General features: G+C 33.6%; 10 protein-coding genes across 18 annotated transcripts; 5 read left to right on the forward strand and 5 right to left on the reverse strand.

The window, feature by feature from the left end:
- The first annotated feature begins 3,476 nt into the window (after positions 1-3,476).
- On the forward strand, positions 3,477-31,344 carry LOC143912109 (arylalkylamine N-acetyltransferase 1-like). Of its 2 annotated transcripts, none has more exons than XM_077431297.1 (4): positions 3,477-3,704; positions 26,665-27,045; positions 29,561-29,760; positions 29,843-31,344. In XM_077431297.1, exons 2-4 carry the CDS (start codon positions 26,725-26,727, stop codon positions 30,036-30,038), a joined length of 717 nt encoding a protein of 238 aa, XP_077287423.1. In that variant the 5' UTR covers positions 3,477-3,704; positions 26,665-26,724; the 3' UTR covers positions 30,039-31,344. The 2 variants fall into 2 exon arrangements, with proteins under 2 accessions (XP_077287423.1, XP_077287422.1); XM_077431296.1 differs by lacking the exon at positions 3,477-3,704 and adding an exon at positions 21,529-21,776.
- Nup153 (nucleoporin 153) lies at positions 30,673-36,964 on the reverse strand. The gene has a single exon (XM_077431276.1). The coding sequence runs from the start codon at positions 36,772-36,774 to the stop codon at positions 33,223-33,225; it is 3,552 nt and encodes a 1,183-aa protein (XP_077287402.1). The 5' UTR covers positions 36,775-36,964; the 3' UTR covers positions 30,673-33,222.
- A 1,376-nt stretch (positions 36,965-38,340) lies between these two features.
- Positions 38,341-41,707, forward strand: Dbp80 (putative ATP-dependent RNA helicase Dbp80). 2 transcript variants are annotated; one of them, XM_077430399.1, is made up of 3 exons: positions 38,370-38,492; positions 39,329-39,414; positions 39,523-41,051. In XM_077430399.1, the coding sequence occupies exon 3, from the start codon at positions 39,526-39,528 to the stop codon at positions 40,918-40,920; it is 1,395 nt and encodes a 464-aa protein (XP_077286525.1). In that variant the 5' UTR covers positions 38,370-38,492; positions 39,329-39,414; positions 39,523-39,525; the 3' UTR covers positions 40,921-41,051. The 2 variants fall into 2 exon arrangements, with proteins under 2 accessions (XP_077286524.1, XP_077286525.1); XM_077430398.1 differs by lacking the exon at positions 39,329-39,414 and having other exon boundaries at positions 38,341-38,492; positions 39,523-41,707.
- On the reverse strand, positions 41,533-43,021 carry EMC10 (ER membrane protein complex subunit 10). 2 transcript variants are annotated; one of them, XM_077430400.1, is made up of 6 exons: positions 42,849-43,021; positions 42,687-42,762; positions 42,375-42,539; positions 42,050-42,315; positions 41,883-41,979; positions 41,533-41,804 (listed from the first exon to the last, which is right to left on the reverse strand). In XM_077430400.1, the coding sequence occupies exons 2-6, from the start codon at positions 42,738-42,740 to the stop codon at positions 41,727-41,729; spliced, it is 660 nt and encodes a 219-aa protein (XP_077286526.1). In that variant the 5' UTR covers positions 42,741-42,762; positions 42,849-43,021; the 3' UTR covers positions 41,533-41,726. The 2 variants fall into 2 exon arrangements, with proteins under 2 accessions (XP_077286526.1, XP_077286527.1); XM_077430401.1 differs by lacking the exon at positions 42,849-43,021 and having other exon boundaries at positions 42,687-42,777.
- A 1,574-nt stretch (positions 43,022-44,595) lies between these two features.
- LOC143912111 (vacuolar ATPase assembly integral membrane protein VMA21 homolog) lies at positions 44,596-46,490 on the forward strand. Its single transcript, XM_077431299.1, has 2 exons — positions 44,596-44,730; positions 46,245-46,490. Exons 1-2 carry the CDS (start codon positions 44,710-44,712, stop codon positions 46,488-46,490), a joined length of 267 nt encoding a protein of 88 aa, XP_077287425.1. The 5' UTR covers positions 44,596-44,709.
- Positions 46,343-49,474, forward strand: LOC143912107 (piRNA biogenesis protein EXD1). The gene is made up of 3 exons (XM_077431292.1): positions 46,343-47,168; positions 47,429-47,542; positions 47,625-49,474. Exons 1-3 carry the CDS (start codon positions 46,557-46,559, stop codon positions 47,877-47,879), a joined length of 981 nt encoding a protein of 326 aa, XP_077287418.1. The 5' UTR covers positions 46,343-46,556; the 3' UTR covers positions 47,880-49,474.
- An 88-nt stretch (positions 49,475-49,562) lies between these two features.
- Positions 49,563-59,943, reverse strand: Vps36 (vacuolar protein sorting 36). 3 transcript variants are annotated; one of them, XM_077431286.1, is made up of 8 exons: positions 59,712-59,943; positions 52,657-52,821; positions 52,389-52,584; positions 51,977-52,311; positions 51,700-51,864; positions 51,526-51,626; positions 51,339-51,453; positions 49,563-51,269 (listed from the first exon to the last, which is right to left on the reverse strand). In XM_077431286.1, exons 2-8 carry the CDS (start codon positions 52,750-52,752, stop codon positions 51,102-51,104), a joined length of 1,176 nt encoding a protein of 391 aa, XP_077287412.1. In that variant the 5' UTR covers positions 52,753-52,821; positions 59,712-59,943; the 3' UTR covers positions 49,563-51,101. The 3 variants fall into 3 exon arrangements, with proteins under 3 accessions (XP_077287412.1, XP_077287413.1, XP_077287414.1); XM_077431287.1 differs by lacking the exon at positions 59,712-59,943 and adding an exon at positions 53,952-54,012; XM_077431288.1 differs by lacking the exon at positions 59,712-59,943 and adding an exon at positions 53,064-53,176 and having other exon boundaries at positions 52,657-52,817.
- On the reverse strand, positions 55,112-57,653 carry LOC143912106 (uncharacterized). 2 transcript variants are annotated; one of them, XM_077431291.1, is made up of 4 exons: positions 57,409-57,592; positions 57,147-57,318; positions 56,899-57,065; positions 55,170-55,616 (listed from the first exon to the last, which is right to left on the reverse strand). In XM_077431291.1, the coding sequence occupies exons 1-4, from the start codon at positions 57,586-57,588 to the stop codon at positions 55,194-55,196; spliced, it is 942 nt and encodes a 313-aa protein (XP_077287417.1). In that variant the 5' UTR covers positions 57,589-57,592; the 3' UTR covers positions 55,170-55,193. The 2 variants fall into 2 exon arrangements, with proteins under 2 accessions (XP_077287415.1, XP_077287417.1); XM_077431289.1 differs by having other exon boundaries at positions 55,112-55,616; positions 56,899-57,318; positions 57,409-57,653.
- LOC143912110 (uncharacterized) lies at positions 57,488-58,851 on the reverse strand. The gene is made up of 2 exons (XM_077431298.1): positions 57,961-58,851; positions 57,488-57,653 (listed from the first exon to the last, which is right to left on the reverse strand). The coding sequence occupies exons 1-2, from the start codon at positions 58,306-58,308 to the stop codon at positions 57,651-57,653; spliced, it is 351 nt and encodes a 116-aa protein (XP_077287424.1). The 5' UTR covers positions 58,309-58,851; the 3' UTR covers positions 57,488-57,650.
- On the forward strand, positions 59,353-68,579 carry HisRS (histidine--tRNA ligase). 3 transcript variants are annotated; one of them, XM_077431279.1, is made up of 10 exons: positions 59,982-60,199; positions 61,722-62,012; positions 62,091-62,272; positions 63,510-63,722; positions 65,828-66,049; positions 66,183-66,389; positions 66,473-66,767; positions 66,842-66,942; positions 67,027-67,209; positions 67,302-68,474. In XM_077431279.1, exons 2-10 carry the CDS (start codon positions 61,985-61,987, stop codon positions 67,539-67,541), a joined length of 1,671 nt encoding a protein of 556 aa, XP_077287405.1. In that variant the 5' UTR covers positions 59,982-60,199; positions 61,722-61,984; the 3' UTR covers positions 67,542-68,474. The 3 variants fall into 3 exon arrangements, with proteins under 3 accessions (XP_077287406.1, XP_077287403.1, XP_077287405.1); XM_077431280.1 differs by lacking the exons at positions 61,722-62,012; positions 62,091-62,272 and adding an exon at positions 59,353-59,430 and having other exon boundaries at positions 59,679-60,199; positions 67,302-68,579; XM_077431277.1 differs by lacking the exon at positions 62,091-62,272 and having other exon boundaries at positions 59,759-60,199.
- The last annotated feature ends 75,600 nt before the right edge of the window (positions 68,580-144,179 follow it).

Raw genomic sequence — 144,179 nt, forward strand, 5'->3', positions numbered from 1 at the left:
CTTTATTTATTCCTGATATTCCTTTATTGATATGTAAATATATTTTAAATTAATACGAGCATTCGTATATTTATGTATGATTATACAAATACATACGTACAATTTATAGGCATGATGAACAGTCCCATATGTAGATTAATATATGTATGTACCATATAATATAAAATAAAATCGCATTTTCAGCAATGGAAATCCTCTTGTCTCTCCTTTTTTCTCCTCATCTGAAAAATGTTTTCAGTAATGACAGGCAGCCATTTCACTCACAAATGTAATCTGCGGGAGGGCCGCGACCTTGAACCCGGAGCCGCGTATTTTTCTTTAGCATTTTCAGCGTATTTTTTTTTTCGTCTGGAGATTTATACCGTGTTTCAATTTCCACGGTCGTGGAAGTGGGTGGGAATGAGAGAAGGAAAAGGAGGAGATAAGGGGTGGTACGTGGGGGACGAGGAATCGGGAGAAGGGAATGAAAACCCCACGAACTGGAGGTAGTACCCTTAAATATACCGACTGTTACAGACGCATCTTACAGACCCCGGAAAAATTCCAGGAGGAAAAATATTTGGACGTCGTAAATTTTGGTCATTTATAATATCGAATGTGATGTACATACTGTGTTAATTAATCATCTCAACACATATTCTAAATTTTACCAAATTTATTTTAACTGTCTGTGCTTCAAACATGAACTTTTATGAAGAAATTAGTTAACAAGTAAGTAAATCAAACGTTTTCAATGATAAACACAAACACACACACATTACACTAAGTATAAAAGTATCCCATTTATGTACAAATACCTCATTAATTAATTTTAACACAAACAAAATATTTGTAGAATGTAAATGCAAAATATTTAAAGAATTTGAACACATAATGTACGTAAAGTTACCAAATTACAATACATACAAAAATATGCGTATACTTATTTTGAATGAAATATTTAATTATTTGGGTGAATATTACTAGTAAATTCATATGTACATATGTATACAGTTACAGACTATTATAAATGAGAATCAATTTATCTCTGGCGCTTTCAATAAGTCTATTTCGTTTTTGCTGAAAGATATTGATAACCGGCTGATTAAATTTGAAAAATGTCTTTCAAAGGCTGGAAACGAATCTTTTATTATAAGATGTGGAATAGAAAATTGATGAAACTTAATAATATTCATTCCAATCGAATACACGCCGAGTCGAATATATTTATTACCCAAATAAATGTCAAATTTAATTAAATTTACGTACACTACTGTACAGATACTGAAAATCGAAATATTATTAGTTGTGGTTTTAAAATGATTTTTTTGTTTTTAATTACATAAAATATATGTATGTACGTATATATGTATATAGTTGACACAATTTTAATAAATTGCTTTGAGGCCTTGAATCCCTTATCAGTTGTCAAACCCAAATACATACAAAATATGAACCTCTATAAGCGGATCCAAAATTTTATTTATAATTGTCTCTTAATATTTGTATTATAAATATGTATTATATAAAATTTATATACATTTGTATATTCTCTTTCTTTTATTATTATTATATTTCTTATTAATTATTAATAATACATTGAAATACTTAATACAAAATCTTATTAAATTTCCCATAATTAATAATAATAATAATTTTAACGATACAATTTAATACAAATATAATTGCACGGCATTGTAATACATTATCAATGGAATACGAAGCAGTTACGCAAATTGGCATATGGTTCATATCCCACAGGATGTAATCATTAAAAGCAACCGAAGGGACTACGTTATGGTACATGTATGCTGCACACAATAATAAAATATTCGCAATTTTTTTTCTAATGGATGAATTTGAGCAATTTTAAAAATTAATTGTCTTATCTTAAACGCCTACATTAAAATAAAGGTTATCTATTGCATAGCTGGTGGCCCAAGGAAACTGAGATAATAATTTGGTGTCTAAAAAGTGGGTCTACCTCACGAGCCGGAATGTGAAATTACCGAAAACGCAAATATCGGAAGGCAAAGATCGAAAATCGAAAGATCTTAAGTCGAAAGATCAAAAATATTCTGTACGCGTATTCTGCGCGCGCACATTAATACGGGAGGAAAAGCCTGTTCCTCTTGTTCCTGTTGTATCCTGCTCGCGCAAATTAAGTGAGTATGTACCGTTTACCATGCACCCTTTTTTTTGATCTTTCGACTTAAGATCTTTCGATTTTCGATATTTACCTTCCGATATTTGCGTTTTCGGTAATTTCACATTCCGGCTCGTCACGGAGACCGCTAAAAAGTACATACACACACAAAAGCAAGACAACAAGAGCATTTTATATCTTGTAAACTTGGAATGCTGCAATTGTAAACACATTGGATTTTTCTCAATATCATTTAATGAATCAATGTTAATAATCGATTTTATAGAACGAGCATTTAATGCAAAACTAATATAATTTTACATATTATATGCACATGAAATCATTTCCACAATTATATAATAACTTGAGCTATTGAGTTAAATCAAATCTATCCAAAATCAAAATCTTTTCTTTATTCAGGTGTTCCATTATCAATTAATATGTTTATATGTGTAGATGTTATATATGTATAAGAAGAATTATATACATCATCATCATCATCCACTGCTGGATGACTGCCGCTCCAACAATCACACGACATCTCGTTCACGGATATTTCGTTCACCGACAGCTCGCTCATAGCCGTTCTTTCACTGACATTTCGTTCATCGACAATTCGCTCAAGACTATTTATTCACAACTGTTGGTTCACAGACATATCGTTCACAAATATTTTGTTAACAGATATTTCCTTCATGATATATATTTCACGCTTCCATTCGTCTCTGTTTTGTGCAACTCTCACCCACTTCACCCCACACATTTTTCTAATTTCGTTTGAACATCATCTTTGCGGCCTTCCTTTCACCCTTTTACATTCTCTCTGGTAGCATTCCAGCACTTCTTTTGTCCACCCTTCATCCATTATTCCAGCTACGTGACCCACCCATAGCTATTTCAATATCTTCACTCTCTTCACTATATCCACTACTCTTCTCATCCTTCTCACCAACGTATTCCATTTCCTACCTCTCCACGTTATGCCGATCATACATATGTAATACGTTCCATACTTCTTTGAGTGCATTTTTGACTTATGTATGTAACATCTTGGCGTTAAATTTCCAAGTTCCATATCCATTCTATATACATATACGATTTATATACATGTGTACATATATAAATCGAAGAATTACTAAACAAATGTCGTCTAAGAAAAGTCAGCTGTTCACCTTATGTATTTTTGTGGGAATTTTCGGTATTAAGAACAGTGTTTATGAACTTGATTTTATCATTTCATAAACAAATAATGAATATTTACATAGATGAACTTATCTCTTCATTGAATCACTGCAAAATGAGACGCAATTTTTACTTGCCCACTGCGTCTACGTAGAATGTAAAATTTGATATTGCGTATTCGCGTGATTTTTCAGCTGTCGCTGTGTAATACAAATATGTAGAACAAACATGGCACATTTGGGACGATGATGTCGGCCACAATCATCACAAAAACATAGTCCCGAGTTGAGCAGGCCTCTGGACGAATAGACTAAATATAAGTTCAGTCGTTATCGTCGCGTTTCGCAGACGCCACATATATCACATCAGCTGAAATACCACTTTAGAAACTGAAAAGGTATTTATGTGCTGATATTGAATGAATTTTTGTGAAAATCCAATTTTCCTTAGTTCGTAGTTTTCGTCGTGTACATATTATGTACATATGTATGTTAAAGCTACTACATAACGACTCAAAATTGAATCTAAAATATCAATCGTTGGAAAGATACATATAAAGAGACTTATTTTAGTGACATGTGTCTATCACGTGTACAAATTTTAATGCTAAATCATCTGCAATGTGTTTGGTAGTATATAAATAAATTTTGTTTCATTGTGAAATACAATATGATAAATTTTGTGTGTAAGTTTTTATATTTCACACCATATCGTGTTTTAAAAAACATTGAATTGTATGTACGTATGTAGATATATGGTTGATAGAACCTCGAGTCATGATTCCATTATCTAGTTAGACAGTTATAAAATAGATAAACTTTTATGCCTCATAATATTATTAAATCAAAATCAATTGATCCTCAGAAGCTAACTTTTTATAAGGGAACTAATTATTTTGTGGGTTAAAAATAACTAAAATGATCGGTTAAAAATTAAGATTAATGATCAGTAATTTAATAAATAAGTGATCAGTCAAATAATATAAATGATCGGTAAATATTCATTTTTCGATCAGTAAATAAGAATTTGTCGATCAGTAATTAATTAAATAAGTTATCAGATAAATAATATAAATGATAAGTAAAACCGAATAAATTATAATTTTTGACATCGCGTCGCCCTGGTACTGTCCATTCCACTCTCCTCATGGTCCACACACCGTAACATCGTAATAACTTTTTTTTCAAGTTTTATTTCATCAGTATTTTCACAAAAAAAAAAACATATCTTAGCAGCCAACACTTATTTATTTAAGGGTCAGGTTAGGTTAGGTTAAGTTAGGGTTGGCCCCATTCATTTAAGATAAGGTTAGGAGAGGGATCAATATTTTTTTATGAACGATGTTCAAGTTGCTAAAGCCGGATCAAACACATATCCGGGAAAAAGTCAGTCTAAGGGAAAAAACAAAAACCAGGAAGCCAGTAGCAAGTGAAAGAAAGCCAGTTGAAAAACGAATTCGAAATCCAGGAGAAAAGTGAGAAATCAAAAAAACCAGTGAATGTCAGATTTTATCAACGCGTGGTCCGGCGTAAACAAAGAAACGCCCGCGGGTGGAGAGTACACTACCGAAAACGATCCGATATGGCAACATTGGCTCTACTTTATTTGTCAGGATGCGTAAAACTGATCGTTTCATTTAATAATTGATCATTTATTTTAAAATCTTATCATTTCGTTTTATATACTGATCATTTTGGTTTAATTACTGCTCATATTATATAAATACTTTTCGTTCTATTTAATAACTGATCGCATAGCAACTGATCAATGCAAACTGATAATTTATTATATTCACTGATCAATCCATTATTTTTACCTACCAAATGTTTTTTTACTGATCAAAATGTGAATTTTGTACTGATCGGTTAAATAGAGGCCTTTTTATAAATGTATTCGAAAGTGTGTACATATGTATGTATATACATATAATATGTACTTGCAAAGCAATAAAAGATGGTTTCTAAAAAAAATTTAAAACGCACTTTCACAATTCTAATAGGTCAACGGGCTTAGCCATAATTTTTTAAAATTATTATCGATACTATTTACGTATTGAAAAAATTACGACAGTACAACATTCACCACACGGTTTCCTGGTCTCATGGACCGACTGACATGCAACAAGTTTGCATTGTTGTATGTATGTAACTGTTTATGTCTAATTATTATCACGTTTTTTTATTCACAAGCATAAATAAGAGTTGCTGTAATTATCGATTTGACTCCTGTTACATTTTATTATCATTTGAATGAAATCTAGTATGAGCTGTTTCGGTAAAAAAAATACGCTAATATGAAAAGTACATACTGACATTGAACCATTTATTGTAGTATGATAATCTTGCTTACAATATTCACTGATTGTCTTGTTTCAACCGTGACCATAAACATCTAGATACTATTGTTGAGCCCGTTGAATTTTCAACGGGTGGTTTCGGAAACTAATTGATACATGACTAAACTTGAACTTATCCAAATACGGCTTCTCCGGCTTCATTATAAGGAGCAATATGGGATTTACCCATATTTATTTTCTTCAAGATTTGTCATGAGTATGGCAGGCTACACTTCTCTTGAACACAGCAGGAATTTTGTCTTCATCAAGTTCTTGTTTTCTATATTTAGAAGTTTTATCTCATGCCAGTGTATTCATGCTTTCATGCTCCGGAGAGTTTGATCTAGACCCGCCATCGTCCCCTATTTTATATTCTTGTGGCAAGAACTGTGTCATATTTGAATTCTCCCATTCCTCGAAGCCTATGTTTCTTAAATTCACTGGATGGTGCCATTAACATTTGTCATATCTCTTTTCATTCACTGCACTGCTTCCTCTGTTACGGGGGTCGCGGCCAACTGGAGCAGCTAATAGTTGAAAATTTTAATTGTTAACTGTTGACTTGGCTGTTTTTTTTTATTGTAAGAATTTTTAATGTCACGGTTTTTTTTTCTTGTGTAATTCATGTAATTTTTCTTCTGTTCTTAATCTGTTTAGCACACTCGTTGATTTGGAACAATATTTTAGGCGAGTGTACGTGATTAATTGATATAAAATAAAATTTAAAATAAAGTTAAAATCTACATATATCAGAAACACTATATCGGATGTTTATAGTCATTAATTCAAAATAAAGACGACGAAGTTTTTTTTTGGTAAGTTGAATAAGCTTTTTTATTGTGCATGTCGCATTGAACTCAAACGAAATGAAGCATTAAAAAAATAATGCATAAATGCATACATATGTATGAACGTTATATTTTCTATTTTTGATATTATCAAATATTTTTAAATCTGGAGCCGGGATCGTTAAGCCGGGACTGCACTGCGAGTGTAGCTAGAAATGTCATAAATTAGGTGAAGTTCGACCTAAAAATAGTTTGGTAAAGAGGTAATAAAGGTTAAAAGGTCGTGCGGTGAAATATCCTCACGGTGAAAAGGGCGTACGGTAAAATATCCTCTTAGTAAAAAGGGGCGTAAATGTCCACGGTAAGGCGGATACGGTAAAATGTCCGGATATGTGATATGTGAATATGGTGTCCTTATAAGGAGGATTAAATTTGGATTCGAAATTGGCGCATAAAAATATATAACAAATTTTTATAAACTAGGTGGCATAAAAAATCTGCATTATATAATATTTCATTTAAATGATATTTAATGCCGCTTAGTTTTCTTTGGGAAAACAAGAAGTGCGTTATGGTACCTTTTTTCAAAAAAAAACCTCTGCGATATATGTATGTATGTATGTATGTACAGTATTTTTCAAACTTTAATGCTTAGTTTGTTAGTATAATCCATCCTCTGTAGGAAGAGACTTGAGTAAAACGCATACATATACTGTCCTATAATATAAGCGGTTTTCAAAAATACACAGACACACATGATTTTTCTAGACCATAAAAACGTGATCAGTGATCGATTCTGAGTTCGAATCAGTCAAAATCCCAAGTTCGAATTTTTTCATGATAATAAATCTTCATCCGTACATAGATAAAGTAATAAATATTTATATAAACATTTTGAGAGCCGTATAGAAAGTATCCTTTTAGATAATTTCTTAATATACAAAATAACTCTCTGAAAAACTCTTTTGAAAAATTATAAAAACGATCCTGAATTCTGTCATGACGAGATTGTTTAGCTTACTTTAGCAAATTGAGTTTGGACTTAAATTGAATTTAAAATAGACTCTCTCGAGTCGATAATGCATTTACTGTCATAGACTGAGGGCGTAAGTTGCGCCTTCGTAAAACAAAAACTATATATAATATGTATCTACTTCATAGAAATCACACAGATATAATATAATAAATATACATATGTATATATTTGGCAAACTAGTTCAAAATTCTATTATTTATGGGCTGAATATTAGTACTGTTGTCTGTTTTTATGTCAATAAATAAAACGTCAAAGTAAAGAAACGTTAATTTTATCGGATTGAATTTCCCGAGCTAGTTCCGGTTGTTACAAAGTCACGAACTGGACTCGGATGCTGAAATAGAACACCAGTGTTGGTTTTAATTGAACGCAAAGCACTTGTCAGCGATAGGCAAAAGTCATTGCAAACCATTGTCCTTTATCCATTGTTGAGATCGTTTACGCTATGGGATATTCATTAATATGCAACTCGTTCAATAAAATCATAGATCAGGCAACAGCCTTGTGTTGCCTTTTCCCCAGGCGAAAGAAACTGTGTTTCTAGCACGTCTTTATTATTTTAAACCCTATGGGACTTCATGGCGTGTTCAATACTGATGGTACTTCAAGGCTCATATAAATGGAATCTTTGCATGTTGCTTTGAAAAATCAACAAAAACAGAAAGTGTTCTATTCCGTAATACTTAAAATACTTTCTTGTAATTAGTTGACCTTTTATTTAAGCACTTCGTTTACTAACAATACAATATGTGTTGTAAATAAAGATTTATATTATACATATGTGTATAATATAAATCGCATCTTGAAAGTATGAACTTGAGTAAAGCAATTCATTATGTGGATACTTATTGCATGCAATTGCGTTATATGTACATGTTTGATGGACGCTAAAAAATACTAATCGAATAAACGTAAGCCATTTAATTCCATTAAAAATCGACACGATATGCATTAATAAAAATATTCACTATCACTCCAATGCAAAATCAATTAATATCCGTACGATATTGTTTCGATTTAGTATGCATTTCAGTTGTTGTTTCGAAACTAAATTCATAAATCGACATTGTATCGAGCTTGTACATTATACGGAAAGTTTTAAGATCAAAGTTTACGACAGGTCGTATATCCTTTCGTTTTAATAGTGATTGTTGTATAGAGATAAGATCTGTATGAATGTCCTTGCAAAAGGACGGTCATGCACGTACAAAATTTGTAATATTAAAAAATTTAAAAGTATATGCAAGTGTTCTATTGTATTCATTTTCAGTAACAAGGTTTAAAAATCTTATCATAGTTAACAATATTTTGCCAGATCCGTTTGTGACGGATGCATTAATGCAGGTGTTTCAGAATGCTTTACATAAATCCAATTAACATTTATTACATATCCAGTTGAAGATTGTCCATTTTTATACGTTCGATATAATTGAAACATGACTATTATACTAAGTTGTACATAGTAACCGAGTATTTATCGAGAACTATTCAATTTATTGCATTGCTTGTAACTATGACAATACAATACATTGCTACATCAACTCGTCAAGTTATTAAAATAAATCAAATTGGACATTAAATAAGTTAACTTTGTATCGACAAGTATTAAAATTTATGCAGTGTTTCATTAAAATATTGGTTTTTCTATACAAGTTTGTTCTATCAATATGATTTGAGATAAACTGATTAGCGTTTTCATGTGGTATATTACCTACATATGTATATAAGTTTTACACAGATATACTACGTGTACATATATTTCATATAATTGCATGTACTTAAAACGTACGTAGTGATTTTAAGCCAATTCTATCATTGTTATTTTTTAGTCATTGCTTAGAGGGAATATGGTATAACTGATCACTGATATATAGGTATATGCCATATACCTGACATAAATAATGTAACATATCTTGAAGGGAAATAAATAAATTTGATTGATAGCAGTACCAACTCACATATATGTATATGTATAATAATATAATCCAATGATCACATTTCTAATCGTAAAGTATATATCCTTTCTCGTCATTTAACTGCCGGAGATAACGCGTTATATTAAATAGGTCAACATTTGTGTCGAAAGCAATAATAATTCTTGACATCTCCCTGGTCATTATCCACAATGGAATTTTCCGTAGGTACTTTCGGAGGGTCACATTTCATCGCTTTCGTGATATTTCCATGGAAACCGAATTGAACTGTTGCTTCTTCGCTGAAAACGTGGTAGTGATTTGCAACCTTTCGCAAACGAAAATCAATACTTATAATGGCACATTGGCAAAGAAATTTCTGGCGACGAGACACGATTTGACTTTCCTTTTGCATAATTACTAGTAGGTGTAAAAAATATGTAATTGTTCGCTTGTGATCAACTCTTACAAGTCAACTAAAATCATTCATAAAACTTAACAATCTTACAGAAATTCCAATTATGTAATTAATATCGTCTATCGCATTTAATCTTATCGGGCAATTTTGTATAATTTGTATTTAAATATGTAGTCGTCTAGCTTTTAAGTCTATGCTGGTTATTTGCATAATTATTGTAATTCAATTTCAATTTTCAAGTTGAACAACGATATAAAACAGTTTTATTTTATTTTTATTGTGGGCGATTTCACACATTTGTTCTATTTATTAAATATTAACCTTTAGGACTGAACAATTATCTCAAATACGTATAAAAGTTCGTTTATACCAACACAGCTCAAGCTGACAGCTGCACGTAAACGGCAGTATGAAAAAATATTATTTAGTAAATTATATAGCGTGGACTAGTGGTTAACATATATGATTTCGAACATAGTGGTCACGGGTTCAAGTACCACTGGTGGCTACTGGTCAGACCTTGGTTTTTGACTCCAGGTCGATTGTTTCCTATCATAAGAGATCGGCGGTCGAGTTGCCACCATAAAATAGCAATAGACCTCTCCATTGTCCGGGAAAGCAGGAGAGCAAAGAAAATGGTTGACAATTGAAATTGACAATAGTGAACTATTTTTTTTTAGCCGTTGAGAGCATCCTTTCTGCAGTCCTTTCCTATCAGGGTTAGCCAATTTATCTGATTTTCATTTAAACGGTTCCAACAAATTGGCAACCTTTACCCATTTATCAATTTTCGAGTTAATACTATTTCGAATTTCGCTGATTCGTATAAAAATGCTGCAATTTTTTCCACAAATATCTAGCAAGTTACGAGGTTTTCAGCACCTTGAAATTTGACAATTTATATAAAAAAAAATGAAAATTCGAAATTTTAAATTCCGAAATATAAAAAATAGAAGAATGAGTTTCAAATAATTCTGATAAATCATTCAACAAAATATTACAGATATAAAATTCAGATATTTATTACTTCTTTTCAAAATACATATTATTTCTAATTCTAAGAAATCTAGATTTATTTCAGAAAATCCTAATACTGGAGAATAAGGCTTCCAATCCCGGGATCCCGGGATTGTGAACGTGTATGTACATATGTTTGATTATCGAATTTTGTTTTTTATCCTTCTTATATTCCTCAAATACATAGATAAAGTCATGGATTGGTCACATCTGACTTTTTTAATAAAGTCAATGTATTTAATTGCAATTTTTATTTTAGGTGGATTGTTTCGATGAATAATTACTAGACGGTACAATCTATCACTACGGAATCAAAGTGATTTTTTAAAATTTATTTATTGTGTATTTCATCTTAGAAATCTATGGATTCGAACCGAAAATTTAAAGAATGTATCCAAACTCTCAAAATAAGAACGCCAATATGGGAGTATTTTTTGCGTGAAACATCGGGAGAGTTTGCAAAATGCAATTGAACGTTTTTGAAATATGAAAACATACAATTGAACTTTCTTTTCTTATACATTTAATCCCGGTGCTAGCACCGGGATCCCGGGATCGGAAATTCCCAGCACCGTAATCCCGGTGCTGAAGTAACCTTCCGGGATTGGAAGCACTACTGGAGAAGTTGTATTTCTTATTTTTTAAATAATCAAAGGGAACCCTACACTATAAACAGCTAAAGTCAAAGCTCGATATAAAATCATAGAATTTCTCAATGCATAAAAAATAACTTCAAATAGTACGAATATTTATTTAAAATACACGACAATAGACCCACGGGGCTTGACTTATATAGATAATAAAATAAAAAAATATTCATAACAATAATAAGAAGAAAAAGTAAATATGAAAAAAATACAAAATTAAAGAAAATACCAAAAAAATAAAAATAAAAATAAAACATCCGGAATGGTAACAAAATAACTAAAAGAAAACGAAAATAAAGAAAAGATATTGTAAATTTTGTAAATAAATAATTTTACACAATTTTTCTCCTAATTAAATCTAACATAAAAACACATACTTATATACAAAGATAGAACCAAAATCAATGCTAGGAATAATAAAGAAATTGTATAAGTGGTATATTATACATGTGTGTGTACGTACATATGTACATACATAAATCGACATCAATTTAACCTTCACCATGCTAAAAACCAGTAAACTTGTCGAACAATCTGATTGTCTCTATAAACTATCCAGGTTACGTATGTTGCAGGTGCACAAGGCCAAGGGCACCTGCATCAAAGGAAAATGAAAAATGTGTATTCATAATTTTCTTTGTAGCGTGAAAACTAACGGCACATTCATAAGGAACATTCACATAACGGAACATGTAAGATAAATATAGGTTTAATAAATTTAAAATTATATTAGTCGTTCACGAAACAATTTTAATGTTGGCAGTAAATTAAACCGGCGATTGATTGAATCGTTTAAATTCAATTTAAAATTTTAGCGCCTTTAGTGTTTATATAAAAAAAACCAATAGACAATGCGTATAACATATGTATTTGCTTAACCGGTATAAAAAACAGTAGCGTTGTAAATAATTTAGTTACTGTTCAAAATTATTATATTATACAATATAATCCATTGCTGTTTCATTTTTTTTTATATTACAACATGAATTCAAAGAAACGTCATTTTTTTCTATATGTATGTATGTATATGTACACGAGTATAATGTGCTAATAATAATATTATTAACTAATATAACTATTGGATTGCTATTATATATAAATGTCAACATTGGGCATGTATTTAAATATATACATAAACCATCCAAGTTCATCTAGATTTAATAATTAATTAAAGGTATGTGTTAAATTGTCGACATGGATTTTGCATTGTGAACAAATGCAATTATGAACAAATTGTATTTACAATGTACATATTGTGGTTATATACATAATGGTGAATGGCGTGATATTGACCGTTCTTGACTAGTATTTATTTTTATTCATAGGATAAAAACTGACAACACTTACGTTCATTTACTCCAGAATTTTTTTCAGGTCAAATTTGACTCAATAAATACCATATAATTATAAAAAAACATAAAGGTATCTGCATAAATTCATGTATATACATACATATAAGGATTGCAATACCGAAAATACCGATACCGGTAGTATCGGTATTTGACAAAAATCAGCCTTTGGTAATACCGGTATTAAAAAATGAAATACCGAATTTTTTCAAATTCGTACGTACATTTTATTTTTCTAAAACGGTATCTCCATGGCTAAAAACTACAAAAACGATCGATGCATATATATTTTGCATAAATCTTTGTCTGTAAAATTATTTTGATTTTTACTGTTTTCCGATACATTTTGCTAAATACAATGTTCGGCAACATTTTCGGTTCCTTACAATGTGTCTCAAGTTCGCAAACCTTTTCTATTTTAATTTAAATAAGAAAATGCTTACTATAAAGTGCCGATTTTTTTAAATTACGTACATATGTACATGCATACATTAAAAATGTGATAAAATATATTATTTGGTACATTTTTATACATATACGATGATATACATATACACGACAGGGGCTATTTTTCTAATTTGTGTCTGGACAAAAAATTGTTTTTCAACAGCAACTAATTCTCCAGTCGACCCTTCGTTTGCATGGCCATTGAGCGATGATTGGGTGTCTGATAAGTAGAGGTAGGATAGTCACAGTGCTATCCATTGTTCGGCAAACCTTTAACAATGCATTTACAACCTTTGAACAATACTCGGCCCCCTCAGGCTCCGGTGACTACTGATAAGCCTAAATCGGAATTGCAAAAAAAAAAACTAAAAATCACACAAAAAAAAAAAACACTAATTTCTACGAAACGTTATAATCTTTTATACTTGGGACGTACCTACTTAACAATTTTGAACCCGAATATCCTGTATTTGAATGTTTGAGCTAGGAGTAAAAAAATATTGACATACAAGACCAAGCCTTATAAACTTGGTAAAGTAAGAAATTAGCGTAATAAACTCATTACATCGCGAAAAAAAATGTGTAAAAAAAAGTATATTTTTGACTTAAAATTCGCTAAATACTCATTCATAATTATTGAAAAATCACAAACAGGAAAAACATTCGAGTACTAATTATAATACTCACAATGTCATAGCAATGCTAGATTTTGAGACTGAAACATCCAAAATAACTGTAAAAATTGTGTATTTTTTAAAAAGTTTATATCTCATAACCAAAAGGAAACCTATAAAAATCATTGTCATATTCGAATTACGGTGGAAACTTACTAAAGATTGATGCATCCGTTTCTGGAATATTTTTTTTTGTTGCTCATTGTTTTCAATGCTCAATGCTCAATCAATAGATTTGGTAAAATTTATAAATTGCATCTTTAAATATTTCGGCGTTATTATTTTTATATATAGCCTATATTACAAAATAAAGGACAAAAGGGAAAATTTTGAAAATAAAGGACAGTGCAGTGAATTAAAGGACTGTCCTCTTAAATAAAGGAAGTATGGTCACCGTAATCATAGTATACAATTGAAATTGAAACAACTTTCCTAAAATTATTCATAAAATCTTTTAAATATTATTTGATGCTGTAATTATCTTGTTTGTAAGCAATTCACTGAAAATATCCAAAAAACCACAAAATAGGTAATGCCATTATTTCTATGTTTGATATTATTTATTTTTATCGATTTTCCATAAAACCAGTTTACGTTTTTCGTTCGATATTTTATCCTTGTTTGTAAATCATAATTAAAAAGTGAAAAATTTTACAACACTGCGACATCAATTGATAAGAGATTTGTGGAGGTGAATGTATTATCAATGATACTTTAATACAATTGAAAACTGAATATCCTTGATAGATCCTGATCAAATTAAACAGGTTTTTGAAACAACATATCAAAATTCGCACAACCAACAATTACATATTTATGAGGAACAAAAAATTTCCCGATTTGCTAAAGGCTAGGCTAAAAAGCGGTTATTGGAAAAAATGCCTTATCCGCCTACTTACTGTTTGGTTACTAACCCCTAAAATCGTGATTTATTGAAATTAATTTATTAATATTAAAAACTTAATCTATTGGCTATTTTCGCTTTGGATCAAAATTATGCACTTGAATGTCTCACACCGTTCAAGTACAATAACTTGTCATTTGAGAACATTGAAGAAGTTAACCTTATACTAAAAGTTTAGTTGGGCTAGGTCAAAGCGATAGAACAAAACTTGTTTATACGTTGTAATAAATAAAAACAAACTAATACACGGCATTTTTTTTCAGCTCAAAATCCTCAAAACATACACAAATAAGAATTTTTCGTAATATACATACGAGTATGTATATATGTGCATACATTTGTGAATTTATTGGTGTCAACGTGAAAGACAAGCTGAATATAAAGTGAGCTATTTGTAAGCTAGTTGCTGATGATTTGACCTTCGTATATTCAATTGCAAATTTTCAGCGTAAACAATATGAAGAAGACAGTGGTGTTTCTAGAAATTTTGGGCCTTCATGCGAAACTCATGCAAGCCCTCCCTCCTTTCCCTTTACGTGATTTTTAATATGAGATTAAATAATTCTTATTATTTGTTGATACATATTTACATGATTTTTGATTTTTAATTAAAAAAAAAACCATTCTTAAATTATACTATATATAGTATATTGACAATCTGCGATCGGCTTTTTTAAAAAATAGATCGGGATAATTTTTCCTCTCTTCGCCTTTTGTCAATCCTGGTGTCAAATAAAAAAAAAAATATATATATATATATATTTTTATCTGTTATCAGTGAACAGACGGTCTATGAAAGAGATGGCTGCATACGTAATGACAGAGTAAACAAGATCATGGTGAACAGACGGGGTGAGAAAGAGATGGCCGTATACGAAATGCCTGGAGCGCATCATCGGTTTACGGAAAATCTGTGAACGAGTTGCCGTGTCACCGTACTGACCGGTATTGAAGAAAAACCATATTTTGTACAAGTGTACGACTCATTTTTATTACTTTCGATATTTTTAAGTTGGTCAATGGGAAATTATATTTATTATTCAGTGTATTGAAATTTGGACCCCCTATCAAGCTGGGCCCTCATGCTTTGTATGACTTTGCTATGAAGTAGCTACGCCACTGACAAGAAGATCACCGTGAAAAATTGGTCACTTGGTTTACATTATACATTTCATAGACAGTTTTCAGTATTAGTAGCGTCTTAAACGAACAGGGAACTTCCTAAAGAGTGTAAGCATATTAAATTATATTCATCCCAGCAATTTTAATAGGATTTAATTTAGTAAAATAATTTTCTTTAAAATAATTAATGATCCCCACATCAAGTCAGAGCGAAAATTAAACATTTTACTTTTGCACCACGGATTTAATATAAAAGTAGCGTCTCGTATAGTAAAATCCCCTTATACAGCAATTTTAGTTGGTGCTTCAAAATGAATACCGGTTTCTAGTTCAGCGAGCTCACTCGCTGTCTCATATTGAAATTTTATATCTATAGGTTTCAGTCTAAAGTATACGTCTATATGTACATATATACGTATTACAATAAATTTGGTGAAGATAATAAGAGTAAATTGTTAACCGGAAGTGAAGTTTCTTTTTCTTCTACTTTTTTCAACCATTTAAATGTTTCAGATCTTCACAATAAAATCAAATAATAATTTTATATCCAAATCATGCAAAAAATTACTAATTTAGTTAACTGTAAGTAGAACCATTGAAAAGGCTTTCATTGACCAATTGCGTGTAAGAATTGTGAATAAGTTTTTGGGCTCTTTCATCTGTTATGCTATACACTAATTATAATTACTAAAATATTATTATTATTATTTTAGTATTTATAGCAAATGCAAAATGATCACTAGATCAGTAAAAATTACGTTTAATAGTCCTAAAATGTATTTTAATTTATTAACAACGAAAAGCATTTCAAAATTAATTTTTTAATTATTTTGGCTTTCATAACTGTAAATTTATAAAAAATGTTAAATATTTAGATATAATACGCTTAAAATCTAATATTTTTTATTCCAAAATCAACATCAACTTTATAAATAAAATGATTAGAGATTTATTAAATTGAAATCAAAATAGCATGCATATACATACATATGTACATATGTATGTATGAATTTTAAAAGAATAAAAAACGACTAGTTAATATAAAAAAGTTTACTACAAATGTCGTACACTTTTGTGATGATTTGCATTTTTATAATTAACTAGATTACTTTTTATGTAGTTTTTTTTCCAAGATACAAACGTTAATACTTATATGTATATTTTTTGAAAAAAAAACATCTTTTTAAATGTGGAAGGATAAATAAACAATTAAATCCGAGTTAATAAGATATGTAGCTGCCGTTAAATATGTATGTATGTAGATGGCTTTGATATGACTAATATTTATAAAAACAATGATTAACCTGTTTTTGAAGCTGAACCTGAATCTATGTAAGCATTGCAGGAAAGACCCAAAATATCGAAGGACATCAATTGATCACAAAAGTACAATCGATTTTAGTTGTATGTACATACATATGTACTTTCCCTTTTGACCGGTTTTGCAACAAACTCGCAAAAGAATGAGGAAGAATGTTTTACAAATTATTTTTATCTTCATATGTAGGTTTGAGCATTAATTTTAACCTTACCGTGTGTAGTAGAAACGTCAAATTCAAATATTTTTAAAAAAGAAAATTATTTTACGACAAATTTTAAGCTTTCGTCATAAACAATAATTTAATTGCATCGTGCATTACGTCAATAAATAAAATCAGGAAGTTAACCCGTTGTCTAATTGCCCAAAATGTGACCGTGAAAACAAATGTAGTGCAAATCACTCATTGCAAAAATGTGTCATAGACATCGTCTTAAACTGATGTGGGTAGAAATAACTGCTTTCGAATAAATAAAACAAAAAATTTCTACGTACATACTTACCTTCGATTTCAGGGAACCTGTTTTGTAATAGTTGCGATTCTCAGTTCAACGGAGCGGAAAATAAAATTGGTCCGATATTCGATTTCATCTAGAATCTTATCGATCATTGGGTTTTCCGACTTATTCAAGATCAACAGGTTCAGGGATAGAACGGAGAATAAAACAACTACATATTCATATATGTACATACATACAAATATGCTATGGCAAACGAGACAGTCTACGTACTACTATTTTCATAAGAATTTCTACAGGATTTCTCCTAAGTATACGATAATTGCTTTAGCAAATTGCCTAGTCGTATGTATGTAAAAAGAAGACATGGAAGTCGACCTTCATAAGTCAAGGAACGTTCCACGTCATGTGTATTACACACATACAATCCGAATCATATTTATTGAACTAAAACGTTTTATTGCTTCACATTCAATCCGCACATTTTCAATTTCCTACCAGTTCAGTTTTTATATGTAGATATTACTACCCACCAAAAAAATATGGTGAAAATAATTGTTCATTAAAACTTCATACGTATAAAATCAACCATAACATCTGTAACAAATACTCGATTCAATATGACATGCCCACACGTTTATCGGTATTTATAAATGGATATTTGTTATGAGAACTAAAAATATATATGTATGCATTTTGCACTGCATTTCTTCAAGTCTTCGTCGAGTTTAATTATTCTTATGATGCCACCAAGGTACATACATATATGTACATATGTTTGTGCACGTGTTGCAAGCATAATGTAATATACATATGTATGTAGGTAAAATAGTATAGCACGATAGGCTAAGATTTCAATTGATTGTTAAATGCCCTCAGTATAAATTTGCATTAAAATGTATGACAAATACAAGGTCGAAAGCAAAATAAATGTTATTTATAAATAAAATTACATAACAATGATCATTTAAGAGAATTGTTTGAGTGCTTCTAATTACACTGAGCAACAAAAAATCCCGTTTTTGAGTTACCAGAGCGGAGACTAACCAATCTTTACTAAGTTTGACCCACTGAATTCGAATATGATAATGATTTTTGTTAGGTCGTGATCGTTTATAAGATATGAGCGTTTAAAAAAATGCGCGATTTTTTTGGCTTTTGCGGTGCATACTCAAAATCTAGTATGCTGTGCTCAAAGTGAGTATTGGAATCAATAGTCGGATGTTTTTTCTATTGATTGTGATTTTTTATTGTTTTATTAAAGATTGGTTAGTCTCCGCTCTGGTATTTTTTTGTGTTGCTCAGTGTTATTATTGATAATTTTCCTGTGATGTTTTTAAATACCAAATATTATGTTAAATACATATTTTATATGGTCCCACTCTTATATGTACATATGTCTAATATATAATTTCGAAAGAGACTTTGTATGTAAGGTTTAAAGGTTTGGGTGGGAGCATCGAAAGCAAATCCCTCCCTTGAGTATTAAATGTGTAATATCTTATTTTTGCTTAAGAAATACTAATTGAAAATAAAAAATAAAAATACATAGGGGCGCAATTTTTCCTTTCGCCCCGGGTAAAAAAATGTTTAGTCCCCACTTTGATATGTATATAATATAATAATTGTCTAGTGCGTGCGTACTCGCTGTTAACACCATGCTCCATCTCTCTTTCTCCCCTTGAAATCGTATATCGTGGAAAGAGACGCGGCATATCACTTCCTTCACATGAGTTTATTAATTCCGTTGATCCGAATTGCAATATTTTAGCGAGTGAACAATTAATTGCACACAGGCCACTAGTGTATTATAATACAATAAAAAAATCAAAATCATGTTTTGAAAATTATGGAGCGCACCATTCGTGAAAATTTTCATATTGAGCCCTGATATGTACGACTATAAGACTATTGATATAGCCAAAGTTAACTACTAACTAAGCTTTTCTTTGTTTTGCATATGTATGTACTTATGTAAATACATATAATATAATAAAGAGACGTATAAAATTGGGAGGGAGTACATCAGGACGAATCAACGCCGTTTTCAAATCTAAAATGCCACTGTATCAAAAGAAAAAGATCTTCGAACAGTAATGACGTATATAATGCTACATAAGGTCCAGTGCACTCAAAAAAGTATGGAACACTGTATGCTTAACATAACGAGGAGAAATAAAAAACGGAATAAGACAAAGGTGGTAGATGTAATGGTGAGAGTAAAGGGATTGAAATGGCAATGGGTGGCTCACGTAGTTAGAAGAACGGCCGATAGATAGACGATGAAAAAGTGCTCAAATGGTAATCTAAATTGGTGCATCGAAGATTACAGGGAAGATGGTTGGATGATATCAGAAAATGTGTTGGATGAGATGGATGAGAGTTGCCCAAAACAGAGACGAGTGGACGCGTATTGGAGAGGCCATCATCCAGCAGTGGATGGCGAATGGCTGTAAATAATGTGGATGTCATAGTAAATTATATGTACCACATACATATGTAAGGCAAACTCTTTAATCATGAATTAATATTTTTTTCATAATATATACTTTTCATTCCCTGATATTTCAAATCTGCATTAGTATGGGTCGATTTAAGACTATTAAATTTACTCGCGAACTTGTGAACCCTGGAGAGGTTGTTTGCATTGTCGCCTAGCAACCTACTTCCGGTTTAATTGAGTTTTGGTCCTTGAAACTCGACAATCCTTTCTTCATAACGAAACTTACGGGAAAATTCGATAAAGGAAAATTAGGAGAAAACTCAAATTTCACAGATGGTCCCTTAAACTTTTGACCGTGAAATTTATTATGTATAGCTTCATTATAATAACTTTAATATAATACTATATAAACCCTCATCATTTAGTTCTAAATTTTAAATGGGAAATTTAATTTAATTATATGTACATATCGATGGCTTGGTGCACAGATATTATTTGTTCATTTTTGAATTTGTATCGAATTTAAAGTTTGTAGTTGCTGGAAAAACCTGCATTTTCCAGCATCTACATACTTAAACTTCGATACAAACTTTCAATTCGATAATAGTTCAAAAATGGACATACAATATCTGTGCACCAAGCCATCGATATATACGAAGTTATTTTTTAGTAAGTAAATTAATCAAAATAAATTAAATTCACAAAGATTGCTATTAATATTTATCACCTATGTACATATATAATATTGTCTAGGTGCTAATCGTAGAAAGATATTAATATACAATAGATAAAGTAAAAATCTTATCACAAAGAAATATTAACAAAAGATACTTTCATTATAGTGAAGGCCACCTATTATCACATTTTTCATAATCTAACATTTATTGTAATCAAACATGTGAATGAGTAGTGATAATGTGTAAGAAAAATATTATCACAATATCGTACATAGTATTAAGAAAGCCAACACTAGAAAATACATAAACAGAGCACTAGAAAGCCATTGACTATCATCATTTATACGTTATTTGATCCATTTTCCTAATGCAACGTTGATTGCAATAGTATCACATACAATAATAAATCACACTGATATTTCATTAAAAAAATTTTCATCCTCAATAAAATAAATCATATGGTCATGAAATAAGTTTGATATTTAAAATTTAAGGATCGCGTACTTCCTTGCGTAATATGATAATTAGGTATCAGCTTGTTTTTCAGCTATTTTTTATTTCTACCACAAGTGCATTCATTACATATTCATTTGTTGTAATCTTGTGCATGATAAAAAAAGTTGATGAAAGTTAGACTAGTTCGTATAAATTGAAACGTAAATAGAACTAAGGGTTCATTCGAGTAACGCGAGTCGTGCTAAGAGGTTCCCTCGACTTATACCGTTTGAATACTGGTCGTTCAGTTGGTCTATATTTGTCGGATTCAGTTTCCTTATTTCATATTCAGATTCAGGATTAGATTGTCGGTGGTCAAATTAACCAGTGGAAATTATATCATTATTATTAAAATGGCAGTTCATCAAGTTTGCCCAGCTATCAACCTGAAGACGCACGAAGATGGAAATTCTTTCCTCAGCTACACGGTAATTATCAACTATGTATATACCTATCATTTGTATATTTAAAGTGAAAAGTATAGAAAATTTTTCATATTGTTTGCTAATTTTGTTTCATTTTCATGTGAAAAATAATTAATAATGGAAATTCAATATGTGTGTACGTTGTGGGTTAATTCGATATCCTTAGAACAAGTTATTGATTAAATGTAATATCATATATGTATAGATATGACATGATTTTATATGATATTTATTATATAAAAAAAGAAAAACGACAATATAAAGTTGCACAACAACTTTATTCATAATCACAAAAAAAATACTGGAACAAGTTTTTCAAGTTCAAGAATGTGCAATTAAAACAACCCATGCATCTCTCGTATATTGATATTCATTCTATTGTAATTATGAAATATACAATACTTTAAGTAATACTACAGCAACCGCATTGTTATAAGATGGATCACTTATTATACAATTTCATGTCAAAATTTTAAAAGATATAATTTTTTTCATCTTATAATAGAATCAATCTACATTTTCATATTTTGGATGTGCGAAATGACCATTATTATTTTTACATATTGTAAATATATGAAACTAATAGAAAATAGAAAACACCATGTTTTTAGTAGCATTGAAAAGTTCGACGAACTTTAGTTGGACCTCCATAAAAAGCTCCTCCTTACAATTCATGTAGCTTAAACTCATCCTCCACCTTAAAATACGTAGTTCTAAAAAATATTCCTTATACGTTTTACACTCAAATATTAAATTTAAAATACGATGAAAGATTCACTTATGCCAGCACAGCTCAAGCATGTAAACAGCAGTACGAAAAATATTCTTTAGTACATTCTACATTCTACATATGTATATGGATACATATGTACATATATTCTGCAATGTGACCGTGGCGTATCAGAAACAGCAGTGACCGACACAATATATACATATAATATAGCAGTACATGTCACCGAAACGTATCAAGCAGAACTAGTTTTCTTTGGCCACTGTGGAATTATCCACGCATGACGTGACGTCATAGTGGCGAGTGCACTCGCACTGACGAAAAAATTTCCATGTGCATATGAATCATTCATATTGTGATAATATTGATAAGACGCAAGAAATATTGCGCCGTATTGTCGCCATATACCTATACATACATACAATGCATATTTAAGCTGATTTTGCATTGTTCTCGTCCAAACCCAGCATGAACATGCTGGAAAAGATAGGTGCTCTATGGTATGAAAAAAAGTATTTTCTGAAAAATCGTCTAGATAAAATATGTACATAAACGAAGCAAAAATACAAAATTTCTCTTGTATGCATCATCTATATAATATCGCTATTCTGTCTGTGTGTCTGTGCGTTTTTCTGTCTGTCTGAGATAACGCTCGCCGTACGTCGTTTTGATTCGACATTCATACATACATATGTACGTAACAGCTAAAACACTGCCAAAATGTATATATTATAGGAATCCAATAACAAAAGAAAAAAACTTCTATATATACTGTCTGCTACCAATATTTCCTCTTGGCAGAGAATTTATCGCCATCTATTGAAAATGTATTTAATTAATTAAATATAAGTATTAAATTAAATGTATTTGAAAAGAATTCGACCGCGTGAGGATCGAAAACATGACAACACATTTGTTTTTATTTAATAACTTAATATGCCAACACCCATGCGATCATATGTCATCGGGTACAACACTAGTAGACAATAAAGATAATTATTTTAATAATATCACATACAAGCAAATCAAGTAATATCATTATTATAAAGATTTTACATATATATATATATATATATATATATATATATATATATATATATATATATATATATATATATATATATATATATATATATATACATATATATAGAATGCGAACCATACGTAATATTCAATCAAGTTTCCGTCCAAGTTAAAATAAAAACCATTAAAATAATTTTCCCAGAAATTAGATCCCGATATAAACATATAATTCGAAACGGACGAGTCAAATTATAACGTTATGTCCTCAGATATACGTGCATATAAATCTTGACATTGAAAAATAAATTCGAACAAAAAATATGATATAATAGAGCGGGGCAGCAAAAACTATGACACATTCTAATCACTGCAAACGAACACGTTTCCTTTTGATAGTCGATTGGAATGGTATGGTAGTAAACCGCAAGTACCTACGATGCTTTTTATATTGAAAGAATAAAAAACTAATCGGCAGGTTCACAAGAAGGGTTTTTTCAACCCAGCAATTTAACCTTGCTTTTATGCCTTTGTTTGACTTTGAACTTGTGTATCACGTCACTATGGATCACGTCCTGGTTAAAGAGAAAGAAATGAAAAAAAAGTAATGGAAATAGTCTCAGTACGTACAATAAAAGTGATTCAGTTGCAAATTACGGCGTATCCTGATTGAAACAGGATTCAGTATTGCATTCCATATCGGCCTAATTAGCATTACTATGCTTCCACAATTGAATGGCGGATCTCTTATTTTGCAATGAAAGTCAAAGTATCATATTAAGAATTATGTTATAATTTATTACAACGAATATGATCATTGTAATGTTCATGATTCTGAAGATATGCAGCTTTAAAGAAAATCGTTAGGATCTGCTTTATTGTGACAAGGGTGTCTCACATTTTTTCACGCGAAAAAATGCGTGTAGACTTCTATCATTTTGAATCAAGGACGATGAGTTTTTATTGATAAACTGGTCAAGATTTTTATCGTGAAGTCGATAAAAAAAACTAGTCGACTATGTATGTATAGTAATAGAATAATGTATTATTCGGTAGCTGAATATTCCTTACAGCTTAAAATTTATTAAGTTGAATTTTTATAGAATCATTAAAACGCTATAAATATTAATAATAGCACCGAACGTGTGTAATGATGCCAACTAAGATTTTTATCAAATCTGAAATAATCGTTAGTTTTTTAACATAAAATAAATTATAGTTCCATTGAGACGAAGTAAACAAGGTGTTTTTTTGGTTGCCTTTGTAAAATAATCAATGCAAAAAAAATAAATTGAACATATGACTTGACGGAATATTAGGTACTAATAGGAAATGTTTACATATATCGGCTAAAAACAGTGTTAATCAATTTCCGTTACAACAGGTTTACAAAAAAAATCTTCTACATACTTTAAGTACACGAATTACTTCTCAACCATGCAACTAGTGTTATAAATTATAACTTATAATGCAATAAAACACCATTATAAATATTTAAACTATTAATAAAATAGGTATATTCATCATTATAAATAAAATATATTAAATATTTAAACTATTAGTTAAAAAAAATTCGAATGTGACCAACCCACGACTTTATCTATGTATGCATTTGAGGAATACAAGAAGTATAAAAAACAAAATTCGATAATGAAACATAAATACACATTCACACATACCGGCAATGAGAGAAATCGATACAAGTTTTAACGCTAATGTAGGGAAACTTACAAAAAACAAAAGTTCTACTTCCGGTAGTCGGATTTTGTTCAAATTTTTTTTTTTTAGATTTTGTTCAGATTTTGTTCAAATAGATATTATAAATAAAAAACATCACGAATATCGAAATAATTTAAAAAGCTCAAAATAAAATAATGAAATATTGTTTTAAAAAAATTACTATGTACTTCCGATTACAAAATTCCAACCAAAACCGAATCAACTCTAAGTTCACACATATATTTTCAGATTGATACGTTCAGTGGTGTGGAAAATATAGTGTAGTCACAATTTTTTCTAAGAGGAAAAATTCCGCTTCCGGTTTATTAAATTTAATGATTTTTTATTTTTATCACCAGTCTTCGGCGGACGAATGCGCCGAAACGGGATCCTTTTGTCAATTCAAAAAAAAGGTTAACAATAGAAATTAACAAAATGATCCCATTTTTTTCGGTGCTGGCGCATTTCCGCCATCTTTCCGCCGCTCTCTATTCATCACATTGATACAAGGATTATACTTGAATTTTCTCGTGAAGAGCACACATATTAAGGGTCGAAAAAATAGTGGAAGAAAAATCGAACAAGAGTAAATTGGCATTTCCGTTTGACGGCTATTCACCAATGTTTATATATGTATAAATTGGTATTAAACTTTAACTTCTGGATATGAAATTTCAGTTCAATAAACCAAAAGGTTTGTGAAAAATACATAAAAACCTCGATTTTCTATAGTAAAAGTACTATATTTGTATATATGTAATTCCGGTTGAGCGGTTTGGGAAATAATTAAAACTAAAAACTTAAAAAAAGAGGACACCTTTAAAGGAAGGTACCATTTCCGGTCAACTTAAGACTTTAAAAAAAATTACGTCGTAGCGATAAGCATGTCAGTAACCGATACTAAGTTTCAGTTCGATAAGACTAGCGGTGTTCAAAAATACACAGACACACGTGATTTTTCTAGATCATAAAAACGTGATCAGTGATCGATTCTGAAGTTCGAATCAGTCAAAATCTTGAGTTTATCATTATCACAAAACCGCATTATCACAAAACTTCATCTATTGTTAATACGTACATACATATGTAGATAAAGTAAAAAGAAATGTATACATTGAATATTTTCATTTTGTCTTCCTCCTTAAAAGCCTTGTAAATATATGAAATCACAAATAAATTTAATTTCCTCGAAAGTAGTACAAATTGTCAACCTACTATGGATGCGTGGATTAACCCAATTTATTTCATGGGCTTGTTTGTCTCATCGGATTTCAGTTGCCCTCGCATAAATATAGAAACGATGAGCAAGTGAAGTTCGAAGCCCTATATATATATTATTACAACATTGAGCCAATTACACAATAACATCACACGTCCAAAGCACACTATGACACTAGATGAAAAAATGTGTTGTTCTTGCAGATCGGCGATTCCATCGGAGCCAAGTTCTCGAACCTGTCGCTCCACCCTTCGTCAAAGGTCATGTCGACCCCACCAGCCGTTTCGACCCCAGCCTCCCCGACCCAACGATCTGTGATTACACCTTGCACCTTGCCCGAGGGATTGACGTCGAGAATGATCCTGCCCTCAGATGCTGAAAAGGTTCTGGTCTTTTTGCGCAAGCGATTTTTCAGAGACGAACCCCTCAACATGGCGATCCAACTCCTCGAAGACGAAAACGATACGTGCAAGGAGCTCGAGGAATACTGCATGAAATCTATCGACGAGGGTGTGTCGACAATGATTGTCGATCAAGATGACAATCTAGTCGCCGTTGGGCTGAATGGGCTGAACCGGAAAGAAGTAAGTTTACAGTAGAAGTATATAGACCGATAAATCATAAATATGATGACTGTTTTTAAGGCTGTTGTGATTAAAGAATTGATCGCCTTGGATGAATCAAAAACTACATTATAGCATAGAAGTTTTTTTTATATAAAGAAGGCTGTGGAGTCAGTTTAAATTTTACCGACTCCAACTTGAACGATTTTAATAAGATCGACTTTTCCTGCCAACGCATAAAACTATCTACTATATAAAACACTAAAGTTTGTTCATATATGTATGTATTTATGTATCATGTACCATCGTACTACGCATTTGTCATCAACTAAAACACTAAAGTTTGTTCGTATATGTATGTATTTATGTATTTATGTACCTACGTATTTTTCGTCAACAGTCTATTGTTCTGACGTCATCGAACAAATAATTCACTTTTTCCGATTCAAAGGATTCGAAGTTCCCGGGGGCGTAGGCGCCGAGGGAGAAGGCCTAGGGGGTGCAGACCCCGGGGGTGTAAATATAATTTTTTATAAGAGACTTACTATATACATATGTTTGTTTGTTCGTGACAGTCAATTTAATAACAAAAACAAAAGATTATTGAAATAAATTTATATAAAATAAAACTATTCAAATAAATTTATATAAAATAAAACTATTCAAATAAATTTAATAAAATGTTGACTATTAGATTAGTCATGTTTAAGCGGTTTACATTACAAATACCGAGTGAAGCCGGGCAATAAAGCTATTAGTAAAGAAAATAATAGCGATTATCAAAATGTAAAAAATTCAAGGAATTAAAAAAAATCGCCAAAAATGTACATGTAACCCAATTTATTGAATTATTGGTAATTAAATAGCAATAAATAAAAATTAAGTACATTAATAGTATATGTATGTACATATGTATATGAACGTCATAATCAAATGAATCAATGTTAAAAATGTAAATAAAAAAAAATATAAGACTAAAGATACAATCGGTTTTGGTCACAACACATCAAAATACGTGCAGTTCAACGATTTTATTTATAATGTTATTTAAATTCATGACTTTTATAAAAGAATGATTACATTTAGATTTATTTTTGGATTTACTTCAATAAAATTGGAGACTAGTAACTACTTGACACACATCGTAATATGTTATCATTATTAACGTATGTATGTCGATGTGTGTCAACTAGTTAGATAGAATTATATTAGTCAAAATAATAAAATGAAAAGAGTCCGAGTCGGTTGATTTTTAAAAACCTCCTTTACGTTTCACATTAAGACGTATTTTTATATCTCTTATTTATTACTAGCCTCTTCTATAATTCACTTCGCAATCGATTCAGTATATTTTCCTAGTCTTCCGATCGTTTTGATACATTGCCATTTTTTACGACTCCACTTGAAATGCTCCGATTCCGACTCCACAGACCTTAAAGAAACTTACATTTGATCAATGGGCTGCGGTTATCTGAAGCTTAAGAATAAGGTGACCATTTTTTTTCTAAATACTTCCATTATTAAAAACTAACATAAATAATTAATTTTCTTTAATGTTCTCATAAAATTCTTCACAGAACTGGTTAAAATTATTCTTATCGATTAGCAAACATTTTAAAGTTTTTACATTCAATATTGCGTTTTAACACTGGACCACATATTGTTCATCGAAGAAAAAAGTCCTTTGGCAGATGCATATATTCCTGGTAAACAAAGACAACATTTGACTAATTTGCCAATATTTTTATAGGAGACATTATTTTCGCTGAAGGCTTTGCGTAAAAAAGCGTACTGGTTTTGTCTCAAGACTTACCAGGACAGATATTCAAAAAACTGTACTGTACTGGTAAAAACAGTGCGAATGGTCACCTTACTTAAGAAGCACAGGAAAACCTTGAAAATAATTTTAATACATGTATATATTGAGGAAAAATATAAGAGTTGTTTGAAAGTTTGTAGGTAAAGTTACTAACTGTTAATGATTTTTTATATTATACTAGTGGTTCTACGGGGCTTCGCCCGATATTTATAATATAAACCGCGTAAACATGGCTAATGTAATAGTAAAAATTAATTTGTTTTCCTATTAAATATATTTGAATAAAAAAAAAATATTCAACGATATCGATACCGTCGTCATAGAAACTTTGATTTATTTTCGATGCTCCCACCCAAACCTTACATATGTAGTTACAAAGTGTCTTTCGAAATTATATATTAGATACGTGTAGTATAAGAGTTGTAAAATGAATTCCAATGGTCTTAAGCCTCTCGATCAATACTGTACTGAATGTACGTACTGATTGAGCTATGTATGTACTATGTAAGTATTGAAAATTGATTATATGTATGTATAATGAAAACTCTTCCATCCTCCATTTTTGGAAGGATGAAAAACTTTATCGAATCGAATCGCGTAAGATGTATGTAGTTGCTATGGAAACGCGAGTCAAGGTTAATCAACCCAGAGTCCTAAGAGGTTGCACGTCTATAGAATGCGAATTCCGATGTTAAACATTTATATTTCTCGTTTCAGGATCAGGTAGAAGATTGCAGTGAATCATGCGAAAATCCTAAATTTAAAAAGATTCTAAAACTTCTATACAAAGTCAATAACGAGTCTGATATCTTTGGATACTGCCCCGACATTGATGTGGTAATGGACATGAAAATAATATCTGTAGACGAAGCCTATAGGGGGAAAGGCCTAGCACACTATTTACTCTACAAAACAAAGTAAGTTTATTATACTATCTGTGAATATATAACGAAGTAGTTGTAGTCAATAAAATATATAAATAAATTTTAATATTTCCAGTGAAATTGCAAGGGCGGCCAATATAAGAGTAATAAGATGCGAATGCAGCAGTGCATTCTCGGCGAAAGTGATGCAAAAGTTGGATTCGACAAAAATTTACACATTAAAATATGAAGACTACAAAGTAGATGGTGAAAAGGTGTTCACAGTAGATCCACCCCACACAGAAGTGGGAATTTATTATTATAGATATTGAGGAGATTAATACATAACACTTTAGTCTTTAAAAGGATATGTTTACGATTTTTGAATAGTTATATATATATATATATATATATATATATATATATATATATATATATATATATATATATATATATATATATATGTATATACATATATTGTTTGAGTGGTTCTGTAATTGACAGATAAAATTTCATATTTTGAATTAAAATCTAATTGATTTCATTATGCTATGTATCATTTAATTCCTGGCATAAATGTATGTATGTAATAAAAGCTGCTTTGAAAATCTCTCACCGAGTCTTCCGGGTGTTCTAAAATTATTGTACTTTTAAAGGAATATATCATATCTAACTATGCTATGCTAATTGATTTTCTCAAAAATTTTCCTTAAAAAAAACCTGTTGTATAGCTTTAAGTATTCAAATGTGTTCTTCCTAGAAATGCCAAAAAAAGAGAGTTGCCGTTTCTGAAAAAGGGTTATCTTGGCAACAAAACTGTTGAATAAATTAAAGAGTCGATTTTGTTACATCTCTTTCATACATGTATTAAAATTTAAAAACCTATAATATATAAATATCTACATTAGTATAATAGATACTCATATAATATATGTAACTGTTCTTTTCTTCTCATTTTTTGTATATATAATTATAAGATGTTATATTTAAGTGACAAGCACAATTTTCCTAGAATTATTTTTTTAAGTATCTATAACTAACTTCTTACTGTTCAATAATTCAAATTTAACATGTAGCAGACCAATTGTTCACCGACAAATCGGTAATATATAATTAATGACCAAAAAATCCACTACTTTTAAGCTCATGTTAAGTTAAATTCTTACTTTAATTTTTATTAAGCATCCACTGCAGCCGAAGTCAACTAATACTCGGATGAACTTAATCTTATTCATTCTAGTAGAAGCCAATTATTCAAAATGTTATTCTTTTAAATTGAATCTCCAGGTTTTCTATTAATGTATTATTTTCGTTTGACTACGAGCTAATATACATATGCATACTTACATATATGTAATATTCAATAGACTTTCCATCTAAAATGTATACAAAAGCAAACCATTCTTAAAAACTCATTTCAACTGTCTTTTTCAATTTGTATTATTAATATAATGTAATATAATACAGGAAGCCATTGAAATTATAAAAGTTGTATGAACACCAATCAATAAATTTGAATATTTTCTTTTGTTTTATTATACATATCTATAATGAAACAAAAGAATGATGATAAGAGGATTTTGGATGTACATATGTCAGAAAAATAAAGAAGTTTTCCATGTTTGGAAACGTTTATTGAAAACAAAAATGCGTTTTGTCATTTCCCCAAATATAAATTTAAGTCGTTATAAATGATAAATGGCAAAACAAAAAAAAAATACAATAAATCCAATAATTTTTAGACATAATAAAACAATCATATCAAACAGTAACATTTTCAAGAATTCTAATTAACATGTTTATTAAAACAAAAATTACTCAAAAAGAATATAATACTAGCATCAATAAGTTTCATTTTTTTTTTGATGTAACTTTGTTATATAATTATCATATTTATAATTTACAATAAGTATCCAAAGCTATTATGTTAATATCGAAAAACAATTATGTATTTATTTTCAGTAGAAGCGATGAATTATGATTTAAGCATATAATAAAATGGTAATTAAAAACTAGAGCCAATGAAAACTAGGACCAACCAGTGTACTAAACGGAATGTAAGGGGGGAAACCAGCTATATCAGAATATCGGAACAGAATATTCGGTGCAGTTACAGCACCAATGTTCTAATTGATTTCATTTAAAAAACGAGTTTAAATCTGTAAAAGGCCACAGCGATTGGAGTATTGGATTTAATGTAAATTTCGGAATTCAAATATACAAATTAAATCAGAGTTTCATCTATAAACAAATCTAGTTGTAATTTATTTAAAAAAATATATTTGTCACTGATATCACAATAAATAGAAATACACTGAAGGATTATAAATATTAAACCATGTCAAGAATAATTAACGGTTACGCGTCGTGATCTTACTGAACGAGACTAGAAATATTGAAAATTCCTATTTTGCAGAAGGGGGTGACCGTCAACGATCTCCAAACATAACATACAAATTTATAATCAATATGAATAAAAAGGAGTATATACATACATTTGACCGAAGTGCATAAAAACATTTCATATTCACAATTAATTTAAACAACTCGAAGCATGGCTTCTATAATCTTAGAAAAAGAAAACAAACAGATATTCTCATTTTTATTCATATTTTCGCATGCATGCTCAAGCATGATACCTTCAAGAAATTGGTCAATTAATATTACCAAATTTACTTTTAAATACTAATAACTGTACATACAATGAAAAATTTGTCATTTAATGATAAATAAACAATTCAGATGATATTAATCAGTTGTAATTCATTAAAGCGGCATGTTACTTATCAAGTTATATATGAACGCTGCACTTTCTAAAACACCCGTAAAATATCTTTTTGATTTTAAACATTTTGCAAGTATATCAAAAGTTTTAATTGGATTGTTTTTGAGAGCGCACATTTCTAATAGAAAATTAAAATATATCACACCACTTTCAAAATCAATGACTCAAATAAAAATCTAATTTTCAAATGAGTAGTCGTTGGCGATAAATCCTAAGCAAATCTTTTAGTCTGGGCTCCACTCTTAGAATAAGCAATTCTGGATACTTATTTTTCATCGCATCGTCGGTTCGTATAGTTTAGTCTTTTAGCTAAATTCATAGTAGAAGTGCACAAAAACAGTTTGCATATAAAATCTGAATGATATAAACTAAAGGAAAATACTACAATATAAATATTACAAATGTTGATATTGTTTATGATACATTTTCCCGAAGAAATGAAATATAAAGATACAAGGCCCAGCTTTGCTTATTCTATACAATTTTATACAATTAGTTATTTTTCGTTCACTGCAGTGCATATTTTTTTTATCACAAATTCCCTTTTACTTTACACTAACAAGAATTTAAGCCTAGAATGACCCCCCACACGTACAGTATTTCGTCAAAGATTAGTACCCAACTCACAGTCAGCATCATCGTCAGTATACTAATACTAGCCGTGTGAGGGTTAAGCATGGTACATGTCAACCGATACAATTATAGTAACAAAATTATGTAATATGTTGATTTCATCGTGGCACATTCCGTCGTACTGCTATCTTATACCGCCGCGCACCCATGGTCGGGTTCGCTCCGGGCGCGGGGGGGAACTGGGGCGTAGGAGCACCCATGCTGAAATTGAATTGTGAATTTACGGGGGCTTGAGGGGAAGGCGAACCGAAAGAGAACAAAGGCGCTGAGCCGACGGCAGGTTGTACTTGACCGAACCCACCGATCGGGGGTTGGTTTGGATTACTCTCTCCAAACTTGAACGGTACGTTTTGCGCCGGTTGAGATACTTGTGCAGCTTCCCCGAACGGGATAGACGCGCCGAGAGCGGGCGTCGGAACTGCAGGATGGGAGCCGAATATTCCACCGGTAGATATAGACGGTGCACCGGTGGGCAACGACGAACCGAATATGTTCGTCGCCGGAGATTGAGGTTTACTCATGAACGCGTTGACGGGAGGCTCGGAGGCCGTCGCCGGTTTGTTGATCGGCTGTTGATTCCCGAACACGCTAGACGCTTGTTGAGAATTTCCATTGTTTGTCGGAGGGTTTCCGAAGATACTGCCCGCGTTAAATGTCGAATTGAAAGTGCTCGGTTGATTAAATATCGAACCGGTCGGTAGCGGTTGAGGCAAATTTGTAGAATTCAACTGCGAGCCGAATATAGGTGGAGGTTTGCTCTCCGCCGACTGCGTGTTGGCGAATAAATTTGTGGAAGGAATTTGAGGTCCGGTATTCGACACCGAAGAACCGAATATATTTCCCGTGATGGGTGCGAATGTAGATATAGGAGTGGTGGTCGCCTTAAATGAAGGGTTACTCGTAGTTTTGTTAACGTCCCCGGTGCCTATTTGGCTTCCGAAGATGTTACTACTCGAGTTGGTCTGCGGTGATCCAAATAAAGCGGGAGCGGGTTGATCTGATTTTGCGACGGAAGCGCCGAACGAGAAGACGGGTGGAGCCGGTGAAGCGGTAGTTTTGAATAAATTGGGTACCGCATTCGGTGTCGAAGGCGCTCCAGTGAAGTTAAAAACTGGGGCAGCTCCGGGTTGATCTTTCGGTTTATCGCCGAGGGACGAAATCGGATTAGAGAATGGAGAATTAATAATTTTCTTCGTGTCTTTCACTGGCGTCACTTCCGAGGGTGTGATTTTCGGCGACGGTTGTTGTATCGACGTGGTAGTATTTGAAAACAAAGTCGCCGGACTGTTAGTGGGCATGGAAAACAAAGATTTTGGAATAGTAGACGGTGTAGATTTCAACGGATCCGTCGTCGGAATACTAGGCGTAGTCGTTTTACTTCCGAATGAAAATATTCCCGTAGGTTTGAAAGGTGAATCGGTTTCCAATTTTGGCAGCGCAGACGAGGCTGGAGATCCAAAGTTGAATTTGGGTGAAGTTCCGAATACCGACGGAGGTTTCGCCGGATTTCCACCGAACGAGAAGAGCGATTGTGGATCTTTACCGACGGAAGAGCCGACCGCTACCGGCGATCGTACGTTTTTAGGTTCATCCGGTAGGACTTTCTCGACGTCGACGATAGGTACGACGGAATCGGTCTTTTCTTTAGGGGTGGCACTTTGAACTTCTAAAGCGGGCTTCGACTCGGGTGAGCTGAAACCGAACGTGGGCGTGATTGACGCGTCGGCGACCTTCGGAGACTCTTTTTCTGTGGGTTTGAATCCAAACGAAAATACAGGAGGCGTCGATCCGGAAGACTCGTTCTTTTTAACACCGAATGCAATATTCGAAACGATCGACGGTTCCGACTTCTTTTTGTCGGAATCCGACGGAACGTTACCGTTGGGTAATCCGAACTTGATTTCGGTAGTTTTTGTAGTTTCCGCATTAGCCGTCGTCGCGGCGGGTGTAGGTATTCCGAAGACAAAACCGGTGCTCGGAATGGACGACGTTTTACTCTCGTTGAGATTTTTAGCAGACGAGGGAGTAGTCGTAGAGCTCGCGGGAATATCCGCTTTGTCGATTCCAAATTTAAACGTAGAAGCCTGAGGGGAACCGAAATTGAACGTGGTCGATTTTGCGGCCTCGTTTTCGCTTCCCGGTTTTGCCGCTTCACAGCAAACACATTTCATCTTACTGGGATCGTTTCTCGTCAAGCAGCAAGAGCATTCCCATTGACTTTGTTGCTTTTGTAGGAAATTAGAAAATCCAGACGGTGCCGTCGTCTTCGACTCCAATTTTGCAGGCGGCGGAGGGACGACTGCGGCCGGGGTCTTCTTAGCGGCGCCCGGTTTGGCGGCTTCGCAACAAACACATTTATCCTTATCGTTGTCGTTGCGTGCCAAACAAGAGTCGCACTCCCATTGACTCTGTTGCTTTTTGACGAAACTGGCCAAACTCGGCAAGGCGGTGGTCGAAGTCGACACAGTGTTGGCGACGCTCTTATCGGGAAGATCGGTCTCTTCCGATTTTTTAGATTTGTTTTCGGCGACGCCGTTCCACGAGAACGTCGGGATCTTGTACTCGTTCTTACCGCCGTTGACTTTTTTGGCCGGCACGACGTCGACGCTGTCGGAAATTTTTCTTTTAGCGTTGTCGGCGGCCTCGGTGACCTCGTTCTCGTGCAGAGAGTATTTGCTCAATTTGTAAGCGTTCACTTTGGGGTCGGTGCCGTCGAGTGGGTCGCTGAAGTGGAACCGTTTGGTGGGCACCTCGTCGACGTCGGCAGCGATCGGTGTGGCGAACTTGAACGGGGCGACGGGGCCGTTGGCGTGCGGAGCTCGAGCTCGCTTCAGGCTGGGCTGCGGCTGCGAGGTGAAGTTGGGCAGACCGGCGCTGCTCATGTCCAGCGTGATGTCGGGCAGGTGGACGGGGCTCGGCATGTCCCACTCGCGCTGCAGCTCGCGGTCCCGGTTGCGGCCCGTCAGCCGGTGGCGGATCTTGTTGGAGTGTGGCGTCGGTGTCTGCGTCTGCGGGCTGACGGGATTAGTGGGGTTAGAGTTGGTGTTGGAGTGGTTGGAGTGGTTGGAGTGGTTGGAGTGGTAGGGCGCCGAGCTGCTGAGAGAGGCTGCGATGGCGGCCTGCGCACTCTCTACGCGACGATTGTTGCGCTTCAGAGAGACGAGCGCGGCCATGGCGGGCGCGCGCAACGGCTGCAGCTTGGAGCGGGGCGCGGGGGAGAGGGAGAGGGAGAGGGCATGGGAGCGGGAGGGGGCGGGGGTGGGGGGATGGTGAGACGAGGCTCCGGCCCTCCTGGCGTCGGAGATGGGCGACGAGTAGTTGGCGAGCAGCTCCCAGATGCGTCTGGCGGTGCGGCTGGAGGGGGCGGAGGCGTCGCTGCCGCTGGGCGGAGGCAGGACGCGCGAACGTCTCTGCTCGTAGAAGTGCGACGAGCCGGAGCCGGAGCCGGAGGGGGAGGGGGAGGGGGAGTGCGAGGGGGGATGCGAGGTGGAGGGCGAGGGCACGCCGCTGGCGCTAGAACTGGCGCTGGCGCTGGCGCTGGCGCCGGCGCCCCCGTAAGCCGTGGCGCCGCCGTAGAAGGGCGAGGCGAGGAGGCCCGGGTTGAAGGCGGGTCGCTTGGTGGGCGCGCGGCCTCGGCCCGGATCCGCCATCTCCGCGGCGCGAACTGCGGCCGCCGAGTGGGGGGGCGAGCGGGCGGGCGGGCGGGCGTGCGGGCGGGGCGGTGGCGCGCGCGAGACTCCGAGCGAGAGCCGCGGAGGCCGACGAGATCGACGAGACGGAGACGAAGCGTGGAAACGGCGGCTGGCGGCGCCTCCCGCCGCGAGGCACGTCAGGCCGCCGTGGCCTAAGCGACAGAGTTCGCGGCCAGAAACGCGCACACGCGACGCGCACGTTTTCTCCGATCTTCGTTGGAAGTATTCCAAATTCGAACTTGTGCGTTTCTATCTATAAGCGTTGCGTCAATTTTGACATTTTTCCTATTTCTTCGTTATGTCCGCGCTTCGTCGACTATATGGGATTTGAAACGATCGAAAACATAATATCATGTCGGGTTTACGTACCAATCGACGGGAGGGCTACCAACTCCTAAAATTTCTCGAATTCAAGATTTAATTCCACCGAGACGTAAAAATGTATTTGATATTTTTTTCATAGCAGAGAATGCGACGCCCGTAGGCCGTTATAAGTTTCTAAATTTTTATAAAAATCAGCATTTTATGAAGTCAATGTTTTTGAAATTTGAAGACATTGAAAGGGTCGATGGCTGTAATATAAGACTATGAATAACGACAATCAAATATAATCGGTATTTTTTTATTTAAAGTTGCCGGAACATTCATATTGTTGAGCTTTTTATTTAAAAAAAATTATATCCAAATATCATTTCATTTAAATGAAATTTGAAACACTTTTTCCGATGCAACACAGTGCATAAATAATCAAACAAAATATTTATCTTCATTTAAAAAAGGTACTAGGATGGCGTTTTACTTCGTTACGCCACAAAAAAGCGCGACCAAATAATCAGAATAAAATATATTAAGCGTAAAACATGTAAATTTAAAAAAAAATATTACAATCAAATTTTTATAAAAATCATATTATTTGTTAGATTAATTTCTGAATTTTTTAACTTTCACTATATCGAAATCCGTAGCTTGAATTTGCGAGAGAATGAGGGTTGTCGATTAATAAAAACGATCTCTCTACCGTCGCTAACGCCGATGGATCGACATAGACTTAAAACAGTGGCGTAACTATTATGTCGCGGGGGCATGCAGTACATGCGAGCCCGTAGAATCGGGAGGATCTTCAAATATTAATATAGATTAGAAATAAATAAAAAAATATAGGAAAATTAATTCCTAATTGAAAACAGATAAAAACACATTTGTATGTATAAAAAAAATTCCACTTGCTCTACGAACTTGCAATATTAGCCGGAAGAAGTTCATAAAATGTCTTTAAAAGGTGTGATTGCAGAATTTTCAAATTTATATATAAGCTAAGAAGGACATTTGAAATTTGTAAGTTAATTTATTTCATTAAAAAAAATGGGGGGGGGGGCTTTTTGGTAAAATTTGCATGCGGCTCAAATATTTCTAAAACCGTATATATACATATTCGTATATAGACATTCACTATTCATTTATAGTCCTGGATCTTAATGTCTCACGATAGCGAGAAAAAACAACCTTTTAATCCGAGTGACAACTAGTCTACAGTTTTTGAATATTGCTTTGGCAGCAGTGGTACGGCGAACGGACGCAGACGCAGTCGCAATCCGTAATCCGCATGTCGCTTCTCGTTCGCCGAGAAGTCTATTCAACTGTCAATCTAACTCGAGTGACGTCAACTGTGCTTTGAGGTTTCGCTTTCATTGTTCATCGTTTTGTTTATTTTTTCTTTCGACGGTTAATCTTATCATCGTAAAATAGACATGTATAACTTCGAGTACTGTCATACTAATACACCCGGCTTCTGGCGACTCCTTACGAAAATTATTATTAAAGCTATCTAGAATCAACTCAAAACCCAGATACAAAATAATACCCGAAATAGTACTTTATATATAATCTTTTTAAAAAGTAAGAAGAGGTTAGTAAAAATGGAATGCATCAGATACGCGCTTATCCTTTAGATGCTGGATTTCAAATTTACCATTGAAGGCTACGGTGACCGGAAAAATGCACTCGAGGTAGTTGCACTCTTGAGACATCCGAACTTTCAAAGATACTCACAGAGAACTAACGCAATATAATTCCACAAAAAAGCGTCAAGGGGTATTTGTATGTTATCCAAGGGTGCTAACCTTTTTTTGTGGAATTATATGGCGTAAGTTCTTTTCGAGCGCCCTTGAAAATTATGACTTCGAAACTACGCTACTATTCAGTGCAATTTAGTGCATCTTTCCGGGAACCGAAGGCTACTGTGTAAATCGTCAGCATTGCAATTATTTATTTGCTGTTTATTCTTTTAATAAATCCCTATTGTGCATTTTCAAATTACCATTTTCCACAACCAAGGCTGCCGAGAAGAATCCCAGGACCTGGAAAAATAGTTCCAGGCCCTATGACAAACTATAAAAATAATCTTCTAGATATATTTTTAATATGTGAAAAATCTATTGGGACTATTAGAAAAATACTTACATATTGGTTGTTATTTTTTAAAATAATTGAATAAGAAAGTATGATATAACAGGTACGATTTTGCTCCTTGGAACAGTTCGTGCCCTGGCACTTTACCCCAGCTTCCCCCCCCTACTCGTAGGCCCTGAGCACAACTAAGTAAATATACCTTTAATAGTAATAGATCTCGACGAGTCTTCCCTTGGCTCTGACAAAGTTTTTAATAATCTCGGCTATTTTTCAATTTCATGTATTTTTCCTTTTCAGATAATGGAAAGCACAAAATTAAAATGGGAAAAACCTTCTGATGAGCAGGTGATTGCTAAAAAAGTAATCGGTCTGAATATTAAGTCAGAACCCGCAGAGGAAGACACGGAAGATGTGCCTAATTTAGCTGATACTTCACTTTTACAAAAAATAATTCGCAATGGCTTAGTAGACTCAAAACGAGACATAGAAGTGCAACGTAGAGATCCTAATTCACCGTTGTATTCGGTCAAAACCTTTGAAGCGTTGCATTTAAAACCTAATTTACTCAAAGGCGTTTACGCTATGGGTTTCAATGCACCTTCTAAAATTCAAGAAACGGCACTTCCCACATTACTGGCCGATCCACCGCAAAATATGATCGCTCAGTCTCAATCCGGGACTGGAAAAACTGCCGCTTTCGTCTTGGCGATGCTCAGCCGAATCGACACGGCCAAACCGTATCCACAAGTGCTATGTATGAGTCCAACTTATGAACTAGCAATCCAGACTGGAGAAGTAGCGGCAAAGATGGCCAAATTTTGTCCTGAAATTAAGATGAAATTTGCCGTTCGAGGGGAAGATTTACCTAAAAATACAAAAATTACTGACCATATTATAATTGGTACACCTGGGAAAATGTTAGACTGGGGTATGAAATACCGCATGTTCGATATGACTAAAATATGTGTATTCGTTTTGGATGAAGCCGATGTCATGATTGCTCGACAAGGTCATCAAGATCAATGCATTCGTATACATAAAACACTACCTAAAACTTGTCAAATGATGTTTTTCTCTGCCACTTACGATGCTAAAGTCATGGAGTTTGCAGAAATCATCGTTCCCAATCCAATAATCATTCGATTGCTCAGAGAAGAAGAATCTTTAGACAATATAAAACAATTCTATGTGAAATGCAGGGGACAAGAAGAAAAGTATCACGCTATTTGTAACATCTACGGTGTCATTACCATAGGTCAAGCAATAATATTTTGCCACACTAGAAAAACAGCTAGTTGGTTGTCAGAAAAAATGTCAAAAGATGGCCATTCGGTAGCCGTTTTGTCAGGAGATTTGGATGTTGAACAAAGAATAGCGGTTTTAGACAGGTTTAGAGCTGGACAAGAAAAGGTGCTCATCACCACAAACGTACTTGCAAGAGGAATTGACGTTGAGCAAGTTACATTAGTAGTCAACTTTGACATGCCTATGGACACAGAAAAACAGGCAGACTGTGAAACGTATCTACATAGAATTGGAAGAACTGGAAGATTCGGTAAATCTGGAATTGCTATCAATCTTGTGGATTCACCTCAAGCCATGAATATATGTCAAGCAATTGAACAACATTTTGGTAAAAAAATAGTCATCTTGGATACAGAAGATGCTGAAGAGATTGAAAAAATCGGAGCTTAACTCTGGCGATTGCTTTTCTATCGTTGTTGTTTTTCAAATTTGTAATTCAATGAAAATATATTTTATAAATTTTAAAACTTAAGCATAATTTACGTGTCTTATTCGAAATTTTATTTTATACCAATATTCAATACACCATCTTATCAGTGGCGTAGCTAGGAATTTTGGGCCATCATGCAAAATTTATCCAAAGCCTCCCTTACCCCCTTCCTCCTCGATTCAAAGTTTTGTAATAAGTTATGAATATACATATTTCCACTAAATTATTTTTTAATAATGGCGTCAAGTGATAAATTATCCCACTTTAACCCAGATGGCTTTTTATGGTTTGCAATGATATAAGCCCAAATATGTAGCTAGTTTCTTGTGACCTATTCACATTTATGCTTCGAAAAATAATATTTTATATGTACAAGTGTATAACTCGAATCGTTTTTACTACTTTCGATATTTTTAAGTTGGACAATGTCAATTATATTGAATTTATCTATATAACTTTTGATCTTCTATCAAGCTGGGCCCTCAGTCTTTGCATGACTGCTATGAGGTAGCTACACCACTGTTTTATACATACATATGTATAATATATATATATATATTTTTTTTTTTTTTGTACGACATGTATGTATTATATAAATATGACATTTGCTACACACCAATTGTATTTAGACTTGAATCTAAGATTCATAAAAACACATTAATTATATAGTTAAGTTTAATATTTCTAGACAAACTTTTCTATTGTATAATGTACAAAAAATTTAAATAAATTAGAATTTAATAAGGTAACTATTTTTTGTAAAGCTCTAACGAGCAGATGCTTGTTCGGGATTGGCCGCGCCAGATAATAAAACAAATATCACAACAGGCACAATGTACATCCACTGAAAAAAAATTGATATACAAGATTATTTTTCTTATCGAAGAGTATACATTATTTATTTTAACGGAAATATTCTTACGTATTTTGCCAAAAATGAACGGTTATCTTTAAATTCTCCCTTTTCTCTGGCTTCTCGCTCTTTTTCCACCTTTTGAATGTAGCTCGCTGTATCAGGTCTACAAATGAAGTATCATTTTTTAGTAAAATAACTCAAACTCGCATACAAATTATTTTAATTAAACTCACACTGGTGCTTGTTCGATGTGGCGTACATACACTTCTGATGAAAATTCTATAGGTAACTTTTGTTGAGCTGAAGGCTCAAAAATAGATGGTGAAATGCCGACAGCAGAAACTGCACCGCTGTGAAGAATCCAAACAACGATGACATCGTGGAAGTTCATCGAGAGCAATGTTTCAGCTTTCATGGAGGATAAAAACGTGCTTATAGATCCATCCGAAGTTTGAACTATAGATTTTAACTTGTAAAAACCATCCACCTTTGCCGTTTCCTAAAAAAAGAAATAGCTATATGATCTGGCATATGGTAAGAAAAACATCTATTTCGTACCTTGAGGGCATTGAGTTCGCTCGGAGTTACAGCATTCTGTTCTAGGACGAATCCTCCAGATCGAACGCTTTGAATAGTAATATTTCCCCTATCGCTAAATTGATTATTCAATCCACACGAGTGCTGTAACTTAATGTTCAACCAACCATCATATTCGACATTGTTCTGAAAAGATTTACCATTATAATTAAAATAATTTATGTATATATACTCGGATAATCTCGATAAAATAGACCGATAGAATAAGAGCGGTAAAATAGACCACTTTTGGTACCTGAATTATATTACATAGATTATATGGTATGTACTTACAGCCGTTGAAAAGCTCACGAGGGTAAGGCATAGAATTACCACACCACTGACCATTGTACTTATGTTATTGGATTACCTGAAAATATTATTTATTATTATTATTTGTTAAAGATAGTCCGAGAAATAAACCAAGAATCAAAGTAAAGAAAATTGATTGCATACGGTTAGTGAATATTTGAAGATGGCCACAGTATCGTCGACTGATAATTTGACAGTAGGTGGTTAAGTTTTTGGCCCTAGTACGATGAATAACCGACACTGTAATTTCTGCGGTAATTGATGACCATGCACAACGTATAGATAAGTTTCCTAAAAATCTACAACAAGTTTTATGCGTTGTCTGAGAAAACATTGGCCATGCCATACTTCAACGCCAATCAAATATATCGTGAGCAAAGCATTATCAAGACATAAAAAACTCCCAGTAATATCATAAAGCTTTTTGAATCATTGTAGTATTTCTGAAAAGTTATAGGCTAACTAAGATAGTGAAATAATTGTTAACCTATTAACTACCAGAGGCGCAGCTAAGATATTTGCGTCCAGGAATGAACTATTCAACTGGCGCCTCTCCCCTCCATATTCTACATATATATTTCACAATTTTCAAATACATATATCAAATGATACTATAAATTTTAATGCGAATTTTTCCATAACCAGTTCCTAAATAGCAACCACAGATTGCAATATGGGAACTGGATATGGAAAATATCGGGTGTAGATATCGGTAGTGTGGACGTAGCCAATGATATTAAGTTGTTAAAAAACAGAAGCTCTGTAACTTTCTTGGATTTCTAGCAAAAAATATTTGAACGGCCTGTTTGTCTGAAAAATCCCCCCCTCTTTGCTAAACTTCTGTTAACGTACTGATTTTATTTTACTAATATAAAATTTTTTGTTAGACATTGGTTAGTTTAGACAAAAATTATTAATTTATCAAAATATAAAGTATATAAATTCTCGATAAACCAGCCTTAAATCAATTTGATATATCCAAGTTTTAGTTTTATTTATAATACAAATAAAATAATATAATACATTTAATTCTGTGTAAAGAAAAAAAAAAGATAAGCATCTTTTGCAATATTTTTTCTAATTATATTTTACAACTAGTACTTAGTGAGCTATTTGAAATGTCTTGGTTTTTTAATTTGAAAAAATACTCATTTTAATAAACAATGTTGTTTCTTAAAATAATGATAAAAAAGCAACTATTGTACATAGTGTCCTTTTCTTTATTATTTGTAGTAATTTAACGATAACTCAAGTGCCAAATATTCCGTATTCGCGATTTTCATGGCAAAAATTGTTTTTTGGGCGATCGCAATTTGCGTAATAATCCAATTACCGTAATTTACATACTTCTAAATTCTTATTTATCTACGTTTCATTTAAAGGCTATGCCACACTACCGATATCTACACTCGATATTTACGAATTTTTCCATAACCAGTTCCTAAATAGCAACCACAGGTTGCAATATGGGAACTGGATACGGAAAATTCGAAAATATCGGGTGTAGATATCGGTAGTGTAGACGTAGCCAAAGGGTTCGATGATTATTCCGCAAAAAGCGATTTAGCACACGTCACTAAAATCTCAATAACGGACCATCTGGCCCCCAAAAGCTCCATCAATCGAAAGGTAACCACGCGAAATATGTACTAACGAGAACTTGAGTGCCAGATATTCCGTATTCGCTATTTTTGTGGCAACGATTTTACGTGCGCACGATCGTAATTTGCGCAATAATCCGTTTACCCATTTAATGATATTTTAGCGTTTATTTTAAGCGACGGAACGGAAGTATATGATCGAGGTTAAATTGTACAAAAAGCATCGATAGGATCGTATAATAATTGAAGAGGGAGATAAGATAGAGGGAGTAGCCAAGTCGACAAGGCGTGAGCGGCAGTTGGCCGAGTGTTCTATCGTCACGTGCAGTTCCGGCTGTCAAGTGTTAAGTCTATCCGACTGTCGTTGTGTACTCGTTTTGTATTGATCGACCATCCGCCACAATATGCTGCAAGGGCGAGCCAACGTAATAACCAAACACATTCATTCATTCTCCACCCCCGCTTAGTTATATTCTGCCGATGATTCATTGTACTTTTCGTTACTTCTGTCGGCAATCACAAAAGTAAGCCAATGCATTGCTGTTCTACACACCGTCTTAACACTGTCGCTTTCACCAAACCTTGTGTCACTTAGTATTCAGCACATGAATAGTGTTAATTACATTTAAACCTGAGTTGACTTTCGAACACCGGAAGCTGAATTTAATTTCAATTCATTCTCCATCATGAAATCTTGATCCGTTCATATGTATAAGTAATCGTGGCTAAACTTTAGAATCACCCTGCACTAAAGCATCTATAGAAAATTCATCTTGGCGTTGTGGAATCACGAATTTTTTAAAGTACCTTTTTCATTTGTTTATATTATATTCTATTTTATAACCTTTTTCCAATATTTTAATACTATAGCTTAATTATGCAATGTGCTATTTTGTCATGTTATAGCTTTTATTCTTTTGTTTTTCATTTGTTTATCTTTGTAAAAATCTTTAATTGGACTCGGATGTTATATATATTATATATTTACTCTTTGTTTTTATGCACGTCTACATCTTGTCTGTTGATTTTTCAATAAATAAAATAAAATAAAAAAGTCGGTTTCGTTCTGTCATGTGGATTTGATCCTCTTTTTACACACTGATACTCCAAATATTGCCGATCGCTTCGGAATTCGTATGCGAAGTCGCATTTCTTCGTTGCATGCTGGACAAGTTGGAATATCATCGACTAATCCGTTTTGACTAATCAGCCACGGTATCATTTCTTCGCGATTATCTAACATTCTTAAAGTTGAGAACGTAATGAACATCAGATGTATTCAGCCGGTGCAGGGTGTATCTAAAGTGGGCCCGTAATCTTGTATATATCGTACATGTATACCAAAAAATCATGCTGTAGATTCTTGCATCTTTACAAATTGCGATCAGTTGATTAGTACACTTTTGTATACCTTTTTAAACTTATTAAAACAGGTCTAAAATTTTGCCTTGTAATGTATCATATTTCAAATATCTAATTCTAATCTTGAAAAACGCAATATCAATGCTGTAATTTTAATCTTTTTTTAATTATTTTATACCCTAATATCATATTATCTTTGGAGTTGTTAGTATTATATAATATATTCACTTTTTTCTTTGAGTATTGAACTTTGATACGAGTGAGACATCTAGATTTAAAAAAAATTTTTTTATCAAATTTATATGAAATACTAGCTTTTAAAAAATTATCATATTAAAGTGCAACCATGGTGTCAATATAATATTATATAAGTATATGCATGTGTATTCGAAGAAATTGTATTGTGCCAATTCTAGAACGAATAGAACAAACGAAATCGATATCATGAATTGGCAAAATCTTTAACATTGTCGCTAACATATTGATGCACTGTTGTAGTTGTGCACAAGAAGACTTGAAAAAATTGTATTTTATTTGAATTAAAAAAGGTTATCAATATATTTGTTTTTTTTTTTAGGAACTTCCTGATTTCAAAGTATTCAGCACAGTATTTTTCTACTGTGTAACGATCATCGCACTTCCAGTTTTAACATTCTTTGGAAGTAAAGCAATATTATTCGATGGCATTCTTAAGTTGGATATGATATCAAGCAATGTGTACTCTGCAATTTCAGCCATTGTAGCGCTTCACATAGCTCTTGCGATGTTCATTATAAGGGCATATTCCGAAACTGACAAAGAAAAACCAAGCAAACGAGATTAAAATAATAATTTCTTTTGTTATATAATATTTATAAGTAGATCTAAATACACATAAAGTTAAATAAAAATGGAGAATACCTTTCTCAATGGTGATTTTCTTGAAATCGAAATCGTCGATGGAGCAATATTCACTGGTTGGCTAGATAGTCAAAAGAAAGATAAGAGTTCAATCTGCCTTCTGAACGTCAAGGAAATGCCCAAAGGTATAGATGTTGAAGGTCGTGTGACTTTCTACTCATCCGAAGTGAAGAGTGTTCAAAGAATAAAAGAACCCGAAGAAAATAATGCAGCAGCCAAAATTCAGTCACACGTTTCTATACTCACCAATGTTGATATTGAAAATCTTGAATTGATATCTAAAAAGTTCATTTTTATAAACAAAATTGACGAAATTTATCACAGAGCAATAGATGATCTCAATCATTGTGCCTATGTGGCAGTGGGAACTGAGGGTTCTGAAATGGGCAGGAAATGTACGTTGCCTCTTTTGACTCTATCTACCCCTACCCAGATATACATATTCGACGTTAAAGTTTTACACCGCAGCTGTTTCGATGCTGGTCTTGAGAAAATATTGGAAAGCAATGAAATTAAGAAGATTATTCACAACTCTAGGAAATTGTCAGATTGCTTGTATCATAAACATCAAGTTAAATTGACAAATGTCTTTGACACTCAAGTAAGTTTTGAATTATCTTATCTCATTTTGTTCTGTATCTCGTTGTTGAATCTATGAAAAATTGATTTTTACCTCAATTTTATTTCAAAATTAATGTAACTTAATCAAAACTGACATGTTTGATTCTTTCTAGGTATATATAATTTATAATTTTTCTGTAAAAATAATTATATATAAATTTCTTAGACTGAATTTTAATTTAAGGGATGGCCAATCGAATTATATATATTAAATAATTTTTTTTTTTTTTATATTTTCAGGTTGCTGACGTTATTGTGCATAAAAACAAATTTGATTGTTTACCTGAAAAATTAAGAACATTGCAAGAATGTATGACCTTTTATCTGGGCCTCAAGGAAAATATTACTGAAAAGGTATTGATTTAATTGATTTTTGTGTATGTACATAAGTATATTTTTTTGATATTTTACATATTTTTTGTGAATATTTTTTCAGGTCCATATTACAGAATGGTCTCAGCGCCCGTTAAAAATTGAAATCAAGGAAACAGCCTCCACAAACATTGTATATCTACACCGACTTTCAGAAGTGCTCCAAGAGGAAATGTTGTCTCCTTTTAAAAGAGGTGTTGCGTACTTTGTCGATCGTCTTCGTCAAAGCAGCGACTATGAAGCTTGGACATTAAGCAGTCAAGAGAAACATTTAACCGAAGAGTTTCAAGAAGCCATCAGCTGCAAAATTAAAAAATGAGCATTTTGATTAATTTTTAACACATCACCAATTAATTTGATTTATATCAGTCAATATACATACATATGCATGTATATTTTTCTCAATCCACCCAATTGCACAATATGTACTTTGCTTCATTATATCATAGATACATTAAACTGTGCATTGTTATATGAAATAACTAGTGACAAAAGCTCCAATATTTGATCGATGTCTTTTCTTTGAAGGATAATTGGAACTGTCACGTCTTGTAGTGATCGTCAGATATCCGACACTGCATATTTTTTATCTTCACATGAGAAATCTTGTTGCCTCGTTGTTGTATTTTTTTAATCAAGCCGAAATTAAAAATTGATATATTTTCACATAGGAAAATAAAACTAGTTTTATATGTGTAAATTTCTTTAATTTTTGAACAAACTTTGCATATCAGCGTTGCTGCTTATCTTTGTGTAAGAAATGTGATTTATTTTTTTAATAATAGAATTTTATACGAATAATTAATTTAATCTTTGATTAAAGTAATTGAATAAAACTGCACACGTATTTCATTGATCATTTATGAATATATGAGAGTTAATCATTATCCACAATGAATAGAGCTATAAACTTAATTTAAATTTGTGATATCATTTTTCGATACAACATCCTTGCATTTTAATATACAAACATATGTACTTATTTTAGTGTTGCCCAATAAAAAGGAACATTTTCAGTTATTTTAAATGTGAGATCAAGAGTATGCTGAAAATCTTCGATAAATTTCAGCACTTTTAGTTTACAAAAGTGCATTGTTCAATAATCCACTGATCACTGCTCTACTTTATGGATAATGACAATAGAACTGATCATGGCAGCGAGAATAGAGCTGAACTCGAAACTTCAAACCTGAACAGCAGTGTTGATATCTCGCCTACCGAAATGCAAATATAATTCCATTGAGGTTAATTAACTCACTTTTTTAAAGATTAATATACTTGACTATGTTCATGAAATTCTAAATTATGTATGTATTTATTTTGTTGATATTTAATGTAATGTTAAGTTGATACTTCTGATCAAACTATACGTATTTTATTATATTTTCTGGACGAAATATTTTAAATCTCTAATTATTATAAATTTGCTGTACAAGGCCTATATACGTTTTTCTGAAATTAAGCCTGTTATCATTTTATTTATATATTCATAATAAATATTTAAAATATGCCACTAGTCATTGATTTTTTGTGTGATGTATGAAAATTATGCTGTAACATAGCAGTAAAAAATAACATCAGCTTTTTTTATTAGGGTTTTGTAAATTTCTTATACTACACTCTTAAGTGACAAAGTTTAACTTAATTATTATTATAATAATATATGTATGTATGTCATAAGAATTGATCAGTATTGCTCTGTGCTTATCTTACAAGATTTCTGAGTTGTTTGTAAATGCTTGAAATGTAATGCAGAATGTATTGAGGTTTATTCATATATCCACTGGAACGTGTATTTTTATGGGAGTTTGTGGTTTTTTGTTATAGGTGACAGCACAGACACGTTTTGCTCAATGTATAAATAGACCTTCATTGTATGAGTTTAATAAAGTGCATTTGAAATATGCTTGAATTAAATTATTATGTTTTGAATTTTCTTACAACGTCAATTCTGAAAATTTATCTGACATTGTGGATGAATAGTAAATGAGAATACATATTTCGATTTTACTTTTGTATTATACATTTTTATATATTTGCCATAGTAACATTACAGAATAGCTCCAAGTCGTCGCTAAAGGATAAACATAATAAATAAAAACTTAAAAAACAAATACGATTTAAGAACACATTTACGATCTGAAATTAAACATGCAAATTTAAGTATATGTTATAGTTCAAGTGTACATTTCGTTCGTTCATGAACATACTAGTTTATCATACACAAACCAATCTGGCCAGTTTCAGGATTCTAGGATATTTTATCGCAGGGACAACTCGCCAACAGATTTCATGCAACTTTTTTTTAATTATACATACGGCTTTAAAATATATATAATTTATTGTTTTGTTGATAGCAGAAAATTAAAAAGTTTACAACTCATCTTATTAAAAAAGACTAACTACATACATATGTATGATTCAAAAAATCATTACATAAAATATTTGAATAGCGGATTCAATATACATAAATATGTACATACATTTCAAAAAGTACAGTAAACATAAGGATTAATATTGTGTCAGCGAGTTGTCCTGAGAAATCTGTCAGCGAGTTGTACCTGCGATAGAAAGCCACTGCGATGAAATGTCTGCACATGCAGTTTTAGTGTACACAAAATATCAAATTAACGACGTTTGTTCATGCACAAACTATTAGGCATTAGTTTAAATATTCTCAATCGTTTTTCCCATCCTCTATATATGTACATATGTTTACTCTGGGTTGCAATATTTTTAATATTAGTGAAAAAAATTATAGCAACGTGGTAATATGGTTTCCATAGGATTTCCCATTTCAAATACTTGGTGTTTTAACATCTCAAAAGTTTTGACATTTTAAATTTTCATGCAATGCCTGGTGAGTCTATTTGAAGATAATTTTTGACTGTTAGTACTAAAATCAAAATCAATAATTCGTTGTATGAACAAACTATTATGTTCATGAACGAACCGGAGTGAACATTTGAATTTTTACATATATGTACGTATACATATGTATGGTGTATACACTTACTATTTGTGTAATGTAAATTTGCAGATGTCCTTCGTACGTTTTATTCAAATTGAATTTCTTGATATGTTTGTTTTTGGTTCAACGAATAAATATGTACATTTGTGAAATATTTATCTTATAAACAATCGTCACAAAATGTTTTATTGCCCGACAGTGAAAGTTTGTATATTGAAATTCATCAGGTGTTTCCATGATGGCGCAAATGGTTGGGGGTGTAACACAGAAATAATTAGCAAACATTGCTTCAGATTCGAAATGTAAATAAAATTTTAATAATTAATAAATGCTTTAATGGTGAAAAATTAGGCGTATCACAGAAAAACTTTATTCTACATATTATGTATTTACATTCTCAAGCAAAATATATAATTGCATTTGAAAAGCGATCATGTCAACCGATGTTGAATACAAAACTATGATTGGTATTTAGAAGTTGAATTCACACGGTTTTCAACTGTATCTCATATTTCACATTATTGTATACAATATTTAAAATAGGCACTTTAAAGAATGCGACAACAAGCATTATTCATTATCTATAAATAAATTTTTATAAAATTTTAGTCCTTCATCTGAATCATCACGGCAAGCCAAACCAGCCGTTTCTGTTGTTAAAAGTCTTTCTTTTGCTAGAAGTACAGATACGCCAATTTTTTGTGAAAGTTCTTCTGCCGATAAGGGACCTTCTTTGAGCTGCAATTAATATTTAATTAAAATTTACTGAAAATTGCGTATTTAAAATTTTAGTCATTTGGTGTTCACCATCTCTGACGTATCTTTAATGATGACATTGTCGTCATGTGTATTTAGCTGTATAACACAAGCACCACTCGGGAATTTTCTTAAAGACATTGGTGCACCTATAGTTTCAAGAAGTCTGAAAAAAATATATATAATTAAATAATTAATATAATCAAAATGTAATTTCAGCAAGTAAATGAAACACAACCTGCAAGCATTTAATAAATCTTCAGGGGAGATGAGTTCTAAGCCTCTGGCACGATTTATCCGACACCATACATCGGCCAAGGCCATCATGCCGCCACTACTCTAAAATTTCAAAAAAGAAAACCGATAAAAACATTCAACAGTAAATTCGAAACATTAGTTGGTAAATAAATACCACTAGTGATTCAACCAGCATATCAGATATCTGTTGAGATAAATTTTTATAATAATCCGAATCTGTTCTGAAGGTATCTCTAGTTACAGGATCATCAATTCCAAGGCTCATTAAATATGATTTAAATCTAATTGTGTCATCTTCTGTTATATCACCTTGTTTTTCCTGGAAAACAATACATTGATTCTTTATAATTGAGTATATGTATGTACATAAAAAATGAATGATCAGTGTTTATGATTTTATAGGTGATGTAAAATGTTGGCTATATATTTACCCTAATTTTGGTAGATATTGTTTTCGATATAGAGACCATATCTTTCGCCATAGTCATCAGTTTGCTTAAATCTTGAAATGCTATAGAGATACTTTCATCGGTTGCTTTTTGTTTTTCTTGTAGACTACGTTCAATACCGACTATACCAAAACGCGTTTTGATATTAAGTTGCTTTGCCACATCATCATCAATTGGTTGTTCAACCATTTCAACTTCCCAAGATTTTTGTTGAATAGCTTCATTCAATGCGCGAATAAACGAGGCATCTAATCCTTCCTTGAACGAAAGTTTAATATAATGAAATGCACTGTGCATGACCGGACCAGGATTTTTATCTGAAAATGTGATAATTAGTAATTGAAAGCAAAACATCTCATACGTCATATTGCAATGATATCGAGGGATAACTGACTGGGTGACGGTGCATTTAAATGAAGTAAAACTTTTTTGCTTTTCCCTAAGCCGAAAGGGCCACTGCTTTCTTCTTCGATGCAAAACACGTAATGTAGATTCAAAGAGAGACATGTTTGACCGCGGGGTATGTCACCGGGATGCCCCCATAAAATTCTATGAGATGTCAAAACCAACTCGCCATTGGCGAATTGAGTCTACAATGGAGAATATAATATTACAAACACGTTAGATAAGTTTTATTTTCATATTACAGATGAATAACGTACTTTGTCATCTCCATCATAAAGCGTGACTCTGTTTTCACGTTTCACGTAATTTTCGTCAGCGACCAAACGGGCTTGCACATACTCGAATCGATTCATTGCGTTCGAGCTCGAATCGCAACTGACAGCTGACAATCATACATTTATTTGGCCACAAACGCACACTTGCTTCATTAATTTGAGAATATTAAAAATAATACATTTGATTTTACACTCTAATTTGTGAATATGTTAGATAAATATGGTATTAATATTCTTAAGAATATTTTGGATGCCTATTAAATTAATTATTCTTTTTGTTTGTTTTTATAAAAAAAACAACTATTCGTTAATTTTATTAACAATTGCACAATCTAGTACATTTTTATATTCTTATTTTCTTTAGTAATTTTCAAACTTGACATTTGTACCTACTTTCACAGTGGGAGTGTGTGCAAGCAGAATGTCAATCAAGTAGATTAATTGCGTATGTGCGAGCAGGATGCAGATTGTACGCCACTCCACGTTAGCACAAAAAGACACTATTTTTATTAAGGCAACGAAATGTGATCATAGGACTTAAGTCTATGGTTGCCGAAATGTGATCATAGGACTTAAGGCAGGTATTTTTTAAGAGGAAATGTTCTCTTTATTTAGCACAATTCTTTTGTTCTCTATCTTTTTTATATTATACCCATAATGTCCTCTTTTTCAATGTTGACAATAATTTCACGCAGTCCGTATTATATTTTCTCTCGCAAGATATAATGTGAGTGGAAAGGCGAGGCAACCTGACAATACTGAGTATATACTCGTACATATTTACTTTTATTAGAATGTTTTCCATGATCAGCGGACAGTGGACTAAAGAAAGAAATAAATTGAAAATTTCCACTGATCGAGGTATTTTAAGCGTAGTATATAATTACAAAAATATTTCATGTTTAGAATTTTATAAAGAAAGTAAGAAACTTTTGCACCAAATTAGCAGTGTAGTTGTGCAGATAAATATAGCAACTGAGATGATGAAATTGAGAGTGAGAATGAAGATGATTAAATTTAACAATTTTAAGCCCACTTTTCATGTTCCTAACTATATACATATTTATGTTCCGGTTATTATGAAAGTGGAATAAGGCATCTAATATTGGCCCTTGGGCCTATCGGCTTTGCCGCCTCCCCCAAGTATATTAAATAAATAAATAAAATAAATAATATTTCATTTGAGATAATTGGAAATTTACGTCAATTTGTTTTAAAAAGTATTTTGATACTACATAAAAATATATTTATACATTAGCCTTAAGGTCTGTTCATACCTATTCAGCACGACCCGTATCCTGCAGGCGTCCTGCAAGTGCGGATAGTATTCTTTGGTACATTATATGGACGTATTCATACTCCATTCGCACATGCGCATTTACGCATTCATGCGCGTCCATATAGAATGTACTAAAGAATACTGTCCGTACTTGCAGGATTCGGGTCGTGCTGGATAGGTATGAACAGACCTTTATAAATATAATCTTTCCTGTACTAGTGGAATTTTACGATTACCTTGTAAAATAATGGTATTTTTCGTACCTTAAATGACTTATTTCACTTTAATAATAACCGGCACAATTATAAAAAAAAATTAAATTAAATGTTCTCTTTATTTGTTTATGACACTTGGCAACCCTACTTAAGTCCCAACATTGCATATGTAGCAAATAAATCATCTTCCTTACAGAGCAAAGCTCGGTCTTCCCGTTATTAGTGCTATGGGAAGCGACGGAGTGAAACGACCAGGTGTTTTGATGCACGATTAATTTATTTGAAAGGTGGAGAGGAAGCGACATGGGACCACCAATATGCTAGAGCCTGTACCAACACGTAGGATGGAAACCAAAGTCCTAACGTGTCGCAGTGTTCCCAGAGTACTCAATTTCAATAATAGAACCAAAATCCAAAATCGAATTTTAAGTTTTCGTCTTGAATTTCAACTTTCAATATGCGCATGCCTTACGGCATTTGCGTGACGCATCCAATCAACTGTCCACATTTGTGCGATACCCTCGAGTGACATGGATCTGTCAGACTGTGCTTTGATTGTGGGTATTTCGGCAGCTTATATTGTTATTGTGAATTCAAAAAAGAGAAAACAGCGATCGATTGAGATGAATGAATATTTTAAAAATCGTAATTCGCATATTATAAGAGACTTAAAAGACAATATATTGTTTAAAAGCTTTACAAGGATGTCAAAAACTAATTTTTATTTACTATTAAAAATTACGGAGCCAGAAATTGTTAAAAAAGATACCAGGTTCAGAAAAGCGATACCTGCGAAAATTCGACTAGCTATCACTCTGAGATACTTGTTTTCGGGGGATTCATTTTCATCTCTGGCATTCTTATTCAAAGTATCAAAACAAAGTATTTCAAAAATAGTACCAGAGGTATTGAAGGTTGTGATAAAAAGACTAAAACAATACATCAAGGTAAGAGATTTATTTATTTAATTATATTTTAGCTTGCAATTTAATTTCGTGTGCATGAAATTGTAGGAATTCACTTAGTTAGGTGTCGGTGTTCTTTGAATCTTCCAGAATTAGTGAAATTTCATGTTCTGAAGTATTTGATGTTGAGACGCTAGCAGGGGATACATACGTATTGTCTAGTTCTTTTAATTCCATTTGAAAAATATAATTATTAATGTAGTTTTGAATGATAATGCGGTTTCTATGACTGAATTTTTTCAATTTGGTGGCAACCATCGATCCAAAAATATCGCTTTCATCTCTGTTGACAAGCATTTCACTTGCAATTCTCATAAAATTGTATGCGTCCTCTTCTCTGCTATTTTCATTTGAAGACGGTTTGATGTTCCTTTTGGTAAAAAATGGTTGAATAAATTTTGGTGAATTTGTGGTAGGAGGACTTGTGCATTTTTCATACTGTGCTGACAAGTTATCTGAAATACCTGGATCATTTTGGTTATTCTGAAAAAAAAAAAAACGTGAATAGATCGACATTCAAGTATTGTTTTTCTTATATGTACTATATTTCTTATATCTTTGCTTAGCATTTCTAAAAAATAATTATTTTTAATTAATATTTATCTTTTTGCAGCTACCGAGATCCACACAGCAATGGAAAGCAATCGCGAATGATTTCAACAAACGCTGGAATTTTCCTCATTGCATCGGTGCAATAGATGGTAAACACGTGAAGATCCAGCGTTCAGAAAGCGCTGTAGGAGAATTTAATAATTTTAAAGGAGCCGAAAGCATCATGTTATTTGCAATAGTGGATGCAAATTACTGTTTCACATATGTAAATGTTGGTTGTCAAGATCGGATTTCAGACGGTGGTGTATTCAAAAATACAAATTTCTACAAATTACTTAACGAAAATAAGTTAGAATTACCAAATGACGAACCATTGGAAGGGCGACATATGCCCCTGCCTTATATGTTGGTTGCCGATAACGCCTTTCCTTTATCAACTTATATTATGAAACCATATGCAACAGATTTAAATAAAGGATCCACAAAGAGAGTTTTTAATTATAGACTCTCAAGAGCAAGACGCATAGTGGAAAATGTTTTCGGCTTGATGGCATCAGTTTTCAGAGTTTTTCGGAAACCAATAGAAGTTAAAATTGAGAATACAGTGATCGATATAGTACTATGTTGTGTTTCACTTCACAACTTTCTTTGCTTGCAACCAGATTCTGCTAGGTTTTATAGCTCAACAGGATGTTTCGACAGTGAAGATGTAAGTACCGGAGAAATGATTCCCGGAACTTGGAGGGAGATAACTTCTAGTGATACTGGCTTAGCACCACTGCAAAAAATTCCACACAGAGATTCTAGTAGTAGTAGTGTTACTCAAATACGGAATGAGTTTGTGGATTACTTTATGACAGACGTAGGTTCCTTACCTCATCAACACATGTATTTGTAAAGAACAGTATTAAAAATAAATATTACTGTGTTTCAAATCCCGGCTATTTTTTTTACATTACATACATCCAAAAACACTTACTTGTAAAGGTATATTTAATTTTTCATATAATAAATCATTTGAGATTCAACTTTTGACTATTAATATGTACATATAAATCATTTGTGCAATTACTAATTTTTATTGGGGAATATATAATTGAACTTTAGTAACATAATTGAACTTTAAATATAAATTCGATTAGCAGGTGATTAATAAATAAAGTAGGTTTAAAAATACACAAAGTAAAAAAGGTGGTTATGGACACAAACATACTTTTACAACATTGTCGATGGCAAAAATTCTGTCAGATTTAACATTAAATGTTGAATCTTCATCACTGATCTTGTGTGGTCGATTCAAGTGTTTGCCTCGTTGATCGCGAATGTTGTCTCCATCTTTGATTTTTTGTAATAATATTTCCAAACGACGTTTTGTTATATCTAGCATGTTGCAAAGTGATTTTTGACACACTTGAACTCGTTCATTTAATTGAACTGTGTACTTCACAGAGCAATGTCTACGAGAAGTTTCCTCTGGTACAGTTCTTCTTCTTGGTTTCTTAATCTCTATGCAGCCTTTCAAAAATTGCGACTGTTCGTCGTAATTCAGTTTATAAAAGTTTTCAAAAAATGTTTTCTTTTCTTCAATAGAAATTTTTCTGCATTCTGGGTAGCGACAGTTACATGAAAGCTCCTAAAGATACAATTAATTTTACTAAAGTAAAATATATATTCAACATAATCACATATGTATGTACGCTAGTTGCCACGTTATTCGACTAACCTCTTCTGGTCTTCTTTTACTCATTACTTCTTTGCCTTTTCTGCTTATATAGGATTGTCCGCTATTTCTCAATTTTTTTCGTTTATTATCTGACCATTCTGCAACCCTTGCTTGTCGCTTTTTACCGAAATTAAGTTTATTTTTTATACTAGCAGAAAGAACGATGGGCGCCTTTGACATGTCGACACTTGAAACCACGTTATTCTACTGAGCACGCGCAAAAATCCAACGGCAACGTTCGCTTACTAGTAGAAACGAAAAAGATACAGAATGTTTTTATAGAAGGGACGAATGACGTAACTACATAGCACTTCATTCCACAAAAAACTAAATTTTGAAAAATAAAATGCTAGTTACCACTTTATTCGCGGCAGTATTAATTAAAAATAAGTTTAATAACATATTTGTTGAGTGTACATTATTTTTATGAAAAGTAATATGATCTAAACTAAAGCTCCATTAATTATTACCCATAATTTTAAAATTCTTTAATACTACATAAGTTGTGAGTTAAAAATATGTTATTAAAATAATTACAATTTAAATACTTACTTCATTTTCTATGTTATACTTCGCATCACGTGTTGTAGTTATATCGGAAAGGAATGACATATTGTTGTAAGCAAACCATGTTGATTGAAATGTTTCGTCGGTGCCAGCACCACTTCTCTTGTTCATTGTCTTTGTTCTCTCTTTACAATAATATGACCGGAGACACTTAATTTTTTTCTTCACATCTTCAGTGGTCATATTATATTTTGTTCCCAAAACTTTTAAAGCGTCATTTCTTCTTTTTTTATTTACGTAATTTTTATGCTTGTAGTCCCACAGCAGCGGCAATTTTCTATAATCTTCAATGAAATTTATTATTTCCTCCGATTTGAGTGTGTGATGTGACATGACGCACGTAAAGTTGCAAGGGCGGCACGGGAGTGCGTGCGCGTCCGTGCAATCTGTCAAAACGCGTCCGTTCAACTCTAACGTCGGGTTGATACGATGCGAGTAGCTTGACTAGTAACTAGACGTTACTCGCAGCGTGGCAACAGGTAATCCAAACGTTTTTGACCGATTTGGACGTACAAGTTACTCGAATCGTGTTAACTCGGTATAAACATAATGTGCGACAAGCGCATGCGCCTCAAGACGCATGAAAAGTGAACAAGTAGAGACATAGCTAGGGCTGCCAAATTTATTGATATCCAAACCGGGGCATTTTAATTGTACCCCCCCCCCCCCTTAACTTGTGCCATCCGAAATCGTATTTAATCATTAGCTTGTATGAATCTTTTTTACATTTTACAAAAGATTTTTATTTTTATATTTTACATTTTACAAAAAACATACATATAAAATAAAACAAGAATTAAAGAAAGTACATGGGCACAGATATTACAAGAATGATAAAAAAGCCTTGTAAAAAGCGTAAACTTAATAAAATATTGCCAAAGAAGATTGAGAAAAACCTTGATTTTTTTAATCTCGCTATTTTAAACATGGTTCGGTGATTACTAGTCAAATGTGAACCGGTCACAGGACAAACGGTCGCTCTAGATCGGTCACACGTGATCACCCGTCACACTAAAACTGGTCAGGAGAAAACTGGTCACGAGAAAACTGGTCACACCCAAAAATTAAAAATTGGTCGAATTTTTAGGTGTGACCAGTTTTTCGGGTGTGACCAGTTTTCTAGTGACCAGTTTTCTCGTGACCAGTTTTAGTGTGACGGGTGATCACGTGTGACCGATCTAGAGCGACCGGTTGTCCTGTGACTGGTTCACATATGACTAATAGTCCGTTTACCTTTAAACATAGATGTGGATCCACGAGAGATTGAGATTCATCTATTTTTTCGTAGTTTCGTAACTGCGGGAGGATCGGTATTTTTGAACAATGAGAGGTCAATAAGCAGTTATCTAAAACCGGGACATTTAGCTGTCCCGAAAGGCTTTTTCGAGACGACGGGATCAGAGGCGTGAAACCGGAACAATCGCGGAAAACCGAGACGTCTGGCAGCCCTAGACGGTAATTGGATTATTACGCACATTGCGATCGCCCAGAAGACAATTTTTGCCATGAAAATCGCGAATACGGAATATTTGGCACTCGAGTTCTCATTAGTATGATGGACTTTTCGTTCCGTTATAGAGATTTTAGTGACTTTTGGGCGAGTGCTTTGTGGGAAATAATCACCGAACCGCCCTAGACATAGCTAATAGCGATTTCTCGGACGATGAGTTTGAGAATTTATAGCCATTACGTATTTTTCCTAGCATAGAGCGGCAGGAGAAAATTGATATGTTTACATTACGCGGCGTTGAAAGGCCAGGTGATTTGAAAGCAGGCGCGCCCCCAGTCTGGTGAGAGTATACCGGTTCCGGTGCATGTCCGCATTCGTGAAATAGTGAGCGTGACCTTCGTATCGGCAGCCACAGCGAGCTGTAGCCGAACTCGAACTCGTACTTTGTAGATCGAGATCCGAAAGAGTGACGTAGAGCGTGGGGGTGTGCCACCGCCACTGCCACTGCCACTGCCACTGCCTAGTGACCAGTCGCGATTTACTAGCTCACTTGTGCCTGGCGAAAGAGTAGGAGAGAGCTTGCATCAGCCGTCAGCCTTCGGCCGTCAGTTGAATACACAGCAGTTGTATTCGTGTCGTCGGAGAGGGTGTGTCTCTGATCATATACAGTTGAAATTCGAAGAGTAGACGATGTCTGACGCGCTGTTGCAGCAGCTGCAGCAGCAGGCCGATCGCGTCCGCAAGTTGAAGAGCATCCACGCGGACGCTGCTCAGGTGAGATGCATACTTTTCTACGTGCACTTTTCTACAACTATGCATCTGACGTTTGTTGCCGTCTCTCTCTTTTGCGTCGCGTCGCGTATACTCCCTCTCTTTCTCTCTCGTTCGTCCACGCTGTCACCGTGACACGTGCGCGCGCACGACGCTCGCCGCTCGCCGCTTTCCTCTCTCTTTTTTTTACTTATTACTCTGCAGATCGGAAATTGCACAATATCGTGTAGAAAGTCGATTCTGTGCCTCTCGAAAGTCGATTCTTTCAATTTCGCAATGCTTGCGTGCTCGTCTCGCAGATGATGCAATTCGACGCCCCTGTGTAGTGGGATATGACCTAACCTCAAAACCCGTGACTCACTCGTTAGGTGTGTGGGAATGTTCGCGACGAAAGTTTTAGTTTTGTTGCCCTTCGTATGATATTCGAATTTTGTATGACGTAGCTGGTTTCTACGTCTAGTTTTAGCAACTGGGACAAGGTCAAAAGAAAGGAGTCAAAAAAAAAGTCGTCGTTGAAGTTCAATATCACGCGATCGATTTAATTGTCGTCTGATCTGGTTACGCCTCTCTTATTTGACGTTTATTTTGTAATAGTTGTACTGTTTTATTTTTTTATGTTTGAATAGTATATATTTTATTTAGGTATTAGGTAATTTATCATGTAACTGGTAATATGCATTATATACTTATTTCAAATCTTAAATGTCTACTACGGGTTTCTCATAGGCTAATTAATTACTGAACTTTTAAACAATTATGTTCTTGCATCTGACATTTGTACGGTATATATAAACTACATATAGTCCACATACTAAATGATTAAAGGCCAACTTCTATGATCCTATCTAATAATAAAAAAAATAATAAACTTCCAATTATAATTACGTACTGAATCAGTGATTTATTGGCAACCTTCACAGAAACAAAGTGTTTAACTATTTTAAAAATAAATTTTTTTTCATTGTCTATTTGATACATTTAACATGAATGAATAATTAAAAATAAATGTAGTATACATTCTTTAATATTAAATAAATAAAATATTAGCCGTTAAAGGATTAGCATTGAAATTCATGGAAATCAAGCAAAAAGTAGAATAAACTGGTTTGCTCGAGATAGAGAAATGAACTATGCATAAATAATGCAAATACATCTAATACTTTAAGAAGCATATGTACGTACATCAAATGCCTTGTAATGTATTTTTAAATGTTACATTATATTATGCCTTGCATTGTTAAAATCAAATTAATTTTTTATTAAAAAATGTATCAAATATTAAGAATACATTTCACTGCAGTGTATATTGACTAATGGTGTACGTACCAAAATAGATGAAGGCCAATTGGTTCAGTTAAACTTTCTAATAATCATTCATTGCAAAAACTAATGACTACCTTTCGCAAATACTTTTTTGCACGTTTACATCACCTATAATCGGTGAATAAAGACAAAAGTGTATTACAATTACATTTTTTACTGAATTGAATTGTACAAAATGACCAAACTTTTAAATTATTTATAGGGGAATTTTTCTAGTATCGTGACCGAAATCACCACACAAGAATACGAAAAGCTGAATGAATATCTTACGAACGAAAGTTATTTATTTGGTTTTGCTCCGTCAAAGCTCGACGCCGACGCTTATCATGTATTGAAGAAGTTCGAAAGCGATTTTGCGAATAAGTACGAACACGTTTTTAGGTGGTATTGTCATATCGACAGTTTCACATGTACCGATAGATGCAAATTCGTGAAAATGCATGATAAGCTACCGAGCGCCGTCGAATGCCTCTTTCCATCGTTAGATGGACAGGTGAGACGTTTTAAGATAGCGCATGCAGTCTTTGCTTGGTTCTAATTGTGTAAATTTTTTCATCTTTTTCGGTTCAAGTAATCAGTCGGAAAGCACACACTTGGCGATTGGAATTCTTTGCGCTTTTGTTGTATAATCGGCGTATCACTATGTTTTCTGTAATGCATCGTATTTTGACTCGTACACGGTTGCTGAATAGGGGAAGTAGTGTTCCCGGTTTGTGTAAATGTAAATTAACATCTTCTGCTGAACACACGCAGGTTATTTACCGATTTGACTATTTATATTTATTAGATATTAGTTGTTAGAATTAGTTGTTAGCATGCAAATTTTCCCTGTCTCTGTTCCTCGCTTTGCCTCCGTAATAGCACTTTTGGTTTTTGGTTTTGTATTTTGTAATCGTGACAGCAATAAAATCTCAGCACTGTTTTATACTATTCAGACAAGAAAAAAATGCAGTTTTATTGGCCTGTTCATTTGTAAATAAATTGCACATTTTTTATCACTACTTTTTTCTTGTCTTATACTTGTGGTGAGACCGGGGGAAATAATTTGCAATACTAGAAAGGCAGTTTTTTTTATTGATCTTAAAATTTCTTCTATTCGTATTTTAAAATATATAATTAATAATTATAGAAAGATTTGTACGTTTTTTCAGCTTTTAGTTAACGTTGTAAATATTGAAGTGTCTGTTATATGCCTATATATATATATGTTACAGTCTAAGTGCACATCTCGTTTGTTCATGAACCAATAGCTTTTTTCATACAAGAACCAGTCTGGTCATTTATAGTGTACACAAAAGAATAAATTGACAAACGAACTATGTACATAGTTAGTTCATGCACAAAGTATTAAGCACAAGTCTAAGTATTCTCAATCGTTTGTCTCATTCTCTATGTAAATATGGATACATATATGCTTACCCAGGCTTGCAATATTTTTAATATTAGCGGAAACAGGAATTATAGCAACGTTGTAATATGGCTTCCATATGATTTCCCTTTTAAAAACTTGGCGTTTTGACATCTTAAAGGTTTCGACAACTAAAAGTTTCATGCGACACTTGATGAGTCTATTTTAAGATAGCTTTTGACTGTAGCACTTAAACTAGAACCAATAGTTCGTATATGAACAAACTAGTATGTTCATGAACGAACCAGAGTGAACACTTGGACTGTAACAGACGTACAATGTAATTGTTATTTCATTGTGTATGTAAATTCACATTTGCACCGCTTTTTATTCTAATTTTTCTATTGTTTTGTCATTAATGATTGTACCTTGTGATGTAAATATATGTTTGTTGGCTATAAGAGCAAAATATACATAGATAAGTGTTTTATTTTTATAAAACAATTTGTGATATGTTCTCATTATTTTTATGTTCAAAATAAATTGTATAGTTTGTTTTCATGGTCAGCATGTAGTGAATACAATAACTTATATCTTATTTATTGTTATATGTTTATTGAACTTATTTATATTGTGTTTTAGATTTCTCGTGAAGTTGCGAAATTATTGGAAATCAAGGCATCGATCGGAAGCGATGATTTGGGGCACCAGAAATACACTCTCAAAACTCCGAAAGGCACGAGGGACTATTCCCCCGAACAGATGGCCTTGCGAATGGGTGCTTTGGATAAAATAATTGCAGTGTTCAAAAAGCACGGCGCCGAAACCATCGACACACCCGTGTTCGAATTAAAGGTACTTATTACGATTTTTTACTGCGTGTATTGCGTTAACATATGGTGGTTTGCTGACACACATTTTCAGTGTGTTTTTATTTTGCACAAACAAATTCATTGACAATATTTAAGTTCTCTGGCTCTCCAAGGCTTTATCAGCAACTGTGCAAATACATTGTGGTCTTCAAACACACCGGGAATCGATTTTGACTTACATTATTTCCTTTGTTGACCTATCATTGATGTTTGCGTATGGCACAGTAATACAATTTTGTTCATTATCGGCAACTATCTGACCTCAAACACCCCACTCGTTTTGTTAACCTTCACAATTTTGCGATAATTTTATTATTACGCTGATTTATCACTCTCTGTCATTTTGCAGTTACTTTGTTTGTTTCGGTTTATCTCAAATAATAACGTATTATAATCGTGCAGTTTACTATCTAATTTAAGTGTACTTACCGAGTGAATGGCAATTAAACTTTTATTATACACATACTTCCTACATCAGTCGTGATTTTTCATACCACTTATGTATATTTGTAAAAGTATCTACATACGTAATATATATGGACTAGCACTAGTCCAATCAGCAGCATGGACTAGTGGTTAGCATATCTTGCTATGGTCAGCGTGGTTTCGAGTTCGAATCACACTGGTTGCTGCTAGCCAGACCTTGGTTTATGATCAGGATGGTCATTTCTTATCAGGGTTTGCCAATTTTTCTGATTTTTATTGAAACGATTCCTGCAAAATTGGCTTTCCTTCCCCATTTCTCTCGAGAAATCTTGAGTTATTATGTTATATTTCAAGGTTCGCTGGGTTTCTCTCCATAGATGTCTCTATGGATGATTATTGTATGAAAAATTCGTATTGTTGATCGTATTGTATACGATGGTTGCAATGCACTTTGTTATGTTTGACCATAGGTGTCATGTATAATATAATTTGGTGAATTTCTTGATCTGTACATACATATAGTACACTCGTCGCATTGGAGCGATCTATAATGATGAGTGTACATAGATTGATTGATCGAATAATATAAAAATAAATAAAAAATATGAATCGAAAGTATGTTTACTAGTTCTGATTCGATTACGATTTATATCGGATACTATACGTTATAAGGTTTATCCAGCAGTGTATGTTCCGTGATGTAGACATAACAGTAGTAGCTGACAAAATTCATTTTTACAACAGTATATAACGTATCAAGCAAAACAGATTTTCTTTGGCCACTGTGGAAATATTCACGCACGATGTGACGTCAGAGTAGCGATTGCACGCGTACTAACGATTGTGTGCATGCGCATATGTTTATTTTTGGATATGATACGATGCAAGCAATATTGCGCTGTATATGTTAGCTGATTTTGCCTTGCACTTGGCTAAAACTTGTTTGGACGTGCGCTGCTGTATAGTATGAATAGAAGTAGACTTTTCCGTGCACTTTTGTGCCGGGCTATTGCCTTAAAGTGCTGGATAGTATAAATATATCTTCATAGTAATAAATTGAAATGTAATTTGTATATTATATGACTTAAATGTGTAGAAAGTTTGTATTTATTATAGTTAAGGAATCATTTTTTTTTTTGTAAAGCATATTTAAAAATCATTGAATATTTCTATCACGATTTTCAGGATGACTTTAATTCAATGCTGAACTGAATTCCTTTATCCACCTGTTACTTATCCTGAATCATAGTTATGTGTATCATAATGATCCCGTTCACATACCGTTTTTTAACCTTGGTCCTTGGGTATGAAATAATTGCCTATTAAATTTATTTAGGATATCGAATAAGTATTAATGTACGAAAATTGAAGAATGAATTGATTATTTACTTACCTTTTTACTTGTGATAAATAGACTTCGGCTACTCGTCAGGGCAATTGTAAATTAACATAGACCGTTCCATCAGTGTTCAAAACAAGACGGCAAAAAAGCTTGTAAAAACATGTTTTTTCTAAGAAATGAACAATAATGCCCCGATACCTAGCCTAAGCCTAGTGATAAAGATGTATGCCGAGCTCCTTTCAGTTGTTATAATTTTTTAAATTGTGTGCTGTTCACTTTCGTTCTTTGTTAATTGATTTTGTGTTTTATTTATTTTTCAGGAAGTATTAACAGGAAAATATGGGGAGGATTCAAAATTAATTTATGATCTTAAAGATCAAGGTGGCGAAATATTATCATTACGCTATGATTTGACTGTCCCATTAGCAAGATATTTGGCAATGAATAAAGTAAGCTCAATCAAAAGGTACCACATAGCGAAAGTATACAGACGTGACAATCCTTCAATAACCAGAGGACGTTATCGAGAATTTTATCAATGTGTTAGTATCAAATAATTTAAAAATAAGTGCAAGTCTATTGCACTTATTTTTAAAAATAAGTGCAAGTCTATTGCACATTATGTGTTTGTTCAATTGTATTATTGTGGTGATCAATTTAATATGCACTTTTTAGGACTTTGATATTGCTGGAACGTTTGATCCTATGATACCAGATGCAGAATGCGTTCGTGTTGTTGTAGAAATATTAGAATCTTTGGATATCGGACAGTTTGTAGTCAAATTAAATCATAGGAGACTGCTGGATGGTATTTTTGAAGCTTGTGGAGTGTCTTCGGGATGTTTTAGGACAGCGTGTTCATCAATCGATAAATTAGACAAGGTATTTTACATTTACATACACATATACTATGTATGTATAGTAAGCAATATTTTGTATATTAATAGATTTTTTTTTGTCGTTAGTCACCGTGGGAGGAAGTACGCAAAGAAATGATAGAAGAAAAAGGCCTTTCAGTGGAAGCAACTGATCATATCGGAGAGTATGTTAGGCTCAATGGGCATTCAGAGCTTATTGAAAAATTATTGACTGATGAAAAGCTAAGCAAATCTAAAGCAGCCCAAGAAGGCCTTGATGCTATTAAATTGCTTCTTCAGTATTGTGATATATTTGGACTAACAGACAAGATTTCATTTGATCTTAGTCTTGCACGAGGACTCGATTATTACACTGGTGTCATATTTGAAGCAGTATTAAAATGTAAGAATTCTAATTTTAAATTAAATAATTTATTAGTTCAATTGGAAAGTTTTTAACTAATGATAATTTTATAGGTGACGGAGTAGTAAAGAATGAAGAATCATCTGTTGGTTCAATAGCAGGTGGAGGACGCTATGATAATTTAGTTGGAATGTTCGATTCAAAAAATAAACAGGTAGCAATTTTTATATTTCATTCTATTTTTTTTTATGTGGTAAAAAGTATTGTTTACGTAAGATTATTTTAAATGTTTTTTCAGGTCCCTTGTGTTGGTGTTAGTATAGGAGTAGAAAGAATATTTTCTGTCATTGAAGCCAAATTAGCTTCAAAGGATATGAAGGTTCGAACTACTGAAGTTGAAGTATTTGTCGCTTCAGCCCAAAAGAATTTCCTCGAACATAGAATGAGAATATGCAAAGATTTATGGGATGCTGATATAAAGGTATTTAAACTTAATTTAAAGTTTACTGTATTCACATGTACACAATATACATATGTATGTAGTTGGGTACTTAAAAGTATGTTTTTTTCCAGGCTGAACAATCTTATAAGAAAAATCCCAAAATGTTAACTCAATTGCAACACTGCGAAGATAATGGAATTCCTTTGGCTGTCGTTCTCGGAGAATCAGAAATGCAAAAAGGATTGGTAAAACTGCGAGATATTGCAACCCGTCAAGAAATAGAAGTACCTTTAGATCAAATGGTTCAAGCTGTGAAAAATAAGTTAAAAGAATTAAATGACCATGCTTCATTGCCTAATGGTCAAGCATAGTTTTTTTAAAAAAAAATTACTGTCGGAAATTAAACAATTTGTACGAAAATATGTAAATATGTGATTGGTACATGATTTTGTTTACGTAATTCAAGAAAATGTCATTTTTTGGGTACACAATTTATGAGAATTAATGTTTGCTTCTTAATAATTAATATCATTTTTCTAAAGTCAAGTATTATTTGAAGTTACTTTTTTCAATTTCATATGGAAGACTGAATCATGCATTAACTTGAAACCGCAAATTTTCTTTTCTTTATGAGTAATAAAGATATATTTATACAGTTAACAATATTTCGCTGTTGATTCCTAATAATCTAAAATAATTTATAAGTTGTCAATGCTATTTATATTTATTTTTCATCAATTGATTTTGCATTCTATCTTCAGGTCCTCGTGTAAATAATAAAATTTTTGGGTCATTTTTGATTTTAGCATTAATAAATGCTAATAATGAAAATATTAATATTAATTTACTGGACACATCAATCACCTTTGGTCACCTTTCTCATTTTGGCTTCTTTTGTATTGAGGAATTGCAATGTACATACTGAATTGGAACAAATATATTTCATTATTTATTTTTTGTAAGTTTTAGTTATAGACAATAGGAATATAGAAATAAAACATTTTTTTAATATATCATTTTCATGAGTAATCTCAGTTGTGTTTAAAATGGTTGTGTTTCTGTATTTAAATTCTTCATTTTCATCTCAATATTTCAATGTCAGCTAGGGCTGTATTTTTTTTTAGATTTATTATCCATGCTTATATTAATTTTAAACATTTTCATTTTATTTTAAAATTTAAGTATTTTTAATAAATTACTTTATCTTATACATGCTTGTTTTTATTTTTGACAACAAAAAGTTTGATACTACATACATTTTTAGATGTTTAAATTGGGTTTTTGTGTGGAGAAGAAGTGAAATCAATAAAAAATGAATATAACAAAAATTATATGTTAAGTGTTATTTATTTATTTAAAGTTTTGATCATTGTGGCATCACAGCAATTCCTAATGCGTCACAACAGTTGAAAACATAACAAAAAAAAATAATTATACAGAAAAAATACATATGCATACATTATATATAAAAAAAATAATAAAAGCAAAAATTCAAACAATAATTATTACTAAAAAATCACATGCCTATTTGACGATAAAAGTAGTAAAACCGAAACTGAAATTCAAATGGATATGATATGACATGAATCTTGCTAATTTATTTTATATGTTATACATATTTTGAAAATATTCAAACCCAAATATCAATACATGTAAAAATAGTAGTCCGTAACTCACCATTCTAGTGCCAGGGTTACATTGAGCCTCGGACTATGTGTTTTGTATATCATAACGGCTTTACACCAGTAATAGATGCGCAATCTCTTCCCTTGAAAAATTTGATCAAATATGCCTAATATATGTACATATGTATGTATGTTTACGATTTTTATGCATTTTAATTCAAAAATCATTTGAGATATTTTTTCGAAAATCAAGAAGTAAGAAGCTCTCTTTTTTGTGACCTAAATTATTATTCATTTTTTGAATAAACAAATTGAAAACATCAATTTTAACTTAACGTTTCCTGATAGTACCTGTTTAATAGGATTTGTAAAATTCACCTTTATAAGTTAAAACTTAAATGTGTGTATCAAAAGAGTTCAGATGACTAGACTTTACCTGGTGTCTTTAAAAAATAAAATAAAAATTAGTGTATCGATGGAATTTTCACCTAGTTAGTCATCGATCTTGAGTTCAATGAAGTCGTTTTTTGTATTACAAACTCAGACTGTTAGTTGAAAATTTGAACACAAAAGGGAAATAAAGAACAAATTTGGATAAAGCGGTCGCCAGTTCGACTGCCAGTCACTACCAGTGGCGGCTCGTGATAATTTTTAGTGGCGGGGCTGCACTGAAAAGATGTCTAAAAAATGTCACCATAATTATTCTATCATGTCATAGCAGGACAAAATAAGCACAATTTTTGGCGTACGACCACTTGCTTACATGTGGAATTAAGTATTATTGAAAAAAAAACTAGCAAAATTCACCACCCATTAAAGGGGTGCGTCCAAACGCGATGAAGATTTCGAAAAATACGCTGGTACTCCAGTAAGATTGCTAAAAAAAATTCGTGCTTGCTGGTTTCGCGACGCGGATTAAAAAAACCCCAAAACCTTTCAAAAACTTAACCCCCTAATTCGTAACGAAAAACATTAACCTGTTGACAATGCATCGATACATCGGTTGTTTCATCTGCCATAACAGCTAGATAAGTTGCTTTTTTTTATTTCAGCACTTATTTGTTCCCTACACACGTTCAAAATACAATCTAAAAGTTCATTTTGAATAGTTTTTGATGTCCCTTTAAAAACCGAAGAAGTTTGAAAATGTTTTTTTAAAGAATCGTCGAAATTTTGTGAATATTCTAGAAGCCCCCGAAAAACTCCTGGATTTTTTGAATTATCTGTTTCATTGGCATTTCAAATTTACCGCAAAATTTAACGCAATCAATAATTTTAAATAAAACATCCCGATTTTTTTTGACGTTTTCGTTATGCTTATCTATTTCCCGCCGACAAGCTTCGCTTAAATGGGTTTTTATGTTAGCCGATCCCAAAATCGTGAGATTACACACATTTTTTAAGTGTTCGACAAGTGTTTTTTAATTTTATCGTTTAAATGTTTTAAGTCAATAACTCCTGTTTTCGTCCAAGATGCTTCGCCTGGCGACTCGCCTCCAAACAAAAGACACGGATAACAAAATAACGCGTTTTTTTCTGTACATCCTGTTAACCAATTGTATTTTTTATAAATGTCTGGATTAAATTTTCGCGAGTAACTAAAAGATCTACTAGTTGCAGGCTGTGAAATAATTAAATTGGGCGTGAGGCAGCCTAATGCTTTTATAGCGACTTTTTCGGTAAGTTCTAGTCGCGAAAAGTGCAAATTTTGTAAATATTTTACTGAATTCTTTTTTTCTTCCATTTTTAAAAGAAAAAAAATCTTAATATATTTAAATAAAAATTACGAGAAAAAGTTAAACAGATTTGAAAAAAGTTTGCTCTTATCAAAATGAAAACGACTCACCGAAGTTTTGATGAGGGATCGTACACAACCAATTAAGAGTAACGAAAACGAATAAAGCTGTGATCGTGCGATTCAACTAATCAAATGTAAGATCAAGCGCGCGAAATCTTACACAAACTGACAGATGAATGTCGTTTAACAGGCGAAGGCTGCCGACTATCCAGCCCCAAACGGCAGAGTGAGTGAAAGAGAAAGAGCTATCTGCAGTTGCAAATAGCTCTTTCTCTTTCTCGTTCCGAAACTCCGGGCTGCGTGGCGGTCAGGGCGGCGCTGTAAAACTTTACAGCCAGTACAGCAACATTTTAATTCATCTGTCACCATACAAGTTAGTGGGGTCTTCGAAACGGTCAACATTACTTACAATATCACCCTTTTGGATATGGGTGATATTGTAAGTAATATTTACTCTGTCGAAGGCCCCAATAGTTCGTCCATCCAACTAATAAAAAAATAATATCATTAATAAATAAAATATTAAATGTATAATTAAACATATATTTTAGAATTTTATAGGAGGGGCTGCAGCCCGGCAGCCCATTAGGACGAGCCGCCACTGGTCACTACTGATGAACTTTTTACTCAGCGGATGTACAATTCCTGCATTTATCTGTCTCCGATGGAGCGTGGTGGTCTTCGACGACGGTCACGGTCCATCGAGCAGGCTTCTGCAAGTTCCCCAGCACCGTCAACAGTTTTATTACAAGCTTCGATCGCACCTGACCTCCACCGTCGTCAAGAAGAACGATAGCGATTGGTCACGCTGATCACAATAGCAGCTTTATTCACGCCTTTGCCGATTATCGGGACAATTTACCAATACCATTCGTTTATTATTCTTCTACGTCCGAGTGTGAATCCTACCATTGTTCCGTTAACGTGCTGTGAAATTAACACGGACCCCCACATCTATATATTCAGCACGGGTCTGGTCAGCTCGTTTACTCCGCGTCGCGATCCCATGCTTTCAACATGTGGTGCATCAATGCATTCTCACCAAAAACTGTGACGTTTCTCGTGTGCACGCTGCTCTTTCATAGAGTAACACCTTCATCCATCGGAGATGAGAGGCAGCATCAATATCAAAAGGATGCGACCAACAACATCAACGGACACTCTTTAATCCAAGAGAATCACCAAGGAGATAAAATCAATGAGAATCAAAGTATACTGTCGGACAACAAGAGCAACAACTTCGTAGGGGCAAAAGACGAAGGGCACTACTCAAACGTGGACGTCGATAAGAAGCTATTCGACGACAGAAAGTACGTAGGAGGGCAGACGTTCAACCATGATTCAGGCGAGACTGTGCATGGTATAGCTCAAAAGAAAGGCCACAAGAAGGGTCATCATAATACAGGATTCCGCAATAGTTACCATAAAGACGAATCCTCAAACAATAGCAGCTACTTCGATGATTACAACGATGAAGCAGACCAGTCAAATGCGCAAAATGGTAGGGGAAGATTCGGAAACGAAGCAAACAAGCGTTACGATAATAGAAAAGAAGACGGAATACACCACCTGCAAGACAACTCAAGGCGAGGAAGCTATGACAGAAGAGGTGGAACTGATGCTAGAAACGTAGACCATCAAGACTACGATAGAAAGAGGTACCAAGGTGATAGAAGGGATAACAACCAGATGCAACGTGGACAAGGATACAATGGTAGGGACAGGGAGTTTACTAGGACTGAAGCCGTTCCTTACAACCACGGAGGTCACGCATATGAAGATTATCCCCCGAGGTATCCTGAATATCGTCGTGGCTATTATGAAGAACCCCGTCCGGTGCATTTACCTCATCCACCTCCTCCTCCAGTTCCGGTTCCAGGTCACGGTGAGCTAAGGCGGCATGATTTAGGAGAAGTGCGTCGTCAGACGATAACCATATATGAAGACCCACGAATTACCGATACGTTCAGGGGTCGTGACGTTTTGAACGAAGATCCTGGATTTGTGCAGTTAGACGTACGTCCAGGTCATCAGAGGTTTCAGCGCTACGATAACTACTATGAACCGAGAAGGGATTGGGGCGTTAATCGTCGAAGTGACATAAACCCTTTAGTTTTCAATTATAATCGATATTGAATTTGAACCGCTGCTTTACAGGTAAACCAGTAGGTATTATTTATTTATTTCTATTCTCTAATTTAACGATACACGTGTTTGTATTGAGCCTTCAATGCGCTTTTCTTAAAACTTACAGCTGTATTTAACTTCTATGTAATTTAATTAATAATAAAAAGCTGTATTATAAATAGATTTATTATAATTTAATGTGTTTTTATGATGTATTTTTAATATTTTTTTATATTAAAAATTGAAATGAATTAATTCGCATTTTTATTATAAACATACATACATATAATCAGCTACTTAATTACTATTAAAATAACACATGACACGCAAATAATTAAATATTGCAAAATAAGAGTAGAAAATGAATTTTTCACTGTTAAAAATTTTGTATAGCATGTTGAAAAAAGTTAAAATTAATCAAATTCAAATGAAAACTAATTTTCACGTTTTCATATGTTTTTATTTAAAATGAAAACAAAAGTGTTTTTATTTAATTGTGCATAGTAGTTTTTTCTCCAACGGTCGAACGAATATTTTATCAACTAAAAATACAATTATAACATTATTCGTATAATTAAAGATATTTTTCATAATTAAAGTGTTAGTGAAACTAAAAAAATAATTCATTTTTAATGTTTTAGTATTCCAATGTGCTTCCATTATTATCAGTATTTTTTTCTAACCAATAAAAAACCTCTACGAATTCACTTACCTAAAATTTTCAATTTTTTTAAAATAAATAAATCGTTTCTTCGTGAATATATGAAAAAATAAAAATAGTTTTTAAATTTTATTAAAATTTGTGAAAATTACATTTTAAAATAAATTACATAATTAAATATGTACATATAAGACGATAATGGCAGAGGCGCTTATTTACATATTATCGTTGCTATGCAGTTTGTGAGTTGTATGTATATAATACATTATATGTACTTAGATATCGTATCAAAATAATTATATTACATTAAAAGTATTTGTATATTTTTTAGGCTGAATATCTACAAATATAATCAGCGACAAAACGAAGCTGTAACAGTAAGCGACATTTTATATGTATTTTTTGTTTATCATTATTCTTTTGTTTTATTTTGTTTTTGAAATTGTCGATTTAATCAACAGTTTATTCTTATACGAATATAGGTACATATGTATATTAAAATTTGGAATTAAATATAAAAAAAAATACTATCAACAGCTCGTTTGTTGCGAAATCGATACAATTTGATACGGTCTGAATAGAAAAAATATATAAATAAAATTTGGGTGTGAAAAATCAGCGTTCGAATTTTCAATGGAATAAAAGGGTCAGTGGGAAATGCGTTGGCCCGTAACCAACAAACCGCTCACACGTTTCAATGCAACCGTTTCCGGTCGAAAGTCAGATGCTTGAAGGTTTTCGTGATTTCATCACCTGGTAAACTTTTAACAAGTGGAAATCTTTTTCAAAAAAACAATCGTTATTCGCGTTTAGTCGAATTGACCGCCCCTAATTCGAAAACACAACCCGTCCCCCAGATTCCCACTCGGTGGCGTGAAATTTAAATGTTGCACAATTTGACAATTTGGAAGTTGGTACATTGTAGAGTGTACGTCGCGCTGTACTTTTGCAGTGTATGAGCTTCGCGAAGGCAGGGGCGCTCAACCGTCTCGCCAAGGCGGCGGGGGCCGTATGCAAATTCACCGTTCGGGCAATTAAAGCCGATGTGTAATTTATGCAAACGAATTTGTGATTCGCTTCGTTACAAATTTAAACTTTGCCACTGAGAATATTTCAGTGTCGTATGTGTTCTAGTGCCAAAATGCCTTCGAGTACTTCAAATGAAATTGCGCTATACACATATGTATATACATATGTGTATATTCTAAATCTAAATGGTTAAAAATACATTGAAGAATATCTATTTACATTATTATAATCCATCTTTTTTAGAAAACACGTAAAGCTTAAATTGGATTCATATGTAGTTAGGATGAAGTAAATTTCAAATGAAAAATCAATTCGATTCAAGCTGCATATCATTTACTTTGTATAATTAGGGAGGCGTGCTTTTAATTTTTATCAAATGTCTGAATTTATTTTAATTATTTTCTTTTACAGTGCAGCTTTTTATTTCTTTTGTAACCATTAAATTCATAAAACTAAAACCACTTTCGACAATCATTACAATCATTTTAAATTAAAATTGCATGAGGCCTTTGAATGTTTTTTGATCGTATGTTGAAATCAATAAAATCACGAAACATTACATTAATTTTAAATTTTAAAACTTTAAATAAAAAATGCCAATTTGATTGAAGAAAAAGAAAAAGAATAGATTTAATCAATGTGTTTTGCCAGTTATGACGTATGGATGTGAAACTCTGATATTGAACGCCAATATGTTACACAAAGTCTAATTTAGCACTCAAAGTATCGAACGCAGAATGATCGTTATGATGAGGAGAGATAAGAAACGGAATACTACGTATACCGGAATACTACGTAGTGTATGAGAAGTATGACAAGGGTAATGAAAATAGTGAAGATAGTGAAGCGATTGAAATGGAAATGGGCGGTTCACGTGGCTAGAAGAATGGACAAAAGGTGGACAAAAGAAGTGGTAGAATGGTACCCGAGAGAATTCAAAAGAGTAAAAGGAAGACCGCAGTGAAGATGGGTAGATGAAATTAGGAAAATGTGTAGGGTGAGATGGACGAGAGTTGCGCAAAACAGAGAGAGGAAGTGTGTTGGAGAGGCTTTCATCCAGCATTGGATGGTGAATTGCTGTGAATGATTAGTTTTTTTAGAATCATTAGTTTTTCAATATCCATATACATATATGTATGTTTATATATATATATATATATATATATATATATATATATATATATATATATATATATATATATATATATATATATGTATATATATTGAAATTTAAAATACGTGCCAAACATTGAAATTGAAATTAAAAAAAATATGAATGCGTTTCGAAACGAAGTCGAGAGCTCTCTCAAATGAAAGAATCCTTTCAACTGGTAGGGTAACAATTATTTTTTTTACATACCTCTTTCCGACTGTAGATATTTTTGCGATGCAAATTAAGTGTTGTTGTGGTGATTCGTAATAAATCCGATCGTTTTGATCGCACCAGTCCTCGACCGCTTTGACTCATGCAAATGGGACCATCGAGTTTCATTTCGTAGATACGCAAAAATATGCAACACTCAACCGAAGTGCTCGCCTTTGAATTCAATCGCTCAATCAAACTTCTAAACTGTAAGGGGGTAGTAATTAAAAAAAAGAGAAGGCGCCGAATAATGGAGTAGGAAAGTGGCAGGCAAGTCATTCAGGCGACGACTCTGCTTTAATGCGCTTTACAAAGTAGCTGAAACTCTTGCTCGTAAGAATACATCCACGGGGAGGAGGACAACGCGACGGAGGCTTGCTTGGAGGGTGGGGAGGGAGATGAGAAGTTTAGGGGTGGTCCTGCCGGAAGCGGGGAGAGCAGCCGAATAACAAGGCAATAATCGTTCAGGACGATTGGAAAACAAAAGTGTGATTAGCCCGCGCCGGTTCGCAAGGGTTGCCGCCAGGGGGTTAAATGAATCCGAGACAGCAGTATCCGAATAGAAAGAGAGGGATGAACCGCGACATTAGTTACCCAACTTCGATAATCAATGTCTTTGTATTTAAACAACGCGGCATGGCTTTAGAATACATACATATAGATACATACATACATATGTATGTACGTATGTACATATCTGCCCTTATTCAGAACCACATAATAAATCCATACAAATTATATTTGATACGTAGAATTCAATGGTATTTTTTCTATATTTCTGTTAATAGAAACGTTTATCTACATACATATGAATGTATGTATGTATTATATATTTTAATGAACTTGTTAATTAGTTACTTGTTAAAGTTATTCGCAAGATTTGTGAAAATGTCCACATTCTGGTTCAGGAGTTTTGGAACTGGGATAATTTGAAAATATTGATAATAATGAAAGGCCAAAAATGTACTTTTGCATGCATACGATTTATAATACATAATACATAATCATTTGCATAATACATACTTTATCATGATACTATTGAACATACAATTTAAAAATAGTTGTCATTTTGTATTATCTTTTATTTGCCATATATTAGTTTTAAATTGTATGCATGTATTGAAATGATTTTTATTTAAAAAAAAATGTTTACGAAGAGATGCTAAAACTGCTAAATCTGAACATGCTAAAACTGAACGTTATATTCTGTAAAATGAATCGTCAAAATGGTAAAACAATAAAAAACTGATTTAAAAAATAATCTTCTCTAGTAATACATAATTTTGATATTTATGGTTGTGTTCTTCGTGTGATACAAATCTTCAATAAACTTGATAATAATTTTCCGCATTTAATAAAAAAAATGACTGATTACGATATCGAAATATTAATACAAATATTACTGATTAAAAATATTAATGGTAACAAATGTACTTTTGGGATAATGCCCAAAAAAGTTCCGAGAACCCTGACGTACATATGTATGTATGTATGTATGTATGTAAATAAATTTTAGTCAATATATTTCAAACAAGAATTTTTTAACATGGTAAAAAATGTCATCTTTTTGACGGGTCATTTAGACCGAAGTTGTTTGAGACTATAAAGGAGAATAATTTATATATCCTAATTATTTTATTTTTATAACTAAACGTGATCTCTATGTACATATTATATATCAGAACCGGTTAATTAATTTATGTAGAATGTATTTTAATCTTATGTATATATGTACATATACATATCTATCATAAATTATAATAATTAGACAGTTCTTAGTACGTACATACATACATATATGTATGTACATATCTACATAGTAGATATTAAATCATAAAATGATAGAATCTCAAGCTGTCTTGTGTTAGGTTCTGTTCTTTAGTTTGGGAAATTGAATCATTGTTGGTATATTAACCGTGCCTGGGACAGTTCTTGTTAGACAACGCGGCTAACGGCCCAATAAACATTATTTGCTCGTAGAACAAATCTCAGCTTCCCCTGTTTCTTTGGCATGGCCTTCCCCTCCCGGGCCACCCCTTCGCCGCCACCTCACGGTTATTTCCAGCAGAGGAGCGACAAATTCTTATCTCACTTTCGAGTTTATGACAAAAGTACCCAAATCTGAACCTTATCGAATTTGCGCATCGGCGCCGACTACTACATTTTTACAACTTTTACATTTACTCGGCCCGCCCCCGCCCCGGTGATAATTTTTAATGTAGTCGAGATAATTCTTAATGAATTGTAGTCGGCACGGATAAATTTAACACTCTATATATTTTGCACGGTTTACGGTAGTAGTACTTGATTTTTGTAAAATTTTATTTGAACTGCGCAAAATACACTGTCGTAAATTTAATTATTGACTTAGGTACATATGTGTAACTCTCATAGGATGAGAGTTGTTGATTCTTTGGTATTTTATTATTTGAGGACGATTTACTGTGGAATAAAAGTTCATTGAAACAAAAGTCGGTGTGTTTAAAAACTATTTTTTGTAACGTACAATGTAAATAAATAGGCTCCCAGAGGTTGTGCAAACGAATATAAAATGCGTTATTCCCCGGCGGCATTAGGCTCCATTATGCACAACGTCGAGATTACGACTAACGACGCCTAAGAGATATGCACACTCTCGTTTTATCCCGATATTCTGCTTTTTCCGGTTAACTGGCCGGAAAAAAATAATACACAAAACCGGTCCCGACAAGCCCGGCTTTTAAATGATGGATGACCGCAAACAGGTTATCAATTTTGTACGCTAATGTATGTATATACGTATGCCCCAGACAAAAAGCTTAATTATGCGCCATATACATATGTATGTATGTATGTATGTATACATACATATATCGGAGATTCTGAAGCATTATTAATTGAAATTTTTTTTATAATGTTTTTAAATGAAATTAATTGATGAAATTACGACCGTGTTTTGAGCTTTTCTATAAAAATACAAGGACTGTATTATGTACATATGTATGTTGTTATCGTAATAAATGGTCAGTAAATAAAATAAATGTTTGTTAAGTTTAATTTTAATTTATTAATTTTCAAGCCGAAAAACATGCAAACAAAAAAATGTAAGTGATTTTATGAAATGCATATTTTGGTGAATCGACTTAAGCTATTTTCTGGTCAAACTGATAAACTAACTATATACATAGCTATTGACCGTTTAATTTGAAAGTTAGTCATCCACTGTAATTACTGATTGATCAAAAATATAAAGCTGCCAAAATATAATATATGTTTTGCGCGTTCGATTTTGTAACCGTTTAAAAACAAACTTGCATAATATTATGCAAGTGTTATTTGTATTTTTAAATTTATACCCTCCCACCTATTCTTATGTACTTGCTGAATGTTCAAAGGGAATGTAACAGAAACCATACAACGGACGCCTACGGCTCCCGTTTCAGTACCAAACTCATTCGAATAAGCCAAAATTTCGCAGAAATTCTTTTTACAATTCGTTTTATTTTCTTTTTTTTCACCGTCGTATTTTTTCACTGAGGTGAAAATTAATTTTCGAGGTGTCGGCTTTCAATTGAAAATTTCCATTGAATTACTTGCAAGGCGTCCGAAAACGACCAAGTGCAATTTCACTTCTGATAAAAACACATCTTCAATAGAAAAGTTTGGATTGGTTTTTTTTATTTTTTTTCAGACTGATTTCGGTTAATTAAAAATGGCACAACACGCAAAATGGCGCCAGCGCGTGCTATGATTCGTGTGAATGTGTGTGTTTGTGTGCGATATCGACATGAATAATGGTGGGTAGGTTCACAACAATTGAGTTTTTCCCGTTAGGGGTGAGTTCTGGTCCTTAATGAACAGTTTACCCCGCAATCTTTACGGCTACCAACAAGCAGAACGTCTTATGTCTAAATTACCTTCAGCACCTGTTGGTTTCCCTGGCTCTACCCTTGAACCATTTTTCTTTGAAACGACCCGGACTGGTTCCCATCATTAGGTGGCTATCTTCACAATAGAATGATCTCGAATAATGAACACGAGATGCGAAAAAAATACAGGCATCAAATAATGAAGACTATAAAATATGTTAATCGTAACTCTTGATTATTCAATGTTTTCATTGATTACTTCTATACTGAAACTTTATGTATGTATGTACATATATTTGATGTACGCTAGGTAGCCTTAGTTGATTATAAAAATGCCTACTACTTCTTAAAATTGAGCTGATGAACACTATGAAATTTGTACTGTATTTTTAATATGTATACATATAATACTATATAAGCAATTGTAACATGTTATATTTATTTTAGATGCATTAGTTATATTTTTAGATGCATTTTTATATGATGTGTTGATTTATTGAGCTCGTACCATCTTATATTATTTAGGTATGAGGTGTTAAATTTGTCGCATCCTGGTTGGCCATATTGTAAAATCTTTTGTGCAAACAACGAAATGCCCCAAGATTAGCCTAAGACGCCCGACCCTCGGGGGGGGCCCAGATGCTATTCTGCGGCTTCGAAATAACAAATATTCGAAGAAGGGTAGGAGGTGGAGGAGGAAGAGGAGACAAAGGGAGGACATGTCGCTAACTACACGCCCCCGTTGATAACTATTTATGTTGGAAGAACGGTATTCGTGCCCCGAAGCCATCTTCAGGTATTCTCTGCCAACAACAACTTAGGCTTAAGTCCTCCGGAGAGAACCTAAGTTTGTCATCGGGGACACCTGAGCAAATTTGACCGACGACGAGAGTTCGCTCGTGTATAATCAAATGATTCAACATTTTTATTACGTTGGGAAAAAATGTATGTTTATGTATAATTTTGTATCTATGTAGTTGTAGACTTTAAGCCTCTGAAACTTAAGTTTACCGAGGGCGTCCGAGAATTATGTCGCTAAGTCTTCACGAAAATTTCACGAATCCTGAAAACCCCTAGCTTATGAACAATATGCCAACGCTTAAGTCCTTCTTAAACGTTCGCACATATATAAAATTAAATGGTAAAATTATTTTTGAAATTCACATTAAACTCACATCTGAGGGGGCGGGGGGCGAGAAGAGGGAAGGTAGAATATCAGCCATACTTCGGTTTAAGTACGAAGGCAAACAATGTTCAAGACAAAATGGGGGGTGAGAAGGAATACTGACACGGGGGTAGTTGACAACGAGCAGGACTGAATTAGGTTTATTTGAAACGAAAATATTGATATTTCTCGCTGATTTTGTTTTTTTATTTTTATTTATTTGTGTAATATTGAAACATTGAGTATCTGTGGATTTAATGAACCTAGACTTTTCATATTACAAAATATAAAATTGAATTTTAGCACTGTCACTGCCGATTCGACCCTGCCAACCCTCAAATGAAGTTTCCGTCATTTTTGCACCAGATAAGACCACCGGGAGAGGACGCACCCGCACAAAAGGATTGCGGCGTAAAATAATGATTAATTGTGTAGCCGACACTCCTGTTCTGCAGATTAGGGGATCAGCAGGGTCCTGTATTACCGTGCAACGTCTCAGTGTATGTGTGTGTTTCAACGCAGCAGAATGTTAATAAAGCGACGGGGGATTTCGCCCTTAAGAACTTTATCGCACATCAATTCTCGTGTCTCGTGAATATCATCTGCATAGTCATAAGTTATCCCATGTATGCACGATTGCACGTTCGTAAATATACATATGTACATACAGTGCAGATCGTAAATGTGAGTCATACACTTGAATATTTTTACTGTTTTAAACGAATTACTTACATATGTAGTTACATTGTTTTATCGTTTACTGTAACGGATGGACAGGGAAGAAGAAAATAAATATTTGTGAATTTAGCGTATTTTTTGGTTGCAATTATGTATCAAATTGTCTTAAAAAACATGTAGATCAGATGAAACAGAAAAGGCCGTAGTAAACTGATTTGAATTTAATTTTATCGATTTTTTTTCTAGACATGTACATAAATATGTATTAGCAAGAGCGTAGTGAACTTGTAGTGCTATTGCATACCAGTAGATAGGTTGTGGGTTCAAGTCCCGGTCAAAATACGCTGCTGGCAAGGTCTTGTGGTTATTAAAAAAACACAAATCGATCGTCTTTTATCGGATTTTCCGATTTTTCTAGCTTAATTGTTGTGAGGTATCCAATTAATCGGAATCTTCTCCATCAATTTCTCGCAAATTCAAGTTATTAGCATCTCTTTTTTGAATTTTTTGAATCACATAAAAGCTACCTATACAATAAATTTCCTGCAAATTTACTGTGTATCAAAACTTTGTTTGATTGTCCATAGATGTCTCTATTTGTATTCTATGTACTGTTATGTTTGAAAAATTGTTAGTGCTTATGTACAAAATTAATCTAACCATATGTGTCGCCTTGGGGTAATTCCTGTAATGGTACATACATAGGATTTATGTACATATGTAAAAATAAAAATCAAATTAATGATTAAAAATAATTATTGTTTCATACTTTAGTGTAATTCAGTGTATGTAGTGGAAAATTTAAATATAATATATTTGATTTAAAGAATTACAACATATAAAAGTAGGAATTTGGGAAGCAGCAAGTGGGATAAAAAGTGATACTCAATTTTTAGAAAAAAATTGATGTATCCGATTTTATAATAAGCACAATTTTTTTTACTAAATAGGGGCGATTATTTGTTTTCTACAAAAAATATTTTAATGATTTTTAGAGTAAATTTTTATGCTTATTCTGAACTCCTTAAAGAAAAATTAGACTTTAACTCCACTCTAGTCTGATATGTACATATGTATAAATAAGAAATGGCTCAAGTAAGTGCACAAATAGTATCCAAGATGACATAGTACAGTGCAATAACAGAGTGTTGGACAGATCTGGTCACTAAAGTGCGCCGAATGAAATGGATGGAAGTTCTATGTACAAAGAAATTTGAACATGGGAAAGTTGGTGGTCATGGTGTGATTGTTGACACGAATTTTAACAAAAAATTTATAAAATTTAAACGCGAAGTTATATAAATTTTGTTCACTTATATTCAACTGTCGTATTAGGGGTAGATATATTTTTCCGGAATTTGTTGGACCATTTTTCAAGGTGATAAATAAAGCGGTTAATTTTCCCCACTTAACGGGTATCCGGATCGGTAATAAATGGCTACGGCTCACTTCAGCCACCGTCGAAGAAGACTTACAACGAACCGATAATGCCTGTCTCGAATGCGATTCTTCTTCAGCTTTACACACACACACACAGACACATGTATACTCTAACAAACATAAGAAAGCGTAGGAGAAACCCTGGCAATACATCAAGATTATTCCGCGAACTCGCGTGATGCTGCGGCAACAATGGGGAAAGATTTCCAAACGAGAGAGGGCTTATTTCGCGTTCGTTCATTAATTTTTTCGTTGTTATTGTATGCGTTGCGTGTGTTTGATCTTAAAAAAAGAAACGTTTTCTTTTTGATGTTTCATACCGAGGGTAAACTTCAGTACATATGTATATTATGTAGAATGTCGAGTTCACATAAACAACGGTATCAATGAAATTTACCAATTATCCAATCTCACCACCTAATTTGTATTAAATATTGGATGCATATTTTTTGACTACATCTATATATTATATGTATAAAGGGTCCATACGCGTAATTTTTCGGTTGTAAAATGTTATCGAGCGAAATGTTGAAATGGTGCGATGGGATGTGCGTAATATAAGCGAGATCACGTACCAAATCAAATTCCCAATTCGACTCTGCGTGTGCGTGAGGTGGAATTCGTGCCATAGTATCGACACAATGAAAAATAGATGATGATGATGATGCAAGTGTAGTATATTCTCAATTTTGCCAATGTACGTACTACATTGTTCATAGATTGGTATTTGTAACTTTGAACGAAAAATCAACCAAGCGCACTGATGATTATACGCCACTATGTATGCATACATATGTACATGCATAAACAATACGATGTGAAATCAATGTATCTGTTACAGTTAAAGTGTATCTTCCAGTTGTATTATATTTTGATTAGTTGGAATATATTCCATCTTATCTGATACCAACTATCGTTATAGTTAAAGTGTATTTTCAGTTGCAGTATATTTTGAGTAGTTGGAATATATTCAGTCTAATCCAACGTAGTTGATTACGAATTACATTCCAACTGCTCAACATATATTACAACTTAAAATACATTTCAACTCTAAGTTGGTACCAGGTTTAGATGGAAAAGTTAAATTTTCATGAAAACATCGCTCGACTAGTAAATTGAGTTGGAAAGTCACATTTTTATTTTGAACACGTTCTTATAGTTGTCGTAATACTTAGCGCATTATTGAAAGTGTAAATATTAGCGCATTATTGAATTCTAAATAAATTCATTAAAATATCAGTACTGTCAAATATATTATTTTATAACTGGCGCACATTGTTGAAAGTGTATTTGCGTTCGTAGAGTTACTTATTTATTTATACACATAACACATGTCTATACCAGGAAGGTCTAGCAGGTAAACCCGATGTGAATAGCCTTAAACGCCAGTTGGAATATATTAAAACTGAAAATACACTTCTACTGTAAGATCTCCACTGAAAAATTTAATAAATGTATTATGAAAAATGACAATATTAAATGAGATGTTTTGATAATGCATTTTTCACGTAAAAGAAGGGATATTTGATGTTCACCATAATATTATATGTCCATACATCCATCATATTTTGACTTTTCAATTTAATTATATTCATAAAACTTTTATATACCTATACTAATTTTAAATATTTATAAATTGTGTGAATCATGTAATGAAGCATCCTTAGAAAAAAATTTTTAACAGCTTTATTGAATGATAGAAATTGAAAAAGTTATTTCGAAACCTTTTAAAGAATTCATCTATGTTTATAGATGAATTCTCTTTTTAATATCTACATACATACATATTTTAGTATTTAGTGATTATTTGTGATATCAATATATGTACATAGTATATGAATAATTCGAAAGTTGCGTGACAATTATTTCATTATAATATCAAGTTTATATTTTGTACAGCAGTGCGAATATCGGAAATGTATTCAAATATATTAAGTAGTGTATTAATATTAAACGGAATTGTTTTGTCTGTCTGTTCAAAGCTCAAGTCACGTGTGAGAATAGAGACTCCCTCCGCCGAGATTACACCCTTTTTTATTCCGTAATCGAAAGCCGAAGAATTTTAAATGTGCTTTTTTGCGCGGAAAAGCCCTCGACCCGCCGGCGAAAAGTATCCGAGGGTTTGTTTCGCGGGAAAACTCGCGAAAATTTCGCCGATTTAATGCGACCGCCGCATCGCACCGACCGCACAATCTCCCTCGTTCCCTTTATTGTTTCCCGATTTAAAATGCCAAACAGCCTCGAATCATTTATATACTTGAGGATTTTCGCTTTAATACTTGCCGGCAGTGAGCCATTGTCCCGCGGCAACTTGGCGAGCAATAAGGATTAGCGCGAGAACAATTATAAATTCCCTCGTCGTCCTACGGGGAGGATGTAAGATGGAGGTGCGCGCAAACGAGCGTCATTATTCAACGTTTCTTGATCGGATCATGGGATGATTTAATTGGGGAATTAAAACCGCTTTCGGAAAACTGCTCGGTGCAATTTGTATATGTTTGGATGTATTATACGTACGTATGGATGCTGGTTTCTTTGTTATAGTTACAGTGTGAGTGAGCCTTTGCACTGCTGCTGTGTTGTCAGATGATTTATGTAATTATTTTGTTTTGTTTAGGGCCATTTCCGGTTGAGCGGGTTGCCAGTCATCTTATCGGCGCATCCGATAACAAGTTGGCCAGTGTTGGAAAGCCGCAAGCGAGACGAAATATATGCGGAACAGTGAGCTCGAACGAAACGACACTATGTTAGTTTGTTCATGTGCGGTGTTAAATGTTCGTGGTGGTTGTTTGAGAGAACGATCCGTTTCCGAATTTTTTGAATATTTTCCTTCCTTTGAAACGAAAATTCAGTTAATCTAAGTTAATGGTACTGTTCATCGTAATTAAACAATCTTTGGTGTTTTACTTTTAATTTTTATGTCGATTATTTCAAACATTGAAGCTTTGGTTTCGTTTCTACATAGTTACATTGAAATAAGTACGGAGTGTGGTTAATCGAAATTTGAAGTTGCGAATGTAATGATGCGCCAAAAATGGTAGCGGTCAAGAAATTTTGCGATATTTTCCGAATGAAGGAATGAGATGAAAAATCAACACATTTTAAGTTATTGGATAATATTTTCTGTCAGTACGTTTATTTATATTAATGATTAATATTTGTTTGCGTCACATTGGTAATCAATAGTGTAATAAATTGTATCTATGAATTCAATATGCGTTCCATTTCAATTAATTACAAATTAGCAAGGTAAAGATTTAAAATTTGAAGCCTCTTCCTAATCCACACAGTTATCTCGTTTACCATAGTTGTATTCCTCTTGATATTTCAATATAATATTTGTTTCTTTGTCATATTAAAAGATCAAGATCAAATCTTCTAACATGCTTAATGCAAATATTTCTTACGCTAAATATGATTTTTTAATCCGCAGAGTTCTTGGGTATATTTACCATTCATCATAAATTAAAAAAAATCTTGAGGTCGAAGTTTTACATAACACAAAACAAGATCAATTTTGCATGATTTTTCGATCGTTGTGGAGCATGGTTAAAAAATGTATATGTATATTAATATTTTATATATAGTTTTCAAACAAACAGTAGTCGTTCTTGGAACCATCGATGCCTATCGCGCCATTTACATCTCAGCGGATTGTTGGAAAAGCGGTCGCGTTTGCTGGAAAGTTTTGGCCGTAAACGTTGATTTTCCGAGAAATAATATAACAACAACAACAACAACATGAACCATTACGTAAAATAAAGGTACATATAAAACCGTGAACATTTAGCATTTCTATAAAACGACACGTGATAAACTTCGCACCCTAAAAAAAGTAAATATGTACATTTATGGATTCTTTATTGCACTAATTGGAAAAAAGTAATTATCATTTTAAATGAACCGAAAACATTTTATGAAGATAAATACGATAAAAAACCGTAGTTGCATAATTATATTTTGTATTGGGTTCAAATTCCTCCCGAAATCAATAAATTTATTTGATTTTCTTGATGTTATGAAAGTTTTTCGCCCTGGTAAGATTTGGGTGGTTATACATACATATAATCCATATCAGTGTTAGTCTGAAAGTAATTTTAAGTCAGTTCTATTCAAAATTGGCACATAAAAACCAATTGAAATCTAAATCAATCGGTTTAACTTCAAATGGCTAACGGAAAACTACCTTTTCCTTTATGAAAAATACGTATTAAATAAAAATGCTGTCATATTATAGTAGATGCTTGGAAAAAATAAATAAAAATACCATTCCAATTTTAGATTGACCCTTTAAAACACAATTATGTGAAATGCTTATTTGTAATTGTATGTACATACATATGTATGTAGTTCATTGTCGATTCAACAGTAGGCTCCATGTTTATTTTCTGGAAGCGAGCGTGCTGTCCGCTATTATTTTCATGCTACTTCATTAACTTGCAAGCGGTTGCTTATCGGACGGCGTTAATCTCGCCGCGGAAACGGCTCGGCGTCCACTCTATAAGGGTTAAAGCGGGCCCGGCCGCTAAGGGTTGCTTTTGCGTGCCATTGTCGCATGGTTTGCACCGGCCCGTGACATTAAACGGACATAATGTATACGAACACCGTTATTTTTTTCGTCCGAAAGAAAAAAAAACACACCCTCCTACCGTTTTGTTAAAAAATATTTGCATTTTAATTTTGTCTTTAAGCGGCTCGTTTTAACGGGACGGGGAGGGGGGGGGAGCGTAATCAGATACGGCAACCTCCATTCGCCCAACCCCGTATGTAAATCGAGATTTTTCGTTGTGTTTTTAGCCGTGTACATTTATGCATATTTTCGTGTGGATTTGGTCGCCAACAATGTCTTGTAAATTATACAGGTTGATTTCTTTTTCCGCTGGTGAAATAAATTTAAATATTGTCGCGAACGATGGAAAGTCGAGTGTGGTTGGCGTGTTTCGCACAAGCGGTCGTAAATATTTTGCGTTTTCAGAGGGCGAACGTGCCGGGAAACATAATTTTGCAGAGGAGACTTCCGCTTCCGCGAAGACGCTGCCAGCCGCCTACTTCCGGTGCGACTGAAAAGCATCAGATTTGTGCCACGCTGTCGCTAGTTTCATGTCAACTTATTCATTTTCATAAACTTCTCCACTGCACTACATATGTATTATACATATGTACATGTTGTACAGTTATGTTGATGTTCGGCTAGTATAATCTTCTATTTTTATATTGTGCAAATATTTTTGATTATTGGTAGTTTTTATTGGATTAGAGATCTAATGTATAAATTCTATATTGAAATGATCTATTTATTATATGTAATACATACATATATATGTACATACATGTTCTATTTTTATCTATGTTCTATTTTATCTATTTTTTTCGATTTCGATTTGTCTATTTTCATTATACCTAATTAAATACATTCGGATGTGACCAACCAATGAGTCTATCTATGTATTCGAGGAATATAAGAAGGTCACAAAACAAAATTCAATAATTAAACATACATACACGTTCACACATACCGGTTATGGGAGCGGTATGTGTAAACGTGTATGTATCTTACACATATTTATGGCATTTCATGAATCCGCTACAAATGGGTTAAAAATTGCTTAAAATAAATTCGTCATATTCAAGATTGAGTAGAGAGTGATTTGAGTTTCAGAAGACTTTTCTCAGCAACCATTTTAAAATCAGATTCCATGTCATTTTTTTTTAATTTTATCATTTAAAGAAAGCAGTTATGTTGTGTCGGTGGCGAAAACTTTTTGTGGGCATCGTTTGAAGTCCTCAATTTCATCATACACTTAAAATAAATACATACTAATAAATACATAATAAGAAATACATATTATTAAATACATACAAATTAATAAATACATATTAATAAATACATAATAATAAATACATAATAATAAATACATATTAATAGATACATTTCACAGACCTTGTTGCTTCAATGTTTTTACATTAGTTTTAAATATATATATGTTTGTCTGAATGTTATTAGAACTAAGCCATTAAAATTATGAATAGTCATTTGTTAAAATATTGTATAGATATATGTATGTATGTACATACATATGTATGATGTTAAATTTTGAGAAAAAAAATGTTTTTTTGTCAATGGTATGTTAATGGTATTATAACAATTTTAAAAAATAAACATGAATTTTCAAAAGTATTGAGATTATCGGAAAGCAGTTCCAACTTTGAATCTTTATTAAAATGTGTATACATTATGTAAAATCTCTCGGTATAGTCTGTTCAATTTAGTAACTTCATGTGTGCTTTCAAATTAAGACCGTCATAACATAACGTCTATACCGACTGTGTTTAGTACATCAGTACATACGTATAAGGAAAGTAAACCTGCACGTACATGTATATATGTATGTATAATATGGGGGAAGAAAAATAAGCCGAACTGTTATGGTGAAGTAATACATACATATATGTATGTGCTTACATAAATTTGAGTAAAAAAAATAGTGCTATTAAGTGTTTAAAAAAAAAAGTTTTAATTGTATTGTAAATTTTTAAGTGCATAGATTTGTCTCAGTCGTTTCCCAGAGATTTTCCGATCTGCTGTGGTTATTAAGTCATCAACGTATAGTGAGTAAGTAGTGTAGTGTGTGCAACAAGCTGAAAAGTGCATGCGGTTAGAATTATAAGGGTTGGATGCACTGCACCGGTTCGACCGAGCGTCTCACGTCTAATTTCACAAAGAAATTTCCGGTTTATTTGGCGGCTGAAAACCCATCAATTCCGGGAGGGTTGTTGTCAAGTTTTAATAACCCCACGAATCCGTGGGGGCGGCCAATTTATCCGGCGAGTAATTACGTCCGACGATTAAGCCTAATGATAGTCATTAGGTTGTGCGTTTTTGATATAATACTAATAAATTTACGGCCTTTTCTCGCCATGCCCGGCCATTATTAATAATTTTAAACCGTTGAAAATTTTTGCGGCCGCGATTTTCCACCCCTTCGGATACCGGGCAGCGCAATGTGAATGGGCCGCTGAAACAAAGCGGTATCAATTATAATATTAATGAATTTCAGCGTGAAAAACACGTTATATAAAATTTTCGTAAGAAGGATAAATTATGTAGGACCCATTATAGAAAATATGTATAAATATAATATTTTAACTCGGATTCGGTATACGAGTCATGTTTTCGAAAATTCCTGCAAAGTTCATTCATTGAATTTGTTAAAAAGCTCTTTGAAATCACATAAATTTCGTTAACACTCGTCCGGAAAACTTCTAAGGTACTTTTAAAGGTTCGTTTATATTATCCAGCATTGCACGTCAATAGATCGGCACAGAAATGCATGGAAAAGACTACTTCCATTCATACCATACAGTACCGCCCGCTATCGGCACGTTCATACATGTTTTGGACGTGTGCAAAACAAAATAGATATTACATAGTGCGATGATAAGTCGAGTCGAATTCCATAGTCGAGTCAATATTGTCACAATATGACGTTTCCGAAAATATTCATATGTGGAAGGTAGAACTTTTGTTAATACGGGTGCACGGGTGTACCATGACTTCATATCACGCTGGCCAAAAAAAATAGGTTTTGTTACTACTGTTATGATACGCTACGTACATATTATGGAATATATGAATGTGTTCATATACATATATATATATATATATATATATATATATATATATATATATATATATATATATATATATATATATATATATATATATATATATATATATATATACCTAGAATAGTACTAAATAATATTGTTCGTACTGCTGCGTAAGTGCAGCTGCTGGATTGAGCTGTACTCGTATAAACGAACCTAAATTTTTAATACGTTTTATGTATTCAATTAAAAATAATAAATTAATTTGGAGTTTCTATTAAAAATAATGTCTCGTTCATCTAAGGGTAATAATATTATCTAAGGGTGCAAGTCTTAAGAGAGAAATACTATTCTTCAATTTCAATTTAACGTACGACTTTGGATAAAGGTAAGTGTAGCTAGATATGTACATAGCTTCTGACCTCTTCTAACTTGATTGATTAGATGATCTCTTATATTACCTCCTGTATATATGTACATATATATTATATATACAATGTACATATATATTATATATACAATGTACATATATATTATATATACAATGTACATATATTTAATTTTTACAAAATATTGAATTTCCTCTGGTAAATCAAATAAATCTAGTCTATATCCAATTATATTCAAAAAAGTATATAAAATATCTTAAATCATACATAACCTATTTTTCAAGAAACATTCATTGAATGTCAACGGGAACTACGCTAATAATATTGTTAAAAAATTTTAGAGTAGAGTGTTTTGGTCGTAATCATCATAAAATCTCGCCTGGTTGAATCGAATGGATGACTTTGATATTTTGAGGGCTTTTAATTAAAAATTAAGCTCTCTCCCGCGTGAAATCTCCTGCACCGCAAATGACAGCTCTCGGTCGCCGCAGACAAAGGGTTAATGCCGCGGGCAAGGGGAAGTGGGAGGTGTTGCAGTCAGTTGCGTAATTATGACTGAACGGCTGTGTGATTTTTAATTCGGACTCAACACCTGATAAAGACGTCGGGGTCTGTAATTAACGGCGATCGAACGGCCGATAGTCGCCGCCGCTAATATTAAAAAAAATAAAACAACCCTCCCGCAGTACGCCGTCGGGAGGGGTGGAAAATGTCCAATGCGGGATCATCGATCATGGGCCTCGGACGATTATTGCCGAGGATATATATATATATATATATATATATATATATATTTTTTTTTTTAAGTGCCAGATTACGCTTTTAACGGTGACTCGCGATAAGGTTGATTAAGTTTATCTTTAGGCCAAGCGCGTTTAAGGTCAATTTTCTCGCGTTGTGCGCGCTCAACTTGTCAACTTAGCTCGCACGTCGTAAAATGTCAAGTTCTATAAAGCTGTCGGAGCTAAAAATGAAATTTTAGTCGCTAAGATTAACATTTGAAATTTTTATTGTCATATTATATGTTCATTTTTTTGCCCATAGCGACTTCGAAAAATTCATGGAGATTTTTTTTTGCGTAAATCGCTCTATGTACTTGGTTGAATTTTTAGGGTGTTTAAAACTTTAAATTTTAGAATAAGGAAATTTAATCTTAAATACTGTTTATTGGGATTTTTTTCAACAATCAGGAGCAATAGATATGAGTAAATTAATGGTAGATATTGATTCAGATTTTCAATTTGGTTGTAATTGTAATTTGTAATTAAAAAAAGCCACAAAAACATGACCTGGGATAGAATACTAAGCTCAAATTAGTCAAAAACCGAAGTCGATTTTCCTCACGGTCACAAAACTTCACCTGTCGATAATCTATATACTATGTATGTAGATATGTATGTATCAAATTAACTTAGTAAGTGGCGGAAGTCAAATTTTCAGTTCCAAAAACACTATTTCTGTTTGACATAATTCTCAAAGTGTTATCACTCCTTTTAATTCCACTAGTATTTGTGAATATTAAAAGCAAAAAACATTTTATTTTGTGAAATATTTCTCGAAATGAATAAAAGTGGACTTTTGGCACTTTCAAATATAACGGCTCATACATATATGTATGTATGTATGTACTTACTCTTTTTCAAGGTGTCGTTTTATATTAGACCTCGTAAAACTTACTGTACATATTTAGACGTTAACACCGTTTAATAAATTTGTCGTATTATTTAGGCAGATATTTCAATACGATACAATCTTTATAGCAAGTATTAGACGTACGCACGTACGTATACATATTAATTCGCAAAGTAATTTTGGCAGTTTATGACTTAATTTTTGTTTTTATCTACATATATCCACTATAACGATCAATTGTCGTCAAAGGTATTGAGCGGAAAACACGCTAAATGGGGTTGTCGTGCCAGTTTAGCGCATTAATGAATTTCGTTGCACTAACACGTTAAAGCGTTGCGCGCCCTTAAAATATGAACGACTACAAAGGGTTTCTGGCGCGTATGAAAAGGGCAAACGCTCTCGGCTTTAAGCCGGGCATAGACTGTGGCATTTCAAACAATGCCCTTTTGTCTTGCGTGAAATGCATTGCCCTTTAGGCCGGGGTGGGTCGTCGTTGACGTCGTCGTCGTCTTTGTCGTTTAAATTCCAACAACCAACGCCGGCAGATATCCCCATCAATGGTGCTTGATCCAATGAAATTAATCATTTCAATATTTGCGGTCCTTTGAACGGTAACTTTGTTTTAATATTTGAATATACTTACAGTTAAAATGTGATCCATTTATTTATTTTCTGTATATTTTGAAAATTTGGACCATCACTGCATTGCAGGTCTTCTTATTGTGTCACAATAATGGAACAAAAAATAAATAAAAGATGATATTCATATGCTATATATCTTATACCTATGTATGTAGTATATATAAATATGTATACGTAGAACATTATTCACACATTCCAAAATTAAATTTTAATATTGATGCTCTTGCGTAAAAATATTGATTACATCCTAGTAAATTTAGCACGTTTTAACGCATAGACACGTGCGAAATCGTATATCGTTGAAAATTTTCCGGAAACATTCCGGCTTATTCAACTGTAAAATCATTTCCATGTTTGCGCGCTTTGCCTATGTTCTTCTTTTAATTTTAATTTATGACTAAACCAGGTTTTGGACATGTCGTTTCCATTGTTGTCGAGTTTCGTCTGATGATATTTGCAAAAATGTTGTAATCTTGTATTGTGTAAGGTTGAATATAGTGTAATTTATCGTTGGTCGTCGAGCAACTTTTCCGGTGGTATTGTCTGTAAGGGGAGGTATGCATAAATAATGGCGGTGCGATGTTGTTATGAAATAATTTCACAAAGGTGAAATGGGTCTAATATTTTATGCTCGTTAAACTAATGTCAAACTTGAACTGTTGTACACCCAAATTAAAGTGACCCAGGACAATTTGGGACGGTACCCTATTTCGGTGCAGGATGTATTAGAAATTTCGTCGAGTATGCAAATATTGAATACGTGATAATATCATGAAAATTAAACGTTTCTGCTCAATCAATGTTGCCATTCCTTAGTTTTATTTTTAGATTGCTTTGTACAATATGAATATACGTACATATAATAGACACAAACTCCGTGGCATAATAGCATGTGACAGCTATTCGTCGGTGCAGTCTTTAGGAGCACTTTCCAAGACAGTTTTACAAGATTAGGGTGTCGAATAATTAAAAGCATCTTCTCCGATTACGCTTCGAGCTACCGGGCTTTAGCGCTAACTCGCTCCGAAGGGTTAGCTCTGGTGTGTAATGGAATTAAGACAAACTTCGACGTATCGAATAGCATTCTTATCGGAACGTTGGGTACGGATAATTTCATTCAACATTTCAGATTTAAAAAAATGAGACGTTCGTGCGCCACCCTTTCTTCCGACCCCTCCCCCTCCCTTGTTTATGTCTCTATGAAGCCGTTAATCGGCCACCCCTGAGCCGCCATTTATAATCGCCATCTCGAGTCCGCGACATCCGGTGTCCACTTCCGGTCGGTCCTCTGCCAATGGCCACCGGTCACGGAAGCCGCTCAAAACTTCACATGTACGAGGGCCGTTCAACTTCAACGGTGAAAATTGTATCGATCGGCGGGTGAGTGAGGTTGAAGCTCACCGCGATTCATTGACGTCATCGTTTGTCAATCGCGAATTGTGGATTAAGATGGGCGATATGACACAGGTTCCTCGATCTAGATTTAGGTTTGATGTGATCCGTTTATTATTCGAACGGCTCCTGTGTGAATGCATCCATCTCTTGGGGATGTCGTACATGTTATTCACGGAAGGGATGTATGTATGTATGTTTGTACATATGTATATTCAGACTCTAGACATTTGTGGTCTTGTAAACGTGTATATGAGAGTTTAGTTATTTGGATCTTGAACCATCTATGTATATCTATTTATTTCTGGAAGTTGCATTGGTGATTTTCAATAAGGCTGTTTCAATCTAATATATAATTTCGAAAAAGACTTTGTATGTAACTATTGTTGGTTCATAGAAAAACAAATAAATATTCAAATAAATTTAAATTAAATAAAACTATTCAAATAAATTTAAATTAAATGAAACTATTCAAATAAATTTAATAAAATGTTTACTATTAGATTGGCAATGTTTAATCGGTTTATATTACAAATACCGAGCGAAGCCGGGTAAAAACACTAGTATGATATAAATTAAAGTTCGCCACGTGTCTTAGGAAAGGTTTTATTTCTGCAGTTGTTTTTGAGTTGAATAAAGAAGAATTAAAATACATAGAAAAATGATTATTAAATAAATTATCGTTTAAAATTTGGCATTTGTACACCGATACACCGATTTGACGCGAGGCAGTCGATATGATGTTCTTATTCGATTGGGTTTCTATACATATAAAACCTTTCATAGTTTTGGATTTGTTTAATCTAAAATATACTGCAAAGTGCAGTATATTTTAAAATTACTAAAATATACTGCAAAGTGCAGTATATTATAGCGCAAAGTGGCTAGCGGATTTTTTTAACATAGCAGGGCAAGTATTAGGATGTAGTACAAATCGTGTGAAAAATACGTTGTCGCCAGATAAAAATACTTTTGGTGGAAACTTTGAATTAGAAAACTTCAAAAACCTTTAATAATAGTAAAAATTTTTATTCCAGACGATAGGAATAATAGTGCAATCAAATCGTCCGTATATATAATATATAAATAATAGATAAAACAAATTTTGAATTTAAATAGTCCTGAATCCATAACTTTAAAGTCTTGAAATATTGGAAAACAGCCGGAGCGGAGCACAACAGCAAAACTCCTTTGAAGTTTAAAAAAAAAAAAATATAGTATAAACTTCATACATTGGTCATAATCAAGGTTTCCACTAAATAATTATTTTTTAAAAATCTGTTTCATTGTAACTACTATGAAGTACTTGAAGTATATCGAAATTATATAATGAACGTGTTTTTACCTGTAAATAAATATATAGATATCAAAATTTACTAATCAAAGACGAATTTATGAATAATCAAGGGTAAATTTGAGTAAAATAGCAATAAAAAAGGTTGAGAAACACCGACTTTGTATTTGATCCAAGGTATATCATTATAGATTTGCATCCTATCATTTAATATTAGTACATATTATATGTATGTACCTACATACATACATACATACATGCACCGCGGTAAATCCCCAAGAAGACGCTGTCGCCCTTTGCGAATTCGCCTGAAGATTATTCATATAGGTATTCAGAAGTGTCTTTAGAGTCGGCTCACAGGTGAGGATGTCCCCATCCATTTCTGCGTGTTCGTGTTCAGGGCCGTAACTCCGATTCGACTATATATTCAATTAATATGCTAATCTAATTCCACATTTGCCGTGGCGTGTACGAGCCGCCGTTATAAAAGCAGAAATCCCACTGTTTAGTTAGCGGTTAACGGCGCATACCTTACAAATAACACACCCCACCACCACCACCTTTACTTCCCCCATTCCAAATCCTGAAGACTCCCTATTGTACCTATAGTGCGCCAATGTCGTGGACCTACGTGGAAAAACGCAATAACCCGTACGTTTGGTGTACTCGTACGTTTTAATTGTTATTTGTATATTTTCAAATCACGACATTTTTTTTAATGTAATGGCATTAAAAATTTTGTTTTAAACTGCGATTCGATTTCTTTTCTTCTCTTTTAACAGTTTTTATCGCAAGTTTAATTCATGCGTACGTTATCGACCACCCGTTGCCACGAACGCTAAAACAGCTCTTAATTATTTTTATGCTTTTACACCCACTGTAAACATGTCCAGCGGGGTAAAATGTCACACATCCGGTTCAAACACATTTTATTTTATTAGCGTAATATAAAGAAATTTAAATAGAGATTTTATATTTAGTGTTTGTTTTAAAATATGCACTGTGTTGTGTATTTGAGAATACTCAAAGTTTTTAAACTATGAATATTGAAAAACTAATGATTCTAATAAAACTAATCATTTACAGCAATTTACCATCCAGTGTTGGATGAAGGCCTTTCCAACACGCTTCCACTCATCTCTATTTCGCGCAACTCTCAATCATCTCGCCCCACACATTTTAGCACTTATTTTTCCCATTTTTATAGCTTCGTGACCCACTCACTGCCATTTCAATCTCTTCAATCTATCTACTGTATTCACTACCCTTCTCATACTTCTCACCCACGTATTCCGTTTCCTGTTTTTCCTCGTTATGCCAAGCATATAGCGTTCTTTACTTCTGTGCGTTGGACTTTGTGTAGCATCTTGTTATCATACGTCATCACTGCCAAAACACATTGACCAAAGATCTTTTTCTTTAGGCAAAAAGTTCCACTACATATGTACATATGTATGTAGCTATAAATATTATTTAATAAATGGTTTTCGATATGCACTCTAAGTAATTTATTCATTAGATTTTTTTAATAACTTAATGGATAACTTAATGGCTGGTATATAAACATACATACATACAGTAAACTGTTCAGCCATCATTGTGAAATTTTATATATGAAACCTAAAATTGATCACGTAAATACAATCCATAAGTAAATAAAACATGTATTAAATATATGTAAAATTTTATAGTATTTTTATTTTTATGTACATATTTGTATGTGTATAATAGTCGTGTGAATTCTTCCTTAAATATACTTTGATATACACGTACTTACATATCCATATATGTACATATGTACACATACATATATATTTACGAGTAAATCTTAAAAATACAATGAATTAAAATAATTTTTGCATTAGTTTGACAAGCAATGTTTCATGTCATACGATTTCGTATTCAAAACCACGTCAAACGGCCATCAGTCGGGGACAAGCGGGGACACATTAAAATGATGTCAGGTATTCAGAAAAGGATATTTCACAAATGGTATAGGGGGTTCGAAAAAAAATGAAGCTGCCACGTTTCATTACTATAAATTTCGTCCTTCAAACAATACATTGTACGTATTGTGTGATCTGATTTTACAATTCAGAGATATGTACCGCACGGCGCGAGTGTCGATCTTTAGCTTATTTCTATTGTCGTTTAAATTCTGAACTCGTAGATTCGAGTGATCGCATTGTGTCGCAGCCAGTAACATCCAGTTTAAATTCATACAATAAGACACCATAAAAGCGAACAATCGCATAATAATAATAAAAGCAGGAACGCATCGCTAATGCTTAGCGCGCGCCCGCGAATATCTTGTCAATTTATGCGAAATCTGCGGGGGCGAACGCCGCAATAATATGATTTGATATTCACCCTGGGGGGCTGTTGCTATTTTTCAAAATATTATGTGTGGTGTGCCGTTTCCGTGGGGTGTGTTTTTCCACTTCACATTTAGATTGGGTATTTTTATAATATTTTTCACCGTGCGATGACAAAACGCGATCGCTCGCCATGAATGACAATTCGAATTCGCCTTGAAAATATTATACTTACAAAGTTATTTTTGATTTTTGTTCTCTTTTCACGAATACTTCAAAAATATGCGATAGTTTCATATCCAAATATAAGACAACTCTTAAATTTAAATAAATGCAAATTAAAGAAGAAATGACCTAGTATCAAAATATATAAAAGTATGTTTATTTTATTTATTTTTTTAAATTGAATTTATATTTTGCCATGATGCCATTACAGGCTTTACCCCTGATCGACACCTTTGGTATTAAGCTTGTAGATACATATAAATTTGATTTTAAATTTGAAACTATATTCAAATAGTGATGACATATAATAGTAGATGGTTCTACCAATTTTAATGAGGAACCGTTTCAACAATGAAATTGGATAGATTGACAAACTTTGATACGGAACGATCGACTGAAGACACAAATATCTAAGTCTGGCCAGCAGGACTGCAGAAATACTCCGAATAAATTCTCTTCAATTGAGTTCAATCCAGGGCTTGAACCCTGGGTGTTTGGCATTAATGAAACCAACGAACTCTGGGTGTTTGGCATTAATTAAACCAACGAACTACATATACTGATGGCTATATGCATGAATGGAGTAGGCTATTTCAGACGCCGTTGTACATATTAGTATAAAAAGTGTTTGCGTCAATCGATTAGAATGTGATTTCTATTATAAGTGATATTATTTAAAAATGATATAGTGAAAAAAAATTATTTATCTTTCATACCAGTGGTTATTTTCACGTGAAATTTTACCATAGCCGCATAATTGGCATCGGTGTCTCATAGCAGCATCGAATTTGTCTTCGTTGTGATTTAAGATTTAATTTACTTTCTGGGAAGGGTATGTATGTATGTATGTATGCTAGATTTTAAATTCGCCTTGTTTAATATCTATAACTATCAGTTGAAAGATTGGAAAATATGTCAAGGAATGGATTGAGTTCGAATTCTATGATCTGAGATTGAGGTATGAAATATTGCATTCATAAACATTTAAATTTTTAACTGAATTGAAGGCGCGATATAATGGAATTGAAATTAAATAATATTTTATATATTTTATTGCGAAAAATATATGTATAAGTTTATGTATGTAGGTATGTATGTATGTATGTTATGCATAGACGTAAAGCGTTACCTCGAAGCTTCAGCTTTCGCAACGTTACGGATAGCGTGCGTGACGGGTATGATAAATTTCGAGAAAAATCCGCATCGAAATAAAAAATCCACCCCTTTCCACCTTCCCGACGTGTGTAAAACATGAACTGAGGGTTGTCGTTCTTTTTTGTGAGCCGTTTTGAATAATTTCGGCCATTGTTTAGCGTTTAAAATGAGCGTGCGTTTTGACATATGACTGATACTTGCTTGCTACGCATCACGTACGCTTTTTACGTAATATATCGCCGCTTCACGTTTTGACGAATTTGCAGTTTAATTTTTTGAAGAAAAATTGATATTCAACATCGTTGAAAAATACTGAACACGGTAAACGAATTTGCAGAAATTTTATAAGAATATATTTCGTTTAAACGCTTAAAATTACTAATTTATATATGTATGTACATATGTTTGTTACAACATAATATTATATTCTTCAAATTTTAATCCGATTTTATTATTAAATATAAAAAATTGGCATAAAATGCAAATCTAAGTTTTTCAATTTAGAGACAACAAATTTGGTATAATACTGTTGCGTAGGGGTGGGTGGAGGATCCAAGTAAAAGGCCAAAGTCGTTTCACAGCATTTATTGGTGATTAAGGAGATACACGCACTGGCAGTGCTCCATCCAGAATGTCCTGATATGATCTTAGTACCTCCTTATAAAGGGACAGGTCGCTCAGGGCATCTTCGACGTCCGGTACCCGTGTACCCATGTACCCGTATATGTATTCCCACGATACTCAGTCCCACGCTATCGGTCACTTCTGAGAAGGTATCGGGTGCCGCTTACTACGCCAATTCGGTGCTCATTGTTTAGCCTACTTGCACTTAGTTTGGAGATAATCCTTGAAACCAATAATAACGGTCGCACAGTCTCTGGGATGCTACTCGTCCTAGTCAGATTGCACTTACTCGGCGGTGTACGTAACAATACTGTAGCGTGGACGTGTAGAGGGGTTTCCGAGATCGGAGTAAAAGACCCAGCGATTAGTGGTAGAGGTAGTTTATTATTCTTGATCTGCCGGTCAGCCATCACCGAATAATGCACGGAACAAATCCGCCGAATATTTATACAAAGCGTAAACTCTCAGCACAAGTAGATCATTGGTCGATGGGTCGCGAGACTCTATTGGTTGTTGTATACGGTTTATTCATACGTTGAAGTCTTTTTGGCGCAAATGTGCGATCGTGTGATTAGTGCTAGTAAACCAGTGGTCGACAAGCACCGATCACCTAATCATGACGTTACAATACATATCGCATGGTATTCTTACTTAAATTTCTTGACATTTTTTTTTATCTTTTTACCAATTTTCATCCGTGCGAGCAATATAGCAATATATGTACATGCAATATCATTAATATGAAAAGTTTAACTTTTTGATCATAAGAATAGTTTTTGTAATTAATTCAAGTTCAGATTTCTTATAATAATATTTGTATAAAAGCGTCTAAGACATATGATGCCAAAGATCAATTGATGGATGAGGTCATTTCGAATAGACTCATTGTGGAAAAGAGGGGGAAAGGCATATCGTCAATAGTTATGATTGATGTTATTATCATATTTTAATTAATTTATGGTACAGCACGTTTGAGACATTAATCAAAATGTGAACGAAAAATTATTTAGTGTGCATTTTTCAATGGAATGCTTTTATGCAGATGAGGTATCATACAATACGTTATACGGAAGCACTGTTTGTATGCAACTTCGGTGTTGAAGTGCGTGGTAAACAACGTTTATACGCCGTCAGGTTTGACGGGGCGGCGCGTGGTCAGCAGCGGCCGTCAGGGGCGGCTCGTAACCGATCGCCAGTACAAATATTTGAGAGCGAAGCTGATGCGCGAGCACGCACGCCACTGTTTGAGCAGCAAATCAAACTTAATTGCGTGAATCATGGCGCGCATCACTCCGTCAAACAAAAACTCACCCCCAAACCCCCCCACATCCTATAAACATATGTACATATAAATATTATCTACATATGAATATATTTGTAATATAATCACATAGGTGAAATTCGATTGAGACTTTTGAACTGAAGACACTAGCTGTCTCAATACTAATTCACTCTCGAGTGTTTGTTCATTAATACTGTCGAGGAGTGTTTTGTCGTCTTTTGTCCTTTGGATAGACAAGGCTCAGCGGCAGCCATCTGATAAGGACCTTCCAACTTGGGGATGATGAAGAGGCGTCTTGTTTTGCCCTCGCGCCCGCCATTGTTCCTAAATCAATATTGATTTTGCACAACCGCACATTAGATTATGTCGAGTTATGTACATACATATGTATGTAGATGTTAGTGTCTCGTTTTTCAATAAATTATTTTAATGAAATCATTTTATTTTATTTACATATACGTTTTTTAAAATCATTTTGGGACGCCTTTCGTTATTGAAATAAGTCTAGATATACGTACATATGTACATATTAGTTGATGTACGCAAAGTTTTCTGCTTATTTTGATTGTCGTTGGTGTGACATTGACCGATAATAGTTGACTATCTTTCTGTCGATTAATTTGGAGATCTATTCTTTCTATTCCATCCAACATACATATTCGTACCCAGGCCGGTTCAAGGGGGTAGCAAACTAGGCACGTGCCTAGGGGCGGCAAGGCTGCGAGGCTCCCTCATTTTTTCTTTTTTCGATTTTAAAATTGAAAACAAAAATAGGCTTTCTTTATACTTTTTTCTTCTATTCGAAATATTAATACTGACTATAAAATATTATAGTTTACGAGAAACGCAGGAAATCGACTATCAAATATCAACGAGTCACGAATAAAACTCGTCACGAGTCACGAAAAAAAATAGTTATTTGGAATAAAATTTTAATAAAATACTGCTGAAAGGTGTATTTTTTTCTAAACTGAAGTCTAATCAATAACGATCAGACTGCTTGGCTATGATAACCATTGAACGAAACCTTTTAAAAAAACTCGATATGGAAAAAATGATTACAAAATTTTGCAAGAAAAACTTGTATTTGATAGTTTATTTAATATTTTTATATTTAATATTTACTTATATTTAATATTTTTGATATTTTTCAAATATTTTATTATAAAAAACGTAAATATTTTATTATATTTTAAAAATTTTAAATCCAAAATAAAATAGAAGAAAATATTTCTAAATTTCATTAAAGTATCTTTTTTTAAATATGTGCCATGGTAGCATGTTGCTTTTGAAATTTTTATTTTATTTATTTTTATTAATATTATTTATTGAACATAAAACGTGCCTATTTTGAATAAAAATTTGTTTTCTTAAGATATTTTTCTTCAACATACATACATACATACATACAATTTCTATAAAATGTATTTTTAACAAAAATAAAGGCGGGGGAGGGGGGGGGGTCGCTAAAAACCAGTCTGCCAAGGGGCGCCATATACCCTCGGGCCAAGCCTGTACATACATCTATGTGCTTGCACCTAATTTGCTCGAATTGTATGTAATACATGTAAAAGTGGTTAGTAAATTTGTGTGAATCTATGTATGTATGTATTTGGTACCTACTCAAAACATTTTTCTTACAAATTTTTTTTATGTACTATTAGAAAATTCTAATATTATAGATCCTGACTAATAAAACTAGGAATAGTTTAAAATGATTTCGACTTCTTGGTCGAAACTCAGGATTCTTTATAAACACATTCACTCTCTTTTCACATTTATTTTACACTTTAATTTACTTTTATATATATGTACATAGTATATTCTTCTTTTGAATATTTGTTTGTAAATTACTATCAACTTCATGCATACGTATATATGTACATATATATATATATATGTATACATATAGTTACATGTTCATATGGAAACAAACTTTTACATACTTTTGGCTTCGTTTTGACGTTAACATCTTTGGAAAGTTTGAAGCGTGAGTAGAAGACGCCATTGTTATGATGTTAATTGAACGCGTCTAGATCGGTTTAGTGGTGAACAAAGGGTTAACGTTCGGGGACTTGACGCTGTAAAGCGTTTACGTCATACTGGTAACTATTTAGCATATCACCGGGGAATATAAATGTCAGTCGTGAAGTTTCACAATAATGTACATAGACGAAAGTTTTTAAGTTACATTTTCAATTTGAAAATGAAACGAATATGCAACTGCAAATTATTTCGGTTCAATCAAGCTCAATTAATTTTGGAATATGCATTTTACAGCTTTTCATCAAACGAACACTCCATCGAAATATTCAATACCAATTATTCACAACCCACATTCCGTTCGTCGAAGGCTAACCCATTCGGATATTACGAATAACCATTTGGCAAACGCATGCCAATTAATCGAACATAATCAAAATGCAAACAAAGCAATGCGATCGTATGCACTTGAAACCCGGCTATTTAGTTTAAATATAGGAATTAAATCAGACAGTCGCAAAAAATATATAGATGCATTGTGTAGGTATAATGTGAATGTTGATTTTTCTCGTATAAAATATGTGTAGCGGATGAACGGAGATGGCCGCACATACATCAAGACTTGTTTTATCATAAGTTTGGGGCTGGACATCCGAGTCGGACTTCTTGGAGCGTGACGTCACGAGCCAAGGATCAACGACAAAGCCTCAGAGGGGGTAGCGGGTGGGTGGAGGGTAGGACTCGTCCCTCAGAGCCACGTAGTTTCCTGCAAAGACTTAAGTAAGAAGTTTATTTAGAGGGGTGAGGGACACCGGTCAGTTTCTGCATTATAAATGGCAATTGTCATACGAGGAAAATGTAATACTCGTATTTCAAATTTATAAGTTCAGTATAAATTGTCATGTGAGGATTAAGCTTGTTTAGAAAATCAACTATTTTTATTCAAAATAATATTTGGTTTAAACCAAAATTTGTTAACAATAGTAGGCTTGAAATATGTATCTACGAGAATGGTTCAGTATTGGTTTAATGTTATTATTTCAACTTAGAGTCGAAATATGTTTTTTATTATTTTTTTTAAATGTATACCAGGAAGGCCTAACAGGAAACCCCAATGCGCCTTCCTGGCCAGAAACTGTACACTTGATACAAGTATTATTATACAAAGTAAATACATATCAATTAACATTCACAAAGACATCTATGGTAAAATTTGCAGCATTTTTTTAAACAATTTTACGAAATTCAGTAAATACATATCAATTAATATCCACAGTTCACAAATTTGGCCACAATTTATGACCAAATTTGTAAATTAACAGCATTTTATACAATTCAGCGAAATTCGAGATTGCTGAAAACTCGAGATTTGCGAGGTTGACAAATGGGCAGGTTGACAATGAGAAAATGGGCAAGGTTGACAATTTGTTGGAACCGGTTCAATGAAAATCAGATAAATTGGCAAACTCTGATGGGAAACGATCGACCTGGAGTCGGTATTTATTTAAGTCACAAATGCAACGTCTGGCCAGCAGAAACCAGTGGGATTAGAACTGGTGACCCCTTTTTTGAAAGCATTATACATGCTCACCGCTAGTCTATTCTGCTGGTTATATACATATACATATAATCTGTTATCTAACCATTAATATGAGAGAAAATTTAATAAAAGAATGTGTTTGTATGAAGCGTCCAATTTTAAAAACTAAAGGCTATATTTTACAAACTCCATGGGAAATAAAGTTCTTCTATTCCTTTTTAAATTGCTGCAATTGATTTCAAAACTTAAATTCATTTTATTTTTAGTTTTGCCCAATTTAATAATGGTTCATTGGGAAATGTCTGTCTGATGGGCCAATCCAATTTGAAATGAAGGGAACTTGGTTCACTTTTATACATTTCGTCCCACATTTGATGTCGAAAAGCCGATGAGAAAATGTAATTATTTGCTATTTTCTCGATAAAGCGAAACTTTGACGAGAGAGAAAAGCCGGAAAACTTTCGCCGGAACCGGATATTTTAGTTTCGCTACGTCGCTTCGCATTGTATTCCAAGACTTTTGTTACTACATTTGAAGCTCATTCAATTGATATCAATTTAGTTTTGATGCTCTGATACATATCTAACTGCAAGCATACGGCAGTCACGTAGATACATATCAAGCTTAATAGCTATGTACACACCAACATGGATACAAGGTTTTATTATTATTTTATAGGTAATAAACAAAAATATACTTGCGCTAATACCGAACAACACAGCAAGGCTTTCACGTCACCGGATAATGGGTGAGGCGCGAGCTGGATAATTGATAAATTACCACCGAGGGTATCGGCATACTCTCAACGGGTCGTCGGAAAAACTGCCAACCGGCCCTACACCCCCATCCCTTCGAACCCACCTTCCCGACTCCCAAATTCACCAGATGCTTAATTATCTTCGGGTTCCCGTGGGCGTACCTCCGCTACAAACGATCGATTCTTTAATATTCGCATATCACATGCCGGCTACACTTTTATGCAATTACGTGCATAATTCACTTAACATTTACCGACATAGTCTTCTGATAAAGTGGTTACCAAGTCTTTAGTTTTTTTATGGTCTTCAGTTTGTCAGCCCATCGTCTAATGATGAGACGACGGCAGATAAAATTTTTAATGTATTCTATATAAATATTATTATTTTACATACATATATGTATATGTACATACATATGTATATACCAGGAAGGCCTAACAGGTAAACCCCAATATGCCTTCCTGGCCAATTACAAACAATGCAGCATTTTTTATTACACAAGTCTCTGAATTACGAGACACTGAAAAACTCAAAATAAACGAATAGTATGAATACGTACGTACTATTTACATAAATTTTATTGTACATAAGTCGTACTCAAATAGTGCTGACATAGTGGGGTAGGAAGATTTTTTAGCCAATTTTCAATGTAGGAACCGTTTTAACAATGAAATCAGAACAATTGGCAAACTCTGATAGGAAACGATCGACTTGAAGCATTACATTACAGTAGCAGCAGCAGGATCGAACCTGGCGAACTCTCAGTGCTAGGCAAAAGCCCAGCCACCGAGTCATGCTGCTGGCTAATACATTAGAATACAATTAGAATCTAATCTCTATTCAGAAATTTTTTGTGTTATTTCTTTGAGTTTTCAATTCAAGGTTTGATATATAGACTTTAAATCTATTTCCAGTATTGATTTTTGAATACATTGTCTCGTATATAACTTTTTTTTAAATGAAATATGATGGAAAATTAACTCGAAATTCACAAACTGCATCCACTTCTTTCGAATCCCTTGACATTCATAAACCTGGTGTAAATGAAGATGTTTAAATTTCAGGTTTATTTGGCTATATTATTCTATTACTAAAAATGAGCTGGTACAACTAATCCCAGCAGAATTTTTTACTGTTTTTTAATTGTTTTATTAAGAGAAAAATTCGAACGGATTTTGAAGAAATCCTTTAACGATTGCAAAATTCATAGGTGAACGAAAGATGTATACATATTATCTATAGCTTCTTAATTCCCATTTGTTCTATACATTTTTTCTTCTTCAGTATTTTCAATTATTTAGTCTTTCAACTTCAGTATTTCTAATTATTTAGTTCATAATGATAATTATCTATACAAAAACATACCCACCAATGTATTACATATGTATAATGTGAATTAATTAGCGACATGGGGATATCCAATGCGAACACTAGTCGCGACCAGACACGCTTATCCGCAAGAGAGCTCACGTCTAGCTGCCGGGCACTGTTTGCTAATTGGGAATATGAAATGGCTGTTGTTTCCAACTAAGAACCAACAACTAATCACGTTAACAGTCAGTATTCGGGAGGCGAGGTTTGAGCGCCGAATTATTAGTCTCGCGTGCCATCTCACTCATTATTAACGACGGAGAGAACCGTGGTGAAAAATACAGAGCGAAAAAAGTAGCATACATATATGTACTCTTGAAAAGCATTTTCAGAGTGCACCACCTATAAATATGTATAACGTCAGCTAAAATTTACGTGCGGTTTTCAATTACGCGTGCAATTGCATCGTGGAATTGTCTAGCTGCAAGTTTCTTAATATGTATGCATCGGATACAACTCGAATCACTGACGGGATGAAGTCTATCGCTACATAAGATTTGAAATATCGTATGTACAGTAGGTAAAATTGGGTAGCGTGGGATGTATTGCGATCTTTGTGGTAAAATTGAGTTTAACTAAGCTAATAATTGAATTCATATAAAAGTTTAGGTATAAATATATTGTATTTATCATTAAAATGCTACATTTGCACGTATGTATAGATTTTTTCATATATCTTTCTATACTTCATTATATTTAAATTTTTAATTACTGTAATTAAATATTCGATTCAAAAGTGTTTATGATTTGAATTAATATCTGTGAAATATAATTTATAATATTAAGCGTTACTACTTTCCGATATGTGCTCTGTACGAATGCACAAAAGCAATTTAATGCATCTTGCTGGTTAATTGAGCCACTGAATGTCAACATCTCTGATGCTCGGTTCAAATGCTAATAACTCATATATCCAGCCGGCGGCATCAGAATCACCCAATTAAAATTGCCTAAATCTCTTTGAAGGAAGGAGCTTTAATTTAAACCGTGACGAGTCGTCAAAATATTCACCATATTGCATAGCAAGCAAGATTGGTATTTGGTGAAACTTTAACGTATTGGCATATAAGCAAGATTGTATTGTATGTAAATCAATGTCAATAATCACAAAGTAAGACTAATAGTTTGGTGACAAATTTAAGAAAAAAAAGTTCAATTGCATGTTTTCATATTTCAAAAACGTTCAATTGCATTTTGCAAACTCTCCCGATGTTTCACGCAAAAAATACTTCCATATTGGCGTACTAATTTTGAGAGTTAGGCTACATTCTTAAAATTTTCGGTTCGCATCCATAAATTTCTAAGATTAAATAAAAGACATCCGAAAATGTAATTAAGTAAAGTAAAAAACATCGTTTTGATTCATTGATTCGTTTTTTACAAATAGTTTGTACCGTCTAGTAATTATTCATCGAAAAATCCACCTAATATAAAAAAACTCAAATTAGATTAACTTTTTGTAAAAAATTCGGATGTGACCAAACTACGACTTTATCTATGTATTTGAGGAATATAAGAAGGATAAAAAACAAAATTCGAAAATCGAACATATGTATGTACATATATATGTACATAACGTTTACACATACCGGCTATGAGCATTTTCAATACAAATGAACACAAATGTAGGAAAACTTATACAAGACTAAAGTTCTACTTCCGGCTTACGAATTCCGACCAAAACCTTATCAACTCTATGTTAGTGCAATAATAATACAAATATAAATTTTCAGCTAAATATGTTCAGGGCGTGGAAAGAATCGTTGTCACAACATTTTTGACTTTTCTAAGAGGAAAAAAATCCCGCTTCCTGTTTATTATATTTAGTGATTTTTTTTTATTTTCATCACATTGATACAACAATTATACTTGAATTTTTACGTGAAGAGCGAACATGTTAAAGGGGTCAAAAAAAATAGTGGAAGAAAAAATTGAACGAGAGTATACTGCCACTTCTGGTTGACGGATGCTTACCAACTTTTATATATAACTTGGTAAAATTTCAGTTCAATAAATTAAAGGATTTCTTAGAAAAACATAAAAAACCTTGATTCTCTAAATTAAAAGTACTATGTACTTTCGGTTTAGAAAAAAAATATTGGGGTATAATATTAATAATTTCTATTACAAGTAAGAAATTTCAGTCCGATTTGATGAGTGGTTTGGGAGATAATTTAATTTGAAAACTTAAAAAGAAAGAGAACACCTATAAGGGGAGGTACCATTTCCAGTCGACCTAAAGATTTGAAAAAAAATTACGGTATATCGATAAAAATTTCAGTAACCAATACTAAGTTTCAGTTCGATAGGACGAACAGTGTTCAAAAAATCCCCAAAATACACTGACACACAATAAACATACAGACACTCACACAGAAACACAGATACACACATTTTTTCTAGATCACGAAAACGTGATCAGTGGTCGATTCTGAGTTCGAATCAGTTAAAATATGCTTCAAATATCATTGCGGTTGAGCACAATATCTGCGGCACAATACAGGCCGTTCATACCATATCGTGGAAACGGCAATCCGGCGTCGAAACGGGTGGCAAACAAATGGACTATGACTGTCTTGCTCATCCCACCATTGTTCATTATATAATGTTGTTTTATTTTTTTTCCATATTATTTTTGTAAAAATAATATTTTTAAAGAAATTTCTGCCAGCACCGTAATCCCGGTATTCAACTAGTTTCAGCACCGGGATTCACGGTACCAGAAAACACCGGGATCCTGAGATCCCGGGATTGGAAGCCTTAGTACATACGTATAAATGTTCGAGTATCGTATCTCAGATCATTTAATCGAGGAGGTGACTCGTGAACGTGGTTTGACCGCGGGCCGGCTTCAATTAATCGTCGTCCGTCGGAAAATTCGATTTTCCCATTTCCTCTACCCACATCTCCTCCCCCACCTTCCTCCGATGCAATCCTGGCGGAATTAACGACTGCGTTCCTAGTCCGGCCGGTCTAATGTATTCACGCATCAGCTAATTCTGTAGACCACGCTATTAATCCGCTGGACGTTGCCCCATCCACCCGCCTACCCTCTCCTTCCACGTCTAGGGGGATGAACCTGTAGACGCATGGCCTGGTATTGCTTTCCGAGAATTGTATGTGGTTTTTCGAATTTTATAAACATATGTACATATATGTATACATATAGATTTATATGTAGATGATCAGTTATTTGAAATGAGGATTATCAATACGTAGTAGTTTAGTGAAATTATAAAGATTCAGAAAATCATCATTTTAAAATTTTTACTAACCTGTTCTTACTTTCACTTATTCTTTAAACGATTGTACGCTTGCTTATAAAATATGTTTTCAGTTTTACATTTACAACAACAGATTTTATTTTATTTTATTTTTCATATTGAAAACATACATACTTTAGAATGTTACAAAAATATATTTTTGCATTATCCGATATAATAAACCTTTTTCATTTCAAATTGAAAAGGAGTCAATTTGAAAAGATAAAACCCCTTGGAAAACAATACACATGTATATCATGTCATGTAAGACAATCAAGAAAAAATTAAAGTTATTTGAGAAGCAGTTGTCAAATTCGTTTTGAAAACTCTTTTATAAAAAGCAAAAAAAAGTTTTTTAAAAACATACCTCTTCTATAATTTGTATATAAAATTATTATTTTGAATAAAAACACCAATAATTTTTTTTTCTACCGCCATCTATGTTTAAAACTAATAAGCAAACGTCACCGAATATCTCGCCGGGCAGATTTGAAAAGCTTCTTAAACGATATTTGATCTCTATCGTAATGGCGGAGGATCCATTTACTTATATTGATGACCAAAATGAGCAATATGGCAAAGTATGAAAACGATCGGATAAGAGGCAAACTTTTTCCTGAATTGTAATCATAAGTGAAACGTAAAGGAGGTATGTAAAAATATGGTGTTTAGCCACTCATAAGCATAAAAATCGTTTGAAGATTATTTTTGAAATTTATTTGAAATAGAAGACTGTACGAATTAATAGTATTTACATCTTATTTATGTACGTACATAAATATGTATATTGTACATGTTTTTATTAATTCAAACAAGACAAATTCTTTTGTATTTTACTATTTTTTTTATAAAATTTATATTTATCATAGTGTCATTACGGGTTTTTGTCCTGTAATGGCACACTTATGGCCAAATTCATACATATTTATTTTATATAAATATTTAACGTTATTATTATGAATTTTAAATTATATTCAAATAATGTTTTTATAAATGAGAGTAGGTTGCCTATTTGTATGGAACCGTTTTAACAATGATATCAGATAAATTGGCAAATTATGATAGGAAACAATTGACTCGGAGTCACACACAAGGTTTGGCCAGCAGCACCGGGCCAGGAATTGAACCCATGACCCCCCAATTGACAGCATTATATGCCAATAACTGAGCGATGTATGTATGTATGTTGCTGGTTGTTTTGTTTGTGTACATTAAAAGAAGATGATTTAAAGTACATTTTTTTAAAATAAAATATTTTTTTTTGTAAATAAAAAATGGGTTAAGGAGTCATCATTGATAATTTAGATCATTTAGAGCCGTAAATCCATATATTATCCAAGAAAAATCCAGACCGAAAAATTTTAAAGGGCTATAAACTCTTTCGAATAAAATACGTGTATTCGGCAAGGGAATTGGCCGGCGCGAGGGTGGTTGAAGGGTTAAGAGTAACGGCTGGTCCGATTAATAAAACGTCCTGACAAATTAAAAGGCCAACAAGCATCGACGGGGATGATAGTGCGGCGCCAGCTTGCGCCGATATTAATGCCTGATGACCGTTTAGTCAGATGGCTATAATAATGCAAAGCGAGCGAGCGCCAGGGCTGTAAAATGTATATTTTAATATAAAATCGTCAATTTTCCAATTTTCCGGTCGGAAATCAACGGTAGAATTTCGATCGTAAATTAATGTTGACTTGATTTTCTATCGCAGGTGCATAGTGGTGATTTTGAAACAATTGGCAGCCCTGGTTTGATGTCCGTTTAAATAATGCGGGGGTTGCATCATTAGTGGCAGATGTCGCAGCCGACCACCCCTAATGACCAATCAAGACCATGCGGGCCAAACGGACGTGACCCAACGTTTATGACCGGCCATGGCCAGCCATATCTTCATACGTACAGAACGTTACGTCTGTCTACTGGAAATGTCGTTACTGAGACAAATCATTTATCATAAGCAAATGAAAATATACGAATAGGATTATTTAAATATTTTTAATAGACTTGCGATTTTTTTACTCAACTATACAAAACTAAACATATTTATTTGGCTTCTACAGTTGAAAGACAAATATCATAACTAAAAAATTATTTTGTATTCATCAAAATGAAAGAGCATTTTTGCATCCTAGTTCATGATTAAATTTTCAAAAGTTTAAAAATTTGGACGTATGTATTTGGATTTAAAATTTGTGAATCTTTTATTGGAAAAAATCATATAATTTTTTTTGGTTGTTTTGGAGTCGTAGATTTTTGGCTACTTCGACGTTTTAGTCGCATTGACTTTTTTACTGTTTTAACTTTTTTTTCGACTATTTCACATATCTATGTAGGGATTTTTTGTAATGTACCGCACTGGAAGGGCGTTCAGGAACGTTTACTAATTAAGATAAATTATGTTTAATTTTTTATTCGCTCCATGGCTTATGAAAATTTGCTTTAAATTTTATTTAAATGATATTTGAATATAATATTCTTTAATAGAAAGTTTGGCAGGAAATGAGTACTGGCACCATTTTTATTTTAAATTAAAATATTATTCACACATTGTATTTGCTTTTTGCACATGTTTAGGTCAAGTTGAGGCGAGGTCTGATATTTGACAAATCCATTACGCCAAATGAGTAAACTTTATTAGTTTGATATATTTATTTAATATTAAGAAAACATTATGTTCGATAAAATATAGATAGCTTTCGTAAATGTGCTGTGCGATTTTTCATTGTACATTTTTATTTTCCATTCGGACTCGCAGATAAATTCGATATAAAGAAGAGGAATCGGTGTATGTGGGAGCGGTTCGTTGATGCGGTGTATTTCAATGCGATATCCGACCATAAAGGTGTTCAGATCGAGTCGGAGGGACGAAGCCCTTCGTAGAATCCCTCCTAACGACCGAGCGGCTACAAAGGAAAAATCCGCAACAATAAAACTGTGGCGCGCGAGCGCGAGCAAAACCGCGCATCCACATCCACACCGGAAGTCATAAATACCCCACATCCCACCACCCTCCTCCCTTTTGGGCCATACATAAACATGCGGCCGGCTCTGCGGGGTGTGCCAGCCCTTAAACGCCGCTTCGTATGTGAATTTTATACGCGACTGCGACCATTATCAGCCTGAATACGCCTACCCACCCCCAACAACCACCTCCAACAGATCCTCCTAACTTTTCCAAAAAATCTGGAACACCTCAACTCAAAAAGATTTATATATTTCTATGCACAATTATTTTTATAATTCATAGAACTATTTGATAGCCTACTTATTTCGAAAATATTAACATTTTTGAGGGCTATTAAACTAATACCTTAGCGCTATTTATTTCAACGTACTCACCCATATTATCGCTTGGCATTGCTATACCAAAATACTATCTCTGGTTTAATTCGATTATTGATTTTATATTTTTTATCCATATTTATTTATTTATTACAATTTTGCCGTAGTGACATAGTGTCATTTTATTTTGTAATTTTATTATTTAACACAATGTGTACGTATGTGTGTTTTATTTATATATATTTTCATATGTGTTTATATTTATGTATATTTAACTATGTATGTATGTGTGTATGTGTAATTGTAATTGGCCAGGAAGGCGAATTGGGTTTACCTATTAGGCCTTGCTGGTATAAATATATAAATAAAATAAAATTACAGAGTAGTTCCAAGTCGTTACTATGGCCAAATTAAAAAAGAAAGTAAAATACATAATAAAAAACTTAATACTTGACAATGGATGGAAGTCTATTTTCAGATGCTTATATACGATAGTTGAATTTTTATAGTTAGGAAATCAGATCAAATCAGTGTGATGCAGTGATGCAGATATGAGTGTCTTGCACAAAATGCAGGGAAGGTACATATGTGTGACAGAATCAGTATAATTTATTCAAAGCTTAGACTATTGCGGCATTACAAGAATTTTTAATGTTGAAAATATAACCAAGAGAAGAAACAAAAAATATGTTAATTATGCAGAAATAAAATAATTTTTTATAAATACAACACATAATAAAACAATAGCAGCAAAAGTTCAAACAGCAGTAGAAGTAGTCATAAAACACATAATAATGGTTATTTAAATATAAGGAGAAAAATTGGGAATGTCTTCCATCAAAAGTCAGCACCAATATATGTATATACATATGTATATGTACATTTTACATATGTATGTATTTATTTACATATATACAAGAACCAGCCGTGAATATTCCTGTGAGGCCCGAATGGAAAAGAAGATATCAAAATGTACTCCTGCATTACATCCAATTATGAAAATGATGAGCGCAGGCTACCAGAAAAATTTGTCCCTAACAACGGTAGAAACAATTTAATTAAGAAGTCGGATGGCTATTGGCCATCCGATAAAGATCTGTGTGGGCATAGGTACAAATCGTCAAAGGAGGATTATTGAAATCGACAACTCTGAAAGGCTAAGAATTAATTTGGCCAGGGCATGTTTTAAGAACGAGCAGAGAAAGGCTTTTTCGTCTTCATGATGAAAATATGATGAGTCTAAATTTAAAGATAGTACAAAACTGATATTGAAAATCTTGATTCAATATCGGTTTTGTGCCGATTTAACTAATTTAGCATAAACACAGCTATATTTAAATTGAGAATAAAAATATATAAAGCACACGATAATTTTGGACATGGGTGTACTAAATTGAAACTCACCTGTGAGCTCTCCATACGGAACGGTTATGGCGGAAGGCGAGAGATAAACGATACGAATTATTTTCCATTAGCGGTTTTGGTTTGTCCGCTTAATCCTAACCATATATGTTCATATATCTATATTTCGTACACAATATAAATACAATATATCTGTAATAAAATAATGCGAATAAATTTGTTACGTGTACCGTATGACATTTTATACGTGACATTATGAAGGAGCACGTTTCGAAATGAACTAACCGATGTGTGTATCTCAATTTATCGCTAAGTAAATATTACTTTGAGGCCATTTACGATGTAAATGTATACGTGAAAGGATCGGGGTGTGAATGGGATAAGGATCAGCGGTTGTGGTGGTCATCAATCATGTGTGTGTATGGGGTACACGATGGTGCCGACTTGGAGTTGCAACACTTCACCACTATTTATGGTAATATTTTCCGGATTGTTCTTCTACACGTTTCTTTTACGTACCTCACTGTATACATTTCACAACATAAACAATATATGTATGTATTTGATACATATGTTGGATTCATTTTCAAATTGAAATATACATATATTATGGGGTTTTAAATTTTAGTGTGCATTTTCCGGGCTTGTTTTTCAATGGAAATCTCCGTGATGCGTTTGTTATTCTGCAAAAGTTTGCGGTTGGCCAACGTTCAATTGAAATACAATCTATTTGAATGCTCTCATGTATATTATGGTAGATACCATACCCGTACTTTAATGTGTATGTATGTACATAGGTATGAGGGGAAATTTAGCAGAATGCACAAAATTCAATAATGTAATAATACGAATATTATTTCAATGTAAATTATCGCATCACTAGAGAGAGCTACATAGTTGGTTAGTTTGTGTTCATAACATACATATTTTCTGATTTTTGTGCGTATACATAGGAATTCGTAAATTGTGAAAAATACAATTAAAACCCAATATAGTCCTCCCTCTATTATGTGTTAATACATACATATAATATGTACCTATGTTTAATGCCACTAAAATGTAATAACTATACCAGTACAATGCATTATTTGGAGAATGTAGAGTTATTCGAGTCATTGATTTCAGTTATTTTTGTGCGAAACTAAGGAAATATTTTTAAATCCATAGACTTTTAAAGAAATTTCAACTTGCATATGAAAAATAATTTTACGAAAATTGATTATCTGAATATTTTCACTTTGTATAGTTTTTTTGTAATTAACGGTAAAAAAATGGATCAGTCAAAGACTTTTAAATAAAATTCAAGTCAGATGTTTTAACGATTTTAGATTTTGACGCTTTAACTGATTTGAGTCCCGGTTTCCCATTTAAGATAGCACTGCCTGTTATCACTCGGCTTATTTACACTTGCGATCTGCATTTTCGCCAGTTAAATATAAAATGGACATCCACGTAAATTTACATGGTTACATTTTCTATTATCTTATTATGTAAAAGTAAGTTACAGTGATAATGTGCATACGCGGATTCTGTCAAATTTTAGTTTTATCAAGAACAAAATGCGTGCACCTGACCACTAGTATTTTATTATCGATGTATATATTATATATACCAGCAACATAGTTCAGTGGTTAGCGTATAATGCTTTGAACTGAAGGGTCATGGGTTTAATCCCTGACGTTGGACATAGCGTAGTGCACTGGTATGGCTATTGCATACCAGTAGATATGTAGGTCGTGGGTACAAGTCCTGGTCAAATATGCTGCTGGTGTGGTCTTGTGGCTATTAAAAAATACTGATCGACCGTCTTCTGTTGGAATTTTCTAATTTTTCTAGCTTAATTTTTGTGATTTTTCGACGAAAAATGTAAAAATAATAGAAATAACTTTAGACATCAAAGTGTTATAAGATTGCGGTATGGCTATCGCCATACTTAATTAATTTCCACCAGTTATGTATGCATTGTGAAATTTTAACGATGTTCTTCCCCATTTTGTGAGTAATATATGTTGAACACCAAAAACTAATTACATATCTCTGGTTGAAACGGTTTCAAAACAAATTGGCAACCTACCATCATATTTTGTCACCACTATTTGAATATAATTTATTTTGCAAATTCGTAGTATGTATGTATATCGAATTAATTGTACCAGTTTTTCCATAGATGACGCTATTGCATTGTATAATTAATAACTGTATTGTACTGTTTAGTACTTATGTACAAAAATTTGACCATAGGTGTCGTCTTGGGGCAACCTGTTATGGCACTTATGGAAATAATGTATGTATCATAAAATAAAGACGTATATTAAACCGAATATAGAGTTAGATATTAGTGAATATTACGTACGTACGTACATACATATGTGTATTACAATAGGGGTACACACGCAACGAAACTCGGCGAAGGTTTCTCTGGAGCACGTATGAAATATTTGGACAGTAGCCGGTGACTAGGCCATAAATCAAATTCGCATTCAAATCGGAACGTTTTCTGATACCGAGGGGAGTGGTAAGGTATTATGAAAAATCTAATACGAGCCGCCATATGCGACCCGGCCGGGTATCGAGCGGCCACGGCCCCCCACCTCTTTACATCTGATCTGACGTTTGCCGATGAAATTTTCGTCTCTAAAAATTGCGAGCACGTTTCTAATATAGTGAAAACAATATCAAGTGACCTAAAAATGTTACCGGGGGTGGGGCGGGTGGAGCGATACGGGGGTAGTTTAGTGACTTCTGATACGTTATGAAGAATATATATGGCCGCGCGACCGGCTCAGGGAAATCAAGGGGATGTATTATGACGTGCTTCTCAAACATGCACGTACATAATATTTCCACTTACGTATACGTATGTGTACGTACGTACGTACATATGTATATATGTGGGATATTTTATTTTCGCATTATGTAGGTATTTGAGTTTGCTTGAATTGTATCGGTTGGTCGTAAACATACAACGCGGTAAATAGACCTTGACAATGGTAATTCATCCCCATGCAGTGTGTATAATGGTGTTGGACATAGATCGTTCGATGGGGGCGGGGGGGTGGGAGGGCGAGTGTTGTTGACAGTGTTGGATGGTACAATTAAATCATTTGATCGATTACAGTTTCGGATTTTTGTGTACTGATTTTTCTCATGTATCATATATATGTACATATGAATGTACGTATATGGGGTTGTTGTGACATGCATGTCATTGTGACATTTAAATTTTTAATTCACAATTTGTAAAATGTACATTTAGAATTACATACAGGTAAAAATCTCGAAAGCAATATTAATTATAATAAAAATTTTAAGTTTCATCGACTTACCGACGACGACATTGAAATTATCGCATATATGTTCATGAAAAAAAAATGACGTCTTAATGTGAAACGTAAAGGAGGTTTGTAATAATGACTATTTTCTGAAAAGAATGCTTCCCCACACAATTTTTATGGGAACTTTCGAGCGAAATTTTTGGGAACTTTCGAGCTTGGAATATAAAACATACCAAATGTGTTTCTATTAATATGTATATAGTAGTACAAAATTTGTTATAAATCAAATTACTTTTTTAGACAATTTCATCGTCGTATGATATCTGTGTACACACATATGTATATATGTATATACATATGTTCATTAATAATTCAAATAAATATTAAATTAAAAACATATATATGTAGAATATTGCAATAATCATTTATTTTTTTCTTTATTTCTTATTGTAGGACTAAATCTATTTGAAATATATTAACTGTTCCTATAGGTGTCTTCGAGCCTTTTAGAAAGTTTAGAAAGTCTGTCTTGAAAGTTGACTAATAGGCAATCTCACACTTCTCACAGTATCGGAATTAAATTTTGCAAATATTTTTTTAAATTTAAAAGAAAATATATACTTCATGCACAGGTAATGAACGAGGCATACAAACTATAAGCACAGTGTTCATAATCGAATTGGTAACACTCAATTACACCGCGGGGCAGGGTCTGGGTCCAATACGGCGTGTCGACCCAAGTAAATATAAACATGTAAGTAAGCCGAACCCTTGCAGAACAATCCACGGGGAGATCGGTTGTAGTAAGAGGATGAGGAGGAGGAGGAGGAGGAAGTGGGTGGGAATCAAGGGAGGATTGAGCAAGGGTTGGGTCTACAAATCACCCGGCCAGGAACAAGTCACTTGCGGCCTGACTGCCCGAGCCACAACTCGCCGGTAAACAACGCTTGGCCACTTGTTCTCGCTTTGGCTAATTTTACCTGTACTGCAGGACTTTCAGCTAACGAATACATATAGTATTTCAATCTTTGGTAACTTTGATTTAAACCAAGAGCGCTTAATCCATACGCGACTATTCGGTTTCAAGTACAGATTCAAATGATAAACTATTCAAGAGGCTAGAGCAGGGTTTCCCAAATTATGTTCCGCGAAAATTTTGCCATAGTTTTATAGGCTGCAACCATTTAAACAACTTCTACCTCAAATTGAAAGGCGAGTGATGGTCAATCTCCACTGATGTTTATCAAGTCAAGAATCTAAGCACATACAGGCGGAGAGTTTTAATAGAAATTTGATACGGAAATAAAAATTGTGGAAAAAGTATTGCAATATAAGGTGAAAGTAATACAAGAGATAAAATTAAATTTTGGATTTCATCAGTTGAATCTAATAATTTTGATTGTTTTCCTGCCTTAGATGAATGATTTAAATTTCAAAGTAGATGAAAAGCTAGTAGTTTTAAAGTAGATGAATTTTAAAGTCATAAATGATTTCTGAGCGAGTAATATGGAAAAACAAGCTATTTTTGTCTTACTTCCGTTTTCTACATCCTATTTATGCGAAGCAGAATTTTCTTATTATGCTGCAACGCTCAAAGTGCAGGAACAAACTCGACGCTATTCCACATATAAGAATTGAACTCACCTTTATTGTATCAAGAAGATTTGCGATTCAAGGACTAAAGTCATCAAAGTCGTTAAGAGCTTTGTTTACTATACTGAAATAGATAAGAAGTGTTTTAATAATATATTTTATTTTATATTTATCCAACTTTAAAAATAAGCCAAGTTTTCCGTTAAAATTTCCGGGTTTGTGTTCCATTGCATAACAAGTTTGAGAAACCCTGGGCTTTTCTATTAAAATCTAGTAGCCCGATATAATCGCAATGCACTTAGTCTATTTTACTTTCTTCGAATGAAAAATTCATTAATTGTGATTTTTTTCTTATTCACTTGCATGATCAGCTTGGTATATTATATTACATTTATTCTGTGCCTAAAATAATTTTCAGATATTCTGATTTAATCAGTTATTTACATATATACATATGTACATATATACATTATGAGTCTGAATTCATGCCCTAAATGGCTAGAGCACATACATATTAGGTTTTATCGTTTATTATTTTTGTATTATATTTGAGTTTTTCAGTATTATACTTATTTCACGTGTTATTCAAAATTAGAAAAAATTTTTTGCTAAACTTCAGAAATGCAGTATGTACTAGTAGAAAAAGTGTAGTAGATATGTATGTGTATAATATATGTACGTACATACGTACATATGTACATGTATATAAATGTACCGTATAATATATGTATAATAATTTATGTACCATTGTAAAATAGCATGAATACGCTGTGGTGGACAAAATGATCGGTTACGGTTGATTTGCCCTTCGGTTGGGCATTAAATTATTATCACGTGAAAACAACCCAAACATACTCCTAAGCAAACAGGTCTTTTGTGGCTATCCTCGCAAAATGCGAAGTATTTCAGTTATGGGGGTTTGTAAAGGAGGAAAAGGACGTCGGGTGGTGTGAGGGAGGGTCCAAGCTGTGTTTAAACTAAAGTTTCGGTTTTGGGTTAGGGGTGGAGGGTGGTCAGTTTGACCACTGGAGCGGGGCGGTCATTACTTACCTGCCGCCAGGGGTGCAACTTGTTACCCTTGCCCCCTGAGTGCCGTACTATACCACTAGACAACTTGCCAGATTACAGCTCAACTTGGGAAACCCTCAAACTAGACTTTATACCCGGTTTGGAAATTGACGCGGAAAAGAAATCGGAGCACGATCAATCTTCGCTGTATATTTTCGAAGTGGACGAAATTTTCCGCTCCAGTTTACGAAACGTACAGTTATTTTTGAGATTGTATTGTAAGTTAAGAAGATTTGTGTAGAAAAATGTGTTTAATGAAATGTGTTGTTGAACATGACTGTTACGATTAAATAGTCACAATTAATTTGGTTGGAGGGCTTTAATATCTTATTTTCGTTCAGTAATAATATGTATAGTGACCAATACAAAAAAATTAAATTGGAAAAACTCCATTGACGAAAAAAGTATGGCCGTTGTTTATAAATGTATCTTAAATATGGGTTAGAAAAATCAGCTCCTTCTGAGAAAATAGTATATATTATGGGATTTAGTTTTCTAACCTAGAACCATATGTGAAGAATTAGGTTGCATGCTAATTTGTTGTTTGTTGCTAATAGAAAATGTTCACTCAACGAGTTACATTTTACTCTACCGCCTACGTCTCTTGACAACCAGATCCTACAGTATTATAAAAACGTTATAAAATTATATTTGCTAATTTTAGCTTTTACAATTGCAAAAGACGTATGTATAGTAATTGATGATGAAATTTTAGAACCATTTTCTTTAGTGTTTTCAAATCAAAGTTAGAAACGAACCTTCTAACTAGATCAGCATGTGAAAAGTTTGTTTTTATTTGTGAAAGAAAGTAGTAAATATTATTGAAAATGAGTAAAGTTATTACAATTTACTACTCGAAGAGATACTATCAGTTCTTTGAACCATGTGAGTTCCAAATTCCACTCCAGTTTTATTTTAACAATATTTTTAATCCCTAAAGCATTCTTGAAATAATATTTTTTTATATCTAATAAAAAAATAAGCCGTTATGTTTGAAAGTGCCGGAAGTCCAATTTTCAGTTCCAAAAACACTATTTCTGTTTGTTATCACTCCTTTTAATTCGATATGTTCGAATCTCGAAAAAGCAGATTAAATGTATTAATGTATTACAGATAAATGTTAAACGCAAAACATTATATACATAATGTTTTGCGAGATAATTTAAATGAAGAAAAAAAGAAAAAAAAGACTTATGCCTTATGACTTATTTAAAGAAAACTTCTCCTAGCCAACTTTTAAGTATAAAAACAAACAATTTCAGCAAAAAAAAGAAAAGAAATCTAAGAAAAGAAAAATAAACATGCGAAATTATACATAAGAGGATGTTATATCATGTATTGGATTTTCTTACAATTTATTAATTTTCTTTCTCTTATAAAGTAGATGTAGTACGTTATATGAGGGTTGACATTAATTTAAAACTAATATAAAATAATTTGAAAGTTTTCATTAATTTCATTTATAGATTTATAGTGTTTGTACGGTTGGAAATTTTATTCCAAAATTAAATTAAACGTTCCGTTTTACGTGTGTATAAAACAAAATAAAGTAGTTTTATAAAATAGTGCAAAAAGTGTATAAATATATGGTTTCGGCTGGGGTGCGGGCCACCGCCGCCGTTTGTCTCGGGCTCAACGAGACCGGTGGGATGGGGAGTCCCCGAGCCCGCATGAGGTATGGTCGCGGACGGGTTAACGGGGTTTATTGCAATCCCTTTAACTGCCCTAATGTTTTCAGAAGAACTTACTGTCCAGAAAGGCCATACAAATTTTCTTTATCGGAGGGACAGCACGTGCGGGCGTCTGGTGCGCGAGCGATAAACCCACAAATTTATCACTACAACCGGAAATGCAAACACACACACACACACACACACACACATCCTGAACTAACCGTTCAGTTTTCACCGATCCACACTCGCTCGAAATACGTGACTTACGCTTCGATACACTCGTGATTGTTCACGATGTTATTCAATATACTCACAATGCAATAGTTTCAGGCCAAGTATGTATATGTAGCTCAAATTCTAGTAGGAGTTTTAAAAATATTCTTATTATTAAGATGTGTAGTTAATGATGTAGTGGCAATGGGTTTACTGAGCAAATAAACAAATATTAGTATAATTGTCACAGCACAAATTGTATTAAGACTCATCTCATTAGCATCATTGTTGATACAAATGATGATCTTAAAGTTTTGAAAAATGCCTTTTTCCTTGTCTTCACTTTAATGCTTTGAGATAGACAGTTACAGAGTATTGTCAATGATCTACGTACACCATGAGTTTTCTCATTGTTATAATTAAATACTTGCATGCTACCTACTAGTTTATTGCAATGATGAAATTCCAAATTGATTTACAGACAAAGTTCATGAAAGGCTGATATAGATATTATTATTTTACTAGTGTTGTACCCAATGAAATATCATCGCATGGGTGTTTACATAATAAGTTATTAAATAAAAAAAATTAAAATAAATGTGTCGGTTCTGTGTTTGATCCGCAAGCGGTCGAATGTTTTTCAAATACCTTTTAAATACATTTAATTTAATATACATACATACATATGTATATATTTAATCGTTTAATATAAAAAAAATGGTAAAAACTACCTACCTACCTACATATAAACAATATAAAACACAAATAGAAAAATTAATTAATTAACCCTTTGTGGCCCAGCCTCTTTTTTCTTCTTTTCACTGGTAACGCTAAAATCGAAGTGGTGTCGAAATGGAACCACTGGGACACTAGGGAAAAATAATGAAATTTTGGTTATTCCACGGCACCACTGGGACACTAAGGGTTAAATAAATTTTCAATAGATGGCAGTAAATTCTCTGCCTAGAGGAAATATTGGTAGCGAACAGTATATATACATATATAGAAGTTTTTTTCTTTTGTTATTATACACCTATATCGTATTATATTCAGTCACGTACATATGTACATATGTTGAATCGAAACTACTATTAATTTACATACAAAGTATGGCGAGCGTTCTCTCAAACAGACAGACGGAATAGGGATATTTTATATATGATTTTATTACAAACATATGTACATCATATGTGCTATGACAGGAATTACCCCAAGGCGACATATATGGTTAGATTATTTTGGTATATAAATACTGTTGCGTAGAGGTGGGTTCAGGATTCAAATGAAAGGCCAAAATTGCATTTATTCCACGATCACAGAGGTCTACACGGAACCATCGCTCACTCCAGAAATAATCTGATCTACCGTGTGTACCTTCTTATAAAGGACAAGTTGCACAGCACAGCTTCCCCGATCCATTAATGTGTCAATTGTCTCTTGCGAGTTTATTGTTTACGCACGCACTCGCCCAGTCTGTGAACTCCAGCGTATCCTTTGTTCGGGCACTTACTGAGTCCCATTAGCCCAATCCGGGGTCTCTATGGTTCACCCGAGAATGCACTTAGACAGTGGATACTCCCTCTCATGTTCTCACGTTACATTACTAACAATTTTTCAAACATAACAGTACATAGAACACAATAGAGACGTCTATGCACAATCAACAAAATTATGTAGGTAGCATTTATAAGATTCAACAAATTCGAGATGCTAATAACTCGAATTTGCGAGAAATTTATTGAATCCGTCATAACAATTAACCTAGAAAAATCGGAAAATTCCAACTGGAGACGGTCGAATTGTGTTTTTTAATAACCACAAGATCTCGCCAGTAGCGTATTTGGCCAGGACTTGAACCCACGACATCTCTACAGGTAATAGCTCTAACTGTGCGCTACGCTGTTACTTAAATATTATACACATGTTACAAGACGCAGTCGAGAGTATATTGATTAGGTGAAATATTTTTTGTATGTTTAAATCATATTAAAAATAATAAAGCAATCGTTATTTTTGTTTGGATTTTCAAAAGTCAAGTAAATTCAATTCCAAACGTTGGCATCGAATGTCAGTCGACGGTCTTAGTTTATGCAAAAAGTTTTGCAGTGTTCGAAATCAGTGACGATGGGGCAGTGGCGTCCGCGGGGAAGATACGCTTGTCTTACTGCCGGGGAAACTTTCTGGTCCAGCCATTCAACGACAGGGGTTTGTCGTTGACGTGGGTTTGGCGTCAATGGCGACCAAGAGGCACACCTGTACATGACAATCGGGATTCAACAAACAATTGCACATTGTCTTGCGTGCGTGTAAGTACATTTGCGGTTAAATTAAATGGCGAATTGAATTTGCGCAGTTTCGGCGGATCGATGCCAACGATGCACGTTGTTTTTACTTTATTTTTTTTATATTCCTACTAATTCGAGGAGACTTCTTATGCATTTCTTTATTATATAACATATGTATATATGTACATCATATATGCCATGACAAGAATTACCACAAGGCAACACGAATGGTTAGATTATAAGTACTAACTATTTTTCAAACATAACAGGACATAGGATTCAATATTCTATGGATAACCCATTTTTACTGCACAGCGAATTTGTTTCTTCATTATGTACATATAAATCATACATATTTATAAATAAAGATTTGATTGCTAATCTATGTAAGTATTTGAGTCCAAAAATTCTTGATATCTTTCAAGCAAGATTGCATGCAACCTTTTAAATACACAGGTCATGTGACTAGATTCTCTTGATCTATGTTATAATTTTAATATGCCAGTGATCGCCTTGGGGTGTATGTAGCTCTTAACCATGTTACAGGCGTTGACCGTAATTTGGATTAACGCTCGATCGTTATGTCATTCGAGTATCGAGCTCGAAGTGCCTCTGGCTTTAATGCTTCCGATAGCCCTCGCGTATGTATATATGAAAATATATGTATGTACATATGTGCATTTAAATCTTAATAGTAAAGTGTAGTGTGAATTTAATATGAAATATATTACTATTTCACCGCTTGGAAGTATGAAACGATTGTTGTTTTTGTTCGAAGTGACTAATGACAAGGTGTTCCAGCGGCGTATTTTCAGAATTCACATTCGTTTGGGGACTTCAGTGTTCGGCCGCCCATATAAATGTCACACTGAATGTTGCCACAAAGCCTTTTTGTGCAACACCTCCTACTCTCCTCCTCCTCCCTCGATGGCTGTCGGTATCCCCGTTCTCGTTTTTGCGTTTAATTCTGCACCTTCCCCCTCCTCTTTTGGGCGATGGTTGAACGCAGTTTTATGTCTCGTTCGCTGTTTTTCAAAGCGTCTCCTTTCCCCTTTCTCCCTTCATTTTGGACTTTCGCTTTCTTTTTTCATGCTAAAAACCACTGATAAAAATATGCCAGGTTTTTCACGGGAAATTAATGACATTTATATTCATTATTCATTAGAAGCCGGTCGAGGGTGTACTTTGGTACAGTCGCAGCAAAAAATGCGAATATTATTCGGTGAAATGTTTTGATTGTGGTACGATAACTTTTACGGAATAATTCCTCATTTTGGACGTACAAACAATTCCAATATAAATTGAATAGATTCTTTATCATATTTCATATTTAATGTGAAATGTTTTGGAAAATACAATAAGAAGGTAAAATGTTGATGTCGAAGAAATTATGGAGAGTAGAATAGATATTGAGTAAATAAATTAAGGATAATTTTTGGAATACAATTGCTTAAAGAAAAACCAGATGAAATGCAATAAAATAGTTTTAAGGGCTGTCATTTTTTTTCTTTGAATATACATTTATATTTTACCGTTGAGCTATCACAGTTGTCCTAAGCGACACCTATGGTTTTTGGCTTGTACATTTATATTTTTTAATATCATAAATATGAAATTATATTCATATTTATGTTTTGACAATTTTATGAGGAACCGTTTCAATAATCAAATCAGATAAATTGACAAACAAAACACAAATATCCAAGTCTGACCAGCAAAACTGCAGAAATACTTGGAATAAATTATTTTCAATTGACTTCAAACCAGGGCTCGAAATCGTGACCACTCGGTGGTTGGCATTAATGCAACCACTGATTTACACTGCTGGTTATTTAATAGTGGATATTGAAAAGTTGTTAATGATGATGATGATCAAGTACTGTGATTTGCAGTCAATATAATGTGTCGTTTTCCGCTTCAAATTTTCCGGGTACTAAAATTTTTCATTTTATTTTATTGGTATTTGAATATAGTGAAATACTTCAAAAAATAAGTTGATCTACTTCTAATTTTTGATTTTTGAGCTCGTCACTACTAAAAATATTGATGATTGAGGGCTGATTCTATGCGTATAATAAAATAAAATAATTGTTAACAGTTTCTCATATGAAATTGAACCAAAAATATTAAAAGACGATGATATATTTTGAGCATGGTATACAAAAATGATAATTATTCGTTGAATATCATTTTAATTTTAACGGGGCAGTTGTTTACTCGCCGAGAAGGTCATTAGGCCGTCCCCAAACGTCTGAAGAGCTTTCGCGGATGAAAGCTTTTGACATTTTCATTATAAATTAGTTTCCGACATAAAAAAAGACCGTCGACATAATACAAAGGCCACTATGTTTAGTTCAAAAGGTCTGCTGGTATAGATATAATAAATCCGACCGATATAATTAGTCGTACCTTTGGAAACAACCCTTCCTTTCTCTGTTTGGGACAGCTAGCAGCTCTGGGTAGTTTTGGGCAAACATGAATTTGCCAAGTCGCCGTACATTATTAATGGTACAAGACACCCCACCCACCCACCCATCTTCCTCAATATCTACCCTACACATAGTCCGATATGAATAACGTAGGATTATTCAAACATATCTACCCACCTCCACGTTTCCTTCTATCAATATTATATGACGCGTTTCTTCGTACGCTCATCATTAATATTGTCTCAAATTCAAAACAATTGGTATATGTATGTATGCTAGTATACATAATAAGTATGTACATATACAGTGTGATGAGGATATTTTATGCCGTTTCGAGCGTCTGACTTTTCAATTAGCCGGTGAAGGATTTTATTTCATTTGAATAATTAATAATGTTTATTGAAGTTCGTGTGTACACGTTCATACGTTATTAGGAATTCTTACAGAACTGATTAATTATTCTGACGGTCTGAGTTTAAGTTTAAGGCAGGAGCATGTGACGACTGAAAAGTCGACGTGCTAAGAACCTACCACTCACAGCATCCGATTACCCGGATAATAAATCTCTTCGAGTTTTCAGTGATTTTCTTATAAAATTCTTAAAAAAGTACTAAAATTATACAAGTATCTTGCCAAAAGTATGTAATTAATTATTTTTATTATATTCTTATTCCATCAAACACGTTTTACATTTAATTTCATTCATCACGTATTATTTTTTTCGACCAAATAATATATCCAAAATTATGATTCCTTTTTCGGCAATAATCATTGTTATAGTATATAAGGGCCACCGAGAGGAATCCCGGGCCCTGGGAAAAATAATTCCAGGCCCTATGACAAATTAAAAAAAAAAATCTTAAAGATATATTTTTAATATGCGAAAGATTTATCAGAACTATTAAAAAAACACTTGTTGTTTGTTATTTTTTAAAATAATTGAATAAGAAAGTATGGTATAACAGGTACGATTTCCGACACGGGTAGTACGGGCCCTGGAACTTTACCCCGTCTTCCCCCCCCATCTCGTGGGCACTGATTATATATGTATATCATACATATAGTTGCCTGAAAATTTTCCTATGATTTCAAATGGAGAGTGTTTAAAAGGAAGCCTAATAGTGCATAGTTTATTGAAATTTTAAAATAAAATAAGTGCATATTAGGTCAAAATCAAAATTTGGTCAAAATGCATCAAAATGAACCCATAAATCACATCAAATTATAAAAAATAAAATGAGCGCAGGTTACCAGACAAATAGGTTAAAATAATTTTTGATAATCTACGGTCACTGAGGTGTAAAATATCGCATTCAGGTATGGTAGCAACGATTCCATTAAGTAGCTGGATAGCTCTTTTGGAATAAGAGCCATCCGATAAAGTACTGTGCGGGTAGGAGGTGCAACCATTAAATGATGATTTCTACCCAACACATAATTATTAGGGAAATATATATATATATATATATATATATATATATATATATATATATATATATATATATATATATATATATATTTATATATATATATATATATATATATATATATATATATATATATATATATATATATATATATATATATATATATATATATATATATATATATATATATATATATCATCATCATCATCATTTACAGCCATTCGCCATCCACTGCTGGATGAAGGCCTCTCCAACACGCTTCCACTCGTCTCTGTTTTGCGCAACACTCATCCATCTCATTCCGCACATTTTCCTAATTTCGTTCACCCATCTTCCTTGCGGTCTTCCTTTTACTCTTTTGCCTTCTCTCGGGTACCATTCAAGCACTTCTTTTGTCCACCTTTCGTCCATCCTCCTAGCTACGTGACCCGCCCATTGCCATTTCAATCTCTTCACTCTATCCACTATGTCCACTACCCTTGTCATATTTCTCACCCACGTGTTCCGCTTCCTGTCTTTCCTCGTTATGCCAAGCATACAGCGTTCCATACTTCTTTGAGTGCATTGGATTTTATTTTGCATCTTGGCGTTCAGTGTCCAAGTTTCACATCCATACGTCATCACTGGCAAAACGCATTGATCAAAGATCCTTTTCTTCAGGCAGAGTGGCATTTTTGATTTAAAAACAGCATTCATCCGTCCAAATGCACTCCACCCTAATTTCATACGTCTCTTTATCTCTTCATTTTTACTACCAGACATGTCAATTATTTGACCTAAATATAAATAATTATTTACTACTTCTACTGGTTTATCATCTAAGGGGATGCTATCAGGCATGCAATAACTATTGAACATTAGTTTAGTCTTATCTACGTTAATTTTTAATCCTACTTTTCTACTTTCCCTGTCCAGCTGTGTTAGTCTGATAAGTAGGTCAGCTGAATCACGAGCTACTAAAACTATATCGTCTGCGAACCGAAGGTGACTCAAAAAGCGACCATTGATGCTTACTCCGGCTGTATCCCAATCCAATTTCCTGAAAACTCCCTCAAGCACCGCATTGAATAACTTGGGCGAGATTGTATCTCCTTGTCTTACTCCTTTTCCTATGCTAAATCTATCTGTACCTGAAAAAATTTTAACCGAAGCTGTGGCATTCTTATATATTGCAGCTAACAGTCCCACATAGGGTTCCGGCACTCCCTGTGTTTTTAGAGCGTTAAGTACTGCATTATGACTAACTTTATCGAAGGCTTTCTCATAATCGACGAAACCTAGGCACAATGGCCGTTGATATTCGTTGGCGCGCTCGATTAGTTCGCCAACTACTTGGAGGTGGTCCATTGTGCTGAAATTTGCCCTAAACCCTGCCTGCTCTATAGGTTGGTTCTCGTCGAGGATATTTTTCAGCCTTTCTGTAATAACCTTCGTGAAGAGCTTGTAGACCGCTGAAAGTAGACTAATGGGTCGGTAGTTCTTGATATCGCTTTTGTCGCCTTTTTTGTGTATTAAAATGATAGTTGCGTTATTCCATCCTTCTGGTATAGCTTGGTTCTGGATGCATTTGCTGAAAAGCCTAGCTAAGATATTAATTAGGGGGGGGCCGCCACATTTTAGTAAGTCAATGGGAATATTATCTTCCCCTGGGGTTTTACCGTTCTTTGCAGTTTTTAGCGCGGCCTCTACTTCGCTAGGCAATACTGCAGGAACCCTTTGGCCGTGTGTCGATTCCAGAGCGGGGAATTGGCCGTTGTCGTTCTCGTATAGTTTTGCATAGAACGTGTAAACTCTGTCTATGATTTCTTCTCTATTCCTAATTATTACTCCGCTCTCTGATCTGATTGCGATCATTTGGTTTTTGCCTAAGAAAAGATCCTGTTTGCACTTTTTCAGGCTACGGTTATTCTTAATGGTATTTTCTATTAGCTTGCTGTTAAAATCCCTGACATCCCTGACTATTCTCTTTTTAATTTCCTTATTTACTAGATTGTATTCTTGCTTATTATTATCCCTATCTAAATTCCTTTTATGCTTAATTAGGTTTTTTGTTTCCGCTGAAATTTTGCTTAATTTAATCTGTTTCCTGAATCCACCTAATTTCTTACCTGTTGAGGTTAGAACCGAACTAATTACAGTGTTCAATTCCTCGATGTCTGCTTCTGGGTTTAATTTCCCGTATCGATTTCCAAGTTCGAGTTCGAATTCCTTTTTCCTAGACCTTAGTTGAGCGAAATCTGGAGAGTTACTGCATCCTTTTATTAATTTCCTTCGTTCGCAATTTATATTAATGGCCATCTTGGCACGGACTAATCTGTGATCGCTACCTATATCTACTTTACTTAAAACACTAACGTCTTTAACGGAGTGCAGGGCATTTGTTAGGATGAAATCGATCTCGTTTCTGTCTCCTTTAGGACTCTCCCAAGTCCACTTATTGTTGGTGTTTTTCCTGAAAAATGAATTAGTGATAAAGAGCCTGTTGTGTTCTGCGAATTCTATGAGGCGATCGCCTCTGTCGTTTCTTTGGCCGGTACCAAAATTGCCTACTGCTCTTTCTGTATTTGCCTTTTGTCCTATTTTTGCGTTAAAGTCGCCCATGATTATTTTAAAGTGGTGACGGCTATTATCGTATGCGTCCTGTATTTTTTCGTAGAAGTCTTCTATTTCCTCGTCTGGGTGGCTAGATGTGGGGGCGTACACTTGGAAGATTTGACAAGTGTACCTGCTCGAGATTCTTAATACTATATAGCATATACGTTCCGATATGTCGCTTATTTCTATAATATTTCTTTCTATTCTCTTATTGATAAGAAACCCTACTCCTCCTATTCTACCATTTGGTAGCCCTCTCCAGTAGAGACAGTTACCACTTTTTAGGATTATTTGGTTTTGCTGTTTTCGTCTTACTTCACTAAGTCCTACTATATCCCATTTGATATTTTCTAATTCATTCTCTAATGCAAGCACACTTCCTTCACTTGATAACGTTCTTACATTGTACGTGGCTAAATACAGGTTTCTATTAGCTAAGCTATCATCCATCGTCACTCTTACCTTGTTGGAGGTTTGGATATTATTTTTCTCGCATTTATCCAAGATGTGTTGAGAAAAAGGCGGTACCTGAGAGAGATTTCCATTCAAGGAGTGAGTTCTTACCGCCATAGACTCTTCTCTGTGGTCAGCTTTGACAGATAGTCATCCTAGGTATCACTTGGATCACTTATGAATTATTACATGCCATTTAACAGGGTTACTTTGTAAGTGAAAGTAGTTAGTTATGATAATAATAGATTAGCAATTGTTATACTACTTTTTTATAGATCTTTATCGTGAGACGCCTCTTTGGAGACAACGGATTTATATATGTGAGTGCGGTTTGCAATTTAATATTTTAATAATAACTTTAGTAAAGAATATAAAATTACACGAATTACTTTAATATAATTTAAATATAAAAAAGAACTGATAGACAGTTGGGAAACACCGTTTCTGTTTGCTATTATTCTATTAAGTAAAGTTCGTTAAAGATTTTTGGCTGGAAGCAATTATGTGGAAGATTTATTGCTTCTGTGGGACCGACTGAAGGACCCTTTTTTTGTATTCAGGTAAGGAGATGTATCTCGTTCGTATATTTTTTTGCTCAGATTTGACACAAAAATTAGCACAAAATTTTTCGAAATAACTGATATAAAACCGCTTTTTACGACCGATTTGCTGTTTATTTTTACACTTAAATTATACTAGGATGCAATTAGTAGAATAAGTGATTAGATGGTTAAGTTTTTAGATTAAATTTCGTGCAATAGCCGGGTTTAAGCGAGTAATAGCGGGAAGAACGCAGAAGCACGTCTTCCCCGCATGACACGAAAGACCGAACTCCATATATATATATATATATATATATATATATATATATATATATATATATATATATATATATATATATATATATATATATATATATATATATATATATGTACAATCCCAACTGTTCCAGCAACGATGGGCATGACATATAGTATGTTGAACAGAAAACCTAGTGAATTTGGGGTAGTTTTGACACCTCTTATCCTACCCCAAATATGTATGTACATATGCACATTAAATCTGACTCTTACTTACAAGGACATATATTAAAATGTCTAGCAGTATTTGCACCAAAGCCAAAAATGAAAAAAGAGACTATATATTGATCAAATATTTAATAAAGTCCAATGTTCTGTACCATTTAAAAGAAACGGCTTAGAAAGCATAAGCCAAGTTCAGATCTGAAAATCTCCTCTGGAGAAAGTCTGAAATGGCAGTCAGTAATAAAATATTTAGGAGTAACGTTCGATAAAAGAATGAGATGGGCACCTCACATTGAGGCAGCGAAATGCAAGGCGATGCGGGGTATATCCTCAATATATCCAATACGCCATAGTTCTTTATCAACTCAAAATAAAATAAAATCATATCGCGTGCTCATATTACCATTATTAACCTATGCTTCACCTGTATGGAATAACGCCTCGAATACTAATCTTTCCAAGCTCCAATTCATACAAAATAAATCCCTAAAAATAATTTATAATACACCCATATATACTAACTTGAAAAAATTGCATGCCATATATAATATTCCGCTTGTTACAGACATTACTAACAAACTAACTAGTAGATTCTATGACAGAATCACTAATAACCATACTAGCACACTTGTGAATAGTCTCGGTGATTACAACAAAATGTCTATACCCTTCAGGTATAAACACAGATTACCTAAACACAATCTGCTTTAGGTCATCGACTTTAGAGAGTCTTTAATTAATATTATGTATTAGATGTATTATGAACATATATAAGGATTGTAAACAGGGTTTTCAGCTCTTTTTCCTATTATGCTGTAGATTAACATTAGAATAATATAATACTATGATTACTAACCAAATTAAATTAAATTGTAAAATAGAAAATGATCAGTAGATCAGTAGCTATTAAAATATATATAAGATGTATTGTGAACATACATAATTTCGTAATAATAAAAAGTGTTTAAAAATCAAAAAGATTAAAAGAAACGGTTGCAAAGATTCATTCAGCTGTTCATATCTTGAAATTGATCTGATTGATTTTTTTTAAATATTACACGTATGTAATTGTATCACATTAATATATGTAGTTTAGAATACAATTTAGAATCCAAGCTCATAAGTGCTTAATATAATACTAACCATGTGGCGTACGATAGTCGAGTTTGTGGAAAATCTTCTTTGGGTTAATATATTCATAATGCTGTCGGATAAATCTCACCGCACATAACACGTGTTGTAGGCAGTGGGGAGGAGAAGGGGTGGGTGGGATCGCCAAAGGGCCAACAAGTCGTAGCTCCCGGCCTACTTATAAAATTTTCACAGCCATTTTGGCATCAAAGTGAGCCGTAAGATTCACCTATTTAGCCATTCAAGTGGTTCCGACCCGCCTTATCGGAACGGGCGGGTGGTTTCGATTTTACAGACACTATACGCGAAAATTATAATCTGAATCGGCTAATTTTAATTTTGAACGTAAATACACTTTTAAATGTGTTGTTGGCATCTTTATAATTGTATAATTTTTACCGAAGAAAATTAACACAAAGACAGCCAATGTATGAAAAAAATATAAACCAAAGTACAATTTCCGTGTGTTTATGCTGTAGAAAAGGTTTAGTGAAGCAGTTGAGAACATTTAAGTTGTTCATCCCAAGCAACTACCACTGGAAGTATTCTCCTTCACCTGCCACTACAGTCTCCATGTCGGTTTTAAGAGGCGAACGCTTTGATCCCGAACCCCTCCGGTAACAATCCCATACGTCGGGTTCAATTACGGTGGATCAGAACCTTATCAGCCGGTGCAATATTTAAGAAATGTTGTGACGTCACCGAAACTTGAACTTTAAGACCGATGTGCTTTATATTAGTTATTGTATACGGAGCGGTAGGCTTTGCGATAGAATTATTCTAATCCCGAGGCAGTCAGACAAACTATCAAGTATGAAGTAACCCACCTCCCTCTCAGAAATTAACATTACAAGTATATCCACTTTACATAATCTGCCAGAGTAAGAATGGGGGTACGGGATGGCTCACAGCTACAGTCTGCAATCGTCGCTTCTCAAACTTTGTTGATTGCTTTCTAAATAAGGACAAATTATATAAAAATGCTATAATACATATGTATGTACATGGTATTACTAAGAAATGTTAGTAAACTCATGTATTCATTTTATTTAATATAATTATTAGTAAAATGTATGCTAATACATATACTGAAAGGTCTATCAAACTCAACTCAATTATCATATTTAATTAACCCGTTTATGTTTAATAAATACCTACTAATTATTTTCCTATAATGTACATATGTTATCTTTACCTTTTTTCTGATCAAAAATATACATCAGGTTTTTTCAGATCAAAAATATACATACAAAAATACACAACTAGCAGAACAGACTTGTGGTTAGCATATACATACATACATAGTACTTCCGAACAAAGTGGTCACGGTTTCAAATCCCACCGGTTCCTAATGGCCAGAGCTCGGATCGATCGTACTTCAGGTTGATCGTCTCCAATCAGAGTTTGCTAATTTATCTGATTTCATTGTTGAAACGGTTTTTCATCAAATCGGCAAAACCATCCTACCTACTATATCACTACTATTTGAATATGCTTTTAAATTCATAATCCATATATTCATAAACCTATGTATGTACAAGTTTAATACCATAGGTGGTGATCAGGGCAACCCGTAATGGCATCATCGGAAAATATAAATAATTTAAAAAAATATTTAATTTAAGAAAACTATTCCAAAAGTACATATATATTCATAGAAAAAATAAGTATTGTGATGAATGTACATATATTAAGGTGTTTGATGCTTTTCGACTACTGCGCTGATCACTTGATGTAGTGTTCGCAACAAAAAGGACTCGGCCAAAAACGAGCCGCATACAACAACCAATTACTCTGACCAATTATCTCTCTGTGCTGAGAGTACACGCTGTGAATGTTTCGCTTTTCAGAAACCCTGTTTTAGTATTGACGTCTACTTTAATCATTTACATTAAAAAAAAAGTTTAATGTTATTTTCATCCAAGCTAATGCAATGGGTAGGAACCATTCATTATTAGCTCAGAAATATTGAGGTGAAATTTTTGTTTATTTAATTTAGGATAATTTATAGCAATTAACCACATATTGACAATTTCAGTGTATATTTTAGAAGGTGTGTGTATCGTTTTCTCGGTGTGAGGTTCCATTCTCCTCCTCCTCTCTCTTTAGTTTCTACGACCCATCTACTGTTGGTCTTATCTTACCGTCTTGGAGGCTCCCGGTACCCCGTTCCGGCGCTGGTCTTATCACCCCCTAACCTCCCCCAGAGAGTTGTTCGGCTACAGTCTCTGATACAGGCTCGCACAGAATGCAGACGGGCCCTTATGTAGTGTTCATCATTCTTCGTTTAATCACGCCAGATTGTGCAATACGGACATTCCCACGTATAATACAATAGTAGGCAGCATGTAATATATTAAAGGAAAAAGCTGGTCAACTAATTCAGAGGCTTTAAATTTATGTACGTAGTAACAATGGATAACGTTTTGAAATATTATCTTTGGCACGGCTGTAAAATAAATTACAAGACATATGTCAAAACGATATTTAATGTTAAATTAACATCTCTAAAATAGCTTGCACGACTCAATCGGCGTCCGCCCGTGAAATCAAACGTCTAATGGGTTGCCAGTAACAAAAATAAAATTTGACATTTCAGTGAAATCATAATCGGTTACATACGCACTGGGTATAGTTCAGTGAAATCATATCCAATTACATTTTCACTGGCCCCTATCAATTATAATTTTTGACAGTTGTATGATAGCGTGTCGCCCCGCTCCTGTCCGTTCCCACTCTCCTAATGGTTCACACATCGTAATATCTTACCAGCCAACACTTATTTATTTAAGGGTTAAGTTAGGTAAGTTTAAGTTAGGGTTGGTTTTATTCATTTAAATTTTATTTTGGCAACCCATTTGACGTTTGATTTGCCGGGCGAACACCGATTGGGTCGTGTGAGCTATTTTAGAAAGGTGCACTCTTTTTATTTGCAGGGCGAAATGTTTTAGAGATGGTCATTGGCATGTCGTGATAAATACCTAATTTGTATGGAAATATGTCAATTTTGCCGGGTCTATAAATGGTATCCTAAAGTTTTTTGTAATTATTTGAACATTTGACCTTGAGATTTTGACCGATTTGATTTCAGAATCAGTCATTGATTACGTTTTCATGGCTTTTAAAAATGTGTGTGTGTGTGTGTGTGTGTTCATTCGAACATCTTTAATTTATTTAAATTGAAATTTATTATCAGTTACTGAAATGTTTTTAAATCATAACTGATAATTTTATATTTGATTTTTCTGGTGTATGTACGTATATTGGATAAATCACTGATTAAGTGTATTGCTTAAATTTAGCCCTCCACTCGGGTTCGTGTAATCCCCGCCCGCTTTCTCGAGCATCAGCTGATCTTTCTCACTCTTCTCCGTCTGAGAATGTCGGATTACCAGATCGAAGGGGTTAAATCTTTCAGTTGGAATTACTGCGATCTCGTCCCGTTAATACACCACTATCTTGCACTGCGTGGGCATTCTCGCCGGGTAAAATTAGCCGATTAATCCACAAACCTAATGTGTATATGTATGTATATCGGCTTTAACATCTAGAATGCGGCGCCTCGTCCGGAAGAGGTGGCCGTCGGCGCTGTCACCCGGTTCAGACAGGGTCTGCACATAATATCTGATCGTCAATCGGTCGCGTGCCGCGGCCCGGTTCCGGCTCGCGGTCCCCGGTTCGCCGCCCCTGATTTATGCGTCGCCTTTCGACGGCGACGCGCTCACTTTCCGCCATAAGTTATTTATGGTTTGCGACCAAGTTAACTCTATTATACGCCGATTTGATCCATATAAAATGCAACCCTAAATAAATAAAATTTAAAAAGGAACGATACATATATTTTTTTTCATTATCCGGACGAGTGTATTTTTTACTATCGTTTTTGTGTAGTTGACACTTATAAGAGCATTTTAATGATACAAAAAGTCTAATGCACTCAAAGTAGTATGGATCGCTGTATGCTCGGCACAATGAGAAGTGATATGGTACAGAATTCATGGGCGAAAAGTATGACAAGCGTAGTTGTGATTGAAAACATTAAAATGTCAATGGGTGGGTCCCGTACATAGCTAGAGGAATGGATGTAAGGTGGACAAAATAAGTGCTGGAATGGTACCCGTGAAAATTTAAAACGGTGAAAGGAAGGCTGCAATGAAAATGAATAGATGGAATTAGAAAAATGTGTGGGTGAGATGGATGAGAGTTGCGCAAAACAGAGACAAATGGAAGCGTGTTGAAGATGTTTTCATCCAGCAGTGGATTGTGAATGGTTGTAAATAATGATGATTTGAAAACTAGCCCAGTTTTGTTTATTTTCATATAAATTTAAAAATGATTTAAAAACACTGTTTTTAAAACAATTTCTGCCACATTTTTTAAGTAAACTCATTATATACCTTTACTTAAACGTATTTATTGAATTAAAAGTGAAGTTTATTGAGTTTTCTTAGGTTTATCAGTGCTTTAATTTTGTTACTTATTGTATGGGTTTGTGGCGCTCCTAGGCCAGTTTGACGACACACTTGGACCATTTTGCACAGTTGATTTTTATTTCGATGAGGCGAGCTCTCCGATTAGTCGATGAGTCGGAGTCTCTGATTGGAGGATAACAATCGTTCACTGATTGGGCGGCGTGCACTGATCGTCCTATCTTTATGCAACAGTATTTATAGTGTAGTTTTATTTTAATGTCAGTATATACATATTATACACTATACAGCAAAATAGGAAAATAAGCTTAAAACCCTATTTATAGGTACATCATAATTTATATTAATATCATTGTGAAGTTGTTTATGAGATACACATACAAACATATTTGCAAGTAAGTTGTCTTGGCGAAAACTAATGACGTTGGCAGCCATATTTTGGATTCATATATAATTGGTTTATGAATAACATTTAATTCAAGAATTGAGTTATGAAGAAGATTTAAACTAAATCACAAATATATTTTTTACATTATTAACCCTTAACTTAATTAATTAATTAGTTCTGATTTAATTAATTCTAAGCAGAAAACGTTGTTATTTGAAGAAAATACTTCGTGTAGAACATGTTAAAGTATTGTACATATACATACATATATGGGTATAATATAATATATATATATATATACATATATATATATATATATATATATATATATATATACATATATATATATATATATATATATATATATATATATATATATATATATATATATATATATATATATATATATATATATATATATATATATATATATATATATATATATATATATATATATATATATATATATATATATATATATATGTGTGTATAAATTATTCAAAAACACATGTACATATGTATATTCATAATGTTAAACCAACTTCCAGCTGGAGCTACTGCTTAAACACTGCGATGGCACGAATGATCCGGATTTTATTTGTATGAATGTTCGTCGTAAAAAAATTTAACAATGCACACGGTCGTCGTGCAGTTGAATACAATGCACTTTACAACCCCTCGATCTGGACTGCGATCCCATATATCATTGTACGCCTCTGGCGAAGAAAACTCAAAAAGACACCACGAGTGCAATTGATGTGCAGTTTAATTGCGAATACTTTATGTGAGACCATCCCCCACTGTGCACAACGTCAGTTACGACCATTAAATGTGCAGTGGATTAGTATTGCATTACCGAAAACATTGCACTTGACATGCTAATTCATTTTTTGAATTTTAATTACGTATCGTCGCGTCGTCGACGAGGTCGAATATCGCAGTATGCCTTTTAATGAAAATATTGCGAAATTTTAGCTGCACTTGTCAAGAGGGTGAGCTGCGGTTGCAATTGCACGCGCTCGGCCAAAAGTGACAAATGCACGCGGAAGTAGCCGAGGGGTGGACCACTGCAGCCCCTCACCGGATGGGTGAGCCGTTCGCAGCTTCCCAAAACGTTAATCACGCTCGATAAACGGCGCTTTGTTTACGTCACAGATACTCAATGTCCATTGTGTCCATAAAGATGCACACGACTATATATCGATCATACATATGTATATTGAATATACGATCGTATACGATTGAGATCAAAGTGACTTGAAATAGATCAAAGTGACTTGTCGTCAAAGTTACGCTTCAATTATAAATATTTTGTTATCTAGTATATAATTTCGAAAGAGACTTTGTATGTAAGTATTGTTGGTTGGGAATTTTGTAAAAAAAGCCAAATAATGAAAAAATAATGAAATATTTAAAAAAAAAAAAATACTATTTCCGGTTTACGAAGTATGACCAAAACCTTATCAGCTCTAAGTTAGTACATAAAGAATACAAATGTAAATTTTTAGATTGATACGTTCAGGGGCATGGACAAAACAGTGGCCACAACATTTATGACCTTTCTAAGAGGAAAAAGTCCCACTTCCGGTTTATTAAATTTAGTGATTTTTTTTTATTTTCATCAAATTAATACAAGAATAATACTTATGTATAGTTTATAATTTATATTACATGTAAAAAAATGTAGTCAGATTCAGTTAGCGGCTTGGGAGATAATTGAATTAAAAACTTAAAAAAAAGAGGACACCTATGAGTGGAGGTACCATTTCGATTCTCAGTTCGAATCAGTCAAAATCTCGAGTTCGAATTTTCGCATCATCACAAAACTTCATCTATTGTTACTACGTACATAGATACAGTGAGTTTGGTTTTATAAAAAATCGATCAAAAACGGCAAAAATAATCTGGAAGGCAAAACCGTTTCCAGATCTCATTTTGCGTCCCTAAAATCCCAAAAACGGACTTTCTGAGCTAGCTGAAGAAGTGAAAAGGGAATGAAATTAAAAATTTTGTTATCAAACGCCTGATTGAAGCCGGAAAAATATTTTGAACACATATTTTAATAATTTCAGTTGGACAATTAATAGGCTGATAGAATCCTGATCGTAGTAGTACAAGTACAAATGTAGGAAGAGCTTTAGTTAATTGTGTAAGCATTTTGTAAGTGCTTAAATTCAGTAATATGGATGAATAAATGAGCGCAATATGAAAATTGATTATTTGCAGTAAAGTTTCGAGAATTTGATTCGAAAGTGCAGTTTTGTAAATCCGTCCTGCGGGTGTCGTATTGCATCGTGCGCTGCATTCGGTTGCACCGACCGTTTAGATTAGCTGTGCATTTGCTATCTGGTGCACTGCCCCCTATATTTCCAATTTATTTTCGATCCCCATTCCACCCAAAAAGTGTTTGCCGCCAACAGTTTAAAGCACAATGCTCGCCTATTTAGCTAATTAACGCACGCAGCCGGTGCAATTGCACATACACATGACGTGCATTTATAAGTGCATCGTTATTTCAATCATGCATTGGAAGTTTATATGTACGTATGTACATATGTCAAAAACATCATTTCCTTTAATCCAATTTAAAAATTTTGTTAAAAAAATCATATTAAATTTTTTTTATTGTTTATTTATGAAAATGGTGGGATTTTCAAACTGAACTAAATTTGGATACCGACATGATAAATGATAATAATAAAGTAGTGAACATCACAAAATAAGATATTTCAATAAGAAACAACCCCTCAAGTTGTTAGATAGTTGCGCTTTTTTGCCATTATTTATAGTTGTCGAGATATTGATGTTGATATGAAGGGAGCTTTTGAATAAAGGATGTTTCAATAATAATAACCTATGGAAAAAAATACCTTTTCAAATTAATGTGCAATTTTATAACAATGAATGAGATCTTCATTTTTTCAAATATACGTAATTATGTACATATCAATGTTTATTTGAGAGATTTGTATTGTTCATTTAAACGTAATCCATTGGCTTACTGCCAATAAATACATATGTGCAAGTTTCAATTTAAACAGTTTTGGTATAACTATGGTTTTTTATATTTCTTTTGTTAAAATAAGTTATTGAAATTTTTGGCTACATAGTTCTTATCTTACATCTCACATGATCGTCATTCCACATGTGAAACTTATATCCGTTTTAATATTTATGAACTGTAACCGCACCCTTATTGTCTAGGGGAGATTTGCCCACTGTTTATGTTCCAAACTCGATTTATCCACATATGTATATACATGGGTAGACACATATTTCTATTTTTTTGTATTTTCATTGTATTAAATTAGAAGATTTTCGTTAAAACTGTTGTAGTTACTATGGTTAATCGAGTGAATATCTTAACAGTATTTAAAGCTGTATTGTTTTGCTTTTACATGGTACGATTCAAGGCCATGTTAGACATGTTTTGGGCAGTTCGCCGACCATCGATCCTAGACGCCTGCCCCAGGCGGCATGTAAAGCAAAAAAGCTTTTATTCTGCTCGCGATGCGTGGGGAGAACCGTAATTTATTTTCAACTTAAATCTTTCGTGGAAATAATATGACGTTTCCATTTGAAGTTCAAGTGATTTATTGGCCGAAGATTTATGCCGTTTGACTGCGAAACGGGGAAATGTTTTTCCTATTTGAAAAGCATCCGCGTGTTGGATACGTGGTCTGATGCACGACTTAAAGAATTTAGAATTTCTAATTGAAAAAGTGTACATATATGTATGTAAATTAAAAAAATGGATATTCTTTATGATATTTCATATCAGATCTAATAAAATTTAAATAATGTGAACAAATTAATTTTGACTAAAGTTTGACTGTACTTTTTAATGTTTAACCCGTTCGACATCCCCACGCAAAATCTCGCCCTCGCATTATGTACATTTAAAATAAAAATTGCGCGCATTATAATCTACATCTACGGGGAATTTTACTAATAAAAGTTTTAAAGCCGAAGGATTCCAGGCATTTAGACAGGAGCGGAAAAAATATAAAATAAAACGTAAAAAAATAAATGCCAGCAACACGACTTCCGGTCGGACTCGGGGATTTCAGATGGGGGATTAAGCCCAGGAAAAAAATGAAAAATATTTGACCGCAATGAGGATATAGGATTATGAGTGTCCTTTTTAAAATTTTAAACGACGCCCCCTCTCTATGAAGCCGTTGTTTTTTTTTTGTCTAAAATATTAAATTCAACCCGTGTACCTATTATACATATGTATGCGTTTTAGATACGAGAGGCAGATTAATCTGAGCAATATGGAGAAAATTGGTTGTGGGTTACTTAAACGGCGAGGGGAGACCCTGAAACGTAATCATGGAATACCTCCAGGGACGGACTCGAAGCTTATGCGATTTCACCATGAATAAAATAACGATATTCAGGACCGGACGTGCGCATCATATCGGGCCGCAGATTGACGACGTCCCATTATCGGGGCTTCGCAATTGCCTATTACGCCCATCAAGCCAATAATTAAATAATATCAGATTTCGCAACGATGGGATACACCGATAATCGAGATACCACAAAATAAACAAGGAAAAACATCGGTAGTAAATATACGTTTAATAATTGTATCGTTGAAAATTCACCTGGGGTATAAAATTCCGAAAAAAATAATGTATACGTAGCGTGTCTATAGAGTGTGAAACTTTTCATTATTTTTGCATGAAACGGCAGAGGGAAAATTTTTCCCGTTTTGTGAACTGCTCTGTCGGGAGCTGAAGTACCGCTTTAGGGACGACTTACAGCCGAACATTTTCTCGCAGATAGAGAGGGAAAAAGGTGTCTTATCTCTTTTTTTTCGGATGAAAACGGCTTGGCCGTAAAACGTAACTGAATATAAAAATTCGCAATGGGCATTGTCCGCGCCGCTGAGCACCGTAGCGCAACTCTTTGTCGAAGGAAAAGCGCGGAAAACTATTCGTCCGTGTTACGTGGAAAATGCGCGCCAGGAGTGGACCTTTATCTCCACCCTCCCCTGTTCGAGAATGTCGATATGCCATATTCCAATATATGCCAGGGAATGCCACTTATGCGAACTGAGACGTTTTCAATTAAATAACACATATCATTGCGTAAATGTTATACGTAGCTGAGTTTTTATACACCGTCCTTTAAAACGATTCAGATGAAGAATTGCTTTATATCT

The sequence above is a fragment of the Arctopsyche grandis genome, chromosome 5 (genome assembly GCF_051622035.1).
Source record: "Arctopsyche grandis isolate Sample6627 chromosome 5, ASM5162203v2, whole genome shotgun sequence".
In the NCBI taxonomy this organism is placed as follows: domain Eukaryota; kingdom Metazoa; phylum Arthropoda; class Insecta; order Trichoptera; family Hydropsychidae; genus Arctopsyche; species Arctopsyche grandis.

Coding starts and splice junctions, on each gene's coding strand:
- LOC143912109 (XM_077431296.1), top strand. CDS start 21,702: ATGGCAGTTCATCAAGTTTGCCCAGCTATCAACCTGAAGACGCACGAA. Junction 27,046..29,560: donor ATGGGCTGAACCGGAAAGAA/GTAAGTTTACAG, acceptor TTCTCGTTTCAG/GATCAGGTAGAAGATTGCAG. Junction 29,761..29,842: donor TATTTACTCTACAAAACAAA/GTAAGTTTATTA, acceptor TAATATTTCCAG/TGAAATTGCAAGGGCGGCCA.
- Nup153 (XM_077431276.1), bottom strand. CDS start 36,774: ATGGCGGATCCGGGCCGAGGCCGCGCGCCCACCAAGCGACCCGCCTTC.
- Dbp80 (XM_077430398.1), top strand. CDS start 39,526: ATGGAAAGCACAAAATTAAAATGGGAAAAACCTTCTGATGAGCAGGTG.
- EMC10 (XM_077430400.1), bottom strand. CDS start 42,740: ATGGTCAGTGGTGTGGTAATTCTATGCCTTACCCTCGTGAGCTTTTCA. Junction 41,980..42,049: donor CACATCGAACAAGCACCAGT/GTGAGTTTAATT, acceptor CTTCATTTGTAG/ACCTGATACAGCGAGCTACA. Junction 41,805..41,882: donor GTTCATTTTTGGCAAAATAC/GTAAGAATATTT, acceptor ATTTTTTTTCAG/TGGATGTACATTGTGCCTGT.
- LOC143912111 (XM_077431299.1), top strand. CDS start 44,710: ATGCTGCAAGGGCGAGCCAAC. Junction 44,731..46,244: donor TGCTGCAAGGGCGAGCCAAC/GTAATAACCAAA, acceptor TTTTTTTTTTAG/GAACTTCCTGATTTCAAAGT.
- LOC143912107 (XM_077431292.1), top strand. CDS start 46,557: ATGGAGAATACCTTTCTCAATGGTGATTTTCTTGAAATCGAAATCGTC. Junction 47,169..47,428: donor CAAATGTCTTTGACACTCAA/GTAAGTTTTGAA, acceptor TTATATTTTCAG/GTTGCTGACGTTATTGTGCA. Junction 47,543..47,624: donor AGGAAAATATTACTGAAAAG/GTATTGATTTAA, acceptor ATATTTTTTCAG/GTCCATATTACAGAATGGTC.
- Vps36 (XM_077431286.1), bottom strand. CDS start 52,752: ATGAATCGATTCGAGTATGTGCAAGCCCGTTTGGTCGCTGACGAAAAT. Junction 52,312..52,388: donor TTTAAATGCACCGTCACCCA/GTCAGTTATCCC, acceptor TCACATTTTCAG/ATAAAAATCCTGGTCCGGTC. Junction 51,270..51,338: donor TTAAAGATACGTCAGAGATG/GTGAACACCAAA, acceptor TATTAATTGCAG/CTCAAAGAAGGTCCCTTATC.
- LOC143912106 (XM_077431289.1), bottom strand. CDS start 57,588: ATGTCAAAGGCGCCCATCGTTCTTTCTGCTAGTATAAAAAATAAACTT. Junction 57,319..57,408: donor GTAAAAGAAGACCAGAAGAG/GTTAGTCGAATA, acceptor TTGTATCTTTAG/GAGCTTTCATGTAACTGTCG. Junction 55,617..56,898: donor CCATCGACAATGTTGTAAAA/GTATGTTTGTGT, acceptor TTTTTTTTTCAG/AATAACCAAAATGATCCAGG.
- LOC143912110 (XM_077431298.1), bottom strand. CDS start 58,308: ATGTCACATCACACACTCAAATCGGAGGAAATAATAAATTTCATTGAA.
- HisRS (XM_077431277.1), top strand. CDS start 60,116: ATGTCTGACGCGCTGTTGCAGCAGCTGCAGCAGCAGGCCGATCGCGTC. Junction 60,200..61,721: donor TCCACGCGGACGCTGCTCAG/GTGAGATGCATA, acceptor AATTATTTATAG/GGGAATTTTTCTAGTATCGT. Junction 66,050..66,182: donor ATCGAGAATTTTATCAATGT/GTTAGTATCAAA, acceptor TGCACTTTTTAG/GACTTTGATATTGCTGGAAC.